The following is a 127,500-nucleotide window of genomic DNA, read 5'->3' as shown; positions in this document are numbered from 1 at the left end:
ATCGCAGTCACGGCCGTTTGGACGCTTTCGGGATTATCTGAGACAGCCACGGATACATCCTGCCTTCTCGCGCTGCAGGAATCCCCCCAAAATTTCCCTCGCACGTCCCTCGTGGTCCTTCTCGCGCGGAGGGACCCTCCAGCCCTCGGCAACGGTCCCATTGTCCTTGCGAGGCCGTCGAGGTGGGGGTGGAGGGGGGAGGGGGTTGCTGCGTTAAAGAGAGGTTTCGAGGGTCCAACCGTCCGGCTCGGGGTCGTCTGCCGAGATAACCTGGGTCTTATCGTTTATTCATTTATTATTATATGTTAATTATTATTTATTTATTTATTATTTATAATTTCTTACCAATTATTGCTATTTTTTCTGTTTGTTTATTACTTATCATAATCTGTCGTTTATTTAATTTATTTACTTCTCCCCCCACCATGCTCTTCCTTTATTTTGAAAGGTGTCGGGCACCGGGTGTCCCAATAACTAGAGACGTCTGGCGATAGTTAGCAAAAGTAAACAAACAAAATGAATTTATAGAATATCCGTCTTACTGATACAGCTTCAACCATGTCCCTCGGGACGAAGCCGCGACGGGACAGTCCAGTAGAAGCACTGTCTCTTCCCGTCCCGTCCCTTCCCGTCCCGTCCCGTCCTCTCGACCTGCTGAAGATGAAATGGTCTGCTATTCGTTCTTTCCGGTGAACTAAGGATATTTGTGTCGTATAATTCAGAGTACCATAAAACTATGCTGAAAATAATGTTATAAATACAGTTCTTTTATTTTTAAAATTTGAGTATGGAGTAAACAAGTAATGGAATATAGCAATATTGACAGTAAAAGAATAAGACCCGTACATTTTCCTTATATGAGTGTTGAATCAATTAAACAGATTTTGACATTTATGTTTAATATCCCTATTGCAGAAAGGATAAGGGGAAGTATTTTATATTTTGTTTATTCTAACGCAAAATTCGTTGATTACGGTACAATATTCAGATCTATTTTGACTTTTTTATCGTCATTATTTTGTCAGTCTACACATTTCAAGTTTTTTTTTTTATGATCACGCCTGCATATATCTCAAATCTGCATTAACGAAACAACACTCCACATCCCGTGTAAACCCCCTCTGGCAACTCCAGATATGCAAATGATGAACTAATTTCTTTTATTGTTTAGTATTTTCAGGCTTCATTATATAAATATAATATTTTAGAATATTATACAATAATTAAATATGCTATACAATTTGTAAAAAGGAGAAAATATTAAATTAAACAATTATAGAAATGTCAAGAATAAAAATCTAACGCAGGATATCTTGTAAAAAAAAAATCAGTTCATGCTTATGACGAATGCTCTTTCTTTAGTTTGTTTAGCAGTGCTGTATGATTTATGAAAATAAATGTGTCTTGGATTGTGTGGATGATAAACCCCGACGTCTGCTTTTTCTCCAGTACGCTCACACCAAAGATACATAACATGAATCCACATTTGAAGTGCAATATTAGAACGGCAAAACAAAAAATCCTATACTAATTGACTTGATCGATTTGTTCTTGAAGCTGTAGTAGTATTTGGTTCGGAACAACGGCCGGACAAATGAAAAACAAAATATCTAATCTCTTTCTTTTGGTAATTAGCCACAAGGTGCGACTCTAGAAGGGTCACATGAGAAATGTAGATGAAGCTCGGACTAAGGCCACAGCTTAGCGGAGCTTATGGTTGTAGCTGGACGTGGAGCCTAACGTCAGCGAGGCGGTAGCAGATGATGACGGCGAGGCTCGACGGGACGGCTAGATGATTGGACGAGGAGATGTTGAGTGCGCTGGTCGGTACTGTTCTGGAATTCTGGAATTCAAGAAAAGACCACCTCGCTTGCGCGGGATCGGGTTTTGTGGGAGGGGAAGAACGTCTGTTAGAAAATGAAAAGATAGTAGTGTATAAAAGAGGGCTATTGCCACCGGGCGAATCGCGAGCAATTAGGGGCTAGATTGTTGTCATGGCATAGGAGGCTGGCGGGAACGTGAGGAGCTTTCCAAGTTCCTGATTGGCTGACCGCTGGCTGGTCGGGACGTCCTTGCGAACTACGCACTACGGGAACTTGGAAAGGCTAGCTCCGAAGATTTCTTTGTTCAGTGTGTGACGGGTCGTAGGGTGCGTCACGTCACTACACAGCAATCTTTTCGTTGGCATTTCTAGATAAAACCATCCTTCGATCTGCAATAGTTTGTCCAGTTCATCCAGGTAGCGCAACTATCACACTTCGCTCTTTAAATTCTTCTTCTGTTGCATCCATTTTATAATTTTAGAGGAATCATCACTCAAAAGCTCGAGAACTACGTGTTGAAAAGGATTGCGTGCTATGGTTGAATAAGAATTATTCTTGGTTATCAACTTTTATAACCGAAGAATCGTAGACCCAGGATGACCCACATGCAGAATTGTCACCCTAGGATAGCCCACACGAAGAATTGTCACCCTGTCGAAGTCTGGATTGACTATTATTCATGTGATCCTTATCTTCAGTTTAACTGATACCTTATTGATGTATTTATTTCTTAATATGAATATTTTATGTATAGAACATTATGTGAGTAATCTATCAATTTCTGTCCATTTGGAAGTGGGTAAAAACAACTTCGCCAACCCTGTAGTAAATGAATGGTTTAATAGATAAAAATAATGAATAAAACAGTGCAATGTAGTACAGTTCGAAGTTTTAAGATCCATTTAGATAAACGTCTAAGCAAAATGCTGTAATGCCTGTTATTTATTGATTTATTCTATATATCTATAATTAGCTATTGTTGTTTATCTATCTATTATTATTGTTGTTTATCTGATTATTTTATTATCTATTTATTAATTCAATTATCTATTATGAATTTTTATTATTTATCCGTTTGTTGATTATTATTTAATATTTAGGTTTGTTTATTATTTATCATTAATTTTTTTCAGCATCCGACCTAGTTATGGACCAAAAGATCTGTCGGCATGCTCTTCCTTTGTAAATTTATCGTACATTTTACTTTTTGCAATACTTTGTAAAGTTTGTTAGTCGCTAAATATCAGTAGTTATTTTGTAATCTTTTGACACATGATTTGAAATAAATATAAGATATTGGATAAATACATTGATCGCATTAAGGTGTTCAACTGCTCCTATGTAATTTCCGTTGTCAGCGACAGCTTATAAAACGGTAAAATAACAAAAAAAAATGTTGTTTTCAACATATCGTCTGATATTAGCGACATCTATGAAGCAGACATCTGAGTTGTGTTTGCGTACACGCCGCAACACGCCACAAGGGAGGTTTCCTGTCTCGAGATCGTTATTGTGGATATGTGACGTCATTTGTTCTTAGGCAATCGCGGCAGTCCTGTTGGCCGCGGACGGAAAACAGCTGACAAAGAATAGGGAACCTATTGTACCGGGGAAAACTAGTGGCTACGTCGACAAATAGCACTGTGACATTCCCATTGGATGATACTTTGAAAGATAGAAAAGGTAAGGTCTTGGAGTGGAACAGATGTGAACTTATGTCATATGAAATTCATATTATTATAAATAGAGTAAAAATCAACAAAAACACAACCGAGGGAATATATTATATGAACATATGCTTTTACTGTGACGTAGTGGAATCACTGCCAAAGTATATAAGTATTTTTTTGGCAAAGAATCAATATACATGAAGTGTAGATAATGACAAGAACACATAGTTCGAAATAACAATTACAATTGCCGAGGATAACACAAAAAAGCAGTTTCAAGCAGAATTATGAATATTAGATTTTTTAGACTGTCAATCTGCCACGGATCCCAGTAACTTCATCACATAACCAATCCACCTCTAGAACCCAGGCAGAGCCTGTACCCCCAAAAATCAAACGTCTTCACCCCCCAACCTATTCGGCCTCTCACGATAGTGTTTTTTGTTGCTGGCTTGGACTTGGTTGATTACTTGACCTTGTAAAAGAAATCTGTAAAATTCCAGAGTCCCACAAGCACAAAAATTCAACATACATTTGCACATACATACATATATCAAAGGTTTTTCCCCCCATGCAAGGGAGATAGCTAAAAAACAAAGGCATAAAAACCACTCCCACCCATTCCATCCCTAATACACTCCACCCCCATCCAAGGAATTGGTCATGTTAGTTTCATTGTTCAGAGAATAGAAAAATAACGGCAATTGTAATTGTGTGGCAGTTCTATCCTGTTGGACACCATGTCATATCCCAGTTGTGACAACAGCTTTTACTTATTTTTAAATGGTTAGAGGTATGGCAGCTGTACTCCGAATTTTCATGGCTAGGAGTACTGCACACTTCTGTGCATGATTGAACTGAGTTCCACTTCCACAGCTTCACCCACCTTAAATTAGAAATTTAAAGTGGCTGAAGCTGATGAGCTGCTCCAGGTGAAAATTGAAGTTAATTCCAAATGTATTAATGTTTGAAGAGTTCCAGAATGCAGCTCAAACTTATGAGCTGTATGGTAGGTTAGGTTAAGTTAATAAGTAAGTCAGGTTTGCTTAGGTGAGGTTAATGACTGATAATAATAGCGGACACAGCACAATTGATACAATGCTGTGTTCACTAATACGACCGGCAATGACATAAGTGGTGACGTTGCATTTGCTGCATTGGGTTTGACCCAGGGCAGTTGATGGATGTAGGGATGACCCATCCTCTATGAGGAGCTGAGGTGGGAGGGCTGGAAAGGGTGGTGGAGGGGAGTGAAATGGGTGGGAATAGGTATGTACCTCTGACTTAGCTACTTCCCTTATAAGGGGGGAGGGGAACTCTGGGACTCTTGGTATATAAGTAGATAAGAATACAGAAATATGAGAAAATATATATCCAAACCAAAAGGGGTAGGAGCTCAAGCACCCCAAACCATCCTCTCATGTGAAACAGCATGTAGAGATATTGGTATATATATATTTTAATGTAATATACTTAATTTAAGTTCTCTGAAACTATCAGTTGTTAGAGAAGGTTAGATAATTTTATGGAAGGGGATGATGGTAATGGACATGGAAATGGCCTTATGGTCTCTTGCAGTCTCCTTCATTCTCATGTTCTTATGTATATTCTTATGTTTTTTGACAGACTAGGCCATGGAACTTGTATGTGCAGTACAGCAATATGCTTGGGGTGTGCATGGCATGGCAAGCAGTGTAGCACAGTTAGCCAAGGGGGGTCAGCCAACTCTATCTGTTGCAGATGATAAACCATATGCAGAACTATGGATGGGCACTCACCCTAGTGGTCCATCCTTTATCAAAGGTAAAGAGATATTTTTTAAGCTTGAAACATATATGTTCATAATTTATGCAGTTTCTCTCTCTCTCTCTCTCTCTCTTTCTTTCTCTCTCTCTCTCACTCTATCTTCGCTCTCTCTCTCTCCTCTCTCTCTCTCCTCTCTCTCTCTCCTCTCTCTCTACTCTCTCTCTCTCTCTCCTCTCTCTCTCTCTCTCTCTCTCTCTCTCTCTCTCTCTCTCTCTCTATATATATATATCTCTATATATATATATATATATATATATATATATAAATATATACACACATATACCAAGGGATTTATCCCTCTTACAAGGGAGGTAGCCAAAGTCAAAAGGCATAATTCCACTCCCACCCATTTCATCCCTACCAATTCCACTCCCATGCACCACCCCTCCCTCCCTCTTATCTTGCTTCCTCCTGGATGATGGGTCATCCCAGCATGTTGCTCATTGACTGAGTCAGAAACAACACAGCAAGGCCACTTTATTTAATTGTCAGCCTTCCCTCTCCATTCCCTTGTGCAGAAAAAGAGAAGACGAGGAGAAATCTCTTTGGGCTGCGTCAAAACATCTTTCATACATTTTTTAATTTAACTTCAAGGAAATTATGTCTGAAGTAGATTAAGGTTACTGTATTTACCCAATGGTTGTGTATGGATAATATTTTGATACAGCCCCAAAGGATTTCTCCCTGTCTTCTTTTTTCCACATGAGAGTATAAAGAGAGGGTCACCGTGTAAATGATGTGGCCCAACTGTGGATGTGCTATGTCTTGCTGCATTGCCTCTGACCCAGGCAGTGGGCAGGATGCAGGGATGACCCTTCATCCATGAGGAGCTGAGATGAAAGGGAGATGATAGATGGTGGATGGGAGTGGAATGGGTGGGAGTGGGTGTGTGCCTTGGTTGGCTTACCTTGTAAGGGGGAAGAGGCCCATGATCTATTGATACGTAAATAGGTAATTACTCAAGCAGAGACTTCACTACAGTGAAACACTTTTATTGATGGACTGGCACAATGGGATACTGGGAAATTTCCTGGTGTGCCCCAAAGTGATGGGCCATCTCTTGAAAAATAACTAAAACTATATATATATATATATATATATATATATATATATACAGGGTGCATACTATAATTGTTTCATTTTTAGGGTCACACAAAAAGTCAATTTAGGTGAAAATGCATTTATTGCAAAAAAGAAAACTCTTTGTATCAGGAAGCTTTTGGTGCGCGTCCCATACAAAATAGTCCATAGGGTTGAGGTCAGGTGAGTTAGGGGTAACGAAGTCAAAGAAATCGTCGAAGAGCCATTTCTGAGATTTTCTAGAAGTGTGACATGGTGTAGAGTCCTGTTGCCACATGTAGGGTCTACCAGCAGCTTCTTCCTCAATCCATGGCTTCACATGGGTCTGTAGGACATCGATGTACACTTTGGTGCTCACCCTGAGCCCCTGGGGAAAGAAGAACAGGGGCATGACTTGGCCCAAACACCATGACAGTTGCAGGGAACTTGGTTTTCATAACTCTTGGCACATCCTTGGGACAGAATGCCAACCACTTGTTGTTCTGAGAGTTGTGGGTCTGGTCCTGGCAGAAGTTCTTTTCATCTGAAAAGAACCAGAGCTTGTTGTTCTCCAGAGGGTGCTTCAGTTTGTTGAGCATCTTCTTGCTCTTCTTAAAGCAGTTCTCCTGCATCTTTACAGAGAAGAGTTGACCTTTATGCATCTTGTATGCCTTGTATCTGATGTCTTCATGCAAACACTTCCTTACAGTGTTCTCAGGCACTTGCAGCTCTCTGGCAATGAACCTCGTGGACCAGCTGGGGTCTTCATTAACCATGGCTAGAAATTGTGACAAATTTGGCATCCCAGATGGTGTCCAATCGTTGAGTATTGTTTCTTCTTGGCAACAGCTTCATAATCATAGTCAGAAGAAATTAGCTCCCTCCTGACAGTCCTTATGAACTGTTCAGTCACTTTTAGCAGTTCTGAGATCTGCTTCTGCTGTGTCCGGCAGAGATTAACATAAGTACCGCATGCCTTTTCCATAGATGAGGAAATGTAAAGCTCTCTAGGGACACAAGGTGTTGCTGGGATAAAGTCTTGATATACGTATACTTATTGGTTGCTTTTGTTTTGAGTGGTGTGGATACCTGCGTCTTTCCACACTGTGTTCCTGAAACAACAAAACGATTACCGTACACACCCTGTATATATATTGCGTAGATTCTGAGAAGATTTAAATGAGGCTTCTTTGATGCCATAATTTCTTCAGTAGATGATAGATATCCTCAATTCCTTGTTTAATGAAACAAATTTTATATATTTTAAGGATATTTTTAAAGGCTTTGTTATGGTTTATGAGATACTAAGCACATTATAGGAAATGTTCCTTTAGTGAGTTGGACAAATTTCGGCTATCGTAATCATAGGCTGATTTGGGGGCAGGCCATTGGGGCAACCCCCCCACCCCCAATAGGTTTATTGGTGCCCCCTTAGTTTTTTCATTTGTTTTTGCAGCCCTGATTCCCTTCAGTTGCAAATGCTGAGGTGCCAAGATAAGAGGGAGGGTAGAGGCTGGAGGGGAGTGGAGTGTATTTAGGGATGGAATGGGTGGGAAATGGATTTTTATGCCTTTTTTTTTTGGCTACCTCCCTTGTAAGGGGGAAAAAGCCTTTGGTATATGTATGTTGAGAGTGTTCAGTACCAGACCAGAATTACATTAACCCATAATACATATTCTTTTACAGCCCAGTCGTATAAGTTAAGAAACATTTCCTGTTTCTTGTTTCTCATTTGTTCATGAATTCCTTCCAATGTGCTTGAGAAGGTTTCCTCGTTTTTTCCCAAAAATTGTATCTAGCTTGTGTGCATGATTCATTTCTTAGCTCTGTATTTTCACTTGCCAACTGAAATTTGAATACATACTACATGCATATACTGATGGCTTTTCCCCCCTTACAAGGGAGGTAGCCAAAAGTAAAGGCATGATACAAAGGTGAATACATTATACTTGTGTCAAATTCCAATTTTTTGGACAATTTTGAAAGTCAAAATTTTGGGATCAGCTAGTACATGAATTCTAGTTTTGAGAGCCTGAAATTTAAGCCACATAGAATTCATAGTACCATATTGGTAGGAGAAGACCAACTGATCTTAGTGAATAAAGATAAAAACACCATGAATTGCAATAATATCACCAACTGTGTACATCAAAATACACATACATATACCAAAGGCTTCTTCACCCTTACACGGGAGGTAGCCAAAAAGAAAAAGGCATATAAACCACTCCCATCCATTCCATCCCCTACATACTCCACTCCCCTCCATCCTCCTCCCTCCCTCACATCTTGGTACCTCCTGGATAACGGGTCATCCCTACATCCTGTCCTCTGCCCTGGGTCAGAAGCAGTGTCACAAGACACAGCACATCCACAGCAAGGCTGCTTCATTAATTTGGGGACCCCCCCCTCTCCGTCCTCTCATGCAGAAAAGGAGAAGACGGGGAGAAATCCCTTCGGGCTGCGTCAATTTATTTCTCATACATACTCCCTCACCCCTCATCCCCCACCCCTTCATGCATCACAGCATCATACATACACAACCCTTTTCCACCCCTATCTTCTGTCCTCTCCCGTCCTTCCTTAACAGACATTTCCCTCTTTCGTAATACCCCTTTTACCCTATCCATCCATCTCATCCTAGGACACCCCCTCATATTCACTACTTCCACCTCTGCTTTCCACACTTCTTTTACTAATTTTTCTTCACTCATTCTTTCCATGTGTCCAAACCATCCTAATGCTCTTTCATCAACCCAGTCTCCCAACTCCCTTTCCACCCGTTCCCCTCCTCACCTCCTCATTTCTCACTCTATCTAGCCTAGTAACCCCTATCATACTTCTCAGACATTTCATCTCGAACCTATATAAACTCTTCATCTCTTCCTCTCTTATGTTCCATGTTTCTGCCCCATACAGTGCTGTTGGCACAGTCAGTCCTTCATACAATCTCCTCTTAGCATCCATTCCCAAATGTCTATTTCTCATTATATTTTCAATCCCCCAAGGCATTTACTTGCTTTTCTCAATCTACATTCTACCTCACACACCTTCCCAAATTCTGTCACTAATTTCCTTAATCCCTCCTCTGATCCTGCTAAAAGAGGGTTTTTTTTTTCTTTCTTTCTTTGGCTACTTCCCTTTTAAGGGTGAAAAAGCCCTTGGTATATGTATGTATATTTTATTCCTTTTCTTGTGGAAAAATTGACAATGTTTTCTAGATTGCATGCTGTCTAGGTGCTTTGTAAATTACTGAATTTTGACTGAGGCAGTGATATGTGCACACATTAAAAAATGCACATGTACCAGTCTTAATTATACTTTGTAAATTATTTGGGAATGGATGCGAAGAGGAGACTGTATGAAGGAGTGATTGTGCCAACAGCATTGTATGGGGCAGAAACGTGGAACATAAGAGAAGAAGAGAGAAGGAGTTTGAATGTGTTTGAGATGAGGTGTCTGAGAAGTATGGTGGGGGTTACTAGGCTAGATAGAGTGAGAAATGAGGAGGTGAGGAGGAGAACAGGGGTGAAAAAGGATTTGGGAGATAGGGTTGATGAAAGAATATTAGGATGGTTTGGACACATGGAAAGAATGAGTGAAGAAAGACTAGTAAAAGAGGTATGGAAGGCGGATGTGGAGGGAGTGAACATGAGGGGACGTCCTAGGATGAGGTGGATGGATGGGGTGAAGGGGGCTTTGGGGAAGAGGGGAATGTCTGTTGAGGAAGGAAGGGAGAGGACGGAAGACAGAGGTGAGTGGAGAATGGTTGTATATGGATGATGTTGTGACTGCATGAGGAGGAATGGGCGGGGGGGGGGGGGTGGGGTAGTATGTGTGAGTAAATTTTGACGCAGCCCGAAGGGATTTCTCCCCGTCCTCTCCTTATATGCAAAGGGGGACGGAGAGGGGGGGTCGCCGATTAAATGAAGCGGCCTTGCTGTGGATGTACTGTGTCTTGCGACACTGCTTTGTAAATTACTCTGATTGGTTTTCCTATGGGCTTTTATATTTTATTACAAGGTTGCAGAGATTTTCTAGTATTTGTATTATGCAAGCATTAACATGCTTGCATAATACATTTTAGTTACGTTCTGAACGGCCGAACGTAAGTTGAAAATGAACGAAAGTTGTTACTGTACTATACATCCATAAATTTTACTACCGTATCTTATAAAACACCCCTAAATCATTAATTATACACATAACATTGTAAAATTATAACATTAATTTCAAATAAATTAAATTCAAGCAACATAAATTGAGATGGTGGAGGAGGAGGCAAGGCACGTTCAGTCTGTCGTTTGTGCCATGTAAACAATGGATGCAGCGTCATGCGTAAGTATCGTTTGAACTACGGAGAGTGCGCTACACTAAAGAATTCACTCAATTTTTTTTTTTTTTTTTTTTTACAATTATTTTTTTACAGTCTGTTCAAACGTAAAATCGAAAAAACGAATAAACGTAAGTAGAGGAGCATCTGTACAACAATATTGAGTAGATGTAAAATTTTATTTGCCTAAAACCTTTACTTTTATTTGATTCCTTTCACCACATTTTAGGATTACGTGGGCCCTTTTGATTGGGCCTTTTTACAAGTTTACCAGGTAGAGATCTTAGACTTAGTACGTCACTGCACACTTATTAGACGTTATGGCTATTGCCTGGTTATTTTATTCAACTGATGGGAGGACCTTGGTTTTAGGAAGTTAGGCTATCACTTGGTATGATGGCGCACTTCTGGCTTTGCTCTGGCTACCACCATATGGTTCACTTCTGACTCGGGCATCATTGTTGTTGTTGTAGAAGAGCTTGGATTGCAATTGTACTAAAGTATTCTTATGCCAAAGGAATACGTATTAGGGTTGTGGATATATCTTGGAATTTTGCAGGAACCAAGGAAACGCTGGCAGATTTCATCAAGGGTCATCCAGAAGTTCTTGGCAGTACAATCACAAAACAATTTGACCAGCAGCTGCCTTTCCTCTTCAAAGTCTTAAGTGTCAACCAGGCTTTGTCCATTCAAGCTCATCCCAATAAGGTAGGCCCATAAATTGGTTATTATAGTGTGAATTTCTAGAGTTGCCTCATACTATGTGTATAATCTATCCTGTCGTGTTTGTATATATATATATTGGAACCCATCCATCTTTAAGATTCCAACACCCTTATCTCCATCTTAACCCCTTCCATACGGTGCCGCACACGTAGGCGTCATGGGGAGCGAGTGTATTCGCGAGGCTGCCATATCGGCGTCTTGATTATATTTATTGTAGTCGCCCCTCCATAATGACATTCTTTCTAATTCTTTTGTAATCGCATTTTCTATGGTTATCAAAATTCACGGGTGAAGAGAGAACGATCGATATAAGCGGTGACTATATTTTATGATGCGAGTATTATTACGACACGTCGTACGGCTGGCACCGAGATCTAAGTCCATGACGCCTACGTGTGCGGCACCGTATGGAAGGGGTTAAGGTGTAGTCCTGAGGGATTAGCAACTTGTCTGTAAACCAAACTCAAGATTTCTATTATCTGTGAATATTTTTCCTTCACTTTTTCATTCAAGAACTAATGGGCAGTAAGTGCTTCCCTCCTCTTCCTCCTCCTGCTCCATTGCCTCCTTCCCCTCCCTCCCCCAGTGATCATTCATCCTTGAGATACATAGATGTTAGGGGAGGTTGTCTGAATTATATCTGCATATGATGTGGGTGTGTGCTTTGATTAAGCTACTCACCTGATAAGGGGGGGAAAGGGCCTTTGGTATATATATATAATATCACAGTTGATTATCTTTCTAGAGTCATGCAGAAGAGCTTCACCATGAAAGACCTGATGTGTACAAGGACCCAAACCACAAACCAGAGATGACCATTGCACTCACTCCCTTCCAAGCCCTATGTGGGTTCCGGCCCGCAGAAGAAATTATAAAGTTCCTTGGAGGTTTGAGGCTGTTGGCAATGCATTGGTAATAGGTTGGTGGTGATGATGAGTGTTAATTGAAGAAAATAAAGGAGTCAAAATACTTAAGAAACTAATCTCAATAACACAACTTTTCTTTCTTCAGAAGTACCTGAATTGAGAAGAGTGGTTGGAGAAGAGAATGCAACCAATTTTTGCAATAAAAGCTGTGAGCAGTCCTTAAGAGCTTGTTTTGCTTCCATGATGAGAGCAAGCAAAGAAACTATTTCAGCAGCTCTTGTAGATGCTGTGACAAGATTTACTCAAATGGGTGGGTGTATATGTATGTGTGTGTATATATATATATTATTATTATTATTATTATTATTATTATTATTATTATTATTAAAGAGGTGGACGTAGTGAATTTGCAGGGAAGACAGAATGGAATGGATGGGTGAAAGGGGCCTTGGGTTCAAGGTGCATCTCTGTTGAGCAAGAAAGAGAAAGAGATAATTGTGAATGGTTGGGAATGGATGATAAATTGGTGCAGCCAAAAGAGATTTCTTCTTGTCTTTGTACATTCATGAGTGGATGAGGATGAAGGGTTGTCATGTAATGAAGTGGTAGGGACAAACCACCTTTGGCTGTTAGGTTCTGCAATGGAGGTGTTGTGTCTTGCTGCATTGTTTCTGACCTTGTATAAGGAGGAAAGTACATTTTTATATGTGTATGTATTAGAAAGGATACATGCTAGATACAAACATGGCAATGGTTAAGATAACTCGGGGTAATGACATATTGTTTCTATTTGCAGGGCAAAGTCGTCAAGAACTATTTGATCTTTTCCTGACACTGCACTCCAAATACCCTGGAGATGTTGGATGTTTTTCCATCTTTCTGCTCAACTATATTGTTCTACAGCCAGGGGAATCTATGTTCTTGGGGCCAAATATCATCCATGCATACTTATTGGGAGGTAAGATTGAATATTGATTTTAAAATTTCAGTGAGCATGTGAACCCTTTCTTAAAAGTATATCAAGTACAGCTTGATCTGGCTAATACCAATTTTATTCAATTTAATGGTCTAGACTTTGAAAAATAAAAAATGTATTATTTTCAGACTGTATTGAGTGCATGGCTTGCTCAGACAATGTGGTTCGGGCAGGTTTGACCCCAAAATACCAAGATGTGGACACCTTAGTGTCAATGTTGCAATATGATATGGCCCCTGCTGAATCGAGAAAGTTCAAGGGTTCATCCAAGGATGCTTGTACAACACTGTATAACCCACCAGTGCCAGATTTTGCAGTGGAGATGATTGAGGTGAGGGTAATTATTTATTTATTTATTTATTTTTTTATTATTATTTTTTTTTTCTAACTCTCTCTTTCTTTCTTTCTTTCTTTTTCCTCGAGTGACTTGTGGGCCAAATCCAGTTATCTTGGAGCCATGGGTCTCCTGCAAGAGAACTAGGGAAACATTTGGATTGATTGATCGTATTTTCAATATGTGTTTGGATGGGGCGAGATGGAAGGTAAATACAATCATCCCTGGGTACCTATTTCTTGTTTACCTCCAACCCCCATGTGTATAGGCTAAATTTTTTTTAAAAATCTGCTCTTCTCCCATAAGGTGAAAGTTCATGATTTGAAATGGAAACCTGAACAAGAAGAGCTACCAGCTTGGCTCAGAAAGCAGTTATCGTGTCTTTCAGGATATATCTCGTCCATTCTAGTTTAAGCATTAGTTATTTATGATGTGTATCAAAGGCTTTTTCTAGATCTAGATACAAGCAAACTACCCAGCCTTCTCTTGTAGGACATTGACCACCCATGAGTAAAACTTAAGATTTAATAAACTTCCATTTCTGAAAATTAATTGGTTATCCACCAAGATGGCCATCTTCTCTAGATATTTAGCTCATATGTCTTTCACAATTTAACTCATGCTGTTCTTGGACACTGGTATGTAATTCAGAGATTTCTCCCTCCTCCTCTATGAATTGGCCTCTGCCAGTCCTGGGGCAGTATCCCTTCTACACAAGAGAATAGAAAACAAGACCCCACATGAATAGCTTCTTTCTAGTGTATTACACCTAGGTAACTATAAACTATACACTTTGGCTAGGTATGCTAATGCTTGAATATTAAAAGAGATTCCCGTGGCAATCTAGTTTCTTAAAGATTATGGTGATAATGATAATTGTTACCTCAGGTAACCTGGCAGTAGTCCTTGGGGCCTCCTACAGATCTCTTAAGAAACTTTGGATTGTTTTCAATCTTGTATTAGTGTGGGACTGTTTTTTGTCAACAGCTGAAAGTGTTAGGGGAAGGGGAGCAGGCACCACTTGTCAGTTTCCCTTGTGTGAAAAGTGTAAGAAATACAGTTCAAGCTGAGAGAAAGAAAAATCATGGGCCCAGTCCAAGAACTGAATACCAGTCCATTAGTGCTGTGCTTCTTTTTGTACATATTTATACCAAAGGCTTTTTCCCCCTTACAAAGGAGGTAGACAAAAAACAGACATAAAAACCACTTTTCTTCTTCTTTTCTTCTCTTCTTCTTCCTCTTCTTCTTCTTCCTCTTCTTCTTCCTCTTCTTCTTCCTCTTCTTCTTCTTCTTCTTCTTCTTCCTCTTCTTCTTCTTCTTCTAATTAAGGGAATTTGCAAGTTTTGTCTTTTGGCTACCTCCCTTGTAAGGGGGAAAAAGCCTTTTTGTATATGTATGTATGCAAGTTTTGAAAATGGACAGCTCCACTGGTATATGTATTTATGTACTTTCATTGGTCCCTTCCTGAAGATTGGTTGTGTGAATCCAGTTTACATGTAAACCAACTTCGACCCAAATAACTTTCCCTGATTTGAGGCGTGGCTATGTTAGTTTTTGGTGGTGTAGAATTTTAGTTAATGGTATTGATTTATAAAACTTGAGTATGAATTACTAAAAAAAAAATGTAATTTTCTTTCCAACAGGTTCCAGAAAGTAAAAATGAATACCAAATAGATGCTGTTGATTCTGCAAGTATTTTGTTAGTAGTCCAAGGTACTGCTGAAGGAGTTGGAGCTCCAAAATCAAGTGGAAGTAGTGATAGTCTTGCACTCCAAAGAGGAACTGTGGTTTTTATCCCTGCAGGACAGTCTCTCAAATTAACAAAGGCAGGTGATGCACTTCTAGCCTTTCGTGCATTATGTATCAACTAAAATTAGTGCGACTAGGTACATCAGGAAGTTACTCATTGTGGTAGTAAATATATTTATGTAGATGCTTGAGTAAACCTTTGGATGCCTTATACAGGATTTGTTCTGACTAATGCTGTTTTAGCTTGTATGGAGCAGGGGATAGTATTCCTATCTCCTATACAGGAGGCCCAGGTTTGATCCTCGTGAAATGTTAGTTCACTTTCATGGCTTCCCAACCCCTCTCTGCAATGGCAGGAATTAGAGGTGCTGTAGGCTAGTGTCTGATTTCAATGCTAACACGTAGTCAGTATAGTTTAGATGATGATACTGGTTTCATACTACACCCACAGCCATTCCAACATTCCCAAAACTGTACATGCACTTCTCAATGTACATATGCATTACAGCCTCTCAAGCCAAAGCCATTGTGGTGAGATGCAAAGAATGTATTATCTCCAGAGGATAGGCCAGTCATGCAACAAACCATTAAGGTTGAACTCGTTTGGTGCTGTTTTGTTGAACTGAGGAACAGACTTACAAAATGGGTTTTTTATCCATCGAGATCCTATTTTGTCTTGAGTCTGTCCCTTATGTGGATAAAAGTGACAATAGACAGAAGAAAATCTCAAAATTATGGTATTGTATTGAAGGCTTGTATCCACATAGTGAACGAATGTAACAGTAAATTGATCAATTTATTTGGTTTAACATCACAAACTCCTCTCTATCAGGAGGCTACGATGGTGCCCCTTACGGAGGACTTTGTAGTGTGGAATTTAATGAACCATGCCTGTAGTTCAACTTGCCCTGAGCAGGGCTTGAATTGTCATCACCATCTTCTCCACAAGTAATGATACCATAACTTGCACAGAGCATAAAGGATTACAGTGTGTTTAGTTTCAGTATGATGCAGACATGACAGAATCTAGACACTGCAGCTATGAGATTTACATAGTATGACAGAAGGGTGCACTGGTGGTGCACTTAGAAATGCGCAGGTTCATATTTTCCTAGTCGTTGGTTTGAGTTCTGCACTTCTCTGTGATTCCCAGCAGTGACCATTACCTGCCCCAACAGTCCAAGCATATAAGGAAACAGTGACAGCTCAAGCTATGTCTACATGTTGCCTGGCATAGGGTCCTTACCACCTACTGGAATGAGTCATGCAGAAATCTCTGATAGGGCCATGCCCTAGATACGGTTCAGGGCACACTTTTGTGTTAACTATTATGGATCATTATGGAAACACTTTTTATTCCTCTAATGAAGGGCAATTTTTTGTGTGGATTAAGCCAGGTAAACTTGTTTAACTATAGTACCCCCCTGTGAAAGAGTTAAACAGCACTGCCATGCAACAAGAAAAAAGTTGAAAAAGTTGTTAAATCTTGCATGAATGACTTGGTAGTTTTTGTATATATTGGAAGGGTATTCCTTATCATAAAAAAGGCACATTGATAATCAATTTGTCAAGAAATGCCAAAGATAAATTAATTAAAAGTATTAAGATTCAATCAGTATTGTGGCCCATGTGGGCAGAACATATGCTTTTTTATTTATATAAAATTTTATATTTTGAAGTCAAAGTCCTTTTAACTTTGGCTACCTCCCTTGTAAGGGGGAAAAAGCACTTGGTATATGTATGTATATTTTGAAGGACACTTTAGTACACATTAAGTCTGACAATATAAGTATTGTGGAAACCTGGTCTTGATTTAGGCATAATTTCCTAGTAGGAAAAAAAAAAATAAAAAGATTCAAGTATTCAATGGTGGTGGAATGGGTGGGGGTGGATGCATGCCTTGGTTGGCTACCTCCCTTTTAAGGGGGAAGAAGCCTATTTGTATGTAGACAGAAAAGAATTAATTCTAGATTGCAAGTAGAGCATTGTGAGATGTTTGTCATTTAGTTTTTTGTTAATGTAATATGGCTTGTAATAAAGGTTGTTTTTTATCAAATGCATTTTATTCTCTATTTTCCACATGATGGGATAAGGAGTGAGGGTCACGGTTAAGTGAAGCTGCCTTGCTGTGGATATACTGTGTCTTGCTTCATTACTTCTGTCCTGGCCACTGAGCAAGAGACAAGGATGATCTTTCATTCACAAGGAGCTAAGATGAGAGGGAAACAATGGGAGGGAGGGAGTATGTGCCTTGACTGGCTACCTCCCTTATAATGGGGATAATTATGACAGTCCCTAAGCTGCCTGGCCGAGCAACACAACATACACTCTATAAAGGATTTGTGGGAAAACCCAGTTTCAGCTGTGGCCTTCCTTGGGGAGACGGGACTGCTCGGACAGACAGTCTAGGGAACGACAACAACAACAACCTGAGGAACACCATGTCTGGAACAGGGTTTTTATCATAAACCCTGTGAGAGTATATGTTGTGTTGTTTATGTGCATAATTTTGTACAGTGCAGTCCTCCATCATGTGTTGAATAGTATGGAGGTGAAGTGTTACATCCCGGACAGATATCCATGTTGCATTCATTCATCCGCTGGATAGTGGTGGCACTGTAGCTTGGCCAGGTGGACTCTGTCCTATTGAGGGACAGAGGATGTAGATGTCTGGGGATCTGGCATGCAGTAAGGGGAAAGAAGCCCTTGGTATATAGATACAGTACTACCTCTCATTAACGGACTAGAAGGGGGTTAACGGTGTCCGTTGATGTGAATAATCCGTTGATTTGGAGTGGTTTTTGGGTGGCATAGTGATTGCACAGCACCAAAAACACTGCAAACACCGCTAATTAACGTCTGTTAATGAGAGGTAGTACTGTATACATGTTTTATTCATTATATTGAGTGAACTTCAAATGTTGACAGAGAATGGGGGTGAATGGGCCCATGGGCACAACTAAGAAACACAAACCTCCCAGTAATACAAGTGACCCAATCTCTGGGCCCAAATCTTGACAGTACTCACTGCAACTCCCCACCTTAAACATTACATAAACGGGATCAGACAGACAATGACTGTAAAACCTAAACTAGGCCTTCATACAGAGTAACCATGACTATAGATGTCAGGCTTTCTCTTCTGCTACACACACTGCTCTTCCAGAACCAACATAATCCTTTTGGCCTTTTGGAGCACTTCACAAAAAAGTGTGTGCAAAAAGTGGATCCCCCAGCAACATCCACCTTACCCTGACATTGCATATACATCAGGTCTACAGCATGTTTGCCATATACATAAATGATATGGATGAGGGAGTGAATTGTTACATGAACTTTTTTGCTGACGATGCCAAATTACTTGAGAGAGTAAGGACAGAAGAAGATTGCAGATCGCTGCGAGATGACCTGGACAAAATATGGGAATGGAGTCGGAGATATGAGATGAACTTCAACACTAAAAATGTAGTATAATGGAATTTGGAAAAAGTAGAGTTTCGGGACAATATAAAATTGGAAACAAAGAAGTAAAAAAAGTCTACTTAGAAAGGGACCTAGGAGTAATAATCTCAAGTGACTTGACACCTGATAAACATGTAAATAAATTATTTGGAGACTTATAACTTAAAATCAATGAAAATGGCCTACATAGATGAGGAGATGGTTAAAAAAATTGTTGTTCCACTGATAAGACTGAAACTAGAATACGATGTAACAATGTGGGCACTTAGTACAAAGAAGTACATAAGAAAATTAGAAAGAATCCAAAGATCAGGGACAAAAATGGCACCTACACTGCCAAATTTGACATATGAACAGATTGGAGAAATTACATTTGTCAACACTAGAACAAAGAAGGGAAAGAAGTGATTTGCTGACCATTTTCAGAATTATGAAAGTGATGGAAATTCTCTATAGAGACTACTCATTAAACTGGGACAGAAGAGAAACAAGAGGACACGAAAAGAAACTAAAGAAAGACAGTTACAGAAGAGACCTGAAAAAAAAAAAAAAAAATAGCTTCCCACATAGTGATCGATGTCTGGAACAAACTGAACAGAGAAACAGTGAATACCAGAACTTTACACGATTTTAAGAATAAACTGGATGTAGAGAGATACGAAAAAGGGGCACTTCGAGCATAGCTCTCATCCCGTAAAATACAACTAGGTAAATAAATACTAGTATCCCAACTGAAAAGCGCACACACCCCAGCTTGCTGGTGCAGTGGTACTGTGCTTGACTGCTAACTTGGTAGTCTGGATTCAAATCCTTACCCAGGGCTGAAAAGCATCACAATACTTTAAGCTGGCACTCCAGCTCTAGTGAGCAAGATGTGTGTGTGTGTGATTCACCACCATGGTCTTGGATCATATGTTGGACATGTGATCAGCAGCTATTATCCTCCCAGATGAGAGCTCAGAGCTCGTGTATGCTGGATCTATGGGTAATGCTGTGACCTAACACACACACCAACTCCCCGCCTAAGATAGTTGGAGTACCGGCTCACATTGATGCTGCATTTCAGCCCTGGATGGGAATTTAACTCTGACCACTGGAGTAGTGGTTGTGAATGCTACCACTGCACTTTTGAACCATGTGTGTATTTACTTAATTGTAGTATACTGGAAAGGAGCAATGCTTGTTGAGTCCTGTCTCCTATTGTCAAATTTTCTAACATGCCTAGACTCAAATTCGTTTACAGTTCTAACTTGATCTATATCCTTGATTTCCAATTATCATATTTAGATTTGAATTTGTGTATTGTTTGAGCTTAGGCTATATCATTTCCTAAGCTATTCCAGGTATTTATGCATCTATATGGAAAACTGTATTTCTTCACATCCTTTAGACATGGGGTCTTAATTTGCTCCCATGACTACTTAACCACTTCCATACGGTGACGCCTACGTAGGCGTCATGAGGAGCAAGTGGGTACGTGATGATGCCGATGTCGGCATCTTGATTATATTTATTGTAGTTATACCTACGTAACCTCCATTCTCTCTAAACTGGCTTCATCATATTTTCTATGGTTATCAAACTTCACAGGTGAAAGAGAACGAACGATTGAGCACTGACTTTATTTTTTATAATGCGATTATTATGACGCAACATCGCACGTCAGGCAGCCAGATGTGCGATGTGCCCCGGAGTGAAGAGGTTAAAGTCCTCTCATCTTTTAATCAGAAGATTTCTTGTCAATGCAATCTGTCCCCTTTAGTGACCTAAACACTGTAATCATGCCACCTATTTCTCTTCGATCTTTCAAAGTTGGCCACCCAGTACTTTTAACCTTTCCTTGTATGGTTTATCTGCCAGGCTAGGAACTAGACTGGTTGCTACCCTTTTGTATTTTCTCAATCTTGCTTATATCCTTTGCTCTGTGTGGGAACCATATTACTGATGCATGTTCCAGTCTTGGACAGATCAGGGTTGTGATGAGTTTTCTCATATCTTCATCCGTATTGTAAAATACCACTCTAATCTTCTGCAGTAGTCCATATGTCTCTCCCACAATCCTGCTGATATGTCTGTCAGGTGACAGGTTGTCTTTTATCAAGACTCCCAATTCCTTCTCCCCCTTTGCTTTTGTAATGGGTTCACCTCCAAAGGAGTAGTTTAAGGATTGCCTTTTGCCACTACTGTCCATTTCCAGTACTTTGCATATTTTGGTATTGAAATTTATTTCCCATTCTTGCCTCCGTGCAAAAAGTGTCTAGATCTTTTTGCAGTAGGCTACCATCCCCCTCTGTGTGTGTGTGTATTTACTTAATTATTATAGACAGGAAAAGAGCAACTCTTGTTGAGTCCTGTTACCTATTGTCTAATTTTCTAACATACCTAAGCACAAATTCATATACGGTTCCAACTTAATCTATATCTTTGGTTTCCAATTATCATATTCAGATTTGAACTCTTGTATTGTTTGAGCTTGGGTTATATCACCTTCTAAGCTATTCCACACATTTATACCTCTATATGGAAATCTATATTTCTTCACATCCTTTCAACTTGTGGTCTTTCTTAATTTACTTCCTCGTTATACGGTACATATGCGTTCCTGAAAACCTTAACGCAAATTGAAATTACCATATACCGAACCCATTATAACATGTAATAATAGGATATAGCAGACGTACCTTCTCCCTGCTCTTTCCTCTTCAAAATATCTAGTGTATACTGTATCTGTGAATTTTTCTTACCGGGAATAGAATCGAGGGTAGTAATTACCAAATACTGTAACTGTGAATTTACCGGATAAAGAATTACTGTATAAGGAGGACTCACTGTATAGTCATTCCTAGCTTGTTTGTAAGCTTCTTTTGTTTTATTGCTTCTTTTCTTTCTCCATATTCCCTAACCTACATCCCGTGGCCTTTTTTCGCAATCTTGCTTTGTTAAACCAATCCTATTTTTGCTTTTTCCCTTGTCTAGTCTGTGGCACGTGTTTGTTCATTCATAGGTTGTAAATGTCAAGAAAGATTTCCAATTTCCTCCTTATTTTTCTGTGGTATTCATGAATTCCTCCCAGTTTGTTTCTTCAAAGAATTTTCTCAACCTTAAGTAATCTGCTTTCCCAAAATTGAGTCTCCCATGCCTGTGTGATTCATTCCTTGGCTCTATTTTCTCTTCCTCCAGCTGAAGTTCAGTTGTAACATAGTCACTTTTACCTATTGGGCAAAGGAGCTGATGATGTCTGGCTGTTTTGTTAGTAACAGAGCTAGTCTTGTGGGAGTGTCATTTCTTACCCGGGTCATGTCTTTTACCCACTGGGTCATTGTGTTCTCCATTGCTATACTCAATAGTGTATTTCTCCAAGAATCTGCTTTGTGTGTATGTGTGTGAACTGAGCCATACATGAGCTCCAATCTCTCATACTGGAGAGTAGTTGTCGTCAATCATGAGTCCCACATGCAATCCAAGACTGCAGTAAATAACACATGCTCACCCATACATGAATAATTTATGCTGAAGATTTTACAGGCACTATTTTGAAATAGGCAGATAGGGCTGATGAAAGATTATTTGGATGGTATGGGCACACCAAAAGAATGAATGAAGAAAAATTAACAAAAGAGGTGTAGGGAAGAAGCCCTTGGTAAATAGATAAATTCTGAAGTATTCTGAGTTAGGTTCATGTATTTGCAATGGTACTTTTATTCATATCACAAAATTTGCTGTTTTTTCACATACCAATGAAATATAACAGGAATTCTTACATATACAGGTAGTCGTCGACTTACGACCGAGTTCGGTTCCGACAGACAGGTCGTAAGTCGATCTGGACGCAAGTCGGTCTATAAATATATATATACAGTATATATTACCCTTTATATAATGTATATATATATATATATATATATATATATATTGTATATTTAGCATACTGAAATAATCTTAGCATCTTTGAACTATGTTGTATAGTATTTTTAACCTTTTTATAATTTCATCTGATTTTCTTTGGGAAACGTAGCCTAGGCCTAAGCATATTGAATAAAATCCTATCATCTTTGACCTATGATATTTAATACTGTATTTGTTAACCTTTGTATTATTTTACCATTAGACTTTCTTTAGGAAACCTATGCATACTGAATAAAATCTTATTATCTTTGAGCTACGTTGTTTAGTATTCATTAACTTTTTATCATTTTCGTTAGGAAACGTATCCTAGGCCTACGCATACTGAATAAAGTCCTGTCATCTTTGACCTACAAATCCTTTTTTGTTGGTTACATTAAAATCATTGTAAAGCAAAATTAGAAAAAAAAAAAAATTTCGAAACACATTCTTTTCGTACTGTACCGAAAATATTGTTATCGACAACAGACTAGGCATAAACAAAGTTTACTGTTACATTTTATTAATCGCAAAACATAAACACACAAAATGCTGTACCGAACATTTTGTCATCGACAACAGACTAGGCATAAAAATATACTGTTACATTTTATTAATTGCAAAACATAAAAATACAAAATGTAAGGCAAAATTAGGATTTTTTTTATTTCAACAAAACACATTCTTTTCGTTTAAGTACTGTACCGAACATATTGTAATCGACAACAAACTAGCGTAGGCATAAAAAGTTTGTTATATTTTATTAATTGCAAAACATACAAAAATACAAAATGCAATGCAAAATTAGGAAACATTTTACTTCAAACAAACAAAATGAAAGAATATTTAGTTGGCTGGGATGCTGACGCTGCCGGCAGCCTGCCAAAACTATCGTACTCGCGTCTCGCAGCGTGTGGAGTAATGTACTGCACTGCCAGGCATAACATTGCAATTCTATTACTCTATTAAATGTTAGATATTATTGCACTATCTCGTGGTCGTAAAGTCGATCAGTCGTAAGTCGCATAGGTCGTAAGTCGACGACTACCTGTATATATATATATATATATATATATATATATGTTGGTGTAGCCAGGTAGTATATTCTCTTGTAAACATACGGGGTTGAAGGCTAAAGAGGATTCACTGTTGATTATTTTATTGCGTGTAGCTTCAATACAACGCACAATCTTTTTATCTTCAAATTTGACGTATCTTAGTAGTTGTCCTATTGTGGCCGACGTTTCGGAACTTCCTGGTTCCATCTTCTGGGCGATCTGATGTGCAGTGTCTGTGGATGTCGTATTTATTCATGGAGTTGGGATCATAAGGCTTCTTGCAGGAAGAGGTCTCCTCTGATTGGTTGCCTAGGACCAATAGGGGATCCGGGTTACTGGAGGTCTGGGAGACCTTTCCCAGTGCGTGTAGTGATTCTGTCTGTGTTCAGTCTCTTCATGGATGGTAAGACGCGCAGGTCTTCGGTCTGGATGTTGATGTTAGGATGGTTATCTTGTATGTATATGGCTTCCAGGAACAGTAGCCGTCGGGGATCCGATTCCCTGTCTATGATTGTCGTGTTATTGTCTAGGATTTTTCTTGTTAGTGCTTTGTTGTGGGAAGAGGTATAGTGTGACTTGATTGATCCGTTGGACAGGTGGCATGTTAGGCATCGTGTTAATTGTGTTGTTGTCATACCAATGTAAGTGTGAGATCCACACGCCTCACTATTGCATTTATATTGGTATACAACGTGGTCTTGCTGTAGTGTTGTTTTTGTGGTGGTGGGTTGGTTACGGATAATCAATTGGGCTGTTTTCTTAGTATTGTAATAGATGATGAGTTGGATTTGTTTTTCGGGTCTGTCTGTATGTTCTTGTTTATTTTAAAAGAAATCATTTTCTTAGCATTTCCCACTGCAGCTATCTTTCCCTCCCTATCCTCCTTCACATTTAGCAACTCCCTAAAATATTCTGCCCATCTTCCCCTTACTGCCTTCTCTTCCATTATCATCTCTCCATCTGCACCTCTTACCTTTTCTTGTCTACTTGATTCGCCTCCTCTTCCTCTCTTAATTTCTTTCCAAAACATCTTTTTATTACTTTCAAAATTTTCTGTCATACTCTTACTCCATTTCACATCTGCTCTCCTCTTTGCCTCCTTTACCTTTTTCTTTACTTCTCTTTTCTTTTCTTTGTACCTCTCATATGACTCCCTCGTCCTATTTTGTAACCAATCTGTGAAAGCTCGCTTCTTCTCTTCTACAATTTTCTTTGTTTCCTCATCCCACCATTCACTACCTTTCCTTCTATTTCCTCCTGTCCTTCTTGTTCCACACTCCTTCTCCTTTTCATTTAAAGAGTTCACTCTAAGCACCTCCCTACCTTTTGTCCCTTTCCTCTTCATCTATCCTCCACTCTCAACTTTCCTTCCACAAAAAATGACCTGATATTCCCCCACCCTCTCCCCTTAGCACATGTACATCCTTAACTCTTCCTATCATAATCCTATTTACCACTACATGGTCCATTAACGCTCTATCTACTACCCTCTCCCATGTGTACTTATGCTTGACTTTCTTCCAAAACACTGTATTTGCTATCAACAACTCTCTAGACACATTTCCACCATCAGCTCTCCACTACGATTCTTTCCTTGAACTCCACATTTCCCAACCACTCCATCAATTGGATCATTTCCTACCCTAGCATTAAGGTCTCCCAGTACTATTACATTGATATTTCTCCCTAAATCCTCTATGCACTCATTTAAATCTATCCAAAAAGCCTCCCTTTCTTCTACGCTCTTCTCACTGCCAGGCCCATATGCACTTACAAAAACCCTCATCTCCTTTCCCAGTTTCACCTTCATCCACATTATCCTTGAGGAAACCTCCTTCCACTCCACTACACGTTTACCTATCTCTTCACTTACTAGAATAGCCACCCCTTCCCTCCCTCGCCCTCTCTTCACTCCTGATAACCTCCCACTTACACTCGCCCTTCCCTTTCAGCTTAGTTTCACTCAAAGCCAACACATCCATCTTTCTTCTCACAAACATACTACCTATCTCTTCCCTTCTACTCTCATCTGTACCACATCCACGCAAATTAAAAGACCCAAACCTTAGGGTGCTGGTCAGAAAACTCCCAGACCCTCTTATGCCTTTCCTTTTTCTTTTAGGAATGTCCCCTGTGGGGCTACAAGGAGAAGGATGCCTAGTCCCAATCCCCATCCCTTTCTTCTCACCACTTACGATCCAAGTGGAATTACTTGGTGGCAGTATTCTTTTCCCCCACCATAGTTTTTATATATACAAGCAACAGAACACAGTAAAAATTATTCATATTGATCGTATGACGACTTGGAGTTGACAATGGAGGATGCAGGTATCCTTTCATCCTTAACTAAATGACCATAGGTGAGGTTGACACAATAGGGGGTCCCATGGGAGTTTCTGAAGATGTGCCCTGATGTGCTATCGCTAAATTGTTTGGATGTGCACGCTGGACATTAAGGGATTGAATATTTCATTCAATCATCTTGCAACATATATAGTCTATTAAAGCCTGATCTACCACCCTCTTTCATGCATACTTATGCTTGACTTTCTTCCCAAACAGTGTTAGCTACCAACTCCCCACTACAATTTTTTCCTGGCACTCCACACTTTCCAACCTCCCTTTCAACTTATGTTCACTCATTGACAACATATCCATCATCTTGTAAACATACTGCCTATCTCTTCCTTTTACTCTCATCTGTACCACACCCACATTAAAAGACCTTCTTATGCCGCGTCCACACGGTCGAGCTGTGCCTGGCAGACTTTGCCCTTACCGGACAAAGTCCGCAGACTCTGCCCGCGAAGTGTCCACATGGCTGACGATGGTGGTTGGAGGTTAGTTGGCCGCAAGCAGAGGTTGGGAGGGAGTGATTCAGTGCGGTACGATATCCATGGTTCCCGCCATACTTGGAAAGAAGGTTGCACTTTACAGCATTAGAATTGTTGCCTGCATTAAAAAGAAAAACAAGAAATCCCGGAGACATGTCTGGTGCCGGGAGTGGTTACAAAGAGGTGATTTAATGGGAAACTCAGTGACAATCCTATGTGAATTGTAGGATGAAAATGAACATTTGTTTTGCAATTACATGAGAATAAACATAAGCAGCTTTTCTGTTCGCCTTTCGAAAGTGGAGCCATATATACAAAGGCAAGAGACAAATATAAGGAAAAGCATAGCACGTCTTGTCGAGACCAGTACACACTATAATAGTACTAGGTGCGGACATGTTGGTAAGGTAACTTCGGTCTGTACTGAGCGGGTTTGCTAACTTTGCTCGCACCTCACCTCGTGCGTTTGGCAGTGACGTCCGGCCTCCATTCACTGCCCGCAAATGGCGCCGAGAACGGACAGTTTGCCCGCTGTCGAGCAAAGCCCTCGTGCCCGGCGGACGGTGCTCGACCGTGTGGACGTGGCATTACAACCCCCCCCCCCCCATTTTTTTTAAAAGTAATATCCCCTTTGTGGTTTCAGAGAGCAGGATGCCTAGTCCTATCCCCATCCCAATTTTGTTGCCTTTTACAACTCAAGTGGGGACACTAAATGGAAATATTCTTTCTCGTGTACCACAGGAATTCTTAATGTTGGTAAAGACAAAGAAAACTACTATATTAACACATTAAAGCTTTTTATTAGATACAGAATACTGTTACAGAACAATCTGGATACTTCAACTCTGGTACAGTTCCAGATGTTCTCCAGTAACAAAGAAGAGACCTGTCAAGGTCACGTGACCACAAGAGTAGAGGGAAGGATTAGTCCTGTGTACAGGCTTATGAAGACCAGCACTTCTAGGAAACCTGGATTTCCTTTATTACTCCACCTCCTTCAAACAGAGAGCCTTTAACTGAAAAACTGATTATAATCCAGATACATATCATGATTACATTTCAAGAACTACTGTTCAGATTTAGCTGACAGTATTAAAACTAGAAGAACTTGGGAAAAAATATACACGCATGTCGGACAGACCACATGGCTGTGCTCAACAAAATCTTCACAGAAACAATTAACAACAGACACCAAGAAAATTATTTCTACAGCAGAGGGAGAGGGATATGGGAGTGCAAATTACTTATTTAGCTTTGAAAAAATTGGTCTATGTAAGTATGCTGAACCAACTTGTGTATTTGGTCATGTGCATATCCCCGTCTTCCCCCACAATTTCCTCCTAAATTAATTGCCTGGCCTGTTGCATCCTTCACATATATTTTAGCCAACTCCAAAATATGAAGTAAAAAAAATAAATGAATATAAAAAAGTAAATAAAATAAAACAACATTCTCTTCAGAGGCAGTCAGCACTTGTGCTTCTCCATAACATTTCATTCATCATCCCAATCTACCTGGACAGAGTGAGGGGAAGGGATTAATAGCTTAGCATGTATTTTTTTTTCCATTCTTTTTTTCTTTTTTTTCTTTTTTTGCACTCTTGCACTTTCATGTATAGTACAGGAATAACTGGTAATCCACTAGGATGGCTGTCAGATTTGGCCTTTCAGACCAAAGACAGAACTCCTTAATCTTCCTTCTTGGAGTCCCCTGCTCCCAAAGCCTGTTTGAGTTCTTCCTGAATCTTACTATGTTCTTCCATGAGGCGATCATATTCCCTGCTCACTGCCTCTCCTTGCTTAATAGCTGCATCTCTCTCAGCCTCCAGACGCTGCTTCACTGCAAGAGTATATGAAAAAAAAAATGTATGAAGAGTAGGAAGGGTGATTTGGTATTTAGGTGTGGTGGGTAGGAAGGCAGGAGTAGTGAGGGAAGGAAGTGATGACAAGTGTGTGGTGAAATGGGCAGAAGTCATTGAGGCTGTTGGCAAGGGTGAAATTGGGATGAGAAATATGGGCTTTTGTTAGTCCATATGGCTCAACAGACATTCCCCTTTCCCAATGCCCTTTTCACCCCATCCATCCACCTCATCCTTGGTTGCCCCCTCATGTTGACTCCCTCCACCTCTGCCTTCCACACCTTTTACTAATCTTTCTTCACTCATTCTTACCACGTGTCCAAAGCATCCCAATACTCTCTCATCAACCCTATCTCCCAACTCCCTTTTCACCCCTGCTCTCCTCCTCACCACCTCGTTTCTCATTCTATCCAGTCTAGTAACCCCTACAATACTTCTCAGGCATTTCATCTCAAACACATTTAAAGTCTTCCTCTCTTATATTCCATGTTTCTGCCCCATACTGTACTGTTGGCACAATCACCCTGTCATACAATCTCCTCTTAACATTCATTCCCAAATGTATTTCTCATGACACTTTTTAATCCACCAAGGCATTTACTTAATTCTCTCAATTTACATTCTACCTACACCTCCACTCTTCCCTTTCCTGCCACATTCAAACCCAAGTATCTAAAGCTATCCACTTCCTCCAGTAGTTTGTACATACATATACCAAGGGCTCTTTCACCCTTACCAGGAAGGTAGCCAAAGTCAAAAGGCATAATTCCACTCCCACCAATTTCATCCCCACCCATTCCACTCCCATCCACCACCCTTCCCTCCATCTCATCTTGGCTCCTTGTGGGGGTCATCCCTGCATCTAGCCCATTGCCCTGAGTCAGAAGCAATGCAGCATGACACAGCACATTCACAGCAAGGCTGCTTCATTGAAGAGGCAGCACTGCTCTGTCCCCTCATACAGAAACATTGAAGGTGGAGAGAAATCTCTTCTGGCTGCATCAAAACATCATTCACACTTAACCACCTAACCCCCCATCCACTCCATTCTCAGTATCATCCATATACAGCCATTCTACACTTATCCCTATCTTCTGCCTTCTCCCTTCCTTCCTCAACAGACACTCTTGCTCAATGCCCCTTTCATCCCATCCATCTCATCCTTGGTCACCCCTTAATCCACTTCTGTCTTCCACACCTCTTTTACTATTCTTTCTCTACTCATTCTTTCCATGTGTCCAAATCATCCCAATACTCTTTCATCAATCCCATCTCCTATTTCCTTTTCCACCCCTGCTCTCCTCCTCACCTTGTAGCCCCTACATACTTCTCAGACATTTCATTTCAAAGACACTTAAACTCTTCCTCTCTTATACTCCATGTTTCTGCCCCATACAGTGCTGTTGATACAATCACCCCTTCATACAATCTCCTCTTAGCATCCATTCCCAAATGTCTTTCTTATTACACTTTTCAAACCCCCAAGGCACTTACTTGCTTCTCTCAATCTACAATCTACCTCCACTCCTCCCTTTCCTGCCACATGTGACCCCAAGTACCTAAAGCTACCCACTTCCAGCCTCTCTCCTTTAAGACTCACTTTCAAATTGCTTTCATCCTCTCCCCTTGTACATCTAATCACCTTACTTTTACCCACATTTACCTTCAACTTTCACCTCTCGCATACCTTCCCAAACTCCCTTAATCTCCCCTCTGATCCTGCCACAAGTGCAGTGTTGACAGCAAACAAAATCTGGCTTACCTCCCAGTTTTCTCCATTTTCTTTAACCATCTCCAATCCCCTGCACATTACCCTCGCATTTACCTCCCACACCACACCATCTATGTACATATTAAATTAAACAACTATGGCAACATGACACATCCCTGGCAGTCCCACCTTAACCTCAACCCACTTGCTCTCTCCATTTCTAACAAAGGTGCTACTACTCTTGTAAAACTCTTGAATGCCCTTAAAAGCTTTCCTCTGATCCCATATATCTGCAAAACCTCCCACAGTGCCATATCTACATACATACATACATATACCAAGGCTTTTTCCCCCTTCCAAGGGAGGTAGCCAAAAAGGGAAAGGCATAAAAACACTCCCACCCATTTCATCCCTAAATACACTCCACACCCCTCCCACCCTCCCTCTCATCTGAGCACCTCCTGGATGACGGGTCATCCCTGCACCCTGCCCACCGCCCTGGGTCAGAAGCAGTGTCGCAAGACACAGTACATCCACAGCAAGGCCGCTTCATTTAATCGGCGACCCCCCCTCTCCCTCCCCCCATCATAAGCCTTTTCCAAATCCATAAGGGGCCTACATACATACACAAAAGTTTTTTCCCCCTTATAAGGGAGGTAGCCAAAAAACAAAAGGCATAAAAACCACTCCCACCCATTCCATCCCTAACGCACTCCACTCCCCTCCACTATCTTATCTTGACACCTCCTGGATGACGAGTCATCCCTGCATCTTGCCCACTGCCCTGGGTCAGAAGCGGTGTCCTTACCCTTTGCTAAATCTTTCTCACATACCTCTCTTACCACAAAAATCTGGTCCATGCAACCCATTCCTTTCCTAAACCCACAATGTTTCTCACCAATTACTACCTCTGCTCCTCTTCTAATCCTTTCAATCAAAACCCTCCCATAGGCCTTCCCTAGTACACTCAATAAACTGATCCCTCTGAAACTACAACACTCACATTTGTTCCCTTTCCCCTTATAAAGCAGAACTATACATGTGTTTCTCCAGTCCTCCAGCACTTTACCCTCCCTAAGACACACATTAAACAACCTCACCAGGCAGTCCTCCGTCACTGCACCTCCCTTCTCATCATTTTAATAACTACTTGCACCTCATCTTTTCTTATTTCTTCTCCATTTTCCTCATCCATCACTGTCATTTTCTTAATACATCCCACTGCAACCATCGTTCTCTCCCTATCCTCCTCCACTTTAAGCTACTCCCAAAAATACTCTGCCCATCTTCTACTTACAGCAAAGGTACAAAGAAAAAAGAAGAGAAGCAAAACATAAGATAGAGGAGGCAAATGTAAAATGGGAATAGTATGACAGAAAATTTTTGAAAGTAATAAAGATTATTTTGGAAGGAAATTAAGATAGGAAGGGGATACATGTCAAACAGAGAAGAAAAGGTAAATGGTGCAGATGAAAAGATGATAACAGAAGAAACAAAAACATACCTTCTTTGAGCTCTTTGATTTCATTGGAGGCATTGGCTTGCTTCTGCTGGTCCTCATCCTGCTTGTCCTCCTTCTTTTGCTTATCTTGATCGAGAATCTGAGAGGCTGCTGCTGAGGCTGACTGAGCCTGCCTCATTGCTGCTTCACCTTCAGCAAGAGCCACAGCCAGGCGAGAAATCAAGGTGCTCAATCGCCGCAGCACCCTATAGCACAAAAGCACTCGATAACTAAAAGTAGCTTTAAAACAAAGAGTACCAGCTTAACTTTTCTTCCTTAACTACAATTTCACCTATGTAGTGGCATAACATGATTCATGAGAGAAGAGAAGGAATAGGAGAGAGAAGAAAAAACAAATATATACCAAGGCTTTTTCCCCCTTTCAAGGGAGGTAGCCAAAAAGAAAAAGGCATAAAATCATTCCCACCCATTCCGTCCCTAAATACACTACACCCCCACCCTCCCTCTTATCTTAGCACCTCCTGGATGACAGGTCATCCCTGCACCTTGTCCACTGCCCTGGGTCAGAGGCAGTGTCACAAGTCACAGCAAGGCCACTTCATTAAATCGGTGACCCCCCCTCTCCGTCCCCCCCATGCATAAAAGGAGAAGACGGAGAGAAATCCCTTCAGGCTGCATCAAATTTTGCTCACATACTACCTCACCCCCATCCCCCCACCCATTCCACCTCATGCATCACAACATCATCCATATACAACCATTCTCCATTCACCCGTCTTCTGTCCTTCCTTAACAGATATTCCCCTCTCCCCCAAAGCCCCCTTCACCCCATCCATCAATCTCATCCTAGGACGTCCCCTCATGTTCACTCCCTCCACATCTGCCTTCCATACCTCTTTTACTAGTCTTTCTTCACTCATTCTTTCCATGTGTCCAAACCACCCGAATACTCTTTCATCAACCCTATCTCCCAACTCCCTTACCACCACTGTTCTCCTCCTCACCTCCTCATTTCTCACTCTATCTAGCCTAGTAACCCCCATCATACTTCTCAGACACCTCATCTCAAACACATTCAAACTCCTTCTCTCTTCCTCTTTTATGTTCCATGTTTCTGCCCCATACAGTGCTGTTGGGACAATCACTCCTCTTAGCATCCATTCCCAAATGTCTATTCCTCATTACACTTTTTAATCCACCAAGGCATTTACTCACTTCTCTCAATCTACATTCTACCTTCACCTCCACTCCACCTTTTCCTGCTATATTTGCACCCAAGTATCTAAAACTATCCACTTCCTCCAGTCACTCTCCCTTAATGCTCACTTCCAGCCTGCTGCCACTTTCATCCCTTGTACATATCATCACCTTACTTTTACCCAAATTTATCTTCAGCTTTCTTCTTTCACACACTCTCCCAAACTCTGTCACCAACTTCCTCAATCCCTCCTCTGATCCTGCCACAAGCGCAGTGTCGTCCGCAAACAACAGCTGGCTCACTTCCTGCTTTTCTCCATTTTCTTAAACTATTTCCAATCTCTGACCCACCACCCTTACATTTACCTCTCGCACCACCCCATCCATATACAAGTTGCAGCTAGGGCGACATAACACATACCTGACAAAGTCCCACCTTTACCTCAAACCACTCACTCTCTCCATTTCTAATCCTGACACATGCTCTACTACTCTCATAAAAACTTTTGACAGCTCCTAGAAGCTTTCCTCCTATCCTGTATATCCGCAAAACCTCCCAAAGTGCCTTCCTGTCTACCCTGTCATAAGCCTTTTCCAGATCCATAAAAGCCCAAAAAACATCCTTCCCCTTTCCCATAGCTTTCTCACATATCTGACCTTACCACAAAAATCTGATCTGCACAACATCTACCCGTCCTAAATCCACACTGTTCCTCACAAATTACTCCCTCTGTTCCTTTCCTAATCCTCTCAATCAAGATCCTCCCATAAGCCTTCCCAACTACACTTAACATGCTAATCCCTCTGAAACTACTACACTCACACTTGTCCCCTTTTCCTTTGTAAAGTGGAACTATACAGGCACTACTCCAGTCCTCTGGCACTCTACCCTCTCTCCAGCAAACATTAAATAACCTCACCAGCCAGTCCACCATCACTGTACCTCCTTTTTTTTTTACATTCTGCATGGCATCCATCCAGACCAGGTGCCTTACCTGCTTTCATCATCTTAACAACTGCCTTCACTTCATCCTTCCTTATTTCTTCTCCATTTTCCTCACTCATCACAGTCATTTTCTTAGCATTTTCCATTGCAACTATCTTTCCCTCCCTATCCTCCTTCACATTTAGCAACTCCCTAAAAGATTCTGCCCATCTTCCCCTTACTGCCTTCTCTTTCATCATCATCTCTCCATCTGCACCTTTTACCTTTTCTTCTCTACTTGATTCACCTCCTCTTCCTCTCTAATTTCTTTCCAAAACATCTTTTTATTACTTTCAAAATTTTCTGTCATACTCTTACCCCATTTCACATCTGCTCTCCTCTTTGCCTCCTTTACTTCTCTTTTCTTTTCTTTGTACCTCTCATACGACTCCCTCATCCTATTTTGTAACCAATCTATGAAAGCTTGCTTCTTCTCTTCAACCTACTATGTTTCCTCACCCCACCATTCACTACCTTTCCTTCTATTTCCTCCTGTCCTTCTTCTTCCACACACTATCTTTGCACACTTTGTGGCTCCCTCCTTGAACCCTCCCCATTCCTCCTCCACTCCTAGCTCTACTCGATCCTTCACTCCCTCCCACTCCTCTCTCAGCTTCTTCTTGTACTCTTTCTCCTTTTCATTTAAAGAGTTCACTCTAAGCACCTCCCTACCTTTTGTCCTTTTCCTTTTTCTCCATCTATCCTCCACTCTCAACTTACCTTCCACCAAAAAATGATCTGATATTCCCCCACCCTCTCCCCTTAGCACATGTACATCCTTAACTCTTCCTATTATACTCCTAGCTACCACTACATAGTCCATTAATCCTCTATCTACCACCCTTCCATCCACCACCCTCTCCCATGTGTACTTCTGCTAGACTTTCTTCCAAAACACTGTATTTGCTATCATCAACTCTCTAGACACATCTCCACCATCAACTCTCCACATATCCCAACCACTCTGTCAATTGGTTCATTTCCTACCCTAGCATTAAGGTCTCCCAGTACTATTACATTGACATTTCTCCCTAATCCCTCTATGCACTCATTTAAATCTATCCAAAAAGCCTCCCTTTCTTCTACACTCTTCTCACTACCTGGCCCATATGCTCTTACAAAAACCTTCATCTCCTTTCCCAGTTTCACCTTCATCCACATTATCCTTGAGGAAACCTCCTTCCACTCCACTACACATTTATCTATCTCTTCACTTACTAGAATAGCCACCCCTTCCCTCCCTCGCCCTCTCTTCACTCCTGATAACCTCCCACTTACACTCGCCCTTCCCTTTCAGCTTAGTTTCACTCAAAGCCAACACATCCATCTTTCTTCTCACAAACATACTACCTATCTCTTCCCTTTTACTGTACCACATCCACGCAAATTAAAAGACCCAAACTTTAGGGTGCTGGTTGGAAAACTCCTAGACCCTCTTATTCCTTTACTTTTTTTAGGAATGTCCCCTGTGGGGCTACAGGGAGAAGGATACCTGGTACCAATCCCCATCCCTTTTTTCTTGCCTTTTACGATCCAAGTGGAAATACTTGGTGGCAGTATTCTTTTGCCCCCACCACAGGTTAGGTAAACAAAAAAGGAAATGAGTATTCAGATAATTTGTACAGGACAGTAACAAGGGGTTGGGGGACAGCATAACGGGGGCAGTCGTAGTATAAAAGTGTCATCATTTCTCTATGAACAGAGTTTTCCTCTATCACAGACAAAATGATGTGTGTCTCTGGTCCATAGGGGCACCCCATATAGACCCTAAAGTATCAACTGCATGCTACTTTGCCACAATAACATGCAGCCAATACCCCAAAAAATGAGAGAGAGAGAGAAAGGGGGAGGAATGAAGAAAGAGAGAGAAGAAAAAGTACGAGGCCAATTAATTATGCACAAAACAATATTGAAACACTTACATCCAGAGAAAAAGGGAGAATCCAGAGATGTAAAAGTTCCTCTGGGCTCTAAAAAGCCGCATGTGTGCTTGCATCTCTGCATCAAGGTGGTAGCCATGATCAGTCTTCTGCTGATCAGACAACTCGTAGCTATATTTACGCATTTCACGGATGGCATCTGCATAAAAATGTGTTTTTTTTTTTTTAGTTTTTAACATAACGAGTTGTGCTTCATAAAAAAAAAAAAATAAATAAAATAAAAAAAAACATGGAAATTACTCCTTTTCCGGGATGGGAAACAATTAGGCAAGTATTTGAAAAGAACATGGGCAACTTACAAACTTGGCAAGCAAGAATTAAATTTGGTGGGAGCAAGACATCTATCGGTAATCAACAAAAAATAAAGTCTAAACACCACAAACACAAAACAAGTGGCAGAGCATATTACTTGTGGGGAAATATCCAAGTGGCTTTCTACAATTCAAAGTACAAGACAACATACATATACCAAAGGCTTTTTTCCCCCTTATAAGGGAGGTAGCCTAAAAACAAAGGCATAAAAACCACTCCCACCCATTCCATCCCCATCACATTCCATTCCTCTCCACCCTCTTCCCTCCCTCTTATCTTGGCATCTCCTGGATGATGGGTCATCCAGGAGAACAAAATTTATATAAATTACAATTCTAATAGACTGGTTAAATTTCTGCAGACAACTGGGAGTGGAGTAAGTGGGGATGAAATGGGTGGAAGTGGATTTATGCCTTTGACTTTGGCTATCCCTTATACATATACCAATGGCTTTTTCCCCCTTACAAGGGAGGTAGCCAAAAAATCCCACCCATTCCATCCCCATACTCCACTACCATTTACCCTCCCTCTTGGCTCCTGGATGACAGGTCATCCCTGCATCTTGCCCACAGCCCTGGGTCAGAAGCAATGTAGCAAGACACAGCACATCCACAGCAAGGCTATTTTATTTAGTTGGTGATCCCATCTCTGTCCCCTCATGCAGAAAAAGAGAAGACTGAGAAATCCCTTCGGACTATGTCAAAATAACATTCACACATACTCCCTCACCCACCCATCCCCCACCCACTCCCATGCATCACAGCATCATCCATACACAACCATTCTCCACTCACCCCTATCTTCTGCCTTCTCCCTTCCTTCCTCAACAGACATTCCCCTCATTCCCAATGCCCCTTTTACCCAATGCATCTCATCCTTGGTCACCCCCTCATGTTCACTCCTTCCACCTCTGCCCTCCACTCCTCTTTTACTAATCTTTCTTCACTCATCCTTTCCATGTGTCCAAACCATCCCAATACTCTTTCATCAACCCTATCTCCCAACTCCCTTTTCACCAACCCGCTCTCCTCCTCACCTTGTTTCTCACTCTATCCAACCTACTAACCCCTACACTACTTCTCAAGCATTTCATTTCACACTTAAACAATTCCTCTCTCCCTTGTAAGGGAGAAAAAGCCCTTGGTATATGTACGTGTTTTTGGTGCATCCTATTATTAACATTTTGTTTTGTGCAGTTTGTAGGGTGGATATTTTTTCTCAATTGCTGGGAACCATGCTATAGAGGCACAGTCATGTGTGATACTTACGAACTATTTGTAAATTATGCCTTCGAAATTCCACCCTCCAGTGGTGGCTTTCAGCTGGTTCTTACCAGTTTACATGAACCTGTTCTTGGAATTTCATAACATCCATCAACCAATTATTAAAAATTGGCTTATACAGGCTATAATATAGCCTATATTGGGCCAACCTGGCATGCTATTAGTGAGACAACCTGTTGTTAAAAAATTTCAATCCCACCCTCCTTCTGTCTCCAAGATAGCTTGTGACAGTACCTTACAATATTGAAAAACAGAAAACTTTACAGCAGAAAGCCAATGTAAATAAAGATTACTTACCAATGAAGAAGAGTAATAAAACTGCTAGGAATACTTTGAAGTAAACATGAGACATGTTGCCAATGCTCCTCAGGAAACGTGACTTGAAGATAGAGTGCCATCTGAAATACAAGAGTTTTAAATGAAACTAAAGTGCAAACTTGTATGAAAATAACAACATAAGTGCAAACTTCTATGAAAATAACAAACAAGCCCCTGAATAGCTTATCAATACTTGCATCAAATTTGCTTGTCACGTACCATTAGATGTAACAGGAGAAAGAAAAAATGGAGAGGAAAAGTGAGTTGAAAGTAAGAATTCAATGAGAATGGGGAAGAAAATACCACACAAAGCTACAGAATGTAATGAAAAGAAAAAAAAAAAAAGTATATATATATATATATACAGTAAAAGCCCTCGTATCCGGCCTTCTTGTATCCGGCACTTCAAATAACTGGCATATTTTTCACGAAAATCGAAAATTGTGATAAAGATAGACGTATACAAAAATTAAATAAACTTTAATTTCCCGCGTGTGTTTAAAATCCCTGGCATGGTTGTAGTTGTTCTCGCCGCCACCAGGGCTTCTCAGTCCCATTCACTTCTCCCGCCACGTGTTAGCCACCTCCGTGCATATGTTAGCCAACTCTATTTTATCATGCCCAAAGTTGAGAAGAGGAAAGTGTGGTGCTTTCTCTTAAGCAGAAGGTGGATATATGCAGAAGATTGAAGAAAGGCGAAAATAGAAAAATACTGAAGGAAGAGTATGGCATTGGGTCGTCTACCATTTACGATATCAAGGCCCAATCCAAAAAGCTAAGAGAGTTTGCGAAGTTGAGTTGTGTGTCGTTGGAAAATACCGGAAGCCACGTTATTTTAAAAATCTAATATACTTGCCAGTGGATTATCGCCCACAAAATAACCCATGGATGGACTCAGAAACATTCATGAACTGGCTCAAGCATGTGTTTGTCCCATCAGTGAAAGAAAATGAAAAAACGAAAAGACTTCTAGAGGACAGCAAATTTATTCTCCTACTCGACAACAGTAAAGCTGAGGAACTGAGCAATGGAAACATTTCTATTGTGTATTTACCGCCGAACGTAACAAGTGTGATCCAGCCCATGGATCAAGGAGTGATTCAAAACTTAAAAAAAAATTATCGGAAAAGTTCTATGCGCAAACTAGTTTATTTTGAGGACGGTAGCATTTCCGAATTCCAACGTGGGCTTAATGTTAAAGATGCTAATTTTTATGGAATCGCTAGCTTGGGAGGATGAAAAACAACAAACTCTAATGCGATGTTAGAGAAAATCATATCCGCAAATAATGTTTGAAGATCAGGAAGGGAATAAAAAATTTGAGGGTTTTCCATCAGCAAGAAAGAATCGGTGGTGAAAGAATTGAAAGATGGGTTATCGCGCTAAACTTTGCATTAGTGACGAAGCGATACAAGTGTGTGTAGATATGGACAGTGACCGAGCAGCAACATTCTCACTTAGTGATGATGAAATTTTACAATCACTTCCCGATGAACACGCGAAAACGACAGAGGCAGATAGTGAAGAAGACGACCCTGAGATGAAAGTGTCGTGGAAGGATGCAGCGAAGGGTCTAGCAGTGTTTGTGAAATTTGCAGAACAGTGCACAAACAAAGAGGAAAAAATTCTAAGCAGAGACATCATATATTTTATGAAAGTTGGTACAAAAAGTTTAGTGAAAGAAAACTAGAGTGTAGAGGCGAATGCACCCTCTCAGACACCAACACTGAACGCGGCCATTCACAACTCCGTCGTAAAATTATCAGATGATGAATTAGATAGCTGGTAATGCTGTGATGATTATAACTGATGTATATTGATTGGATATTACTCTATACTGATAGAATTTACAATATATAGATATGTGGATGTGTTTATTATTAAAGCGAATTAATATCTATTAATAAGTAAAAGAACAATGTAAATAAATGTATTTTTTTAAATATCCCTTCCCGTATCCAGCATTTTCTCGTATCCGGTACGTCTTCGGCCCCATTGGTGCCGGATACAAGGGCTTTTACTGTATATATATAATGGGTTAGATATATGGAACAAGTGAAGAAAGTCTGGCAAAAATTGTGTGGAAGACAGGTGGATGGAGTGATCTTGAGGGGAAAATTTAATTAAAAATTAAATAGAAAGATGGGGCGAAGAAAGTTTTGGGTAAAAGTGGAATGTCTGTCGAGCAGGAAAGGGGAGGGCAAGAGATAGGTGTGAATGGTTGTAAATGGACAATAAAGGCTGTATAGACCCTGCTGTGAAGTGTGGTCTTATTGTACTGCTTTTGACATGAGTGGTGAGCAGAGGCTCATGATGGAGGGAAAGACGTATGGGTTTTGGATGGGTGAAGGGTGGGTGCAAACCTTGCTGGTTACTTCTATATTAGGGGGAAGAAGACTTTTTTATGTTTATAGACAAATTCACAAAGAGAGGTCACTATAATTTCAATTCTTTACGTACCTTTGTGGTGAAATGATAGGGATCAGCAGAACAATAGTGACTGCCAATTCCGTATACATCACCCCAGCGATTAAAGTCCATTGTATACTCATTTTGAAACTGTTTTTGTTCACCTACCCTGCAAAACAACAAAATATTAAACTACATGCCACTTATGTCTTATGATCAATCATTGTCAATGCCAAAGATATGCCAGGGTGCATCAGTTTACTCTCATGCCAACACAATTCCCCAAAGTTTCTTTGAGCAAGCCACTCCAATGCAGCTATATCCTCCTTTGTATTCCAAACAGCTTTCAACATGATCACATGACTTGCTCCAGCCATTAGTTCTCTGGGTGCTCCCATCTCATCTGCAAATTGTCTCATGAAAATAAACCCATGTGTATTCATATAGCCAATGTTGACTTTCATGAATTAAAATGGTTATAGGCCTTGAGCAAGTCTCATGGAGTAATCACTGGTTTGATACAGTCATACTTGCAATAACCAAAATTGACTGGGAAGCTATCAGTTTGTGATAAGAGTGACAGGTCCAGGAAAATACTGAAAAAAATAAAGTCATTTGAAGGATAAGAAATGTAACTTTCCATATAGATGCATCATCTGTTCGAGAAACTTGAAGAGGAAATAGGTGGACGAGGGAAGAAGAGGAAGAAGACAAAGAAAGAAAAGAAGAAGGTAGGAGGACATGGAGAGAGATATGGAACCCCATAAGAATAGACCTTTCCCTGTAAGTTACAATTATGTAAATATACATTTTCCCTTCACAACCATTTCAAAGATATAAATGCTGCACCCACTGATATTGAACACCTTTGCTGTCACACAGGAGTGTGTACACTGGTTACTTTAAACTTCCCTATCTCCTACATTCCTATCTCACTCCACTAAAGATAACAGTTGATAGAGGAAGGTTGGTCAATGTCTTACACTACAGTTAGCTAACTTACTCTCAAGTGGATTGGGTAATACCAGAAGATATTACCTGTGGAGGAGGAAGAAACAGGGGATATGGAGCATGTGAAAGAATGAAAGGAAGAAATAGGTGAGAGGGTGAGAAAAAAATAAAATGTATGTGAGAGAGAGAGGGAGGAGGGGGGAATAAAGAGGGGGTGGGGAGAGAGAGAGGTGGGTGGGAAGAGAGAGAGTGAGTGAGGTGGGTGGGTGGAAAGAGAGAGTGAGGAGGTGGGTGGGAAGAGAGAGTGAGTGAGGTGGGTGGGTGGAAAGAGAGAGTGAGGGGGTGGGTGGGAAGAGAGAGAGGGGTGGGTGGGAAGAGAGATAATGAGGGGGTGGGTGGGAAGAGAGAGAGAGGGGGGGGGAAGAAAGGGTGGTGAGGTGGGTGGGTGGAAAGAGAGTGAGTGGGGGTGGGTGGGTGGGAAGAGAGTGAGTGGGGGTGGGTGGGTGGGAAGAGAGTGAGTGGGGGTGGGTGGGTGGGAAGAGAGAGAGAGGGGGTGGGTGGGTGGGAAGAGAGAGAGGGGTGGGGTGGGAAGAGAGAGAGGTGGAAGACAGAAGGTAGAGGGGAGACAGATGAGAGAAGGAGTGGGAGAGATGAGGGGTAGGAAGAGATGAGGGGAGGGAAGAGAGAGAGAGGGAGGGGGAGAGAGAGCAGTTGTTGGCTGTTAGCTATAATGTGAAAATGGGGAAGAATACTTGACAGACCCATTCCAGATGGAGTGTTGCTTTTAAGGACTCCACCTCCTCATGAAGATGAAGGGATTCGTGGGTTATGAAAATGCCTCTCTTGCAAGACAATTACTGGCAGGTACCCATCATGGGTCCTTTCTATACATGTATTAAGTTTCATATCCATTTAAAAACAGTGGCTGTTAATATTCCATAAATGAAATTCATCATACTAGGGTGTGTCCAGGGCCCTTGACTAGGTTATAAATAAGCACCCTACTCGGGTCCAGGAAGGCAAAGCACCCGTGATTGGGTAACATGCCCCCCAAAGATGGCTCCCCCTCCCCCCCTTTTTTTGGGGGGGAGGGGGGGGAAGGACCAGGATGGCATGATTTGTAGGCACAGAATGGGGGAATTAAGGGTTGGGGACAGATCTGAAGCCAAACTGTCAGAATGTTCATCTTTTCAAGATATTTGTTCCATTGATCTTTCACATAATTTCACTATTGTACGGGTTAGTACTGGCCTATAATTTAGCGGTGTTAACTTGTTTCCACCTTTGTGGATTAGCACCATGTTTCCCTTTTCCAATCAAGTGGCACAATGCTTTCTTTCAATGAACATGTAATAAGACTGGATCTTGTCTGCTAGTTGTTCCCTACATTTTTTAAGTATCCAGTTTGAGATCCCACGTGTGTGTGTGTGTGTGTGTAAGAGGCTCACAGATAAAGGAAGAAAGAGGGGGTAGTTGGTGAAGATTTCATTTTTATTGGATTGACTTATGTAAACAACAGTTCACTCTTAGCATTATGTTTTTAAACAGGGGCTTGGGTACTATTTTATTATATTGGCATTTTTTGAGTCCTTTGGTATTTTACCTTCCTTGTGTAAGCAACTTTATATTATATATTTTGTCCATTAGTTCTTTATATTCTTTTAGTATCCAATTTGCAATTCCATCTGGGCCATGTGATTTCCTGACATCAAGGACTCATTATTTCTTTTTGTGTTATTATTATTTCCCCTCATGGGGGTGAGGTGGATCCTACTTCATGCCTTTCATTCCATTTTCTCTAGTGAAAACCGAAGTGATTGTTCACAACTTCAGCCATTTCTAAATCTTCTGTGTATTCTATATTTCCATGGCATAGTTCCACAATTTCCTGTTTGTTTTTGAGTTTATCATTCACATATCCATAGAATAGCTTAGATTGGTCCACATTTTTCTATTATGTATTTTTCATAGTGTGTGTGTGTGTGTATTTACCTAGTTGTATCTTATAGGAAGGGGAGCTACACTCATGGTGTCCCCGTCTCTGTATCTCGCCATATCAAATTTGCTCTTAAATTCTTGCACACACTATTGTTTTGTCTAGTATGTTCCACACATCACCACTCTGTGGGGAAAGCTGTTTTTCAGGTCTCTTCTGTAACTGTCCTTTTTGAGTTTCTATGTTCTCTTGTGTTTATCTTATCCCAATTTAGTAATTCATCTCTATCAAGGACTTCCCCTTTCAAAATTCTGTAGATGGTCAACAAGTCACCTCTTTCTCTTCTTTGTTCTAGAGTCAGTAGTTCAAGTTTTGACAATCTTTCTTCATATGACATTTCCTTATATTGTTGGGGCCATCTTCGTAGTTGCTCTCTGGATTCTCTATTTTCCTTATATTCATTTTAATACTGGGTGGCCATAGTGTCACTGCATACTCCAATTTAGGCCTTGTGACTAGTACTTTCTTTACCATTTCTTTATCCAAGTAAGTAAAAGCCACTTTTATTGGTCTTAGCAAGTTATAGGTTTCACTGACAACTTTGTTTATATGTTTGTTAGGGGAGATGTCTTTTGTGATGATCACCCCCAGTCTTTTTTCAGATCCCACTTTTGTTACTTCCTTTTCATGTGTGAGTGTAGGAGTAAATAGAAAACAAGATTTCTGACAGCAGCCAATGTCAAATTAATTTGATTTGTAAAAAAAACAAACAGGAAAGTACATTTTTAAAGACAAAATCACACATGACACTTTCAGAATTTCACCAACAAAAGCAGGTATTTGTTCAGTTGTGTACATGGACACGATATAGCATTTGAAAATTAAATATTAATTTTGTAAATTATAATACGGTACTGTACATGAATGTAATATGCAATTTTCTTGGCTGAAAAAAAAAGACCTTGCTACAAGCAAATATACTAATGAACAAAGTCGCTAGCATAGGGTCTGGACACCATCTTGTTGTTTGTCAAGTGTTGTCTGGCCAGTCCAGATGAGGCCTGATGCTGTAACCATACCATGCACGTGATCCACACGCTCCCAACATGGCACTACCTCCCCCTCCTGCAGACCTTGCTTTCCCAGAACAACCACCTTACCACAGAAAACCTAATGCAGCAGATTTCAAGACAAACAAGATATAGATGCCCAATGTCACTAGAGAAACTCATTAAACCCCCTTTATTATACCTATCCCTATTATACTACCCATGAGCTAATATATATTTATAACATATCTAACCATACCCATCAACCATACGACTAACCCCCATAAGTAGAACTGACCCCAATGCATAGAATAACCAGACTAACACCTTTACTTACGACAACCCAACCCCCTATATTAACCTCTTCAGTACGGGGCCAAAATCTCGCGGGCAGCATTAGCTGCCAGACGTACGATGTGTTGTAATAATACTCGCATCATAAAATATAGTCACCGCTTATATCGATCGTTCTCTCTTTCACCCGTGAATTTTGATAACCATAGAAAATGTGATGAAGACAGTTTAGAGAGTATGTCATTACGCAGGGGCAACTACAATAAATATAATCAAGACGCCGATATGGCAGCCACGCGTATCCACTTGTTCCTCATGCCGCCTACATATGTGGCACCGTATGGAAGGGGTTAACCTCTTCACTCCGGGCCAAAATGTCATGGGCAGCATTAGCTGCCAGATGTGCGATGTTGCATCATAATACTCGCATTATAAAAAATAAAGTAACCCCTGTAATGCTCGTTCTCTTTCACCCGTGAATTTTGATAACCATAGAAAATATGATGAAGCCAGTTTACAGAGTATGGGGGTCACGCAGGTACAACTACAATAAATATAATCAAGACGCCGATATGGCAGCCTCGCGTACCCACTTGCTCCTCATGACGCCTACGTAGGCGTCACCGTATGGAAGGAGTTAACCGACAATAATGTAACCAACAAGGAGAGCTGGGCAGGTCAAGAGCCTGCCAGCCAGAACCTGGTTAGGTCAAGCGCCTGCCAGACACAGGTGTGCCCGAGGTCAAGGCCCAGCACTTTACTGTATTTTACCCACAGGGCCCATATATAGTTAATATCAAACCAGATCACTTTGTAATAAAATAGAAGAAACTCCAGTTTTGGAGTTTATCTTGCCCGCATTAAGTCCACCCTAGGTAACCACAACCATCACCAACTGGGGTTACAATGCCCTCGGTATTTCCGCCAGTACCTCGCGAGGTATATATTCTTGAAGGAATGCTATGGAGCTGAAATCCATGCATTCCTTCAAGCTACGAAAAACCTATATACCCCGCAATCAGAGCGATTGAACAGGCTGCCAACATCCATGATGATGACGACCCTGATAACCTTAAATTACAGGTACAGTTTTACTAAATACGTGTTAGGTTAGGTTAGATAAATTTATCCTTTCATTTCTTCAACGTTGGCATCTATCATAACAATCATGGCTTACCATTCATCCAGCACGACTTCGTTACTTACGAAATCCGTTTTGGCAACTTTTTTTTTTTTTTGCCAAGAAAATTGTATATTACATTGATACATTATAATTTACAAAATTAATCTTTAATTTTCTAATGCTATATCACGTCCACGTACACAACTAAACGTTTACCCAAAATCAGTATTTATGTATAGCATCCCTAAACAAAGTTTCACCAAATAGTAGGTTTGCAGTACCCATAATCTTAATGATCTATGGTTACTACAAGTCTTGCATTTGGCTATGAAAAAATTCAACAAAATATTTTGAAAACAAACAAGACAAAAATTGTATGGGCATCAGCCATCATCCAATGGCATTTCATTCTATTTGTCCCTGGACAATACAATACTAGTGTGTCTTGAAGCACTAGTTCAAATACACTATGTTAGTTCTATGCTGGGGAATAAAAGTTATAAATAGTACTTTGCAATGTTCTGCTCCAATTACTTACTGATGCTATATGGAACAACCCTATATGTGCCCTTCAGTGTCATTGGACTGGTACAGATTTGGCAGCTTTAAACTTACATAATGCTACTTTGTATCAATTTCACTTTGAAACACCCATAATTCGATAGTCCCGGGGATCCCATTAGCTAACAAATTCTATTTAGTCACGATAGGAACAAATAAACATTAAGGATAAAGGAATTTCAAAACACTTAGTACTTACGGTATCATTACTGTGCGTTTTCTCACCACATGCAAGTTTTCCTTACAGACTCAGATTCATTCGATACTATCATACCTTGCCAATTAAAATCAATCTCCTACCATTACATACAATTTAGTTACATACCTTCAAATATGTGATTTGTTCGAACTTGCTAGAAGTGATATTCCCCACTGTTGCTAAGTCGAAAAATAGAAACGTCAAATTGTAGTTGGCAATCTGCCGACTTAATAATATAAACAATCAGATTAATCTTGCCTCTACGGTGGATGCACTATGACAGAACTATGTTCTCATGCTAACATTGTTCACTTACCTTCAATTGCCAGTGCTATATTCGCTATCAGTTTCACCATTGAAGTTACGGTCAAAGACAGCCTTAGATAGCCCGTGTGACAAACAATACATAATAATTAGTAGTCGTAAACTTTGTGTAAACTGTTGTTCTTTATCGTATACAAAGAAGACAGGAAACAGACGAAGTAGCTAGAACACATACGCCTTTTGCCGAGTACGATCAACAGATGGCAATAATATCAACAGCTAAAATTATGCCAATTTGGGATTTAAATAAATCTAAGACATCAAATTTAATTCCAGAAAACTATACTGTAATTTATACCGATGAGAAAAATATCACTTAGAAGCTTTAAAAAAAGTGAAAACGTATTAGAATTGGTCCTGCGAACAATTGATAACAGATGGCGTTGCATCACAAACTGAATTGATACTCTTCAAAAGCCGTACTCTCCTATCTTTTGCGCGTGGTCTTCAATGGGGAATATTGTATGTATACAACAGTTATCGTTACATCTTCCTCCTTTAAGTGGTTTGATCATCTTTTATTGACAAGAGTGAGTTTCAAATTACAAGTGATGTAGTCTAGTAGGATTTGGCACGTCCGATCAAGTAAATAAAGACCTTTCCAAGTTAAATACATACATGAGTGGAAGGTAATAAAAAAGTTACACGTGACCATTGCACATGCAAATGTGCAAACACAACTTCACTACCTACAAACTGTAGTTTGGTGCCAATGGATCCGAAAGGTGCACGAAAGTCAAACTGGGTAACTCCATCGTTTGATGATTTTGACATGTCACCCAAACCTCTGTTTGAGAAGAAGAGTGTGAAAAGACCACGGAGCAGCAGTATTTTTGATAATAAAATTCCCAGAAAACGAGAGGCTGGTAAACTATGGGTCGACAATAGCAGCCCCAGAACGAGAGATGACTTGTGTGTACACAAAAAGAAAGTTCAGGAAGTGGAATCATGGTTGGTGGAGAGTATGGCAGGAATGAAGGGTCGACGATTTCTTCTGCTGACAGGACCACCAGGATGCGGAAAGACAGCAACAATAAAGCTATTAGCCAAGGAAGCACGTTTAGATGTGCGGGAATGGATAAATCCTGTAATAGGCCATTATGACAAGACGTATGAAGAAGAAGGTCGCCCCTTTATCAAGGGAGATTATGTACCAGAATCTAATCAAGTAACTCAGTTTACTGATTTCCTTCTGAGAGCAAACAAGTATACTGATATTTGCAGTGTTGCCAAAACTTCACAGAATCTAATATTAATGGAAGAGTTTCCCAACACTTTCCTTAGAGATCCAAAACCATTTCATAATATATTGCATCGATACCAGCATGTTGGGAAAAGTCCCATTGTATTCATAATGACTGACAACACCCAGCAGGAGTGCAGTGTTAGACGTATGTTCCCAGCAGAACTACAGCAAGAGCTTTCTTTCTGCAACATTTCATTTAATCCAATAGCTACAGGTCTGTTAGTGAAGGCCTTAACACGAGCAGTAAATCTAGAGGGCATTCCAGTGCCAAAGAAAGAGGCTCTTGAGGCTCTTGCAGAAGCTTCAGGAGGAGATGTCAGGGGAGCAATTAATGCACTACAGTTTGGAGCCCAAAAAGATGTGTCCAACCTCCAGGATCTCTTCACTGGTTCTCACACCTTAGCACGAACAACGTCACGATCTAAAAATCGTATTAAACCAAATCATGGGAAAAAATTGAAAACGGAAAGTCAAGATCATGAAGATAAAATGGCAGCTATCGGTGGGAAGGATTCAACACTCATTCTTTATAGGGCTTTGGGAAAAATTTTATATTGTAAAAGAGAAAAGGTTGATGGCATTGTTAGCTCGCTGCCAGGACACCTACAAAATCATGAAAGGCCTCCTCTTCAGGAGCAGGATGTAGAATCAATCTTTGACAAGGCAGCTCTAGGGGCTTCAACATTTACTCTTTTCCTCCACCAGAACTTTTTACCTTTTTATGATGATATCAGGGCAGTGGGAAGAGCTTTAGATTACCTGACGGACTCAGATGTTATTAGTTCTGATTGGTTGGGGCGGGAAGTGTTAGGTGATTATGGAGGTTCAATCACTGTTCGAGGTTTGATGCATAGTAATTTCTCTACAAGACCAAAATCTGCAACCCATAGTTGGCAACCCTTGTACAAACCGCATTGGTTCTCAGTGTATAAAGAGGGTAATAAGAGACAGTATGCACTGAAACATCATCACCGATACAAGCACTTGTCATATGTCACCAGTGAAGAGTTAGCAACAGTAGAAGCTCCTTATTGTGTGAGAATTTCCCAATTAAGGAAACATTTTGAGGCTAGTATTATGAAAGAAGTTAGTAACTTTAACTTCAGGACAAATCAGTCATATTCTGTTGAACGTCTTGATGAAAAAGAGAATGAGGATATTGAAGGGAATGAATCCTTGAACATAAGTGCAGCTGACCTATATGCTCCTGAGAATTCCCAGAACACCAGTTGTAGTCAAGAGAAACAAGAGGATCCAGATGAAGAGTTTATCATAGAAGAGTTTGATGAATAACTAGCAAACTAGAAGTGGTAATCATCAAGTGAGAAGACAGGCACTGGTGTTTGTACCAAGTAAGTTTTAGATATTACATGACCAAAGGCCATAGCTCAAGTGGTAACTTCAGGGTGTTATGTTTAACCCTTAGCTAGTAGTGATCATTTTTAGATTTTTTCCCCCAAGTCTTACCAGAGAATTTTACTTGGTTGAGGGAAACCCTCATTCTGGAACCAGTGTAGCCTTGCTAAGTAGATTTTGGGTGATCAGATCACATCAACACCCATATCTCTATCTGGAAATACAGCCTTAAGCTAAACAGGGTCAGCCGATTTCTTGGTTGCTATTTTTGCTTCTCGGTCAGTCATTAGATAATGTTTCATTTACCTTTTCTTGGCTCCATTCCTCCATTCCCCACTCCATTTTGATTATTTCCCCATTTCAGGTTTCTTTATGTTTTTTCATCTTGTACATGGACTTTGTACATCGAACAAGATTTATTAGATTCATGGATCATATCCCTTTTGTTTGATATATAAGTGATTTGTTTATTTTTTTATCACATTGTATAGAGCTTACAACATGAGCATGATGACAAAAACTTTTAGGCCATAATGTAGTTTGAGAAGACATATAAGCAATATTGTATTGATTCTCTAGTTATTCATTTTCTATTTCAGGAGCTGGATGTACCGGTATTTATGCTTGACTTTGTTGAGTGGAATGTTAAAAAAATGAACCCCATACAGCAGATAACTTAAAAGGGAATGAGGAGTTGTACCATGTATGGATGCCACTTGGAATGGTAAGACACGTATAAATAAATTAATGAGCCATTTATATGATCACAAGTAACATACTGGTTTTCTGTACCCACATATATTTACTGAGTTATAATGCCACTTAAGTCTTGCAGAAAGATGATATGATAATTTCTAACCAGGAATTGCAAGCATTATAGATGATGTAAAACTGACAAGGATGATAGAGCTGTTATGGAATGTGATGAAGATATATGAGATTAGGGAAATCTGTTAAAGATGAGCCAATTATTGGTATGGTAGGTAAACATGAGGATGATGGGCATGGGTTTGGAGCTGGTATGCAAGAGTGAAACTAGGTAGATAAGTTATAATTCTTTTAGTAATTAGTCTTTCCATCAGCATTGATATGGTTGATAGTAGAGAAGTTGGTCCATAGGATGCTTTTGGTTTGTATGATTTTAATACAAGTATTTTGTGGGCTTATTTCCTGTCTATGTACTAACGGCCTCTCTCTCCCTTATAAGGGAGGTAGCAAGCCAAGGAATGCACTCACTCCCATCCACCACCCATTGTTTCTGTCTCGTCTTAGTTCGTTTCCAGATTGTTGAAATTTTGCTGTACAACCAGGAGTGGTTGAAAGTATCATTCAATGCCTTTATTCCATTTGACCCATAGTGTTTGAGATGGATGTTTGTTTCCAGATTTTTGGAATTTTGCTGTACAACCAGGAGTGGTTGAAAGTATCAGTTAAAGCCTTTATTCCATTTGACCCTTGGTGTTTGAGATGGATGTTTGTTTCCAGATTGTAAGAATTTTGTTGTACAACCATGAGTGGTTGAAAGTATCAGTTAAAGCCCTCCCACCGGTAAAGTTGAACCAAAAACGTGGTTCATTAAATTCCACGTTACAAAGTCCTCTTTAAGGGGCACCATCCTAGCTTCCCGATAATGGGGAGTTTGTGATGTTAAACCATAAAATAGATAAAAATGGAAGACTGGAGGAATAGTGTCTGTAGAATGAAGGAGAAGATAGGTGCCCGAGAGCATTATGAATGACTGGAAGCAGTGAAAAGAATGTATGAAGTAATATTTTTACCAACTGTTATGAATGATTGTAGGAAGGGGTGATTGTGCCAATGGCATTGTATGGGGCAAAGACTTGGAATTTAAAAGAGGCACAGAGGAAAAGTTTGAATGTGTTTGAGATTAAATATCTGAGAGGTATGGTAGGGGTTATTAGGCTGGATAGAGTGAAAAACAAGGAGGTGAGGAGGAAAGTGATAGTGGAAAAGGAGATGGCAGATAGGGCTGCTGAAAGATTATTGGGATGGTTTGGACACATGGAAAGAATGAGTGATGAAAGATTACTAAGAGGTGTGGAATGCAGAGGTGAGGGGAGTAAACTTGAGGAGATGACTGAAGATGGATGGGGTGAAGGGGGTGTTGAGCAAGAGGTGAATGTCTGTTGAACAAGGAAGGGAGAATGCAGAAGATAGGGATGAATGGAGAGTGACTATGTTTAGATGATATTGCTATGCAAGGAAGGGAGGGGTGGGGGATGGGGGGTAGGAGGTGCTTATGCGTGAATAATATTTTGACATAGCCCAAAGGGATTTCCCCCAGTATTCTCTATTTCTGCATGAAGAGATGGAGAGGGAGGGGCCACCAATTAATTGAAACAGCCTTGCTGTGGATGTACTGCATCTTGCTACATTGCTTCTGATCCAGGGCAGTGGGTAGGAAACAGATGACCCATCTATGAGGAGCTAAGATGAGAGGGGTGAAAGGGTGGTGGATAGGAGTAGAATGGGTGTGGGTGTGTACATGCCTTTGACTTGGCTACCTCCCTTATAAGGGGGAAAAAGCTCTTGGTATATAGATAGAGAAATATGAATAGGAATGAGGCCTAGATGATGGATACTCAAGCAGTGTTGTCCAAAGACAGTTGCAGTGATATACTTGAGGACTGAATAGAGTTATGAAATATGACAGAGTAAAGAATGATAGATACAGGATTTTTTAATGGACTGGGTACTGATGACATTTCTGTCATCCACGAGGAGGTAAAATGAGAGGGAAACAGTGAGTGGTGGAATGGGTTCAAGTGGGTATATTTGCTGTGGCTGGCTACCTCTCTTAAAAGGGGGAAGAGTCCATTGGTATACAGATAGACTGGTGACATTGGGAGAAAAGGTAGAACAGACCAGTCTCAAGTGGTTGATCACATGAAAATGAATGAAAGTAGATATTCTATTCATCAGTCAGTGTTATTGGGGTTGAGAGCAGGGGTAAACCAACAAAAAGGTGGATGGACAGAGTAAATGAAGCCATAGAACAAGCAGAAATGTGCATGGATCACAGTGAGTTGGAGAAGAATACATAGACTAAGGCAGCAACCCATTCTATTAAAGGGTTGCCTGGGGATGAATTTATAATATCGCTGGGGGGATATATGAGATGGAATTTTTCATGTTATATAAGGGGAAAGGAATGAAAGGGGGTGTCATGGGAATAAAAGAATGAAGGATGTTCCTCTTCCATGTGGTGGCACTCAGCTTTTGTGAGTAACAGCGTCAAAATTAAAGATATGTACTTTTTTCCAGGTACTGGTTCGTTCCTGTAGACTTGAATTTTGTACTCTTCATGATGATGTGGTTATCATGTCTTTCATACATTTTTATACATTTTTGCAGTGAAACTCCACATGGAGGGAAGAAAGAGATGCATTTGTTCAGCAAGTTGAGGCAGTGAGTCTGGATTATGATCACCTCTTGAAGCAGCATGGCAAGACCTAAGAGGAGCTGAAGGCTTTGAGAGTTGAAGATTCCAAGAAGGAGTATGAAGAGTTTAATCAAGGTGATTCTGTTTGAAGGACTAGATATAGAGTCCTCCTTGTTGGCCAGTGATTATATGTATATATGTACATATTTGTATTGATTCAGTTTAATGTCATGAATTCCCTCTATCAAAGAGGGTTAAAATGGTGCTTCCTTATGAAGGACTTTTTGAGGCAGGGAATTTCCTATAGAAAACCCTTAGCACAAACTCAGCATTAGGCAGCCTCAAACCATTTCCACTCCTGACCTCTTACCCTAAGTGGTGATGGTCTCAAATTCTAAGATTGGAGGTTTTTGGACAGGTGTATGATTTGACTTGTCCATCCCTCCTTATGAGAAGAAAAAATACTGGTGTGTGTGTGTGTCATTTGTGCATGGATGTGTGTTTAAGTTTAAGAGTCTGCATTTCTGTGTGCATGGGTACACATCACATATGAATGTGCAAGTATAATGGGAAAACTGTCAAACTGGAAGAAGGCATATATTGAATGGAGCCCCCTACTTTTTGCAAGATGGGAATGTCTGTTGTGCAAGGAAAGGAGGAGGCAGGAGATAGGGATGAGTGGAGAATGTGTATGGATGATACTGTTATGCAAGGAAGGGAGGGATCGGGGGTTACGAGGTGCTTATGTGGAAATGAGAGGGGGAGTTGCTGCATTGCATTAGACCCAGAGCAGTTGGTGGATGCAAGGATGACCATCATCCATGAGGAACTGAGATGGGAGGGGTGGATGTAGTGAAATGGATGGGAATAAGTGTGTGCCTCTGACTTTGCTACCTCCCTTATAAAGGGGAGAAAGCTCTGGGTGTATATATATATATACATTATGTAAAAATACACAGGGAAGAAAAAACAAAATGTAAATTAAAAAATAAACAGGAAATAGTGAAACTGCATCAAGTGAATAGGAATATATAGAAGATGTAGAAATGGCTGAAATCATGAACAAACATTTTAAATCTGTATTCATAAATGAAAATACACATATTTGGGATGAAGGAAAGGGAGAAAGATCCCCCCCTCATGAAAAAATAATTGTGACACAGAAAGAAATAAAGGACCAAATGATAAACCTTAATAATTGTGACACAGAAATAAATAAAGGACCAAATGATAAACCTTAATGTCAGAAAATCACACAGACCAGACAGAATTGCAAATTGGTTACTAAAAGAATCTATAAATGAACTAACAGACAAAATATACAAGATAATAGGTTGCTCACTCAAAGAAGGAAAGATACCACAAGATTGAAAAAATGCAAATATTGTACCAGTATATAAAGGGGGAGCTAAGGAAGACCCAACAAACTATAGACAGGGCTCCCTTACGAACACAATAGCTAAAATATGTGAAAAAGTTATCAAAAGTAGATGGACTAAACATCTGGAAGAAAACAATATACTGAATCCAAAACAATTTGGCTTTAGACAAGGAAGATCATGTGCCACAAACTTGATTTGTTTTTATTCAAGATTAATAGATATAATGCAAGAAAGGAATGGATGGGCAGATTGTGCTTTCCTGGATTTACCAAAGGCATTTGATTACCACACAAAAAGCTATTAAGAAAACTCAAAACAACAGGTGCACAAGGAAAGTTATTGAAATGGAAGATTTCTTGCAAGAGAGAAAAATGAGGGTGGTAATTATAGACAAAAATTCAGCCTGGGAAGAAATGATAAGTGGAGTCCCACAAGGTTCAGTATTAGCTCTGATAATGTTTGCTATATATATATATATATATATATATAGATTATATGGATGAAGGTGTAGAATGTTATATGAGCTTCTTTACAGACGACTCAAAAATACTAAAGAAAGTACAGAAAAAGACTGACTATGAATCACTATAAAGAGACCTGGACAAAGTCTGGGCATAAAGCCAAAAGTGGGAAATGAACTTCAACATCAAGAAATGTAGTATAATGGAGTTTGGAAAAAACAAAAAAGAATATCAGGACAATATAAAATTGGTACAAAGGAAGTAAAAAGAGTTGGTTCTGAAAAGGACCTAGGAGTAATTATTAACAAAGACATGCCACTAGAGAAGCATATCAACAAAATAGTCAGAGAAACCTACAATTTACTAAGATCAATAAAAGTGGCTTTTAATTACTTGGATGAAGTAATGGTAAAGAAAATATTAGTCACACTGATAAGACCAAGATTGGAGTACGCTGTGACACTATGGACACCCAGCACAAAAAAGAATATAAAGAAATTTGAAAGAATCCAAAGAGCAACAACAAAGATGGCACCAGCACTTTCAAAATTACTTACGAACAAAGATTGTCCAAACTGGAACTACCAACTGCGGAACAAAGAATAGAAAGAGGAGATCTACTGGCCATTTACAGTATTATAAAAGGCATGGAAGTCCTTGAGAGAGAAGATTTATTAGAGTGGAATAAAAAAAAAACAAGAGGACATGAAAAGAAACTTAAAAAGGATAGTTACAGAAGAGATCTGAAAAAAAAAGTTTTCCACACAGAGTAGTGGATATCTGGAACAAATTAGACAAAACAATAGTGTGTGCAAAAACCATACAAGAATTAAAGAACAAACTAGATCCTGAAAGATACAAAGATGGGTCACTACAAACATAGCTCCCCTTCCTGTATAATACAACTAGGTAAATACACACAAAATGTACATACCAAAAGGCCCTTACTACCCATATAAATGGGGTGGCCAGCTAGGGTACGCATCCACCCTTCATCCATCCCACTCCAATCCGACACACATTTGTCCTTTTCATTTTAGCTCATTGTTGATGAAGGGCCATTCTTGTCTCCTGCAGACTGCTCAGGTCAGAAGGAATACAGCTGTACACAAAATACATGCATTGCTGCATGATTTTATGTATCTTTAATAAATGGTGCTGGTGTTTTTCAATACATTTATTATTTTCTGGAGCAAAATGTTAATATCTGTAATATCAATGGCACTTGTGCTGCATGTGCCAGAAAGAGAAAGGGATTAAAGGAGAGTGAGAGAGAGTGCACTTGTACCTCACCTTCTTTATTGATAGGGAAGCAAATTATGTTATGATGAGGTCACAAACAATAGGTGACTCCCTGACTACCTCATCCTTGGTAATAGTGTGAAGTCTTGTGTATGATCATGTGTGAAGTCTTGTGTATGATCATGCATCCAAATTGAGGAAGAAAAAGCCAAGACATTTGTCTTACCTTTGTTTACTGGAAATTGATTTGTATTAAAAAAGTTAAATCACGGGTCCAGTGGTGGGATTGAATGTATGAAGTTGCCAGTGTACCTCTTGGTTGCAGCAGTTATCTCCTATTATATACCATTCAATTCAAATTATAGTTTTATTGTAACCCTTCTTGGCTATATCTCATTACAACTTGGCACAAATCACTGTCATCCTCTCCTTTCCTTCCAGTAATCTCCCTATTACCTGACTATATCAGTAACATACATACACATACCAAAGGCTCTTTCACCCTTGCAAGGGAGGTAGCCAAAAAACAAAGGCATAAAATCCGCTCCCACCCATTCCATCCCCACATACTCCACTCCCATCCACCCCCCTCCCTCCCTCTTATCTTGGCTCCTCCTGGATGACAGGTCATCCCTGCATCTCACCCACTGACCTGGGCCAGAAGCAGTGTCACAAAATACAGCAAACACACAGCAAAGCTACTTCATTAAATGGGTACCCCCCTCTCCCCTGTAGCAAAAATGGAGAAGATAGGGAGAAATCCCTTTGGGCTGCATCAATTTATTTTTCCAATAACCACTTTCATTATTTCCTTTATAATTGGATCAGATGGACTACTGTTTCAGATGTTTGGCAGCAACTCAAAAGTCATTATGCTATTCTTTTATTTCCCTTCAAGAATCTTCTCATACTGTTACATCAATATCCATTTGAGTGAAACATCCAAGGCTTTAGCTAAACTACAATCTGGGTGGATTATCACTTGGATGTCTGGCTGAAGTTCATTTGCTACTATTGACCATGTAATGGCTTCTGCCTCCCACTACATTCATTTGAGCAATATATAAGTTTTCAACACACTGGTCTTGTACTATGATATCAGGTATATCACTTATATCCTCCATTTTCTCTCCAATCATTCCATGAACACACAAGTTGTCATCTCCAGTATATGCTGAGCACCTCACATTGCCAGACATTAAATAAAAATATTGCTAAGCTGTTGGACATTGCACTAAAGCATCAGAATCCATACTCATTGACAGCCCATGTATCTACACCATTGCACAACTTACTCCCAAAACATGCCATCAAAAAGAGTCGCTCTTTGTCTACTTAAATACCTTAAGAATTGTATGTGTGCTACACATATAGGCAGGAGAGGTTAGTTGAGAAGTTAAGAAAATCTAGAATCATATAAGAATTTTAATTGTCTTGTTTCACATACCAAACACAAAAGATGCCAACAACTCTTCTAAAGAAGGACCACACATCTAATGCTGCGTCCACACGGTCGAGCTGTGCCTGGCAGACTTTGCCCTTACCGGGCAAAGTCCGCAGACTCTGCCCGTTAAGTTCCCACATGGCTGACGATGGTGGTTGGAGGTTAGTTGGCCGCAAGCAGAGGTTGGGAGGGAGTGGTTCAGTGCGGTACGATAACCATGGTTCCCGCCATACTTGGAAAGAAGGTAGCACTTTACAGCATTATAATTGCTGTCTGCATTAAAAAGAAACAAGAAATCACGGAGACATGTCTGGTGCCGGGAGTGGTTACAAAGACGTGATTTAATGGGAAGTTCAGTGACAATCCTATGTGAATTGCAGGATGAAAATGAACAATTGTTTTGCAATTACATGAGAATGAACATAAGCAGCTTTTCTGTTCTCCTTTCGAAAGTGGGGCCATATATACAAAGGCAAGAGACAAATATGAGAAAAAGCATAGCACTAATAGCACGCCTTGTCGAGACCAGTACACACTAGTACTAGGTGCGGACATGGTAGTAAGGTAAGTTGGGTCTGTACTGAGCGGGTTTGCTAACTTTGCTCACACCTCACCTCGTGCGTTTGGCAATGATGTCAGCCCTCCATCCACTGCCCGCAAGTGGCGCCGGGAACGGACAGTTTGATGGTTTGCCCGCTGAAATTACCTGTTGTCAAGCAAAGCCCTCGTGCCCGGCGGACAGTGCTCGACCGTGTGGACGTGGCATAAGGCTGTGACAAGTATAGAGGAACATGGCAAATGCCAAAGAGAAGAGGATGGACCTAAAGAAGCTACTTTTATGATTCATGACATTGACATTGATAGCCAATGTGTAAAGATAACCTTCCTTCTTACACCAACAAATCATTACTAGCTGGAGAATCTGAACCCCACCAGGACTTTACCCTATGGAGTTGTAAGACTACTCTTACAACTATTGTAATAAACTTCATATCCAAGGTGCAGAAGATGCCTCTGGTACAATTTTCCAGTACAGGTTCTGTCGTAGACACAGTCCTTACCTCAGCCTCATGTCTTGTCAAAGTCATAATTTGTTCACCTAGTACATATTAATGTCTCAAGGAGTGCATAAGACATACCCATCCAACAACAGACCTTGGCACCATTTGTATGCACAAAGATACTCCCATTCTTCAACAAATTGATAAATTCTGGGCCTCTCATGTTCAAGGCACGCCAGCTGCTTGAAGCAGCCAATGAACATGGTGATATGGTGAAATCAAAAGGAAATGGATGGGAAAAATATTTTGATATTCTATCACCTAAATGCCTGAAGCATGTGACAGAATCTGCTCACAATAGATGCAAAATAGTACAGGATACAGATGTGCTACCTGACTGGCTGTTCAGGTGAAATTCAGTGTGCAGTTTTATGCCATGGAAAGAAGGATAGCTTGTCAGGTAAAAACCTTGACTGAATTAATCAATTTTGGACACTTGCATGGTACTGCTTCAGTTAAATTCCTAAGTGAATTTACTCTCGGTGTTTATTTGTTTGCTCAAAACGTAAACAATTTAAGTGAGAAGCTGAGAGAAGTGTGTGAGGTGGTGGAGGACAGAGGTGGAAAAGAAAGAGGAATGAATTTCCTTCAAGGAGGAAGCAACAAGGTGTGTAAAAATGGTATGTGGATTGAGGAGGGAACAAAAAGGAAGGGTAGCAAGTGGTGGGATGATGAAGTGAAGATGGTCGTAGAACAGAAGAACCAAGTATTTAGGGATTATCTGCAAAGTAGGATTTGGGAAGCATATGAGAGGTACAATGAAAATAAAAAGTATATGTAAGATATAGGAGGCAAATAGAGGAGCAGATGCAAAATGGGTTAGGAGTATGACAGAAAATTTTGTAAAGGATAAAAAAATATTTTGGAAGTAAATTAAGAGAGTCCTAATGTTAATGGAAGTGAAGGCAGGAAGGGGAAGGTAGGCAGAGTATTTGAGAGCTGTTAGATGTAGAGGAGGGTAGGGATTGATTAATTGGAAGCCTTTTGTTTAACCTCCCTTTAAGTTATAGACACTCCATTAGGAAAACAGAAAATCACTGAAGAAATCATTGCATTCATGAGACTGGAAACAACTTTATAAATACCACACACACACACGTCGGATTGACAGCGAAGATTGGATCTCTGGAAAAAATGCAATTTTTGTGGATTTCAACAATGAGGGAGTACCTCTGTTGTATTAGTAGGGAAGGGGAAAGCTCATGGTGTAATGGGCAAGTGAAGAAAAAAGAGAAGGGGAGACATTATTGAGGACAATGGAAGAAAATGAGGAAGGGGACGAACAGGCCCTGGATGTCAGAAAAGGTGTCAACAAAAGGTGTACAGATGACACAGACAAGGTCAAACAGGTGAGCAGAGGTATTAAGAGTAGAAATATAGGTAATAGCAGTTCAATGGAAAGAGGAGATAATTACTTCTATGGAGGAGATGACAATCTCCCCTGACTAGTAGGTCTAGAGGAGAAACTAAAAAAAAATGAATGAAGCATGGAAGGTTAGGTTTAGCCAACTAACACTAGTTACACAAAGAGTTGATAAACTGGAAGAACTAAAGAAGGAGAATCAAAACCCAACTATAGAAATAGAAGAATTAAAAAGGCAGTTAAGAGAAGTAAAGGATGAGAATGAAGAATTAAAGAAGAATAAAGAGTCCATGGCAAAAGAGGTAATTGGTTTGGAAAAAAATCCAAGTGAATAAAATTGAATTTAGAGATATAGTGAAACAGCACATGAAAGAACAAACTAAGGACACAGTTATTAAAAAGATGAGAGACAAGGAAAATATAGTAAGAGACTTAGCAGATAAATGTATAATTATGTTAGGAATGGAAAAAAAAAAACATAATCCAAATACAACTACAAGAGTAAAGGAGGAGGAAGAAAAAGTAAACAAGGTATTAAATAGTTTAAGAAGATAAACAAGAAATAGGAAAAATTCGAGAAATATATAGATTGGGAAAATATAATATATACAAGACCAGGCCAATTAAGGTTAAAGCCAGGTCACAAACGACAGCAGAGAATGTCTTATCAAAAACAGGGAAACTAGCAAAAGATGATCAGTATAAACAGGTATGGATAAAAAGAGAGATGAGTAAAGAGGAAGAGAAAACAAAAAGAATAGAAGCTAAGGAAAAAAACGGGAACAGAACAGAATCAGGCAAAGAGAAGTTCTATTGGAGAGTAGTGGATATCAAAGTGAGGAAATGGTTCATAGGAGAGAAAAAAGAAAGGAAACAGAAAACAGGATGGAGGTAACAGAAAATTAAAAGTGTCTTTCATGAATATAGGTGGCTTAATAACAGAGTTGAATGAACTGAATGATTACCTGACATAATGGGAATTGTAGAAACAAAATTGAAAGGTCCATTACCACCCAACAGTGTAGGACATGGCGCATATAATTATTGGATTAGAAACAGAGAAGTAAAACAAGGGGGTGGAGTTATGTTCCTGACTAAGAAGTATATAAATGTAAGGAATGTTACATATGGAAAGAATAGAGTGGAAATGGTCATGATGGAAATAGAGGACAGAGACAGGAAGAGTAAATTATGTGCCTCCTGAAACGGCTTTGTGAAAGAGAGAACACAAGAATATGTTAGAAGACACAAGGATAACACTCAATGAAAAAGTGGATGATGGAAGAAGAATAGTTATAATGGGTGACTTTAATTGTTTAAAGAAATCTGCTGGAAAGAAATGACAGTGAAGGGTGGAGACAAACTATGGGGAAATGTACTACTTGGTATGATTATAGAACATACAATGACACAATGGATACAAGAGAATACTAAGTATAGAAATAAGGAAGAACCATCGAGACTAGACCTAATAATCAAATCAGAACCTGAAATAGCAGACCAAATTGAATATAAGACACTACTAAGTAAAAGTGACCACACATTAGTAGAACTGTAACTAAATGAAGAAAAATACACGAGAAAAAACGAACAATATAGAAAGGGAATAATGGTGTATGGAAAAGTATGCTCCAAGACAAAAACAAGAAAAAGGATATGTAAAATGTTGGTACAACAAAAGATGTAGCGAGTTAAAAGATAAAAGGGAGAAAGCTTGGATAAAATGGAGGAAAGAAAAAAAAAACGAAAAATGGAAAATATAGAAATAGAAGTAACAAAGAATAAAATAATGGATGAATTGAGTAATCTCGATGTCAGAAAATCGCATGGTCCAGATGAAATGGCAAACTGGATTTTGAGAGAATGCAGGGACAAACTAACAGACAAAATACATAGTCTAATAAGCAGTTCATTGAAGGAAGGAAAAGTTCCAGAAGATTGGAAAAGAGCAAATATAATACCAAGATATAAGGGGGAAACAAAAAAGACCCTACAAACTATAGACCGGTCTCCTTTACAAGTATGGTAGCAAAAATTTGTGAAAGAATTATCAAAATTAGATGGGTAAAGCATTTGAACAAAAAATATACTAAACTCGAGGCAGTTTGGATTTAGGCAAGGAAGATCATGTATTTACCTAGTTGTAATATACGGGAGGGGAGCTATGCTCGTGGTGACCTGTCTTTGTATCTCTCCGCATCAAGTTTTATCTTAAAATCTTGTATAGTGTTAGCACATACTGTTTTGTTGTCTAATTTGTTCCATGTATTTATCGCTCTGTGTGGGAAACTGTTCCTTTTCAAGTTTTTTCTATAACTATCCTTTTTCAATTTTTTTCCGTGTCTTGTTTTACCGTTGTCCCACATTAATAGGTTGTTCCTGTCTAAAACTTCCATTCCTTTCATTATTCTGTAGATAGTTAGCAAATCTCCTCTTTCTCTTCTTTGTTCCAGAGTTGGTAGGTTCAATTTGGATAGTCTTTGCTCATATGTTAGTTCGGCGAGTGTCGGTGCTAGTTTTGTTGTCGCTCTTTGTAATCTTTCTAGTTTCTTGATATTCTTTTTGGTACTGGGTGTCCAAAGTGATGCTGCGTACTCGAGTTTTGGTCTTATTAGTGTAGTAAGTATTTTCCTTATCATTTCTTCGTCCATATAGGTAAATGCCACTTTGATTGCTCTCAATAAGTTGTAGGTTTCTCCGAACATCTTGTTTATATGCTTATCTGGTTTCATGTCCTTTCCAATCATCACTCCAAGATCTTTTTCATAGTTTGTTTTATTTATTTTTTCTTCCCCAATTCTGTAATCTTTTGATATTCTATTTTTACTCTTTCCAAATTCCATTATGCTGCATTTCTTAATATTGAATTTTACTTCCCATTTTTGAGTCCAATTCCATATTGTGTCCAGATCTTGTTGCAATGAGTTGCAGTCCTCTTCCGTTTTTACCTTCTTAAGTAATTTTGCTTCATCTGCAAAAAAATTTATATAGCACTCCACGCCTTCATTCATGTCATTAACGTATACAGCGAACATGATCGGTGCCAGTACTGATCCTTGCGGGACCCCGCTTTTTACTTCTTCCCAGTTGGAGAATTTTTCTCTAATTACAACTCTCATTTTCCTCCCAATCAGAAAGTCTTTCATCCATTCCAATAATTTTCCTCTGATGCCACCTTTTGACTCTATCTTATTTATTAGTTTCCTATGAGGTACCTTATCGAATGCCTTTTGCAGGTCCAGAAAAGCACAGTCTGCCCATCCATCTCTTTCTTCTATTATGTCTACTAATCTTGAGTAAAAGCAAATCAGATTTGTTGTACAGGATCTCCCTTGTCTAAATCCAAATTGATTTGGGTTCAGTATAGATTTTTCTTCCAGGTACTTAACCCATCTGTTTTTGATCACTCTTTCACAAATTTTTGCTATTGTGCTTGTTAGTGAGACCGGTCTGTAGTTAGATGGATCTTCCTTATCACCTCCCTTATAAATTGGTACAATGTTTGCTTTTTTCCAGTCCAATGGTACTTTTCCTTCTTTAATTGATGATTTAATTATATCATATATTTTGTCAGTTAATTCTTCCATGCATTCTTTCAGTATCCAGTTTGCTATTCCGTCTGGGCCATGTGATTTTCTGACATCCAGGGTTTTAATTTGATCACTGATTTCTTTTTGTGTTACGTTTATTTCTTTCATTGTGTTTCTATTCAAGACTAATAGATATAATACAGGAAAGAGGTGGATGGGCTGATTGTGCCTTTCTAGACCTGAAAAAAGCTTTTGATAAGATGCCACATAAGAAATTGCTAAAGAAATTAGAAACTGTAGGAGGAATACAGGGCAAACTACTTAAGTGGATGGAAGACTTCTTGCATGAAAGAAAAATGAGTGGTGATAAGAGACAAACATTCCAATTGGGATGAGGTGATTAGTGGAGTTCCACAAGGAACAGTACTGGCCCCAACAATGTTTGCTATATATACATGTGTATATATATATATATATATATATATATATTTATATTAATGATGTGGATGAATTGAAAGTTATATGAGCTTCGCAGACGATGCAAAAATGTTGAAAAAAGTGAACACTGAAGAAGATTGTGAATCACTGCAAAGCGATCTCAATAAAGTATGGGAATGGAGAAGGAAGTAGATGGAATTCAACATTAAGAAGTGTAGTATAATTGAATTTGGAAGAAGCTAAAAAAAGATAGTGGGATCATAGCATTGGGAGAGGAAGAAATAAAAAAAAAAAGTTGAAAAAGAGAAGGACCTAGGAGTCATTATTATGAATAATATGCCCCCTGAAAAACATATACACAACAATTTTGGAGAAACTTATAACTTAAATAAGATCAATCAAAGTAGCATTTACATACCTGGACGAAGAAATTATAAGACCAAAATTGGTGTATGCAGCGACGACGCTGTCACTAAATACAAAAAAAAAATGTATAACAGAACATGAGAGAACACAAAGAGCAATTACGAAATTGGCACCAACGCTCTCAGAACTATCATATGAGGAGAGGCTGGCAAAACTTGATACACACACATTGGAGCAAAGAAGAGAGAGAGGAGACGATAATTATTTATAGAATCATGAAAGGCATGAAAATTACTGACAGAGAACTAATGAAATAGGATAGTAGAGATACAAGAGGACATGGAAAGAAAATCAAGAAAGACAATTATAAAAGAGACCTGAAAAAGAATAGCTTTCCCCGTAACAGGTTAGATGAGTATGTGGTGTGTGCAAAAACGATACACGAATTTAAATACAGTCTAAATAAAACGAAATATGGGGACGGGACACCACGAGCATAGCTCCCCTTCCTGTAAAATACAACTAGATAAATACAACTAGGTAAGTACACACACACACGATCGTCGAGGTGACGGCGAAGATTGGAACTCCGAAAAAACCGGAAACTTCGTGGATCTCAACGACGAGGGAGTACCTGTGTTGCATTAGTAGGGAAGGAGAAAGCTCGTGGTGCAGTGGGAAGGTGAAGAAAAAGGAGAAGGAAAATGGAAGAAAATAAGGAAGGGGAAGAACGGGCCCCGGACATCAGAAGGAATGTCAACAAGAGATGCGCAGGCAATAGAGGTGAAGTCGAAGAAATTAGTAAAGGCGTAAAGATTGGAAATATAGATAAGAGCAGCGCAATAGAAAGTGGAGATAATTATTTCTATGGATTTAATGAGGGAGGAGATGACAACCTCCCCCGACTAGCAAGTCTAGAGGAAAAACTAAGAAAAAAAAATGAACGAAACATGGGAGGTTAGGTTCAGTCAACTTGCACTGATTACACAAAGAGTTGATAAACTGGAAGAACTAAAGACGGAGAACCAAAACCTAAATAAAGAAACAGAAGAATTAAAAAGGCAGTTAAAAGAAGTAAAGGATGGGAATGAGGAATTAAAGAGTCCATAGTTAAAGAGGTAAGTGGTTGGAAAAGGGTTCAGGAAAATAGCAAAATTGAATTTAGAGATATAGTGAAACAACATATGAAGGAACACACTAAGGACACAGTCATTAAAGTGAGATGAGAGAGAAGGAGAATATAGTAAGAGACTTAGCAGATAAAAAGAAATGTATAATTATGTTAGGACTGGAAAATAAACATAATCCAAATAGGACTACAAGCGTAGAGTAGGAGAAAGAAAGAGTGAACAGGTGGAAGACTGCTCTTGCAAACTGGCCTTTGAGAAATCTGTTGAAGAATGGGCAGCTTCCTACGTTCCACCACATGACGTGGAAACGTTAGAAGCTGACTTTTCTGTAGCCCTTCAAGTGGTTGCCAGCAGAGCCATCCCAAAGACTTGCCAGCCCCCCAGGGAACATAACAACAGTTGGTACTATACCCCCGAGGTGAGAGAGGCCAACCATCGGGTCAACATGCTTAGGCGTGTTTTCCGACGGCGCCGAACTCAGACCAATTTGGCCAACTTGCGCGCTGCAGTTCGTGACGCACATGTCACAGCTGCAGATGCCAGAAGAGCAAAGTTTCTCGAATGGTGTGAGGCCTTTAACACTCATACCTCCCTAGCAGAGTTGTGGTCCTAGCTCCGTAGAGCAACTGGCAGGACGCACTCATCATGCCCCTGATGCTGAGGCGCAGCGGCCGGTGCAAGAGTTTGCCTCTCGCTTCAGCAGCACCTCACTCCCGCAGTGTGTTCAAGACACACTGCAGGACCTACAAGGAGTGAGGCGCCTTGGTGTTGAGGACATGATGAGTCGGTCGGATGATACTGACAGTAGCTTTACGCTTCAGGAGCTACGGGCCACACATAGGACCAGCTCAGACACGGCACCTGGAGAGGACCTCGTCACCTATTCCATGCTGACCCACCTTGGGCCAGTAGGTGATGAGGCACTTCTAAGGGCGATAAACGCGTCTTGGAGGACTGGCGCGCTACCAACAGCCTGGAAGACGGTAATCATAACGCCGATTCCAAAGCCAAAAGAACCTGGTGCCTATCGCCCCATCAGCCTGACAAGTTACATGGGGAAGACAGCGGAGAGGATGGTGCTAAGCAGGCAGCTGTGGAAACTGGGCCCAATGCATGAGCATATACATCCTTACTGCAAGGGCACTGGCACAGCAAACGGTATAGCAACACTCCTCAATGCCGTCAGTGGCACACCGTCCATCATGGTCTTTTTGGACTTGGAAAAGGCGTTTGAGCTGGCCAGTCCACTGGTGATATTAGACACCTCACCATCCAGGGCCTTAGGCTGAACTGGGTCTACCAGTTTCAGTACCTGGGGGTCTGGATTGATGAGAGGCTTACCTTTAAGAAGGAACTAACCTATCTCAAGGAGAGGCTGAAGGCAAGAACCACAGTCATGAGAGCAATGACGGGAAAGGCACTTGGTGCCACGCACCAGGTCCTTCGCACATTCTATGTGCAAGCAGTCCGCAGTTTGGTGGACTACGCTGCTCCAGCTCTCATAACTGTGGCGACTGCCACGCTTGAAGACCTGGACCCTTGCTAAAATGCCGCAGCAAGGATTATCTTGGGAGCTCAACCTTGGACCAAGACTGTTAACCTCCAGATGGAAGCTTCATTGCCTTCATTAACGTCACGGGTCAGAAGGCTGGAGGTTGACTTTCTTGCCAAGATAGTCCAGAGCCCCAGGATAACTGAGCTGAGTCAGAGCCTTATGATAGCTCTAGGACGGGTGGATAATCTTATCCATTGCGGTACCTGACTATCTCAAGCGGCTAGACTCCTGGACTCCTCCAAGCCCACCAGTGCTCTCCTTGAAAAGGGTAGGGACTCTCCTCACCCAGAGTTCAAGTCCCCACCTCCATGGCTGTCGATACCTGCAACCTTCGTTGTCACAAAGCTTCCCAGTAAGAAGTTATGTGACCTGGAACGAGTACGAGCGCAGGCCCTACAAGGCATCCGCGCACTGTCGAAACCTGGAATGGCGGTCTATTATACGAATGGCTCCGTGGACCCCAACAGGCCTTATAGTGCGGGGGCTGCCTTCGTGACAGATGGTCTGACCTTTGGCAGGAGAGTATCTGATCATACGTCCACTCTCCAAGCTGAGGCCATAGCAGTCCAAGGGGAGTTAGAGCATGCTCTAATATCTCGAACTGGTCCTGTGGTGGTCCACGCGGACTCACAGTCTGCTAGGAGGCTTAGAAACAACACATCCCAGCGACAATGTACGCCTACTGACCTACATCCTAGCACTCCTGCTGAAGCTACACTAGCAAGGCAGGAGTGTTACGCTCAACTGGGTGCCAAGCCATATAGGCGTCCCAGGCAACGAGCTAGCCGATGCGGCAGCAGAAGCGACGCGCCAAAGACCCGAAGTCGATGTTGTCGTCCCTCTTAGCAGGGCTTTTAACCAGGTACAGCGGTTCCTTCAGCACAGACTGGAGGCAGAGGTATCAGAAAGGGTGAGGTGGTACAGGGCAGTCACCGATTTCGAGCCCCTTGTACTTCCTCGCTCCACACCTAGAAAAGTGGAAACTCTGCTCTTCCGTCTGCGGCTGGAGGACCGTTGTTTCTGGCAAATAAAAAGAAATGCAACACAAGAAGAAAGAAGATGTCATCACTGCAGCCACACAGAAGCCACCCTAGAGCACTATCTCCAGCATTGCCCCGCAACTGCTTTTCTGAGGAGAGGGCCCCCCGACAACATCTGAGGGTCTTGTGCGCCGCCTATGCAGCCACCTCAGCCAATGCGAATTGCGTCGGCTGGTGGAGTGTCAGCCCCCTCTTTAAAATCTTTCTCATGTCACTATTACAATGAATCATGCACTGTCAATGTTAGAAAGGGTGCATTCACCGGGATGTGCATACATATATCACATATATATGCTCATCTAGTGGTATGAGTGGGCGTGGCCGAAGCCACACACTCTCATACATTGAATCACCCTCCAAACGGGCTCGCCACAAAAGCCCGTGGGAATCCTATTCCCAAATTTTATAGAATAGAAATAGAAATGTGTGGCGGCCAGTCTGGTTTTGACCAGCGGCGCGTCACCACACGGGCTCCAGAACTGTGAACAGTAGTCCAGTTTTGGTAACACAAGTGACCTCCACAGAGTTAACATTAAGAGGTTATTTCGAGTTTTGAATGTTCTAAGTATCCAGCCAGAGAGCTGGTAACATTTTTTCACTAGATTTGTGATATGCTCATTGAAATCACAACTGGCTGACAGAGTTATACCTAGATCTTGCACATGTTCAACAACTTTGATGGTTGTTTGGTCCGGATCAAGATGATTTCTTAGGCTGGGCTCCTTAGTACAGTTAAAGTTTATATATTGGAATTTGTTACTGTTGAACTGCATATTATTGACAGTAGCCCAACTATATATCTTATTCAGGTCATCTTGCAAAACCAGTTCATCGTCTTGTGATTTTATGGCTCTCAGTAGCCTGGTGTGATCAGCAAAACTGAGGATGAAACTTTTAATTTCACAGCTTATGTCCAGCATGAGGTTTAAAAACAAGACTGGGACCATTACTGTTCCTTGCGGGACAGAGCTTATTATATCACGTGTTGTACTCTCGTGTCCTTATACTCTCACCAGTTGCTTTCTACCAGTCAAGAATTCAGCTATCCATGCACCAATTTCTCCTTATATATTTAGTTCCCGGAGTTTATGCAGCAGTACTCCATGGTCCACTTTGTCAAATGCCTTGCTGAAGGCAAGGTAAATGGCATCATTTCCAGCTTCAGGGCATGAAATATTACCACACAGAATTATGCCATAACTATCCTGAAGTGCAGATAGGTATGATCGACCTTTTCGGAAACCATGTTGGTCTTCATTCATTAAATTCTGATCTTCCAGAAATTTCACAGTAGCAGCCTTTATAACTAGCTCAAATAGTTTTCCCAAGTGTGATGTTAATGAAACAAGGCCATAATTTGAAGGTATTTTTCTAAAAAAGTGAAGGTAGTTACCTTCGCTTTTTTAGTAATCACCCTGACAATGTAAAGAAAAATGTTGCCTCTGGCCTTTTCTTGAGGGTTTTCATGATCTGCAGTCCTCAATTTCTGGACCATGAAATCGAGGTGATCAAATGTCAACTTAAGAAGTTGGCATATCCAATTTGGTTTCTGGACCAAGCCCCCAGTAAGGCTCGGGCCAACCATTTTAAAACTTCCGTCCCCTCTAGTTATCACCGCTCCTTTAAGGATATCCTAAAAATTACATACAGTAGAACCATCAGTTCTTCTACCAATTTATTTCCTCATGAGCGTCTCACTATTTCCTATCAATATCCTAACACCGTGCGTAAGCAAATTGTGAATGTTCAACAAAAACCGAAGGAAGTACAGTCACCTGGTGTTTATTGTTTGCCCTGCCAAGATTGTAATTTGGTTTACTTGGGTCAAACCGGGAGAGACTTGAACACTAGATTGGCAGAACATAAAAGGTCAATTAGGTATGGGCAAAAAAATTCGGCTGTATTTCTTCATGTCAAAAATAAGAATCATTCTTTCGACTGGGGTAAGGCCAGATTAGTGTTCAAGTCCCACTGCGGTTTCAGGAGAAAAATAGTAGAATCAGCATTAATTGAGGAATGCCCCAACATTAATATATCTAAAGGGCAGTGGACTCCTGACATTATTTCACGCGCGGCAATTAGTAGGCTGGTACGGAGCTTACAACCCTCACCCTCACCCTCCTCCGCCACCCCATTTTATCCCGTGCCTGAGTAATGCCATCTGTCCACATTTCCTCTCTTTTCTGTAGCCTTTAAGTCCCCTTTGTCCTCTGTCTTATGTACTTTCCCGAAGAGGGCTACAGTTGATAGCCGATATATAGGAATCTTCTTTATTCGAAGTTTATTTTCTCCGACTGTGGGTTTCCTGTGTGTCATATATATATATATATTATATATATATATATACACAATCTCCATGACGGTCGCGCACGTTGACGAGAAGCGTGAGGGGGATTCGTTCTAGTCCTTACCATTCCCACTGGTGCGATTAGGTGTATGGTAAAAAGGGGTTTATATGGGTGGGAGTTAGCAACCTCCCCAATCTCGGTAATCAGATAGATTACGAGTTCGTACACTTTTAGATCGTCTGTGGTCGAGTGGTCAAAGGCGGGTGCTGTGGACTCTCTTGGGTCTATTGGCAGTGGTTCGAATCCTCTGCGCGACGGTCATGGAGATTGTATGATTGATGTCGCTGTCCACTAGCGAATTATTCACACACACACACACACACACACACACACACACACACACACACACACACACACACACACACACACACACACACACACACACACATATATATATATATATATATATATATATATATATATATATATATATACACTGAGTTAAACACGACAGCATTTTGGCACTGATTAATCTTCTTACTGAGATTTTAAATTTTTCTTACAGTAGGTCTCATTTTAGGAGGGTGGGCAATTACAAGCCTTCCATAGTCTTTCGTATTTGATTTGACGTTTCGACTTCAGGGAGTCATCTTCAGAATAGTTACAAGAAATAAGTCACAGTTTTCAAAGCTACATGATTCACAATTGACAATAATGTACAGACAACAATTGTCAATTGTGAATCATGTAGCTTTGAAAATTGTGACTTATTTCTTGTAACTATTCTGAAGATGACTCCCTGAAGTCGAAACGTCAAATCAAATATGGAAGACTATGGAAGGCTTGTATTTGCCCACCCTCCTGAAATGAGACCTACTGTGAGAAAAAATTGAAAAAAATTAAAATCTCAATAAGAAGATTAATCAGTGCCAAAATGCTGTCGTGTTTAACTCAGTGTGTATTAGTGAAAATCTGCGCCTTAAATATACAATATATATATATATATAATATATATATGTGTGTGTGTGTGTGTGTGTGTGTGTGTGTGTATGAATATATGTATATATGTATATGAATATATATATTATATATGTATATATATATATATTTTGATTAAAATCAACTGCGCTAATAGATTTAACTATTTTCAGTTGTATCTTCTTAAGTTTAAGGAAGGACTTCCTATCAACTTCATTCAGCTTATGAACGAAATCATCCATGGTGAATGTGAAAAGAAAGGCGCTGGTGAATGCCGATGGTTTCTATTGGATGTGTAACAGCATGTAAAAAACTGTTGACAACGACACCTAAAACTTCGGAGTTTTTTCACCTCGATAAGAGGCTTCCTCAGGGTGAGAAGGACTTCATTGGTGTAGAGGCGATGTTCTAGTCTTGAAGGTCTAGAGGCAAGTTAAGAAGGTGGCTAAGCGGGAGGCTTTTTATACTCGGTCGAACGGTTCAGTCGACTCAGAGCGGGTGGAATGCTGGGCTCTGATTGGCTCATGGGACATTTCGCCTGATCTCGGGCGGCGGGAATGACCTCTGTCTGCTACGCAGCTCAAGCGGCTAGGCCCGGGCAGAATGCTAGCTTGCGATTGACTGCGGGGGTTCTCCCGTGATCTTGTGCTTACCCCGGGCAGAATGCTGGCTTCCGATTGGCTGCGGGGATTCTCTCGTGATCTGGAGGAGGCTCTGGTTTTTGGCTGGAGATCTTGGCGGCTTGATGGAAGGTCTTGTGTAGGTTGAAGAGGGAGCGGTTTCAGAGGGCGAGCTGAAGGGAGAATAAAATCAGAAGCAAGTTGTACATTAATGGTAGGGTGACGGGAAGTGATGGCTACGGCTTCTGCAATTTGCATACGCCTGTGGTTGGACTCTCTGTGAAGAATAGTCGTAGATTCAATTAGTTTCTGAAGTGGTAGTTTTTTGTCGTGATGATCAATGTAATGCTGAAAGATGGAACCTTGGTTACGGTGGTATTGGAGGCGTCTTCTTAAGATAGTGGAGGTTCTACCAATGTAGGTGTTGGTATTGGACGCCTCCAATACCACCGTAACCAAGGTTCCATCTTTCAGCATGACATTGATCATCACGACAAAAAACCACCACTTCAGAAACTAATTGAATCTACGACTATTCTTTACAGAGAGTCCAACCACAGGCGTATGCAAATTGCAGAAGCCGTAGCCATCACTTCCCGTCACCCTACCATTAATGTACAACTTGCTTCTGACGGGAAGTGATGGCTACGGCTTCTGCAATTTGCATACGCCTGTGGTTGGACTCTCTGTAAAGAATAGTCGTAGATTCAATTAGTTTCTGAAGTGGTGGTTTTTTGTCGTGATGATCAATGTCATGCTGAAAGATGGAACCTTGGTTACGGTGGTATTGGAGGCGTCTTCTTAAGATAGTGGAGGTTCTACCAATGTAGGTGTTGGTATTGGACGCCTCCAATACCACCGTAACCAAGGTTACATCTTTGAGCATGACATTGATCATCACGACAAAAAACCACCACTTCAGAAACTAATTGAATCTACGACTATTCTTCACAGAGAGTCCAACCACAGGCGTATGCAAATTGCAGAAGCCGTAGCCATCACTTCCCGTCACCCTACCATTAATGTACAACTTGCTTCTGATTTTATTCTCCCTTCAGCTCGCCCTCTGAAACCGCTCCCTCTTCAACCTACACAAGACCTTCCATCAAGCCGCCAAGATCTCCAGCCAAAAACCAGAGCCTCCTCCAGATCACGAGAGAATCCCCGCAGCCAATCGGAAGCCAGCATTCTGCCCGGGGTAAGCACAAGATCACGGGAGAACCCCCGCAGTCAATCGCAAGCTAGCATTCTGCCCGGGCCTAGCCGCTTGAGCTGCGTAGCAGACAGAGGTCATTCCCGCCGCCCGAGATCAGGCGAAATGTCCCATGAGCCAATCAGAGCCCAGCATTCCACCCGCTCTGAGTCGACTGAACCGTTCGACCGAGTATAAAAAGCCTCCCGCTTAGCCACCTTCTTAACTTGCCTCTAGACCTTCAAGACTAGAACATCGCCTCTACACCAATGAAGTCCTTCTCACCCTGAGGAAGCCTCTTATCGAGGTGAAAAAACTCCGAAGTTTTAGGTGTCGTTGTCAACAGTTTTTTTACATGCTGTTACACATCCAATAGAAACCATCGGCATTCACCAGCGCCTTTCTTTTCATATTCACCATGGATGATTTCGTTCATAAGCTGAATGAAGTTGATAGGAAGTCCTTCCTTAAACTTAAGAAGATACAACTGAAAATAGTTAAATCTATTAGCGCAGTTGATTTTAATCAAAATTGTCTCCGTGAGAACCTGTGCCCTAGAAATATATATATATATATATATATATATATATATATATATAAATATATATATATATATATATATATACATATATATAAATATATATATATATGCGTAAGTAACCACTAGGAAAAGTAAACTAACGAAGCAGAGCGCTTTCGCATAATTACATCATTAGTGCAGATACAAAGCGGGAATTATAAAATGAAGAATCAAGGTACAGAATATATGACAGAGTGAGACATGGTGAAGAGGGCATTCGGAGAGGTAGTGGAAGAAATACACGTGACGTTAGATACCGCCCAGGTAACCAACAAGTAATATATATATGTATATAAATAAATATATATATATATATATATATATATATATATATATATGTATATATGTATATATATATAAAAATATATTATTATATATATATATTTATATATATATATATATATATGTATATAAATAAATATATATATAATCATATATATATATATATATATTATATATATATATATATATATATATATATGTATGCTAATAAGAATACGGGTACGTGTGTTCACATATGCAAAGTAGACCACTTGGAAAAAGGAAACCAACGAAGCAGAGCGCTTTCGTATATTACATCTTCAGGTTGCACTGAAGATGTAATATACGAAAGCGCTCTGCTTCGTTAGTTTCCTTTTTCCAAGTGGTCTACTTTGCATATATATATATATATATATATATATATATATATATATGTATATATATATATATATATGGTGCAGAAACATGGAACATAAGAGAGGAAGAGAGAAGGAGTTTGAATGTGTTTGAGATGAGGTGTCTGAGAAGTATGATAGGGGTTACTAGGCTAGATAGAGTGAGAAATGAGGAGGTGAGGAGGAGAACAGGAGTGGAAAGGGAGTTGGGAGATAGGGTTGATGAAAGAGTATTAGGATGGTTTGGACACATGGAAAGAATGAGTGAAGAAAGACTAGTAAAAGAGGTATGGAAGGCAGATGTGGGGGGAGTGAACATGAAGGGACGTCCTAGGATGAGGTGGATGGATGGAGTGAAGGGGGCTTTGGGGAAGAGGGGAATGTCTGTTGAGGAAGGACGGGAGAGGACAGAAGACAGGGGTGAATGGAGAATGGTTGTATATGGATGATGTTGTGATGCATGAGGTGGAATGGATGGGGGGTGAGGTAGTATGTGTGAGCAAAATTTGACGATGCATGAGGTGGAATGGATGGGGGGTGAGGTAGTATGTGTGAGCAAAATTTGACGCAGCCCAAAGGGATTTCTCCCCGTCTTCTCCTTTTATGCATGAGGGGACGGAGAGGGGGTGTCACCGATTTAATGAAGCGGTCTTGCTGTGGATGTGCTGTGTCTTGCGACACTGCTTCTGACCCAGGGCAGTGGACAAGGTGCAGGGATGACCCGTCATCCAGGAGGTGCTAAGATAAGAGGGAGGGTGGAGGTGTGTGGAGTGCATTCAGGGATGGAATGGGTGGGAATGATTTTATGCCTCTTCCTTTTTGGCTGCCTCCCTTGTAAAGGGGGAGAAGCCTTAGTATATGTGTGTGTATAAATATATATATGTATATATTTATATATATATATATATATATATATATATATATATATATATGATATGTGTGTGTGTGTGTGTGTGTGTGTGTGTGTGTGTGTGTGTGTGTGTGTGTGTTTGTGTGTGTGTGTATGTATGTATGTATGTTCGTATGTATGTATATTTTAATTCTCGTTGAAAAATTTCAATTGGAGTTTTATCAGTCGGGATTTATTTTCACGTGGTGTTTTGCCCCTTTGCAGTATTGTACGTATACTAGCATCAACACTAAAAACATGCGACTTGAACCAAAAACTATCGTATTTCCTCGTGCAAAGAGGTGTAAGTTACTCAAACATCCCGAATTTAAGAATGAATTCAGCAAGTCACAATATAAGTGACTCATCAGATGATGAAACTGACATAGGAGAATCTAGAATGCAGAAAGTTCGTGAAAATAAAAGTTTAATTGCTGCGAATTCAACCGACAAAGAAGGAAAGGTAGGTGTCAATTTCAGCATAGAGTTATAATAATATAATGTTGACCAAGTTTAACAGCGGTTACCAAGCTATATTTCTCTGGCGCTGTTTTAGTATCAGATGAAGCTGTAGTGTATATATGTGAATGTTACGCACACAATTATACATCAATAGTTACAGTTGTAGAACTCAGATATATTATAATATTTAATCTTGTACGGAAAAGCGTGGAAGCCCTTGTTTAATTAATTGAGTAATTTTAGGTTTAAAGCAGTAAAAGTCAGCATGGTGTCAGTTAAGAAAAAGTTGTCCGTCAAACAACATTAAATGAATAAATGAAGGATATAACGGACTGCGCTTAACATTAATAGAACATTTGGTATTCTTTTAGTTGTGCACATCAATGCAATATTGCGTTGGAAAAATAGTAATTTTGTACATTTTAATACATGCACATAATATGTTATTTTCTTGGTGGAAATAAACAACAAAAAACATTGCTACAAGCAAATCTACCAATGAACAAAAACGCTATTATACAGTCTAGACACCATGTCATCTGTTCAGGCCAGTCACTGTGACTATCAGGTGATAGCTTTCACATTGTGGACTGGGTTTTCTCCAACTCCAGGTGACATCAATAAGCACCGTTACAAAGACACTAAGGTTTCCTTTGACTTTTTGAGAGAACAAGGGGTTCTGCCATTGTCTGTTAACCCCTTCGATTTGATGACGCCTACGTAGGCGTCATGAGGAGCAAGTGGGTACGCGAGGATGCCGATGTTGGCGTCTTGATTATATTTATTGTAGTTGTACCTGCGTGACCCCCATACTCTGTAAACTGGCTTCATCATATTTTCTATGGTTATCAAAATTCATGGGTGAAAGAGAACAAGCAATACAGCGGTGACTTTATTTTTTATAATGCGAGTATTATGACGCAACATCGTATGCCTGGCATTATTATGACGCAACATCGTATGCCTGGCAGCTAATGCTGCCTGTTACAATGACCCAGATGATCTTTAGAGTTCAAGGTTCCAGATTACTAAATATAGGTTAGGTTACATAGGTTGGTTAGGTTAGAATAGATAAATTTATCATCCTTTAATTTCTTTGACCTTGGCATCTATCAAAACAAACATAGTGTATCATTCAACTGCCTTGACTTCATTCGTAAATAAATTAGTTTTAGCAACTTTTTTTGTTATTGTTTTTTGCCATCCATTCCCAAATATCTATTATTTCATTTTTTAATCCCCCAAGGCATTTACTTGCTTCTCTCAGTCTACATTTAGCCTCCACCAATCAGTCTCCCTTAATACTAATTTCCAATTTGCTACCATCCTCTCTCCTTGTACAGCTACACAGAAAACTATCGTTAGTAGGGGTGTCGAAACATTCGCTAATGAACATAACCTTATGATACCGAAGGGTTGGTATTTCTGGGGTTCGAATTGTTCGAATTCCTTCTGAATGAATATGAATCGAATAATAGTTCCAGAGTTCATATGGATTCACTATGACATGATAACCTTATTTCCGATGGAGACTTCAAAGGGAACACGAGGTAGCATAGTATCCATACCAGCCGAGTTGTTCAGGATTGGTTTCGCAGACACCCCGACATAACACTGTTGCCACATCCACCCAGATCTCCGGACCTCAACCCAATTGAGAACCTATGGGCGGCCATGACGAAATACATGCGGCAAGACCACACTCGCAACTGCATCGCAGTTGTCGACAATGCCTTGCAAGCATGGGAACACCTGCGAAGTGAGGAAGGCCGTGTCTTAACTTGCGAATTAGTGGCGTCGATGCCTCGACGCTTGAACAGTGTTTTGGCAGCGGGTGGTGGGAATACAAAATATTAATCCTTAATATATTACCAATATTTTATTTACCTTATTTTGATCTTAGTGAGATATGCTATTAACCTTTATGTAATATGATATCAATGCGTGTGAATAGCACCTGTCATATCAATCGTCTGGCAATGCCTAATGCGGGGTTCTCACTATTGGCCAAACATCAAAAATATGTAAAAGAAAGGCAATTAATCAATGACAAAGTGTTTTATTATATTACATAATACTTGCGAATTAAAAGCCTCTTAATTTATGATTTGCCTAACATAGCCAAAATATTGTTGGAACATCACGGGTACCAACAGTTTCCCAGCGTGAACAACTTGTCTCAAATAGTTTCGTTGTTTTGTGTCAAAATGATTAGCGTGATTTACTAACGATAGTTTTCTGTGCAGCTGTACATCTCATCACCTTACTTTTACCCTCATGTATCTTCAATTTCCTTCTTTTGCACACCTTCCCAAACTCCATCACTAACTTTTTTATTCCTCCTATGATCATGCCACAAGTGCAGTGTCGTCAGCAAACAATAACTGGCTTATCTTCTGTGTTTCTCCATTTTCTTTTACCGTCTCCAATCCTCAGCCCATTACCCTTGCATTTACCTGTTGCACCATCCCATCCATGCATAGATTGATCCCATCCATATATAAACTGAACAGTCAAGGTGACATAACACATCCCTGGCAAAGTCCCACCTTTACCTCAAACCACTCACTCTCTTCATTTTTAATTCTAACACAAGCTCTACTACTCTCGTAAAAACTTGAATGCTCTTAACATTTCTCCTATCCCATACATCTGCAATACCCCCCACAGTGCCCTCCTGTCTACCCTTTCATAAACCTTTTCCAAATTCATAAAGGCCCCCCAAAAAAAAAACATCCTTACCTTTTCCTAAAGCTTTCTCACATAAATTCAATCTACACAACTCCAACCTACCCTAAACCCACACTGTTCCTCACCAGTTACTCCCTCTATTCCTCTCCTAATCCTCTCAATCAAGACTCTCCCATAAGCCTTCCCAATTACACTCAACAAGCTGATCCCTTTGAAACTTCAACACTCACACTTGTCCCCTTTTCCCTTGTAAAGTGAAACTATACAGGCACTCCTCCAGTCCTCTGGCACTCTACCCTCTTTTAGACAAACATTAAACAACCTCACCAGCCAGTTCCACCATCAATGTACATCCCATTTTTTAGACTCTCCACATAACGCCCATCAAACCCATTCTAGCACAAGCTCTACTATTGTAAAAACTTTTGATTGCTCTTAACATCTTTCCTCCTGTCCCATACATATACAATACCTCCCACAGTGCCTTCCTGTCTACCATGTCATAAGCATTTTCCATATTCCTAAAGGCCCCCCCAAAAATACAGCCTTACCTTTTCCCAAAGCTTTCTCATAAATCTGATCTACACAAACCCAACCTGTCCTAAACCCACACTGTTCCTCACCAATTACTCCCTCTATTCCTCTCCTAATCCTCAGTTAAAACGCTTCCATTAGTCTTCCCAACTACACTCAACAAACTGATTCCTCTGAAACTACAACACACACTAGTCCCCTTTTCCCTTGTAAAGCAAAACTATACAGGCACTCCTCCAGTCCTCTGGCACTCTACCCTCTTTTAGACAAACATTAAACAACCTCACCAGCCAGTCCACCATCACTGTAGATCCCTTTTTTAGACACTCCGCATAATGCCCATCTAATCCAGGTGCCTTACCTGCTCTCATCGTTTTGATAACAGCTTTCACCTCATCTTTTCATGTTTCTCCTCCACATTCTTCATTCATCACTGTCGTTTTCATAGCACTTCCCACTGCAACTACCTTTGCCTCCCTATCCTCTTTAACAGCAACTCCCTAAAATACTCTGCCCATCTTCCTCTTACTGCCATCTCTTTCATTATCATCTCTCCATCTGCACCTCATACCTTTTCTTCTCTATTTGATTCACCTCCTCTTCCTCTCTTAATTTCTTTCCAAAACATCTTTTTATTACCTTCAAAATTTTCTGTCTTACTTTTACCCCATTTCACATCTGCTCTCCTCTTTGCCTTCATTATCTTATGCTTTAGTTCTCTTTTCTTTTCTTTGTACCTCTCGTATGATTCATCCTATTTTATAACCAATCTGTGAATGCTCGTTTCTCCTCTTCTACAACCTTCTTTGCTTCATTATCCCACCACTCACTACACATCCTTCTATTTCCTCCCATCCTCCTTGTTTCACTCACCATCTTTGCACACCTTGTGACTCCCTTGAAACATCCCCACTCCTCCATTCCCATTCTACTCTATCCTTCACTCCTTCCCACTCTTTTCTCAGCTTCTTGTACTCCTCTTTTCTCTCTCTCTCTCTATATATATCCTTTCATTTAACTTCTTCAACACAAGTCAAATTCTCACGGGCAGCATCAGCTGCCTTATGTATGGTGATTCAATGATTCATCACAGTACTTGCATTATAAAATATAAAGTTACAACTGAATATTAGTAACAACAGAAAATATAATCACAAAATATGTGGGTCACTCACCTACAACTACGAAACATATAATCAAGACGCCAACACAGGCATCCTCATATACCCACTTGAGCCTCATGGCATCTACATATGCATCATTGTATGGAAGGGGTTAAACAGTTTACTTTAAGCACCTCCCTACCTTCTGTCCTTTTCCTCTTTCTCTGCCTATCCTCCACTCTCAGCTTATCTTCCACCAAAAAATGATCTGATATTACCCCATTCACTCCCCTTTGAACATGTACATCCAAAACTTTTTGTACTCTCCTGGTTACCACTATATAGTCCATTAAAGCCCCATCCACCACCCTCTCCCATGTGTACTTATGCTTGACTTTCTTCCTAAACACTGTATTTGCTATCATCAACTCTCTAGACACATCACCATCCTCTCCAGGATGATTTCTTCTTGGAACTCCACACATCTCAACCACTTTGTCTATTGGTTCATCTCCTACCCAAGCATTGAGATCTCCCAATACCACTGCATTGACATTTCTCCCTAAACCCTCTATGCACTCATTTAAATCTATCCAAACAACCTTCCTTTCCTCTACACCAGGGGTGGGGAACCTTATTGTGCATAAAGGCCACCTTACAATTCATTGTCCCACATAGAGGCCGCACTGAACAAATTATTATTATTATTATTATTATTATTATATTATTATTATTTTTTTTTTCCAATTATTTGATCCCTTTTTAGGGGACAGTAAGTTTTCCACCCCTTCCCTAAAAATTCAGTTTAATTTTTATTTTTTTTATCTTAAAAATATACATATGTATAAAATTTTATAATAATTTTTTACCCATTTTTTAAAATTTCGAAGTGGGTGCAGAAGTTACACTTGACTTTTTTTTTTATACCCTTTTTATGAATTTAAATTCAAAGCAATTTAGAATGCAAAAACTGCTTATAGATATTTAATGAGACAAAAATACTAAGCAAAAAAAATTGCATAAAATGTAATTATGAAATGAAGATTCAAAATCTTAAAAAAACAAAAGCTGGTCATGTTTTAAGATGCAGAAATAAAAATTGCAAAAATTATTTAACATCCCCATTTTACACTTTATTAAAGTGTTTTAAAATTCTAATTAATATTCAATTAAGATTAATTTATTGCTTTATTTTAAACGACACGGTGGAAAGAACGGAAAGGGAAACAATGCTTTCAAAGAAAACAATTATTATGTATAATAAAAAGTTGAGAGAAAAAAATTGTAATTTTAATGTACAAGATAATGAAAAACTTGGAAGCGAAAATTCCAAAGTTCAAGTTGACGAAACATGTTTTATGGAATCAGAATTAATTATTTATCCTTCGGCGCACAATGATACATACATACATATACCAAGGGATTTTTCCCCCTCACACGGGGGTTAGCCAAAAAGAAAAAGGCATAGAAATCCCTCCCACCCATTTCATTTCCCATATACTCCACTCCCCTCCACCCTCCTCCCTCCCTCCTATCTTGGCACCTCCTGCATCCTGTCCACTGCCCTGGGTCAGAAGCAGTGTCGCAAGACACAGCACATCCACAGCAAGGCCGCTTCATAAATTCGGCAATCCCCCCTCTCGCACAATGATAAATCTAAAAAAAAAACTTGTTTGGCTTATTGGAGCATATGATGAACGCACAAGAAACGTAAAAATTAAAATTTTAGAAAATAGGAAAGCATCTACATTTATGCATTTTTTAAAAAGAAATATACACAGTAAATCTATAATTGTTAAGACGCACATCCTTTATATTCATGTGCAATTTCAAAATTAGATAATATTCATAGTATCGTTAATCACTCAAATGAATATAAAAAGATAAAAGTGGATACGTAGGTCCTTTTTATACAAATTAATGACTTCTTTGAGTTTGCTTCTTTCGAGAAAGCATTTTGATATCAGGCTCTAACATAGTTGTTCTTAGTTTTAATTGGACCTCCAAATGCTCATCTGTCAACTGTGTTCTCAGCGAATTCTTGATTTGCGTCAAGTACGAGAATGTGGATTCACAACAGAATGTTGTAGAAAAGCAGGAAATCAGTCAGCGTGCATGTTCACAAAGACGAGGATATTCTACCGCCTTTTTCCAAATTTCAATAGAATCTTCCCTGTTGTCAAACAGAGATTTCAAGATATTATCTTTAGACATTTCAATAAGCTCCATCTGTAACTCTTTGGGAGCCTCAAATACATCAACTAAGTAAGGCTGAAAAGCAAGTTTCAGAGTGATGTTATGCTTCTCAAAATCGTTGAATCTTCTATTGTATTCTTCGATTAATGAGTCTAAAACTGACTCGTACTCTTTATAAGATTCATATATATCTTCATTTTCACTCATTACCTTCGTAAACTGGGGAAAGTGCTCTTCTGAAAGTTTTGATTTGGCCAAAAGAGACTTGAAAAACAACAGCTTTTTTCTATATGCCAGAATTTTTTGCCATATATCAAAAATAGATTTATTTCTGCCTTGCAACGAAATGTTGAACTTATTTTGTTTCGACATCACATCACATAAAAAAGCAACATCTCTGTAAAAAATTTGATCTGGTAATTCACAATGTTTGTCATTTCCTTCGAAAAAGTCAATTATTGCCTTCGTAAAGACAAAATTTTGACCAATACTTTCCTTTGTGACAACCAGCGTACTTTTGAGTGATAAAGCAAATCTACACTAATTACTTCGTCATCCATCATTAGCATGTTTAGAAATTGACGATGCTTCGTGGCATTTGCTCAAATATAGTTTACAATACTTGTGACTTTTTGCAAAGTGTCATTTAAAATGACAGATTTTGCACAGGAATTTTGTTGGTGTAAAATACAATGAAAAGAAATCAGCACATTTAAACCTTTGCTTTCTCTTTTAAGATGCGCAATAAACCCTTCATTCTTAGCTTACCAAATTAGTAAATTTTAGTCCCACTTTTTGACACTGCTCTTTGAAGTTGTTAAAAATATCTATGCCCCGCGTCCTTCCTTTAAGGGTGCCTAAAGCAAGTAATTCTTCAAATATTTGAAAATTATCAGTAATAGCACGAATAAAATACAATACTTGTGCTGAATCTGTGGAATCTGTCGATTCATCCAAAGCTACTGAGTAATATACATTTTTTTATTACATTTTTGAGTTGCTCTGATACATTACAGGCCAATTCATGCTGTCGATCTGTATTAGTCCTTCTTGAAAGAGGCACCTCTTTATATTTGTTAACTTTATATCTGGATCTATACATCTTACTACTTCTAAAATACATTCCTTTATGAGTTCTGCATCGGTAAATGGTTTACCCTTTTTTCCAAGCATATATGCAACTTTATAGCTGGCTTCTGTCGTAGCATTCCCTTGATGTAACACAGAATGGAACAATTGTCTTTGCTTTTCCTTTCCATCTTTCAGTTTCTGCAGTGCTATCTTTCGAGACTCACCCTCTAATTTGGCATATTTATTGTCTTTATGAAGAGCATAATGTTGCTGTGCATTGAATTTCTTAACCGTTACAATTGTGGTATCACACAGCAAGCAAGACATTTTGCTGCCACAATTCACTAAAAAATATTGCAGTTCCCATTCTTCATTAAAGATCCTATTTTCTTCTTTCAAAGTTCGTTTGAAGGTTTTTGACATAATTCTGGGTTAAAAAAGAATTGTATTTATTCTGAAATACCGATAAGAAATAAAAGGATAATAAAGGCCGGCCGCACACTGACCCAGACAAAACGGTCTTAGACAAGACACGATAAAACTGCAACCAAAACCATGTTCTTGGTCTTGACTTCGGCAATTGTCACTCCGATCTGAGACTGAATAACAATAACATCTAGATTCGTTATGATTTTTTTCTGTAATTAGTACTATTATTTAACATTACCTAATGCTCCAAATTAGTGCAGAAATAGTCAAATATCGACGGTTTTCACTTTCGCAAAACAATGACGATTGCTGAAGTCATGACCAAGATTCCAAGAACATGGTTTCGGATGCCGATTTATCTTTTCTTGTCTAAGGAGTTTTAAAAAAATAATATGTATATCAAAGGCCGCAGAAGGCCGCACTTGATGGCTCGGAAGGCCGCAGGTTCCCCACCTTTGCTCTACACTCTTCTCACTACCAGGCCAATATGCACTTACAAAAATCCACATCTCCCTTCACAGTTCCACCTTCATCCACATTAACCTTGAAGAAACCTCCTTCCACTCCACCACATGCTTAGCTACAGTCAGTGCGGATTGTATTGCATACTCAGGAAATATACATAATAAATTTTGATATAATTATTTTAAAAATTACAAAAAATAATTAAACATGCCATCAATGCTACTCACCAATGGGGAAGCCCTTGGCCTGGATGACCTGCTGGAGTCTCTTGGGGACAGAATCAGCCAAGTCCTGACAGTGGGAATCAGGAATATCCTCCCACATCTTCTGGATGGTTATCTCAAGCTTAGGAATTGTAGTCGTGTCCTCTGGATGAAGGTGTGCCTGGGTGATGTCCCAAAAGTTTTCTATGGGGGAAATATTGGATGACTGACCAGATCAATCCTCTATGTAGTTGACTTCACTATCACTGATCCACCTTCTGGCCGCCCTTGAGTTATTGCAAGGGGTGCTGTCCTGCTGAAGGGTCTCGCACCCAGTTTTCATGAAACATTCACCAAATTTTTTCTGCAGAAGGTTAATATAGTGCTCATAGTTGACAGCCTGGCCCTTGGGGAGTATTACAAGGTTTCCCAAACCACTATAGCCAAGGACGCCCCATACCATAAGATAGGGTGGATGCTTAAACCTCGTCACCGTCAAGCGTGGAAAGAGAGTTCCACACCTTTGTTCCCTTGCTCTCACTTATACAAAAGATCGCTTCATTAGTCCAAAGAACCTTTTGCCACTGAACAAGGTCCCAGTCTTTATGATCCTTGGCAAATTGGGCACAGCAGTGCTTTTGTTTTGCAGTGATGAGGGGCTTCACATGTGCTTTCACATTTGGGTAATTTAACCGCTTTTGAATATTTTCCTGAATTGCCCTGAAGGAGACGTCACTGAATTGAAGGTTATTTTCCTTCAATTCCTTTGCAGTCATAGAAGGGTTAAGGTTCAACTGATGTTTTACAAGCCTTAACGCCTTTGGGGAAATCTTCAGGGCCTTGCATGATTGTGGATGGGCAAGGTATTAACCCCTCCACCCACATGCCATTTTGTTAGGAGTTGGGACACAGTACACTCAGTCACGTCTGTTGCCTTGGCTATTTCTCGATTATTCTTCCCCACTTTGTGTAGTTCAATCTCTTTCACAATGTTTTCATGCACTGTGCGATTTCCAGGCATCATGCAAAGGACACGGCACACCCCAAATTCAGTGAACACTATGAGGAAAAACAAAGAAACTCGGTGACGTGAAAAAAGAAAAACACTTCCACTGAAGGACAGTCACACACTGACTGGCTTTGTCTCCTTTGGCTATTGCATGGGTGGATAGCTGAAGGTTACCAATTAGTCACTTTCTCCCATATGGTTGTTGTGAATGAGATATCACATGGGTCCCAAAAATGTGGACCGTTATACATACTCAATAGGTTTGCACAAAGGTCTGCACTAACTGTATCTCTTCACTTACTAGTATAGCCACTCCTCTCCCTTGTCCTCTTTTCACTCCTGGCACACTCCCAAACTCAAACTCGCCCCGCCCTTTCAACTTAGTTTCACACAGTGCAAATACATCCATCACAGAAACATACTGCCAATCCCTTCCCTTTTACTCTCATCTGTACCACATCCACCCACATTAAAAGACTCAAACCTTAGGATTGTGGTTGAAAAATTCATCCCAGACTTTTTTTCTTTCTTTTCTTTTCTTTTCTTCTTTCTTTCTTTTCTTTTTTTCTTTAAATAGGAATGTCCCCTTTGGGCTACAGAGAGTAGCATGCCTAGTCCTATCCCCGTCCCATTATTATCATTATTTAATTATTTATTTATTGTCACCTTTTATGACGCAAGTGGGAACACTCATTGGCAGTATTCTTTCTCCCCTACCACAGGGTTTGGCGAAAAAGGAAATGAATATTCAGTTTTAAGAATGGGGGGACAGTATAATAGAAGGACAATTGCAGTATAATAAAGTAGCATAATTTTTCATGAAATGGAAGAGGTTAAATCTGAATTTGTCAAATTTAAATCCATTACTGTGAGTCCTATCCTATTCTCTTTATATGATTACCTTGTCAGCATCACCCTTGTTGAAGCCCTTGATCCATTTAACACCTCTATTAGATCACCTTGCACTCTATGTCTTTCCAGAGAGTGTAAAATAAGGTGCGTAATCCTGTACTCCTGAGCCCTTGTATCATTTTGATCATTCTCCTCTGCACTGATTATAGTGAATTGATGTCCATTCAAAAGGACGGAGACCAAAACTGCACAACATAGTCAAGGATGAGTCTAACACTAAATAAAGTTTGCTAACTACCTCTGCACTTTTATTTGTAACTGCTGTAGCAATAAAACCTAATGCTCTGTTAGCTCTATTCCAGGCACAAATGCACTATTTTCTGATTTGAGGTCAGAACTCGCTACCACTCCCAAGTCTCTCTCACATTCAAGTTTTCTATAAAAAGGTGTTTTCTAAGTTATATCTACTTTCTGGGTTGTGTAAATTTATGTTTAACACACTCCATTTTGAAATATTTAAGTTCATTTGTCATTTCACTGACCATGCAAACAATTTGTTTAGATCTTCCAGCAGTATCTTGGTGTCCTGACCTAATTTGATGCCCTATTTAAATGTTTGTCTGCAGACTTTCAAGCATCACTAATAATCCCATTTCCCAGGACATTTATATACAAAATTAACAGTGGAGGACCCAAAACCAGGCTCTGGGAATATCCATTAGTAACACTCCCCCATTTGGATTTTACACTGTTAATCCCTTCCATATGATGACTCCTATGTAGGCGTCATGATGCTCGAATGGATATATGAGGATGCCGGCATTGGTGTCTTGATTATATTTATGTTGTAGTTGTAGTGGAGGGACCCCCTATTCTGTGAACTGATTTGATAATTTTTTCTGTGGTTATTAATATTCAGAGTGAAAGAGAACAAGTAATACAGCTGTAACTATATAATGTGAGTACTGTGGTGCAAAATTGAATTATCATACATCAGGCAGCTGATGCTGCCCACAAGAGTTTGACTTGCATTGAAAAGGTTAATGGTGAACTACAGTTTTCTGTCACAGGTCCATGTTCTAATCCACTCAAACACTTCTTTGTATGCCATGGACTTGGACTTTACTTAGTAGTCTCTGGTGGGGCACCTTGTTGAATGCTTTACTGAAGTCAAGGTTAACATCGTAATTATCATTGTTATCCGATGCCTGGTAAACATTTGTGTAAAAGGATAGAAGATTAGTTACAAATGCCCTACCCTTTGTGAACCCATTCTCTGAGTCATGAATCAAATTATGTCTCTTGATGTTATCTCAGATTCTATTAGCTATGATTAATAATAATACCATATTTACCAGTAACCAACGTCAAACTGATTGGCCTGTAGTTGTGCATAGACGATTTATTATCCTATAAAAAAACAGGAACAACATTTACCTACCCCTAAGAAATAGGTACGAATCTCATGTCTATCAACTTACTAAATACTTCTATTATCTGGTTGCAGATTTCGAATTACACTCTAAGCACTCTTGTAAAAATTTTGTCTGGACCCAGGGATTTTGTAGCTTTCACTTTGGTACAATGATGCCTACACAGGTGTCATGAGGCATGAGTGGGTACACGAGGATGTCATCGTCGGCATCATGATTAATATATATATTTTTTGTAGCTGTACATGAGTTACTACCAGATTCTGTGAACTGGATTGATCATATTTTCTGTGTTTATTATTACTCAGGAAGCTCGCTGGCTGAGCAGGTTAGGGCGTCGTTACTTGCGTCGAAGGTCAAGGGGATGGCAGTTCAAATCCTGCCACCAGCAAAGTTAAACCAAGGGCATGGCTCATTAAATTCCACGCTACAAAGTCCTCTGTAAGAGGCACCATCCTAACATTCTGATAGGGGGAAGTTATTGACGTTAAGCCATATCATCATCATCATTATTACTCAGAGTAAGAGAGAAAGAGTAATACACCAGTGACTTTATAGTTTATAATGCGAGTAATGTGATGAATCATACATATGGCAGCCGATGCTGTGTGCAAGAATTTGACTTGTACCGAAGTTGTTAAGTCTATCAGTCCATTTTACTACTGTTTCCTTGTTAATGTGTTAGTTGGTCTACTTCCCTCATCCTCACTGAAGATGGGGTCACAGTCAGGTACTATATACCTCTCCTTTGTAAATATTGTAAGTAAATATTTATTGATCACCTTTCTCATTTTTTCCTCTGAATCTATCAAGACATCTTCGTCAGTTTAAATTGGGCTTATCCTTTTATTTTTTGTTCTGTAGAAATGAAAGAAGCCTCTTGGGTTGGATTTTGTTTGTCTGGCAATCTTAATTTCATAGTTAACTATTGCTGTGCAATTTTTTTTTTTTTTCTCCAGTATATCCTTTTTGTTATACTTAGATCTAGGTTGTTTCCTCATTTTTTATTATGATGCAAAGCCCTTTTTTTTCTGATCTCATTTTTCAACATATCCATCATTCATTTAGGAGTAGTGGGTCAGGGGTTAAAGAAAATGGAGAAAAGTGGGAAATAAGGCAGTTGTTTGCTGACGACACTGCGCTTGTAGCAGGATCAGAGGAGGGATTGAGGAAGTTAGTGACAGAGTTTGAGAAGGTGTGTGAAAGAAGGAAGCTGAAGATACATGTGGGCAAAAATAAGGTGATGAGTTGTACAAGGGGAGAGAGTGACAGAAGGTTGGAAGTGAGCATTAAGGGAGACTGGAGGAAGTGGATAGTTTTAGATACTTGGGTGTGAATGTGGCAGGAAAGGGAGGAGTAGTGGTAGAATTTAGGTTGAGAGAAGAGAGTAAATGCCTTGGTGGATTAAAAAGTGTAATGAGAAATAGAAATCTGGGGATGGATGCTAAGAGGAGGTTATATGAAGGAGTGAGTGTGCCGACAGCACTGTACGGGGCAGAAACATGGAACATAAGAGAGGAGTTTGAATGTGTTTGAGATGAAATGTCTGAGAAGTATGATAGGGGTTACTAGGGTAGATAGAGTGAGAAATGAGGAGGTGAGAAGGAGAACAGGGGAGGAAAGGGAGTTGGGAGATAGGGTTGATGAAAGTGTATTAGAATGGTTTGGACACATAGAAAAAATGAGTGAAGAAAGATTAGTAAAAGAGGTGGAAGGCAGAGGTAGAAGGAGTGAATATGAGGAGGCATCCTAGGATGAGATGGATGGATGGGGTAAAAGGGGCATTATGAAAGAGAGGAATGTCTGTTGAGGAAGGATGGGAGAGGACAGAAGACAGGAGTGAATGGAGAATGGTTGTGTATAGACGATGCTGTGATGCATGAGGGGGAGTGGGTGGGGGATGGGGGGGTGAGGAAGTATATATATGAAATAATTTGACACAGCCCGAAGGGATTTCTTCCCGTCTTCTCCTTTTCTTCATGAGGGGACAGAGGGTTGGGGTTGCTGAATTAATGAAGCAGCCTTGCTGTGGATGTGCTGTGTCTTGTGACACTGCTTCTGACCCAGGGCAGTGGACAGGATGCAGGGATGACCTGTCATCCAGGAGGTGCCAAGATGAGAGGAAGGGAGGAGTGTGGAGTATGTAGGGAATGGAATGGGTGGGAGTGGTTTCTATGCCTTTTTCTTTTTGGCTACCCCCTGTGGGGAAAAGCCTTGGTATATGTATGTAGTATTCTCCCTTATCACTTATAAGTAAATAAACTTACACTGGTTAGGTTACTGTACATTTCATGTGGACTGCCAACCTTGCTTTTAACCTCAGGGCCTTGCTTGCTTGTATATGACCTCATCTGGAAATCTCATACCTCCCTCTTTGATCTGACCTTGGTCTAGACCCCTGACTATGCTAATGACCTCCAGGTTGATTGCGTACTAGACCTTGCTATGCTTTTCATCTGGATAGGTTAGGGTAGGTTTGACTCAGAAATTACACCTTGACTGTTGTGGGGAGAGAGGTGATACAAAATAAACGATTATTGGAATGAGTCTTGTATCACCCCGAAGATCATCAAGAATGACTCCATCATACCTGCTTCCAAATCATCTCCAAGTATTATAGCAATACCAGATCAGATTTGACCTGGCAACAGACATCAAGGATGCAGTCACCAGAGCATGTTTTACACTGTCCTGCATTTATTCCAGAAAACTACAGATTATTTTCATTGTGTGACCTATGACCAAATTTAGTGGCCATGGCTGACTTTCTTTGTGGTTCTTCTGCATGAGGGAACCAGCACAATGATTGATTGTGATCAGTTGTAGTACATTTGATATATGATATAATTTAGTTTCTTAGAAATGTACATGCATACATATATCAAGGTTTTTTTTTTTTTTCCTTACAAGGGACATAGCCAAAGTCAAAGGCATAAATCCATTCCCACCCATTTCATCACCACATACTCCACTCCCATGCACCACCTCTCCCTCCCTCTTTTCTTGGCTCCTCCTGGATGATGGGTTATTAGAAATGTAGTGGTTACAGAATATTATTTCTTTTGTCTTATTTATTTTGTGTTTCAGGTGTTAGAGGGATTGGTAGACAATCCTGATGAATGGGATATTGTTAAAGAAAATGGACCCCTTACAACAGAAGACTTGACAGGGAACAAGGAGCTGTACCTTATACGGATGCCACTTGGAATGGTAAGACCTAAAGAATTGAATTGAAGAACCATTTAACAAGATGTATTAGAAGGAAGTGAAAAGAATGAGGGTGGGAGTGAGTCAGGAGAAGGTAAATGGTGCAGACAAATGTTAATGGAAAGGTAGGCTGTAAGAGAAAAGTGGGTAGAGTATTTCAGGGATGTGTTGAATATAGGAGAGGTAAGGGAGGGTTTCATTGTGGCAGTGGGAAATGGCAAGAAAATGAAAGTGATAGGAGTGGAGAATGGTAGAGCATACTTCCTTCCCTTAAGCACACATGAAACAATCTCACAAGCGAATCCACTATAACTGCTCCTCCCTTTGTCAGGGACTTCACATGACACACATCTAATCCAGGAACTTTACCAGCTTTCATTGCTTTCAGTGGTATTTGTATTTTCAGTTTTCCTATAGCCTACCATTCCCCTCTCCTGTCACATTCATTTTCCTAGTATCTCCCACTGTTTACTATCACCATTTCCCTTCCAGTACACATATATTTAACATCTTTCCACTCAGGCTTCTTTCTACCACCACATATCTCCATAGCACTTTCTATAAAATTTCTATGTTAAACACCCACCCTACCACAATCTGTTAGCCTCTTGGCCTCTTTCACTTTACATTTTGTTTTCACCATTATTCTGTACCTATCATATACTTCCCCATTTCTTCATTGCAACTAATTTTCATTCAAGTTATTTTCCTGTTTTCTGGTGCATAGGTTTGAAGCTTAATATGGAGAATTGCTTTTTCACATAGGATTAGTAAGCTAAAACTGTTGTAGGATACTTGCTGGCCAAGTGGGTTGGAGCATCTTGCTGGCCAAGTGTGTTAAAGCATCGCTACCTGTGGCGGAGATCAAGGTGATGGCAGTTTGAACCCTGCCACCAGAGAGTTGGGCCAAGGATTCATGAAATTCCATGCTACACAGTGCTTTGTAAGGGGTACCATCCTAGCCTCCTGATAGGGGGGAGTTTATGACAAAATCAAATCAGGTTCGAAGATCATTTGGAGAATTGTTTTTCTCATGAAATTATAAATATAAACTAAAATAGTTTTAACACCACAGGTTGACCCCATGCATTTGATTGATGTGGATATTAAGGATGAAGAAGAGAGTCAAATAAAAAAAATTGAAGTAAATTCTGAAATGTATGAAGCAGTCTTTTACAACTGTGGAAAGTTCCAGCCATCTTTATTTTTACCAAAAGATAACGGCACACTTCACCACAGTAAGTGAGAGTAATCATTATTGTAAGAGTATGCATGTGTAGGGTTGCCAGTTCAGACAATCACTTTCAGAGATGTGTAGTTCTAATGTATACGTAGACACTCATTGTGTATTTATCTGACTTGTTTACATTTACTTTCAACTTCCTCCTCACATATCCTCCCAAAGTCTACCTCTTAACTGCTGGAGTACCTCCTCCAACTCTACTACTAGCACAGTGTCATCTGCAAACTATACTTAGTTCATTACCAGGACCGGATTTTCTAATACCATGTCCACATGGGTGAGCTGTGCCCAGCAGGCTGTGCCCTAACCAGGCAAAATCTCCAGACTGCCTGCGATGGTGTCCACACAGCTGACTATGGTGGTTAGTTAGCCATAAGCAGGGGTTGTGAGCGAGTGTCTAGTACAGTGCAATCACCTGGTATCACAACTTACATTCCATGAACATTCGTGTGGTCTGTACAGGTCAATTAATGTTACTGAGTCTTGTCAAGACCCGTATGCACTTGGTGTGGACATCATGTCCTACGAACTCAGTACTGAGTGGGCCTGCCTGTACCTCACCTTGTATGTTTGGCTGTGACATCAAATTCCTCCCACTACCTTCAAATAGCACTGGGAATGGGCAGTTTGATGGTTTGCCCACTAAAGGTGCCCATAGACAGGCAAACTCATTGTGCCCAATGGACAGTGCTCGACTGTGTGGACATGGCGTAATAGGCATAGTAGGCCTTAGGGTCCATGGATAACTGGGGGTCCACAGAAACTAATTTGTCAAGCAAGAATGATAAAGAGGACACTCACCAAAAATGAGTGAAATTAGGGAGACATTGTATTAAAGTGCAATAAGCATCTTTTCAGTGAATGTATATAATGGATACTGAAACATGGCATATTTTTATATATTTGGGAATCCACTGATGAGTTTGGCCTAGGACCCACAAGTAGGTAAATTTGGCGTTGTTCACTTACTCCCACTTTCACTCACTCTAAACTCCTGCCCATCACCCATATGTTTACCACTTATACCACTCAATTCAGGAGGAGCCAAGATAAGAAGGAGGAACGGGATGAATGGGAGTGGAGTATGTGGGGATGGAATGGATGGGAATGGATTTTATGCCTTTGTTTTTTGGCTACCTCCCTTGTAATGGAGAAAAAGCCTTTGATATATGTATGTATGTATAATTATCACCTTGCCTGTTCAATTTGTACATGGAGGGGATAGTGTGAGAGGTGAACACAGGGGTAAAGGATCAGGGATTGGAGATGGTTAAGGGAACTGGAGAAAAGTGGGAGGTAAGCCAGTTATTGTTTGCTGACGACACTGCATTTGTGGCAGGATCAGAGGACAGATTGAGGAAGTTAGTGACAAAGTTTGGGAAGGTGTGCTAAAGAAGGAAGCTGAAGATAAACATGGATAAAAGTAAGGTGATGAGATGTACAAGGGGAGAAAGTGGCAGCAGACTGGAAGTGAGTATAAAGAGAGAGAGACTGGAGGAAGTGGATAGTTTTAGATATTTGGGTGCGAATGTGACAGGAAATGGAGTGGAGGTGGAGGTTGATTGTATATTGAAAGAAGCAAGTAAATGCTTTGCGGGATTAAAAAGTGCAACGAAAAATAGACATTTCGGGATGGATGCTAAGAGGAGATTGTATGAAGGAGTGATTGTGATGACAGCACTGTATGGGACAGAAACATGGAACATAAGAGAGGAAGAGTGGAGGAGTTTTAATGTATTTGAGATGAAGTGACTGAGAAGTATGATAGGGGTTACTAGGCTGGATAGAATGAAAAACGATGAGGTGAGGAGTAAAATGGGGATGGTAAGGGAGTTGTTGTTGTTGTTGTTGTTGTTGTTGTCGTTCCCTAGACTGTCTGTCCGAGCAGTCCCGTCTCCCCAAGGAATGCCATAGCCGAAACTGGGTTTTCCCACAAATCCTTTATAGAGCGTATGTTGTGTTGTTTGCGTGCATGATTGTGTATAATGCAGTCTTCCATTATGTGTTGTATGGTATGGGGTGAAGTGTTACATCCTGGGCAGCTGTTCACAATGCGGTCATCCAGCCTCTTCTGGTAGCTTAGAAGTGCTGGGTGGTGACCGCACCGCAGTCTGGCCAAGTGGACTCTGTCCTTTCGTGGGAGAGAGGATTCAGAAGGGTGGATATCAGGGGGTCTGGTATGCAGCAGTGTGTTGTCTTTCAGTGTGTTAATGGAGCGGTGAGTGATATGATTATGAATATGTTTCCGGAGGCTGGTATTTGGTGGTTGTGGAGGAAGAGAAGAGAGTATCTGTGCGTGATAAAGGTCTTTGGGTGTTGTTTTAATGTTTCTTGGTGTGTGTGGGTGTTCTGCTATGTAGTGTAGCGGGTGTAATGTGTTTGTGGTGGCTGCGGCAAGTGTTTGTGTGCCTCTCATGTCGAGGTGGTCCTTGACTTTGAGGACTTATGTTTCATGGTGTAAATGGTCTGTAGGTGTTGTATTTGTGCAGCCTGTAATTGTTTTTAGGGCTTTGTTTTGTATGATTTGAAGGGTGTTGTGGTGTGTCTCACTGAGATTAGGAGCCCATGCAGGACTCTCATAATTCAACACTGAGCGTATGCATTGTTTGTATATTGTTATATTAGTTTCTTTGTTTTGTCCAAATGTTGTTCCAGTGATTGAATTAAGTGCGTTAAGTCTGGGTGTACATTTGTTTTTTATGTTTGTGATGTGTTGTTTGAAAGACATGGATGTATCGTATGTTACACCAAGAATTTTCGGTGTGTTTGTGTGTGGTATTAGAGTGTTGTTGATGTAGAGATGAGGTATGTATTTGTGTTCTTTTGTCCAGTTGGTGAGAAGTGTTGCTGTAGATTTGGTTGGAGCTATTTTGAGTCTGTTTGTGATGAACCATGTGTTGAGTGTGTCAAGGTATGGCTGGATTATTTCTGCAGCTTTGTCTGTGTTACGATGTGTGCATGTGATTGTTATGTCATCTGCGTAGGAAGAGATTTGTATTTCTGAGGTGTCTGGCGTGGGTAAGTCATGCATGTATAGATTAAATAGTGTGGGGGATAGAACCGAGCCCTGTGGTACTTTGTTCTTAATGTTTCTGATGTGCGATGATTGGCCATTATATGACACGTAAGCATTCCTACCTGCCAGATAATTGGCCAGCCATCTTTTGGTGTTATTGTGCATGTCTGTGTTATATATTTTATTTGTTAGGTTGTGGCGGGGGATAGCATCAAAAGCTTTACTAATGTCTAATGTTATAAGAAGTGTTCTTTGGTGGGGCCTATCTGAATTGATGCCATCTAAAATTCTTTGTGTGAGGTTTGTCAGAAGAGTGTTTGTGGAGTGTAGTGGCCTAAAACCGTGTTGTGAGTCAGCAAGGGGAATATGTGGTGTGACAAGTTTAAGTATTAGGCGTTCAATGACTTTAGAGGGGGTGCAGAGAAGTGTGATTGGACGGTGCGATGTTGGGATTGTTGGGTCTTTGTTCGGTTTTGGAATGGTGATTATTTTACCATGCTTCCAGATGTCAGGTATAGTGTTGTGTGAATAGCTGTAGTTTGCAATGTTTGTGAGTGCATGTATACCTTGTGGTCCAATGTGTTTTAGGTGGATGTTGCTTATGTTATCAGGGCCACAGGCAGATGAGTGCTTGAGACTATGTATTATGAGTTTTGTCTGACTGTCTATGAAGGGTATATAGTCTGAGTCTGTGGGAAAGTCTTTCTTACGTCGAATGGTGCGTCGGTCGTCAGGGTGAGAAGTGAGATGGCTTTTCTGTGCAAAATGACGTATGAGTGCGTTTGCTTGTTGTCTGTTTGAGGGTAGATTATCTGTTGTTGTGATTATTGCTGCGTGAGAGCGTGTAGTGTTACTGTTGGAAAGTGTAATGCTGTTGAGTGTTTTGTACAATTTGCTGGTGTTTGTTTTGAGATCAAGTGTATTGATAAAGTTTTGCCAATTTTGTGTTTTTTGTTCATGTATTTTATTGGCAATCACAGTGTTTAGTGTTTGTATTTGGTCTGCTATGTTTTGAGGGATAGGTGTGGGGGTACCGTGTTTAAGTGTGTCACGTTGTCTGATGAGGCTTTGGATTTCTGGTGTGAAGTTGGGGTTGTGTGATTTTCTGTTGCCTCTAGGGATGTATCTCTTGTCTGCATTTTGTATGATTGTATTAAAAGTGTGCACAGCATTGTTTATGTTTGTGATTGGTGTACTGTTAAGTGTTTCAAAATGTTGTTCTGTCTCTTCAATAAAAGCTTCCCAGTTAGCTCTCTTGTAATTGGTGTAAGTGTGTCTGTGGCCAATTGGGGTGCATCTTGTTTTGGTGATGATGATTGGAAGGTGGTCAGAGCCAAGGGTTCCGACCACTCTCCATGATGTTGTTGGGGTTAGGCAGGGGGAGCAAAAGGTGATATCAGGAGAGGAGGGAGTGTAGAGGGCTTGGTGTGGGATATGTGTATGATTATGTGTGTTGTTCATGATAGTCAATGAGTCAAACTGAGTCTGTATATCAAGCCCTCTGTCTGTGTCAGGGTTGTCGACATACCAGGCAGACGACTTGGCGTTGAAGTCTCCACCCATGATCAGGTTGGGGATTGAGGCTAGTTGGCTAAAATGAGGCCTGAAGGTGTCTGGAACTGTGGGGGATGATTGGGGGGGAATGTACATGTTAACTATTGTCAGTGTTGATTTGTTGCCTGTGCGGATTCGAATGGATTGGATTTCTGTTGTGTTATCTGTGGTAGGGAGGAGAATTTTGGTTGTGGCACTTGTGTCCACAAAACAGATGGAGTGGTGGATCAGGGTGATGAGTCCACCGCCATAGCCGTCAGTCCGGTCTTGTCTGATGGTGGTGTAATTATGAAATGATGGTGTTTTGTGTGAGTGTCTTAGTTTTGTTTCTTGTAAAATCGCAATGTGTATGTTGTGTTGTTTAAGAAAGTGTTCAAGTTCATGTTTTTCGTGTTAATACTGTCAATGTTGTGTTGTAATATGTTGATGTCGTGTGTTTTGTATGTGTTGTATGTTGCCGTTTGGGGTTGAGGTTGGGGTGGTAGTGGGGAAGGTGTAGGATCTGGGTCAGAGGTGGGGAAAGGAGAGATCGGGGACAAAGGAAGGGGAGTACTGATCAGGGGTAAGGGCAAAGGGAAATTGGGAGTGGGTAAGGGTGCTGGGTGTGGTTGGGGAGGTGGGAGTGGGGTTACTGGAGGGCAGGTAGAACATGTCCAAGTGTTTGTGTATTGGTTTGTGTCAGCAAGTGTTGTACAAGTGAGGTGGGCCCAGTTTTTGCACATATTGCACTGAACTGAGCCCTTTGTCTGTCTGCTCGAAGTAATGGGTTTAGAGCATGTTGGGCATGTGTATTTTGTGGTGGGCCCAGGATTGCTCTCTACATCTCCAGCTAAAAGTAGAAGAAGAGGGGTGATCGCCGGAAAATCACCCCTCGGTGCAGAAAAAACGTAATATTGCATGTTGGGAAAAAGGATTGTGGTACTCCCCAAGGTAGACGTAGCTCCTCTTGGGGATTGGTGCCACCTGCGTAGAGCCGGTGGCCAGGGGTGGTTGCTGCCGTTTGGCCCCCAACTCTTGGGGTTGGGGGGTGGTCCCATGACGTAGACGCTGCAGCTCCAGGACCTGGAAAAGGAGTTGGGAGATAGGGTTGATGAAAGAGTATTGGGATGGTTTGGATACATCGAAAGAATAAGTGAAGAAAGATTAGTACAAGAGGTGTGGAAGGCAGAGGTGGAAGAAGTGAATATGAGGGGGTGACCAAAGATGAGATGACTGGATAGGGTAAGGGGGCCATTGGGAAGTAGGGGAGTGTCTGTTGAGGAAGGACAAGAAAGGATGGAAGATGGGGGTGAGTGGTTGTGTGTGAATGATGCTGTAATGCATGAAAGGGAGTGGGTGGGGGATGGGGGATGAGGGAGTATGTTTGAAAAATAATTTGACACAGCCAGAAGGGATTTCTCCCCACCTCTTTTTCTGTGAGAGGGGGGGTCACTGATTTAATGGAGTGGCCTTGCTGTGGATGTGCTGTGTCTTGTGACACTGCTTCTAACCCAGGGCAGGGCGAGATGTAGGGATAACCCATCATCCAGGAGCCAAGATAAGAGGGAAGGAGTGGGGTGAATGTGAGTGGAGTATGTAGGGGATGGAATGGATGGGAGTGGATTTTATGCCTTCTTTTTTTTTTTTTTTTTTTTTGGGGGGGGGGGGGCATTTGGTATATGTATGTACCACTCAATACATGTACATGTTGAACAACCATGGTGATATTGCACATCCCAGTTGCAGCCCAACCTTCATCTCAAACCACTCTCATTCTCTACCCTGAAATGTTTGTTAACCATGTCTTGTCATTGTTGTAGATGTCTGTCTTTATGATTTTTTGATAGTGTATGTCTAGAAACTTTATCTTATGACTTGTTTATGTCTAGTTACCAAGCCATTTCTTTTTGTTGATGCTTTATTAAATCCTTACATCATTCAATAGTGTGATATTTGTAAGAAGTATGCTGGTGGAGTGGCCCTCCTTAAATCCATGTTAGGTTGGTTATCTTTCTGCTGTTAGTGTTTCTATCAAATTAAATGTATGTATGTATGCTTTTTCATTGTCTTGCAACATTGTTTCTGACCCAAAGCAGTGAGCAGGATACAGGGATGACCCATCATCCATGAGGAGCTAAGATGAGAGGGAGGAAAGGGTGGTGGATGGGAGTGGATGAATGCCTTTGACTTGGCTACCTCCCTTTTAAGGGGGAAAACCCCTCAGTATGTAGATAGATAGCTTGTTCATGATATTACATTTCTGTTCTGGTGATGATATTTTTCCTTGGGTTGCACCAACTGCATCATGAGTGTAAGTGATAACTTTAAAAACTCTAAGGTAGTGGAACCCATTTATACTCAGAAAACGGATCATTTCATTAACTGTGAAGGTACCTTAAATAGATTCCATCATGAGATATATGTGTTGAAAAATTACCACCCTCTCTTACCACAGCCCAACCTACTATAGCCATACCTGCTCTAGTACCTTCTTTCTTCCCTCTCATTCCCTCCCCAGTCTGTATGAAAATGCAGACAAGGCAGTTATGGCATGCAGGCACATCATGACAACCTGACTTGTGCAATGGGGGTTAGTAGTCATGACCCTGTAAAGAGGTGGAGGTAGACAAGCTCAGGCTGTTGGGCCCTGTTGTAGAAGTGCTGCATCTTGCTGCATTGCCTCTTACCTGAGTAATGTGATTGGGGACAAGGATGGCCCTTCATCCAGTAGGTACTAAAATGGGAGACAATGGCTGTTTTTTTTGGGTAGTTGTGGGATGACTGTAGAGTGGGTGTATGGTTTGTTTTGGCCAACCCCACGAAGAGGGAAAAGGTCTTTTGGTGGGCAGTATATATGTACAGTATAGTCTTTTATTGGCGTATATTGATTTTAATTGAAGTGGATTTAGAAATATCTTTGTACTTTTATCTAAAACAATGTATTTTTTTTTTACTGTAGTTAATGGTATATGAATATAGTACATACACATAGCAAAGGCTTTTTCCCCCTTACAAGGGAGGTAGCCAGTGAATTTAGCGATAAAAGATATTACATTTTTGGCATAATTCACTCATTCTTCAGTACTGTTGAAGCTGTCTTGAATGTTCCACATTTTCATTCTATGTTAGTTTTTTTTATATATATATCAATACACTATTTATTTAATTTAGGGATTGCATTATTAATGTAAGTATATATTATGTTGCACTACTCATCAGAGGGCATCTTTGAAGTCACATTTACCATGTAGAGGAGGTAATGGCTGATAAATGTATATGTATATCTTTTCATTTCAGTCCAAGAGAAGCTGAAGGGTCAGATTTTATTGCAAAAGGGCTTGAATACCTCATCAAGAGTTCCTGTAATTGATATTGAGGCCTTAAAAAGTGTCATTCATTCTCCACCCTCTGACCTGAAAACCAGACCATTTCTCCAGTATGAAGGTTTGTTTTGAAGTCTAAAGACTTCTATTTTTTACATACTTTATTTACTTATACACTTTAGGTATAAGTTCACCCAACCTTCTATGAATCCCATATCAAGATCTTGCAGCCCTCTTTGTCTTAACATCTGTCTAAGAAGAGGGAGGTAAGGTCTTAAGGTAGTATTTGAAACCATCTAGTGATCTATCTATATACATACCTATACCAAAGGCTTTTTCCCCCTTACAAGGGAGGTAGCCAAAATGAAAAAGGCATAAAAACCATTACCACCTATTCCATCCTTAATACACTCCACTCCCCTCCACCCTCTACCCTCTTATCTTGGCACCTCTTGGATGACAGGTCATCCCTGCATCTTGTCCTCTGCCCTGGGTCAGAAGCAGTGACTCAAAACACAGCACATCCACAGCAAGGCTGTTTCATTAAATCGGCGACCCCCCTCTCTGTCCCCTCATGCATAAAAGGAGAAGACAGGAAGAAATCCCTTCGGGCTGCATCAAATTTTTCTCATACATACTACCTCACCCTCATACTACCTCATATGGGCCTGGCAGTGAGAAGAGTGTAGAAGAAATGGAGGCCTTTCGGATAGATTTAAATGAGTGCATAGAGGATTTAGGGAGAAATGTCAATGTAATAGTACTGGGAGACCTTAATGCTAGGGTAGGAAATGGTCCAATTGATGGAGTGGTTGGGAAATGTGGAGTTCCAGGAAAGAATCGTAGTGGAGAGTTGATGGTGGAAATGTGTCTTGAAAGAGAGTTGATGATAGCAAATACAGTGTTTCGGAAGAAAGTCAAGCATAAGTACACATGGGAGAGGGTGGTGGAGGGAAGGGTGGTAGATAGAGCGTTAATGGATTATGTAGTGGTAAATAGGACTATGATAGGAAGAGTTAAGAATGTACATGTGCTTAGGGGAGAGGGTGGGGGAATATCAGATCATTTTTTGGTGGAAGTTAAGTTGAGAGTGGAGGATAAATGGAGAAAGAGGAAAGGGACAAAAGGTAGGGAGGTTCTTAGAGTGAACTCTTTGAATGAAAAGAAAAAGGAGAAGGAGTACGAAAAGAAGCTGAAGGAGGAGTGGGTGGGAGTGAAGGATAGAGTAGAGCTAGGTGTGGAGGAGGAATGGGGATGGTTCAAGGAGGGAGTCATAAAGTGTGCAAGGATGGTGTGTGGAACAAGAAGGACAGGAGGAAATAGAAGGAAGGGTAGTGAATGGTGGGATGAGGAAACAAAGAAGGTTGTAGAAGAGAAGAAGCGAGCTTTCACAGATTGGTTACAAAATAGGACAAGGGAGTCATATGAGAGGTACAAAGAAAAGAAAAGAGAAGTAAAGCAAAAGGTAAAGGAGGCAAAGAGGAGAGCAGATGTGAAATGGGGTAAGAGTAAGACAGAAAATTTTGAAAGTAATAAAAAGATGTTTTGGAAAGAAATTAAGAGAGGAAGAGGAGGCGAATCAAGTAGAGAAGAAAAGGTAAAAGGTGCAGATGGAGAGATGATAATGGAAGAGAAGGCAGTAAGGGGAAGATGGGCAGAATATTTTAGGGAGTTGCTAAATGTGAAGGAGAATAGGGAGGGAAAGATAGCTGCAGTGGGAAATGCTAAGAAAATGAGAGTGATGAATGAGGAAAATGGAGGAGAAATAAGGAAGGATGAAGTGAAGGCAGTTGTTAAGATGATGAAAGCAGGTAAGGCACCTGGTCTGGATGGATGCCATGCAGAATGTCTGAAAAAGGGAGGTACAGTGATGGTGGACTGGTTGGTGAGGTTATTTAATGTTTGCTGGAGAGAGGGTAGAGTGCCGGAGGACTGGAGGAGTGCCTGTATAGTTCCACTTTACAAGGGAAAAGGGGACAAGTGTGAATGTAGTAGTTTCAGAGGGATTAGCTTGTTAAGTGTAATTGGGAAGGCTTATGGGAGGATCTTGATTGAGAGGATTGGGAGAGGAACAGAGGGAGTAATTGGTGAGGAACAGTGTGGATTTAGGACAGGTAGAGGTTGTGTAGATCAGATCTTTGTGGTAAGACAGATATGTGAGAAAGCTATAGGAAAGGGGAAGGATGTTTTTTGGGCTTTTATGGATCTGGAAAAGCCTTATGATAGGGTAGACAGAAAAGCACTGTGGGAGGTTATGCAGATATACAGGAGAGGAGGAAAGCTTCTGGGAGCTGTTAAGAGTTTTTACGAGAGTAGTAGAGCTTGTGTCAGGATTAGAAATGGAGAGAGTGAGTGGTTTGAGGTAAAGGTGGGACTTCGTCAAGGATGCGTTATGTCGCCCTGGCTGTTCAACTTATACATGGATGGGGTAGTGCAAGAGGTAAATGCAAGGGTAGTGGGTCAGGGATTGGAGATGGTTAAAGAAAATGGAGAAAAGTGGGAGGTGAGCCAGCTGTTGTTTGCAGACAACACTGCGCTTGTGGCAGGATCGGAGGAGGGATTGAGGAAGTTGGTGGCAGAGTTTGGGAGAGTATGTGATAGAAGAAAACTAAAGATAAATGTGGGCAAATGTAAGGTGATGAGATGTACAAGTGGTGAAAGTGGCAGTAGTCTGGAAGTGAGCATTAAGGGAGAGTGACTGGAGGAAGTGGATAGTTTTAGATACTTGGGTGCAGATGTGGCAGGAAAAGATGGAGTGAAGGTGGAGGTAGAATGTAGATTGAGAGAAGTGAGTAAATGCCTTGGTGGATTAAAGAGTGTAATGAGGAATAGACATTTGGGAATGGATGCTAAGAGGAGACTGTATGAAGGAGTGATTGTGCCAACAGCACTGTATGGGGCAGAAACATGGAACATAAGAGAGGAAGAGAGAAGGAGTTTGAATGTGTTTGAGATAAGGTGTCTGAGAAGTATGATGGGATTGGGGTTACTAAGCTAGATAGAGTGAGAAATGAGGAGGTGAGGAGGAGAACAGGAGTGGAAAGGGAGTTGGGAGATAGGGTTGATGTAAGAGTATTAGGATAGTTTGGACACATGGAAAGAATGAGTGAAGAAAGACTAGTAAAAGAGGTATGGAAGGCAGATGTGGAGGGAGTGAACATGAGGGGACGTCCTAGGATGAGGTGGATGGATGGGATGAAGGGGACTTTGGGGAAGAGGGGAATGTCTGTTGAGGAAGGACGGGAGAGGACAGAAGATGGGTGAATGGAGAATGGTTGTATATGGATGATGTTGTGATGCATAAAGTGGAATGGGCGGGGGGATGGGGGGTGAGGTAGTGTGTGTGAGCAAAATTTGATGCAGCCCAAAGGGATTTCTCCCCGTCTTCTCCTTTTATGCAATGGGGGGACGGAGAGGGGGGGTCGCCGATTTAATGAAGCGGCCTTGCTGTGTCTTGCGACACTGCTTCTGACCCAGGAGGTGCTAAGATAAGAGGGAGGGTGGAGGTGTGTGGAGTGTATTCAGGGATGGAATGGGTGGGAATGATTTTATGCCTTTTCCTTTTTGGCTACCTCCCTTGTAAGGGGGAAAATGCCTTGGTATATGTATGTATGTACTACCTCACACCCATCCCCCCATCCATTCCACCTCATGCATCACAACATCATCCATATACAACCGTTTTCCATTCACCCCTGCCTTTGTCCTCTCCCATCCTTCCTCAACAGACATTCTCCTCTTCCCCAATGCCCCTTTCACCCCATCCATCCATCTCATTCTAGGTCACCCCCTCATGATCACTCCCTCCACATCTACCAAAAGGATTCTTTCTCTTTATAAGGTGGGTGGTATTCAAAAGCAGGCTGAAATAAAACCAACTGGTTCCTCACTACCTCCTTATGAAGCCTTTGGGTTGACTTATATCTGGGAGGAGTTGATGCCAAGAGTAAGGCAGCAACTGATAATTTGTTTAATATCGCTTGTGTCTTGCAAAGTGGTAGCAATTAACAGTTAATGTAAAGATGTGATTGAAATATATAAAAAAGTTATTATATCTACCAATAGGCTTCTTCTCCTTATAAGGGAAGTAGCCAGTCAAGTCAAGAATTAGTCTTTATTAATGATTTATGTGAAAATGGCGAAGAAGTTGGGTAATGTATTTTAAACTGTGATATATTGAGCTTATAAAAAAGAGCTGCAGTGCACCAGTTCTCTCACTGCAATTAACTGATGATAGTATTTGTTATTAAACATAAGCACACGAGAGGCATTTATGATACATTAAATTAACTAGTTATCTTTTTCAGCTGATACTACAAAGAGGTTAGGAGGAGCAGTGAAAATAGAACAGACTAATGAATCCCAGTCTTCAGAGGTTAAAAAGAAAAAGAAGAAAGCAAAAGAAAAGATAAAATTAAATGGGAATGCAGGCAGCAATGAGTCTACTTTTCAAAATGAGAAGAAAGATGAAGAATTAAGGGTTGAGAGTGTCAGCAAGGAGAAATCTCCCAAAAAGAAAAAGAAGCGTAAAGAGATGGAAGCAACCATAAGTACAAACAGTGCATCAGAGTCACCAGTCAGGAAAGAAAGGGAAGAAAGCTGTGTGGATGGTGTTGGTATGTTCGAAGGGGATTTACCCAAAAAGAAGAAAAAGAAAAAAAAGACAGACAGTCTCAACAGCACAGAAGAGACACCAGTCATTTCCGGGATCAAAGAACAGAATTTGGACGTAGACTCGATGGAAATAAAATCATCCAAAAAGAAGAAAAAAGAAAATATGCAAAGTGATATGAAAAGGGATTCACATCAAATGGAGTCTCCCAAAAAGAAAGACAAGCAGAAGCAAAGTGACACAAGCATAGTTTTGGAGTCACAGGAATTGCCAAATGGGAAAAAGAAAAAGAAAAAGAAAAGACAACAGGAGGACTGTGCATCTGATGTTGATTTATTTCCTGACGATAAACCTCCTAAAAAGAAGAAAAAGAAGGAGAATGTGGACAAATTCCAAGCAGAATCCCTGAATGTAACTGTAGAGTTAGGGTCCATGTTGTTACCAAAGAAAGTAAAGACAAAGAAAAAAGAAAAGAGAGCAAAAGAGTATCATTGATGAATATTTCACTCTATTTTGACAATTGCTGGAAAACATTTATTAGCTAACAAAATCATAAGATTGTTGATTGAGAACTTTAGGTTGGAAATTTATACAATTTGTAAGCACATTAAATTAATAGCTCACAGAGTTTTATTTAATCGTTGTGTGAATAGTCCTTTACTTTTAAATTGACACACCCCGGAGAGATTTCTCCGTCTTCTCCATTTCTGCATGAGGAGGTGGAGGGGTGGGGGGGGTGATAACTGATTTAATGAAGTGGCCTTGCTGTGGATGTGCTGTGTCTTGCAACACTACTTCTGATCCAGGGCAGTGGGTGAGATGCATATGCAGGGATGACCTGTCATCCAGTAGGAACCAAGATAAGAGGGAAGGAGGGGAGTGGTGTATGTGGGGATGGAATAAATGGGAGTGGATTTTATGCCTTATTTTTTGGCTATCTCCATTGTAAGGGGGGAAAGGCCTTTGGTATGTGTATGCATGAATAGTCCTACCATGGCTGGGGTCAATTATGAGTTGAATTTAAAGAAAATAATTTGAAATCGTAAAATTATTCAAATTTATTTGATTTAATATATATCACTGAATTGATAAAATTATTCTGTGCTTGTGGCAAAATCAGAGGAAGGTATAGGGAGTTTGTGACAGTTTGGGAAGGTGTGTAATAGGAGAAAGTTGAAGGTAAATGTGGGTAAAAATAAGGGGATGAGATGTACAAAGGTAGAAGATGGCAGTGCGTTGGAAGTATTTACCTAGTTGTAATATATGGGATGGGAGCTATGCTCGTGGTGATCCGTCTTTGTATCTCTGCATCAAGTTTTATCTTAAAGTCTTGCATAGTGTTAGCACATACTGTTTTGTTGTCTAATTTGTTCCGTGTATTTATCGCTCTGTGTGGGAAACTGTTCCTTTTTAAGTTTTTTCTATAACTATCCTTTTTCAATTTTTTTCCGTGTCCTCTTGTTTGACCATTTTCCCACACTAATAGGTCGTTCCTGTCTAAAACTTCCATTCCTTTCATTATTCTGTAGATAGCAAATCTCCTCTTTCTCTTCTTTGTTCCAGAGTTGGTAGGTTCAATTTGGATAGTCTTTGCTCATATGTTAGTTCAGCGAGTGTTGGTGCTAGTTTGGTTGTCGCTCTTTGTAATCTTTCTAGTTTCTTAATATTCTTTTTGAAACTGGGCATCCAAAGTGATGCTGCGTATTCAAGTTTTGGTCTTATTAGTGTAGTTAGTATTTTCCTTATCATTTCTTCGTCCATATAAGTAAATGCCACTTTGATTGCTCACAATAAGTTATAGGTTTCTCCGAACATCTTATTTATATGCTTATCTGGTTTCATGTCTTTTCAAATCATCACTCCAAGATCTTTTTCATAGTTTGTTTTTTTATTTTTTCTTCCCCAATTCTGTAATCTTTTGATATTCTATTTCTACTCTTTCCAAATTCCATTATACTGCATTTCTTAATATTGAATTTTACTTCCCACTTTTGAGTCCAATTCCATATTGTGTCCAGATCTTGTTGCAATGAGTTGCAGTCCTCTTCCGTTTTTACCTTCTTAAGTAATTTTGCATCACATGGCAGGAAAGGGAGGAGTGGAGGTAAATTGCAGATTGGGAGAAGCAAGGAAATGCCTTGGGGTGGGGGGATTAAATTGTTATGAGAAATGGGCAACTGGGAATGGATGAAAAGAGTAAATTATATTAAGGGGTGATTGTACTGACAGTCTTGTATGGAGCAAAGACTTGGAATTAGAGAGAGGAAGAGTTTGAATGTGTTTGAGATGAAATATGCAAGAAATGTGGAGAAGAGCGGAAATGGAAAAGAAAATGGCAGATATGGCTGATGAAAGATTATTGGGATGCTTTGGACATGTGGAAAGAATAAAGATAAGTAAAAGATGTGGAAAACAGAGGTGGAGGGAGTGAACATATGGGGAGTAGGTATGTGCCTTTGACTTTGGCTAACTCCCATATAAGGGGGAAAAAGCTCTTGGTATACATATTTTATGTATGTGTACATATTACATGGATCAAAATTTTGTGGTAATTCAGATATGTGAGAAAATTTTAGGAAAAAGTAAAGATGTTTTGTGGGCTTTATGGATTTGAAAAAGATTATGATGTGGTAGAAAGGCGCTGTGGGAGGTTTTGCAGATATATGGAGGGAAAGCTGTTTGGGGCAGTCAAAGATTTTTTTGCAAGAGCAGTAGACCCTGTCTTAGAATTGGAAATGGAAAGAGTGAGTGGTTTGAGGTAAAGGTGGGACTGATAGATATCATGTCACCATGGCTGTTTAATGTGTACATGGGTGGGGTGGTGCAAGTGTATTGGATAGGACTGGAGGTGGAGAAAAGTGGGAGGTGAGCCATTTGTTTGCTGACAACACTGCTTGTGGCATTAAGGAAGTTAGTGGTGGAATTTAGGAAGGTATGTGATAGAAGAAAGTTGAAGGTAAATGTGGGTAAAGGTAAGGTGATGAGATATATAAGGAGAGAGGATGACAGTGAGTTAGAAGTAAGTCTTAGAGGAGAGAGGCTGTTGAAAGTGGATAGCTTTAGGTGTTTGGGGTTACATGTGGCAGGAAAGGGAGGAATGGAGGTGGAAGTAAATTGTTGACTGAAAAGCAAGTAAATGCCTTAGGGGGATTAAGAAGTGTTATGAGAAATAGATATTTAGGAATGGATGTAAAGAGGAAACTATATTAAGGGGTGTTTTTGCCAACTGCACTGAATGGAGCAGAAATAGAATTTAAGAGAGGAAAAGTTTAAATGTGACAAGTATGGTAGGGGTCACAAGGTTGGATAGAGAAATAAGGAGAGCTTGGCTCGAAAAGATGTCAGATAGGGATGATGAAAGAATATTGATGGTTTGACACATGGAACAAATGAATAAAAAAGGTTTGGAGGAAGTGAACTTGAGGGGATGACCAAGAATGAGAAGGATGGATGGAGAATGGCTGTATATAGATGATACTATGATGAAAGGATGGAGAATGGCTGTATATAGATGATACTATGATGAAAGGATGGAGAATGGCTGTATATAGATGATACTATGATGAAAGGATGGAGAATGGCTGTATATAGATGATACTATGATGAAAGGATGGAGAATGGCTGTATATAGATGATACTATGATGAAAGGATGGAGAATGGCTGTATATAGATGATACTATGATGAAAGGATGGAGAATGGCTGTATATAGATGATACTATGATGAAAGGATGGAGAATGGCTGTATATAGATGATACTATGATGAAAGGATGGAGAATGGCTGTATATAGATGATACTATGATGAAAGGATGGAGAATGGCTGTATATAGATGATACTATGATGAAAGGATGGAGAATGGCTGTATATAGATGATACTATGATGAAAGGATGGAGAATGGCTGTATATAGATGATACTATGATGAAAGGTAAAAGGTACAGAGGGAGAGTTGATAATGGAAGAGAAGGCAGTAAGGGGAAGATGGTGCAGAATATTTTGGGGAGTTGCTTAATGTGAAGGAGGATGGGGAGGGAAAGATAATTGCAGTGGGAAATGTAAAGAAAATGACTGATGAGTGAGGAAAATGGAGGAGAAATAAGGAAGGATGAAATGAAGGCAGTTGTTAAGATGATGAAAGCAGGTAAGGCACCTGGTCTGGATGGATGCCATGAAGAATGTAAAAAAAAAAGGAGGTACAGTGATGGTGGACTGGTTGGTGAGGTTATTTAATGTTTGCTGGAGAGAGGGTAGAGTGCCGGAGGACTGGAGGAGTGCCTGTATAGTTCCACTTTACAAGGGAAAAGGGGACAAGTGTGAGTGTAATAGTTTCAGAGGGATTAGCTTGTTAAGTGTAGTTGGGAAGGCTTATGGGAGGATCTTGATTGAGAGGATTAGGAGAGGGAGTAATTGGTGAGGAACAGTGTGGATTTAGGACGGGTAGAGGTTGTGTAGATCAGATTTTTGTGGTAAGACAGATATGTGAGAAAGCTATAGGAAAGGGGAAGGATGTTTTTTGGGCTTTTATGGATCTGGAAAAGGCTTACGACAGGGTAGACAGGAAGGCATTATCGGAGGTTTTGCAGATATATGGGATAGGAGGAAAGCTTCTAGGAGCTGTTAAGAGTTTTTACGTGAGTAGTAGAGCATGTGTCAGGATTAGCAATGGAGAGAGTGAGTGGTTCGAGGTAAAGGTGGGACTTTGTCAGGGATGTGATATGTCGCCCTGGCTGTTCAACTTATACATGGATGGGGTGGTGTGAGAGGTAAATGCAAGGGTGGTGGGTCAAGGATTGGAGATGGTTAAATAAAATGGAGAAAAGTGGGTGAGCCAACTGTTGTTTGTGGACGACACTGTGCTTGTGGCAGGATCGGAGGAGGGATTGAGGAAGTTGGTGACAGAGTTTGGGAGAGTGTGTGATAGAAGAAAGCTGAAGATGAATGTGGGTAAAAGTAAGGTGATGAGATGTACAAGGGGTGAAAGTGGCAGCAGACTGGAAGTGAGCATTAAGGGAGAGTGACTGGAGGAAGTGGATAGTTTTAGATACTTGGGTGCAAATGTGGCAGGAAAAGGTGGAGGTAGAATGTAGATTGAGAGAAGTGAGTAAATGCCTAGGTGGATTAAAAAGTGTAATGAGGAATAGACATTTGGGAATGGATGCTAAGAGGAGACTGTATGAAGGAGTGATTGTGCCAACAGCACTGTATGGGGCCGAAACATGGAACATAGAGAGGAAGAGAGGAGTTTGAATGTGTTTGAGAAGAGAAGTATGATGGGGGTTACTAGGCTAGATAGAGTGAGAAATGAGGAGGTGAGGAGAACAGGGGTGGAAAGGGAGTTGGGAGATAGGGTTGATGAAAGAGTATTAGGATGGTTTGGACACATGGAAAGAATGAGTGAAGAATAGTAAAAGAGGTATGGAAGGCAGATGTGGAGGGAGTGAACATGACGGGACATCCTAGGACGAAATGGATGGATGGGGTGAAGGGGGCTTTGGGGAAGAGGGGAATGTCTGTTGAGGAAGGACAGAAGATAGGGGTGAATGGAGAATGGTTGTATATGGATGATGTTGTGATGCATGAGGTGGAATGGGCAGGGGGATGGGGGGTGAGGTAGTATGTGTGAGCAAAATTTGACACAGCCCAAAGGGATTTCTCCCCCATCTCCTTTTATGCATGAGGGGACGGAGAGGGGGGGGGTTGCCAATTTAATGAAGTGGCCTTGCTGTGGATGTACTGTGACTTGCGACACTACCTCTGACCCAGGGCAGTGGACAAAGTGCAGGGATGACCTGTCATCCAGGAGGTGCTAAGATGGGAGGGAGGGTGGAGGAGAGTGGAGTGTATTTAGGGATGGAATGGGTGGGAATGATTTTATGCCTTTTTCTTTTTGGCTACCTCCCTTGTAAGGGGGAAAAAGCCTTGGTATATGTATGTATGATGAAAGGAAGGGAGGGGATGGGGGATAGGGAATGGTTATGTATAAGTGATATTTTAATGCAGCCCAAAGGGCCCTAGTACATATATATATATATATATGTCTCCCAGTCTTCTCTTTTTCTGCATGAAGTGGGGGTTCACTAATTAAGTGAAGTAGCCTTGCTGTCAATGTACTGTGTCTTGCTGCATTCCTTTCAATCCAGGGCAGTGGGTGGGATGCAGGTATGACCTGTCATCCATGAGAGAGAAGAAAATGTGGAAGGGAGTGAAATGGGTGGGAGTGGATGCTTGCCTTTAGACTTGGCTACCTTCTTTATAAGGGTGAAAAAGCCCTCAGCATGTAGAGATTGAGAGAAGCATGTAAATGTCTTGGGGATTGTAAAGTGTCATGAGAATTAGGCTTCTGGAAGTGGATGAAATAGAAAATTATATATAAAGGGTTGATTGTGCCTGCAACACTGCATGGGGTGGAGACTTTAATTTAGGAGAGGCAGAAAGGAAAAAAAATTGAATAGGTTTGAGAACTATGGTAGAGGTAGGACAGAACGAGTAATGAGGAGAGGTGATGGACAAGGAGTTGGCAGGTAGGAATCATGAAAGCTGGTTAGGATTGTTTAGACTTAGGGAAAGAATGAAGAAAGTGTGGTGTTGAAGGTTATCATTATGAGAGGTTGAGAAAATCAGATTGATGATCTTTTCCTTGTTTACATAAATTCGGAGGATATCTATATGCATTGTTGTAATGACTCACAGGTTACATGATTAAAGCAAGAAGGATGAGGTAGCAACTAATTAATATCACCACTACATATAAACTAGATATAGAAAGTGGTGTAGAGATTGATAGTTACAGAATTTATGTACTATATAGTAGTTACTATAAAAAAATAATGTTTAGAAGAGAATTAGTACACAGTATGTGTAATTTTGTCATGCACACAAGAAAACATGACTTCAATGGAACAAAGAAAACTTATATAGAAAAGGGGTGATTAATGGCTACAAAAGCAGAAGTGGATGGAAATAACTTGAGACGACCGAGGCTGAGATGGATGGATGAGTTGAAAAGGGCTTTGAGCTAAAGGGAATGTCTGTTGAACAGGGATCGGAGAAGGCAGGGGATAGGAATGAGTGGAGAGTGGTTGTATATGGATATTTTGATGCAACCCTAAAGGATTTCTCCCTGTCTTATTTTCCGCATGAGGGGACAGAGAGGGAGGGTCACTGTGCTGCATTGCTTCTGACCCAGACAGTGGGCAGGAGACAGGAATGACCCTTCAGCCATGAGGAGCTAAGATAGAGGGAAACAACAGTGGTGGATGGGAGTGGGTGTATGCCTTGACTGGCTACCTCCATTATAAGAATGAAGAGGCCCTAGTACATATGTATATATATATATGTATATGTATGTATATATATTTATATATATATATATATATACATATATATATATATATATATATATTTATATATATAAATAAATAAATATATGTATATATATGTGTATATATATATGTGTATATATTTATATGTATATATATATGTATATGTATGTATATATATTTATATATATATATATATATACACACACACTTGCCCCTCCATTTACTGGACAAATTCATTCAAGGACCGGTCCGTACATACCAAATGTAAACAGAACGGACTGGATTGGTAAATAACGGACAAATGACCGTTGTTAGCAATATGGTATGGTATTCATTTATTGGTTTCTCTTACTGTGCCTGAAAATAATATGGTAATATTGTATTATTGATTAGTTTTAATACACGTAATAGGTAAATATGAAATAGAATTAACAGAAAAATCTTCAACGGCATGGTGCAGGTTCGGGTTGATGTATCACTGTAAAGTATCTTGCAACAACAGATAAATGATTTGGATCGGACAACTTTATGCAGGAACAGACGATTAGGCCATCGTTTGGCTCCATAACCGACGGAATTTTTTTTTATCAATAAATCGAATGTGTGTATTTACCTAGTTGTATTTTACGGGAAGGGGAGCTATGCTCGTGGTGTCCCGTCTTCATATCTCATTTTATCTAAACAATTTTTAAATTCATGTATTGTTTTTGCACACACCACTTTCTCATCTAACTTGTTCCAACTGTCTATTACTCTGTGAGGAAAGCTGTTCTTTTTCAGATCTCTTCTATAGCTGTCTTTCTTGATTTTCTTTCCGTGTCCTCTTGTATTCCTATCATCCCATTTTATTAGATTCTCTCTATCAATAATTTCTATGCCATTCATGATTCTATAAATAGCTATCAAATCTCCTCTCTCTCTTCTTTGCTCTAGTGTCTGTAGCTCAAGTTTTGCTAGTCTCTCTTCATATGATAGTTTTGAGAGTGTTGGTGCCAATTTTGTAATTGCTCTTTGTATTCTTTCAATTTTTTTTATACATTTTTTTGTACTTGGTGACCACATCGTTGCTGCATATTCCAACCTTGGTCTTATCAGAGTGATTAGAATTTTCCTCACCATTTCTTCATCCAGGTATGTAAATGCCACTTTGATTGTTCTTATTAAATTATGGGTTTCTCCAAAAATCTTATTTATATGTTTCTCAGGTGACATATTATTCATAACAATGACTCCCAGGTCCTTCTCATTTTCTACTTTTTTTATTCCTTCTCCCAATTTATATGATCCTGTTATTCTGTTTTGCTTTTTCCAAATTCCATTATACTACACTTTTTAGTGTTGAACTCCATCTCCCATTTCCTACTCCATTCCCATACTTTATTTAGATCACTCTGTAGTGACTCACAATCTTCTTCCGTGTTCACTTTTTTCAATAGTTTTGCATCATCTGCAAAGAAGCTCATATAACTTTCAATTTCTTCATCCATATCATTAATATATATAGCAAACATTATTGGGGCCAGAACTGTTCTTTGTGGAACACCACTTATTACTTCATCCCATCTTGAGTGTTTGTCTCTTATCACTACTCTCATTTTTCTTTCTTGCAAAAAGTCTTCCATCCATTTAAGCAGTTTGCCCTGTATTCCTCCTTCAGTTTCTAATTTCTTAAGCAACTTCTTATGTGGTACTTTGTCAAAAGCTTTTTTTAGGTCTAGAAATGCACAATCAGCCCATCCATCTCTTTCTTGTATTATATCTATTAGCCTTGAATAGAAACATATTAAATTGGTGATGCATGATCGTCCTTGTCTGAATCCAAATTGCCTTGGATTTAGCACATTGTTTTTTTTTCTAAATATTTTACCCATCTACTTTTGACAATTCTTTCACAAATTTTTGCTATTGTACTTGTTAGAGAGACTGGTCTATAGTTGGTAGGGTCTTCTTTATTTCCCCCTTTATATATAGGTACTATATTTGCTTTTTTCCAATCTTCTGGAACTTTTTCTTCTTTCAAGGAACTATTTATTATGCTATGTATTTTGTCTGCCAGTTCATTCCTGCATTCTTTCAAAATCCAGTTTGCTATTTCATCTGGTCCATGCGATTTTCTAACATCAAGATTACTCAAGTGTTTAATTATTTCATTCTTTGTTACTTCTATTTCTTTCATAGGGAGGACTTTCTCTTTCCATTCGATCTCTTCAGGTTGTATGTTCTCCCTTGTAAACATCGATTTAAAATGCTTGTTCATAATTTCCGTCATTTCTATTTCCTCAGTGTATTCAACTCCTTGTCTTAATTTCTCCAAATCTTGTTTGTTTTTCAGTTTGTTGTTTACAAATCTGTAAAATAGTTTTGGTTGATCTTTATATTTTTCTATGACATCTTTTTCATATTTTCTCTTTTCCTCTCTGCACGCTTGTACATATTCATTTCTATAACCAGTATATATTTTCCATTTTTCAGGTCTTTTGTCTTCCATTTGGTTCAAGCTTTATCTCTTTTGTCTTTTAACTCCCTACAACTTTTGTTGTACTAGCACTTTACGAATTCTTTTTCTTGTTTTTGTCTTGGGACATTTCCACTTTTTTTTTTTTTTTCAAAATATTCCATTTCCCTTCCACTATTGTTTCTTCTTTGTATATTCCTTCCCCGTTTTCTTTTTGAAAGAATTCTCTTATTTATCAAAGTTTATTTTTTCATACATCATTCCTCCTTTTCTATATTGTTCATTTCTTTTCATGTATTTTTCCTCAATTAGTTCCACTTCAATCAATATGTGGTCACTTTTACTTATTGGTGTTTTATATTCAATATTTTCCACTATTCTAGGTTCAGATGTGATTATTAGGTCTAGTCTCGATGGTTCTTCACTTCTATACCTAGTGTTCTCCTATATCCACTGTGTCATTGTATGGTCAATAATCATCTCAAATAGAACATTTCCCCATGAGCCGTCTCCACCCTTTACAGTCATCTCTTCCCAGCAGACTTCTTTGCAATTAAAGTCGCCCATCATAACTGTTCTTCCTCCATCTTCCATTATCTTTTTTAATGTTATCCTTGTGTCTTCTAACATACTTTTATGTTCACTCTCTTCCCACGAGGCTGTTTTCGGAGGCACATAATTTATCCCAAACTTTCTGCTCTTCTTATCTCTGTCTTCCACTTCTATCATAATCAAGAACATAACCCCACCCCCTTGTTTTGTCTCTCTGTTTCTAATCCAATAATTATATACATCATGTCCTACACTGTTGGGTGGTAGTGGACCTTTCAATTTCGTTTCTACAATTCCTATTATGTCCGGTACTTTTTCCTTCAGATAATCATTCAGCTCATTCAATCCTGTTATTAATCCATCTATATTTGTGTAAGACACTCTTAGTTTTCTGCCACTTCCACTGTATTCTCTGTTTCCCTTTTGTTTTTCTCTAGTATGTCGTATTTCCCTACTTTCATATTCACTACTCTCCAATAGAATTTCTATTTTTCTGACTCTGTTCTGTTCTCGTTTTTTCCCTTAGCGTCATGTCTTTTAATTTTTTCCTCCTCTCTCTCCTCTTTATTAATTTCTCTTTTTATCCATACCTTTTTATATTGTTCACTTGCTGCTAGTTTCCCTGTTTCTTGCGAAGATATTCTCTGCCGTCGTTTGTGACCTGAATTTAATCTTAATTGGTCTGGTCTTAATTGTACTATACTTTCCGAGTCTGAACATCTCTTCAATTTGTTTCATGATTTCAGGTTCATCTTCCTGAACTAATTCTAGTAAATTGTTTACTTTTTCTTTTTCCTCATTGATTCTTGTGGTTCTATTTAGGTTATGTTTCTTTTCCATTCCTAATATAATTATACATTTCTTTTTATCTGCTAAGTCTCTTACTATATTCTCCTTCTGTCTCATCACTTTAATAACTGAGTCTTCAGTTTGTTCTTTCATTTGCTGTTTAATTATGTCAGTAAATGCAACTTTACTGTTTTCTTGGATTTTTTTCCAACCCTGTGCTTCTTTTGCTATGGCCTCTTTGTTGTCTTTATTATTCCTCTTTAATTCTTCATTCTCCTCTTTTACTTCTTTTAACTGTCTTTTTAATTCTATTTCATTAGTTAAGTTTTTATTCACCTCTAGTTCTTCAAATTTTTCAACTCTCTGTGCAATCTTTGCTATGTTACCGAACCTAATCTCCCAATGTTCGGTCATTCGTTCAAGTTTTTCCTCTAGTCTTGCTAATCGAGGGAGGTTGGCATCCGCCCCCCCCCCCTCATTAAATCCCTGGAAATTATTATCCTCGCCTTCCATTGTGCTGCTCTTATCTATATTTCTAATCTTTACATTTTCGTTAATCCCTTCACCAAAATCATTGGCCCTTCTCTTGTTTACAAGACGCCTGGCCTCCTGGACCAAGTCCTCCCCTTCCACATTTCCTTTCATTTCTTCAAGTAATCCCTCCCCTTCTCCTTTTTCCTCACTTTCCCACTACACCACGAGCTATCCCCTTCCCTGTAAATACAATAAGGTACTTTTGCGTTGAGATCCACGAAAATTTCACTTTTTCTTCAGAACTCCAATCTTCGCCGTCCATCCAACGAAAGTGTGTATTTACCTAGTTTGATTTACCTAGTTGTATTTTACGGGAAGGGGAGCTATGCTCGTGGTATCCCGTCTTTATATCTCATTTTATCTTAGTTTTTAAATTCATGTATTGTTTATGCACACACCACTTTCTCATCTAACTTGTTCCAACTGTCTATTACTCTGTGAGGAAAGCTGTTCTTTTTCAGATCTCTTCTATAGCTGTCTTTCTTGATTTTCTTTCCGTGCCCTCTTGTATTTCTATCATCCCATTTTATCAGATTCTCTCTATCAATCATTTCTATACCTTTCATGATTCTGTAAATAGCTATCAAATCTCCTCTCTCTCTTCTTTGCTCTAGTGTCTGTAGTTCAAGTTTTGCTAGTCTCTCTTCATATGATAGTTTTGAGAGTGTTGGTGCCAATTTTGTAATTGCTCTTTGTATTCTTTCAAGTTTTTTTATACATTTTTTTGTACTTGGTGACCACATCGTTGCTGCATATTCCAATCTTGGTCTTATCAGAGTGGTTAGAATTTTCTTCACCATTTCTTCATCCAGGTATGTAAATGCCACTTTGATTGTTCTTATTAAATTATAAGTTTCTCCAAAAATCTTATATGTTTCTCAGGTGACATATTCATAACAATGACTCCCAGGTCCTTCTCATTTTCTACTTTTTTATTCCTTCTTCTCCCAATTTATATGATCCTGTTATTCTGTTTTTGCTTTTTCCAAATTCCATTATACTACACTTTTTAGTGTTGAACTCCATCTCCCACTTCCTACTCCATTCCCATACTTTATTTAGATCACTCCGTAGTGACCCACAATCTTCTTCCGTGTTCACTTTTTTTTTAATATTTTTGCATCATCTGCAAAGAAGCTCATATAACTTTCAATTTCTTCATCCATATCATTAATATATATAGCAAACATTATTGGGGCCAGAACTGTTCCTTGTGGAACACCACTTATTACTTCATCCCATCTTGAGTGTTTGTCTCTTATCACTACTCTCATTTTTCTTTCTTGCAAGAAGTCTTCTATCCATTTAAGCAGTTTGCTCTATATCCCTCCTTCAGTTTCTAATTTCTTAAGCAACTTCTTATGTGGTACTTTGTCAAAAGCTTTTTTTAGGTCTAGAAATCCACAATCAGCCCATCCATCTCTTTCTTGTATTATATCTATTAGTCTTGAATAGAAACATATTAAATTAGTGACGCATGATCGTCCTTGTCTGAATCCAAATTGCCTTGGATTTAGCACGCTGTTTTTGTTTTTGTTTTTGTTTTTTACCCATTTACTTTTGACAATTCTTTCACAAATTTTTGCTATTGTACTTGTTAGAGAGACTGGTCTATAGTTGGTAGGGTCTTCTTTATTTCCCCCTTTATATATAGGTACTATATTTGCTTTTTTCCAATCCTCTGGAACTTTTCCTTCTTTCAAGGAACTGTTTATTATGCTATGTATTTTGTCTGCCAGTTCATTCCTGCATTCTTTCAAAATCCAGTTTGCTATTTCATCTGGTCCATGCGATTTTCTAACATCAAGATTACTCAAGTGTTTCATTATTTCATTCTTTGTTACTTCTATTTCTTTCATAGGGGGGACTTTCTCTTTCCATTCAATCTCTTCAGGTTGTATATTCTCCCTTGTAAACACTGATTTAAAATGCTTGTTCATAATTTCCGCCATTTCTATTTCCTCTGTGTATTCATCTCCTCCTTGTCTTAACTTCTCCAAGTCTTGTTTGTTTTTCAGTTTGTAGTTTACAAATCTGTAAAATAGTTTTGGTTGATCTTTATATTTTTCTATGACATCTTTTTCATATTTTCTCTTTTCCTCTCTGCACGCTTGTACATATTCATTTCTATAACAAGTATATATTTTCCATTTTTCAGGTCTTTTGTCTTTCTTCGATTTGGTCCAACCTTTGTCTCTTATATCTTTTAACTCCCTACAATTTTTATTGTACCAGCACTTTACATATTCTTTTTCTTGTTTTTGTCTTGGGACATACTTTTCACTTTTTTTTTTATATAAATTTTTGTCAAAATATTCCATTTCTCTTCTACTGTTGTATCTTCTTTGTGTATTATTTCCCAGTTTTCATCAATCTTCCTTTTCTATATTGTTCATATCTTTTCATGTATTTTTTCTCATTTAGTTCTAGTTCTATCAATATGTGGTCTCTTTTACTTATTGGTGCCTGGTATTCTATCTTTTCCACTATTTCAGGTTCAGATGTGAATATTAGGTCTAGTCTCGATGGTTCTACTTCATTTCTATACCTAGTGTTCTCCTGAATCCATTGTGTCATTGTGTGGTCAATAATCATCTCAAGTAGAACATTTCCCCATGAGTCTTCTCCACCCTTTACGGTCATCTCTTCCCAGCAGATTTCTTTGCAATTAAAGTCGCCCATCATAACTATTCTTCCTCCATCTTCCATTATCTTGTTTAATGTTATCCTTGTGTCTTCTAACATACTTTTATGTTCACTCTCTTCCCACGAGGCTTTTTTTTGGGGGGCACGTAGTTTATCCCAAACTTTCTGCTCTTCTTATCTCTGTCTTCTACTTCTATCATAATCATCTCTACTGTATTCTTTCCATATGTGACACACTTCACGTTTATATCCTTCTTAGTCAGGAACATAACTTCACCCCCTTGTTTTATCTATCTGTTTCTAATCCAATAATTATCTGCATTGTGTCCTATGCTGTTGGGTGGTAGTGGACCTTTTAATTTTGTCTCTACAATTCCCATTATATCCTTTTTTTTTTTTCTCCAGATACTCGTTCAGTTCATTCAGTCCTGTTATTAATCCATCTATATTTGTGTAGGACACTCTTAACTTTCTGATATTTCCATTGTATTTTCTGTTTGTTTTTTTCCCCTCTCTGTTATGGTCTATTTCCTCAATTTCATATTCACTACTCTCCAGTAGAATTCTTGTTTTTCTGACTCCATTCTGTTCTCATTTTTTTTTCTTTAGCTTCTTGCCTTTTCATTTTTTCTTCCTCTCTTTCGTCTTTATTCATTTCTTTTTTTATCCATACCTTTTTATATTGTTCACTTGCTGCTAGTTACCCTGTTTTTGCTAAGATATTCTCTGCTGTTGTTTGTGACCTGAATTTAATCTTAATTGGTCTGGTCTTATCTGTACTATATTATCCGAGTCTAAACATCTCTTCAATTTGTTTCATGATTTCGGGTTCATCTTCCTGAAGTAATTCTAGTAAATTGTTTACTTTTTCTTTTTCCTCTTTAATTCTTGTGGTTCTATTCATGTTAAATTTCTCTTCCATTCCTAATATAATTATACATTTCTTTTTGTCTGCTAAGTCTCTTACTATATTCTTCTGTCTCATCACTTTAATAACCGAGTCTTCAGTTTGTTCTTTCATTTTTGCTTAATTATGTCAGTAAATGCAACTTTACTGTTTTCTTTGATTTTTTCCAGTCCTGTGCTTCTTTTGCTATGACTTTTTTATTGTCTTTATTATTCCTCTTTAATTCCTCATTCTCATCTTTAACTTCTTTTAACTGTCTTTTTAATTTTTCTATTTTTAAAGTTAAGTTTTTGTTCGCCTTCTCTAGTTCTTCCAATCTTTCAACTATCTGCGCAATCTTGGCTACGTTACCGAACCTATTTTCCCAATGCTCAGTTATTTTTTCAAGTTTTTCCTCTAGTCTTGCTAATCGGGGGAGGTTGGTATCCCTCCCACCCTCCTTAGATCCTTGGAAATTGTTATCATCATCTTCCACTGTACTGCTCTTATCTATATTTCTAATCTTTACATTTTTGTTGATCCCGTCATCATCGAAATCATCGTCATCATCGGTCCGTCTTTTGTTTACAAGACGCCTGGCCTCCTGGACCAAGTCCCCCTCTTCCTCATTTCCTTCCATTTCCCTCAATAATCCCTCCCCTTCTCCTTTTTTTATCACCTTCCCACTACACCACGATCTTTCCCCTTCCCTATAAATACAATAAGGTACTTCCTGGACGTTGAGATCCACGTAGATTTTCCTTTTTCTTCGGAACTCCAATTCTCGCCGTCCATTCGACGAAAGGGTGTGTGTGTGTGTATGTATGTATGTATGTATGTATGTATATATATATATATATATATATATATATATATATATATATATGTATATGTATATATTATACGTACACCCTCTTGTAAATAAGAAAAGGGCATTTTTATAAATGCATGTACACATACATATATCAAAAAGGACTTTTCTTCTTTAAAAGAGAGTTGGCCAAAATAAGACAGACACATTCATCCTCCCGAATCCAACACCCATTTTCACCCCATATATCTTAACTCCTTGTGGATGATGGACCATCCCTGCATCCTTGCCCCCCACCCACCGTCTGGGTCAGAAGCAATGCACATCAGGACCCGTAGCCAAAGATGGTTTACCCCCACCGCTTCATTGCATGACAGCAACAACCACCCTTTTCATCCACTCAAGAAATTACAGAGTAGGAAGGAATAAATCCCTCTAGGCCACTTCAATTTATCATCTATCCACAACCACTCTCCACTCACAAAGGATTACATAGGGGGAACATGCCGACAGGAGACCTTTTGGTCCATAACTAGGTGGGATGCGAAAAAATATAATGATGAATAAAGAAATAAACAAAAATCATAATAATATAAATAATAGATAAAATGCTTAGGTATAGTTAAATGATAAACAAACAGGTAAATAGTAAATTGACAGATAAATAATAATAAATGAAAATCAAGCAAATAATAAACAGACAATAACAAACAAATAAACAAATATGTATCTCTTGTCCTCCCTTCTCTACTTGATACATTCCCCTTATACCCAAGGCTCCATTTCACCTCATCCATCCACCCTATTTTTGATCGCCCCTTTAAGTTCACTCCATCCACCTATGTCTCCCATTTTTTCCTCTCTTTCCATGTGCCCTAACCATTTCCTAGCATTCATTGATCAGCCTTATCTCCAAGTTTTCTACTCATCCCTGCGCCCTCTGCTTTACCTGTTCGTTTCTCACTTATACTCATGACCCCTCGCCTTACTACTGAAAAACTCAAATACATCCAAAATCTTCTTTTCTGCCTCACGTGAATTCAAAGTCTCTGCCCCATACTAGTGCCATGGGGCCCAATTACCTGTCCATACAGTTTGCTCTTTGTGCTCATCCCCAAATATGTTTATCTCATGACACTTTTCTTCCCCGAAGACATTTACTTAACTTCTCTCCAATAATTCACTTCCAACGCAACTCCTCCAATCCCTGTTTTACATACACAAACTTGCGCACACTCGTGGCGCAGTGGTAGAGTTCTCGGCTGCCACTACGGCGGTCCGGGTTCGAATCCCGCCCAGGGCTGAAATAACTTCAGTATCGCTGTGCTGCGGGTTGTTACTCCAACTCTCGTGGGAAGGGAGTTGGGTGTGTGTGTGTGCGTGTAAGGTCACAGTATTACCCATAGATCGGTCATACGAGCTCTGAGATCTTATTCGGGAGGTTAACTGTCCATCAAGAGTCCAGCACGTGATCCAAGACCATGGTGGTGAATACACTTGTATTTAATTGAATTAGGAACATGGACGTGTTGCTTCACTAATTTCATCAAGCAGCCCCGTCATACAGGCACCCATCCCATCCCATGAAATCTGTCGGCAATGAGCCCCTAAAAAAAAACAAGAAAAACAAGAAAATATTAACGTTACAATGGTGATGATGATGATGCCTAGAGGAACAATAAAACGTGCAAATCAATATATTTCATATAATATTTTTTATAATGAATTTTAATGCATTACATGTTTGTGCAAGATGTTCTAGAAGAAATTTACGTAGATAGAAAAATATAGAAGAGTGCCCTGCACCCACGCTCGCGCGCGCGCCGACCTGCCCGGGCAGACCTGTCGGCGAGTCTGGCGTGGCTGAAGTGAGCCGAGGGTGGGAGAGCGCCCGGAGCGCGACGACCTTGGATCACGCGGTTGCCTCGTGATACCGCGGCGGCGACGGCCCCGAGGACCACATACGCACTACGACCTACTGCAGCACATGTTGCTCAAGAAACATCGCATACGCTACATCAATACGGTGGCATACATGTAGGGCAGAGTGTCCCAAACTTTTCCAGTACGTGAGCCCTTTCAGTAGTACCAAACCTACCATGACCCCACACCTTTATAAGCTTTCTGAAAGCGTACTAATTTTTATATCGCTGATACATCATCGTAAAGTTTAGAAGATAAATCACAGCAGAGAGAATAATAAGAAAGTTTATTATTGTTTATTAATGTTTACTAAAAATATTTAATCATGTATTTTAACGAGAAGGATGTGTTTACTTTTTCTATACAAGCAAATCAATACGCGGGTCTGTGTGGCTGAATGTACGAGTACATACAATTGGACCCTCCATGACCCCCAGAAAAAGGCTCATGACGGTTTTGGGGATCATGACCCGCAGTGAACCCCTGATGTAGGGGGTGTCGGTCTGGCCTAAGGCAGGCACTGAGGATGTGGCCTTCTGTGATCCCCCACCCCCGACCTCCCTCGAGTGTTCTGCTTCCATCGAGGACCCCGTTCCACGGCAGCAATGTCGAATCGGTCTCTGTAGAGAAGGGAGGAAATCCTCGTGGTGGCTGACCGTATTCACTCCCTACTCGAGGGGTTCGCTTCGGCTGAATAAAATTGCCTGGGGACAGATTAGATATGTGCCCAAGGAGCATAACATCCCGTGAAAAAGGTGTTAGGGTGATAAAGTCAATGATGCAGCGGGGTTCCTGTCCACTAGGTGATTATGTAACCAGATGCGTGTAACGACGAAGGTCGCCTAAACACGAGATTTCATCCTGCCCTTTATTAATAGTATTTATGAGTTATTTTCTATTGATCTGTTAATTTTATTTACTTGCTTATTTTATTTATTTCTATTTATTTGTTTTTCTACTTATCTGTTAATTTTATTTACTTGTTTATTTTGGTTATTATTTTTTATTTATTTATTTATTTTTCTATTATCATTTATTTGTTTATTTATTATTATTATTATTATTATTGTTATTATCATTATTATTATTTTATTTATTTATTTTATTTATTTATTCTTTTTTTTTATCTTATTATTTATTTATTTATTTGTTTATTTTTTTTTTTTTGTGCTCGGCACTGGTGAAGAATACCTGGAGGCGTGGGCCCCGCAAGACGGACATCGGAGGGACTCGTCTCCCTATGTCCGTATTCATAAACCCTTCGCCATTCTCGCCTCCATATCTCCTGGTGTCCATCTCCAAGGAGCTGGCACTCGATCCCCGGGTTGGGTCCAAGATCTTTCAGTTTACTTTTAGGCACGAACTGGCGAAGCCCTATAACAGGAGTGGGCAACCTTTGGCACGCGTGCAAGCCCTGACACACTAACGACTTTCCCGATACGCGAAACCCAGCGCTCATCTTAAAACCAGCAGCTCATTTATCTCTAACTTCTTTTTGTATGACTATTGGTCGCCGCGTGCTGCGTTGAATGGCGGATTTGGGGCCTATACTCGGATGTAGGCTCTATAGTTTTACCCAGTTGGCACGCGAGAAAATGTCGTATCAAAGATTTGGCTGACTTTGCACCTATGTTTAACAAGGTTGTCCACCTCTGCCGTGCACCAAAACTGGTGACATTAAAACAGTCCCACACTTGATGGGAGAGACAAAGGACCGTTGCCAGGCACCGTTGGGCTCCGGGTTCCCAGTCAGTGATGCTTCAGTTAATATTGTTCTGGCCAGCAGGGTGCGGCGTTGCTTGGAAATGAAAGGGATATGAAGCAGAAAGAAATGGGTTTCGTAGGAAATGGAATATGTTGTGGCATGGGATAGATGTAAGGATTCTTAGAATGTAATAGTGCATACACACTCACGCATATATATATATATATATATATATATATATATATATATATATATATATACATACATATATATATATATATATATATATATATATATATATATATATATATATATATATATATATATATACCACACACACATAAGTGGTAAGTACGTGACTAGGGGAGATACTTTATTTCCTGAATAGCTTCTTATTATGGAGCCTCTGAGGAAACCTTATAAGGCGAAACTGGCCAGGAAATTAAGTCTGTTCCCCACTAGTGTGCTTTCCATGCTTACAACTTAATGTCACGATGTGTGTGTGCGTGTGTGTGTGTATTGATAAGTATTTTAGTGTTTATGTTCTCCATCATCCAAATATATATATATATATATATATATATATATATATATATATATCTATATATATATATATATATAGAAATATATGTATATATATATATATATATACACAAGCAGTGGCGGACCCAGGATCAAAATTTGGGGACGGGGGCTAACCCAAGTTTTGTAAATATTGATGACGGTTTTGAGGGGATTACCTGAATTTTGTATATAGAGATGACTCATTTAAAGAGATGTACTCTGTAGTACGAATACGATGATTCTGAATATATACTGAAGTATATGTTCTCACTTTATTTTTTTTTTCAGAATATTGAGCAAAAGTAATACTTAGTCTTACATTTTAAAGTTTCTCCTTCAATGACGTGTTGAATATAGTTCTGCCGCTGTAATACTGTTTTCTGCCACGTACCGGTGTAGACGTGGCAGGTCTCTCGATCTCTACAATGAAGTAATTAAAGAAAAAAAATTGGGGAGGGAAGGTTTTACGCCACCCCTGGATCTGCCATTGTATACAATTCTTCCATTACTTTCATCCACTCTAAATTATACGTTTAGAAGTAGCGTGCGTGGCTGTTTTTCCAGTAACTACACTACGCACGTTGCTATGAGCGAGATAAGGAAAGCCTTCCGTGAAATCTAGAGCCATCACACCAAGGTCTAAATATACAGGTCAGACCGTTTGAATTATTGTGCGCAGCTTCTGACGTCATTAGGCTGGGTCCGTTTTCTCTTTGTGAAACACTGAAGAAAACTGTGAAACGCCAAGGAAGACAGGAACTATAATATTTTATATATTCATATATATAGACAGGAACTATAATATTTTATATATATTTATATATATTTTTTATATAATATTTGTCAGAATATAACTAATTGCGTGGAGCGGTGCGAGCGAAGGCAACAACGTTCCCTAACGACGAACCAGCTTCAACTGACAGCTATAGGACCCGAGAACCCCACTTTGAACAGCCAGGTGACGTTCACGGGCCCGCTGCGCCAACTCCCTCGAAATTCGGTCGGAAGTGGTTAGACCTTATATCCTTAGATCTTGCACCACACTAGATATGATCATGCGGCAGCGAACATTTATCTTTTTGAATGTTTTATGTTTCGTGTTGTGTTGTTCAGTCGTTCGCCTTTGTTCGTATTGAGCCGATTCACATCGATTTTTTTGTTCAGTAAGAGGAGACGACTTTCTCTTGCCCTACACGAATCGTGCAATTATTCTTAATTTGCAAAGGAGAAAACTGAATGGAACGGAAGTTACTACGACTTAAATAAAGGAGAGGAACAGAAGATTTTCGAGACGGATAATGAAAGTGGAACATTACTTGTCCTTCTCTGTCCCGTGAAGTGCTGGCTGGTCGAGCTGAAACCTGAGAAGTGCGTCACTGATTTGGAGGGATTCAGGTATTGATCGAGTCCCAGTGCATTCCTGAGCTCACACATCACGTTTATTATTCATTTTTATTCTTCCGGATTAACACAAAATATCCATTTCATTTTTATTTATTTTTACTCCTCCGGATTTACACAAAATATCCAGTTTATTTTTATTTGTTTTCATTCTTCCGGATCAACAAAAAATTTCCAGTCCATTATTTATTTTTATTCTGATCCGCATTATCACAAAATATCCAGTACATTCTTTATTTATTTATTGCTTCCAAATTAATAGTTTTTCCAGTCCATTCTTTATTTATTCATTTCTTCCAAATTAACACAAAATATCCAGTCCATTCTTTATTTATTTCTTCCAAATTAACACAGTTTTTCCAGTCCATTGTTTATTTATTTATTTCTTCCAAATTAACATATTTTTCTCAGTCCATTATTTATTTATTTATTTCTTCAGTGTTAATAAACAAAATCTTAATTACTGGCAGACTACAGTTAGGCGCCAGTCAGACTAGAAGGAAAATTTCGCCCAAAACGGAAAGAATTGATATGATAACCTCGTTTCATTTGAATGAAGGATAATAGAAAAGGCGAAAGAATAACTTGTGTCTTGTTTATACACAAATGAGGCACATTGGTGGTATACATCACATGAAAGACGTACTGTGAAAGTCATGAAAGTCACGTACTGTGTTTTAAGTGTTAATATATCCCGTTCACACGACCTCCCTCAACCAACTTTCTCTATCTCAACCCACCCCTACACACACTAATTTTACTAAAACACATTTTAGGAGATTAATCACCAATACCTCCATCCACACATTCCTGAAAATAAAATAAAATTTGTATATTGACTCCAACCACTTCTCTTAATCCCTCATAACCTTTGACATCGGCGTGATTTGACCTCAATGGGATAGAAGCTCTAGTGAATTAACAGGGACGAAATCAATGTATTTTAGTAGTAGTAGTATTTTCGCCACATTCGAGGCAAATGGAAATATCACATGGAGACCTACCACTGTTATTACTGCAACAGAACGTAATAATAGGATAGCGTGACTGAAACCGATTATGCCCAAGCTGATCCCTCTTGGTATGCTGCCAAGCACCTGGAAGCAGAGTTGTTTCGTGTATTTTTCGTCCACTGAGACGGCACACTAGGCTAGCATTCTACTTGCTTTTGCTTCTTCGTCTGAGTAGAAACGACTTCGGTTACAATATTCAAGACTTCCGTAAGAATATCTCAATAATGTGTCTAACATTCGTATTTCAGGTTTAACTTCTCTTTGTACGTCATTCATCTTCTTACCATATAACGCGAGAGTAATTTGACATTTGGAAATTTGAAAAACCAAAGATCGCTACCGAAGTCGTTCCTACTTCGACGAAGTAGCAAAAGCAAGTAGCATGCTAACGAGAAGTTGGGAGTTCTCCCACGACCGAATAAAATCGCATGGCAGCATCTAAAAAGGTTATTGCCTATTAAAGCACTGAGATAAAAGTTTAACGTATCATTTTGCTAGAGGTAACTCACAGCCACCCGAAATCATCGTTCGATAGCTGAAAATAATCCAGATGCTAAAAGATTCTGAAGTTATTGTCATTATTACGATGAGGATATGCTCAAAGCAGTTTTCCATCGGGGGAGTCTTTGCTCTCTTGAGACTCATACTGAGGAATGCTCGTCTTGTTTTTCCTGACGACACCAAACAACTTTATTCAGCTTCGGAAGGTGGTGTATGATCGATCCCTTGCGCCCTACTCTGTCCTCAGGCTGCCAAAGCCGACTGGGTTCTCGCTTCCTGGAAGTGCGCGTACTAACAGACCGTCA

At 39.9% G+C, this 127,500-nt stretch overlaps 4 protein-coding genes across 7 annotated transcripts; 3 read left to right on the top strand and 1 right to left on the bottom strand.

Moving 5' to 3' along the window:
• The first annotated feature begins 3,347 nt into the window (after nucleotides 1-3,347).
• On the top strand, nucleotides 3,348-17,398 carry Mpi (mannose phosphate isomerase). The gene is made up of 8 exons (XM_076208070.1): nucleotides 3,348-3,506; nucleotides 5,120-5,296; nucleotides 11,251-11,399; nucleotides 12,163-12,304; nucleotides 12,429-12,593; nucleotides 13,080-13,241; nucleotides 13,388-13,590; nucleotides 15,237-17,398. The coding sequence occupies exons 2-8, from the start codon at nucleotides 5,128-5,130 to the stop codon at nucleotides 15,462-15,464; spliced, it is 1,218 nt and encodes a 405-aa protein (XP_076064185.1). The 5' UTR covers nucleotides 3,348-3,506; nucleotides 5,120-5,127; the 3' UTR covers nucleotides 15,465-17,398.
• Nucleotides 17,399-28,145: 10,747 nt separating this feature from the next.
• On the bottom strand, nucleotides 28,146-46,631 carry LOC143038615 (B-cell receptor-associated protein 31). Of its 3 annotated transcripts, XM_076208067.1 has the most exons (7): nucleotides 46,483-46,586; nucleotides 46,293-46,345; nucleotides 40,105-40,222; nucleotides 37,624-37,724; nucleotides 35,714-35,870; nucleotides 31,652-31,854; nucleotides 28,146-28,417 (listed from the first exon to the last, which is right to left on the bottom strand). In XM_076208067.1, the coding sequence occupies exons 3-7, from the start codon at nucleotides 40,194-40,196 to the stop codon at nucleotides 28,266-28,268; spliced, it is 705 nt and encodes a 234-aa protein (XP_076064182.1). In that variant the 5' UTR covers nucleotides 40,197-40,222; nucleotides 46,293-46,345; nucleotides 46,483-46,586; the 3' UTR covers nucleotides 28,146-28,265. The 3 variants fall into 3 exon arrangements, with proteins under 3 accessions (XP_076064182.1, XP_076064184.1, XP_076064183.1); XM_076208069.1 differs by lacking the exon at nucleotides 46,293-46,345 and having other exon boundaries at nucleotides 46,483-46,631; XM_076208068.1 differs by lacking the exons at nucleotides 46,293-46,345; nucleotides 46,483-46,586 and adding an exon at nucleotides 40,907-41,014.
• A 395-nt stretch (nucleotides 46,632-47,026) lies between these two features.
• Nucleotides 47,027-52,613, top strand: Rad17 (Rad17 checkpoint clamp loader component). Of its 2 annotated transcripts, none has more exons than XM_076208065.1 (3): nucleotides 47,027-49,088; nucleotides 49,692-49,706; nucleotides 52,468-52,613. In XM_076208065.1, the coding sequence occupies exon 1, from the start codon at nucleotides 47,203-47,205 to the stop codon at nucleotides 49,027-49,029; it is 1,827 nt and encodes a 608-aa protein (XP_076064180.1). In that variant the 5' UTR covers nucleotides 47,027-47,202; the 3' UTR covers nucleotides 49,030-49,088; nucleotides 49,692-49,706; nucleotides 52,468-52,613. The 2 variants fall into 2 exon arrangements, with proteins under 2 accessions (XP_076064180.1, XP_076064178.1); XM_076208063.1 differs by having other exon boundaries at nucleotides 49,692-49,816.
• A 22,310-nt stretch (nucleotides 52,614-74,923) lies between these two features.
• On the top strand, nucleotides 74,924-104,730 carry LOC143038614 (uncharacterized). The gene is made up of 5 exons (XM_076208066.1): nucleotides 74,924-75,173; nucleotides 90,246-90,368; nucleotides 91,441-91,603; nucleotides 99,455-99,601; nucleotides 103,788-104,730. The coding sequence occupies exons 1-5, from the start codon at nucleotides 75,045-75,047 to the stop codon at nucleotides 104,585-104,587; spliced, it is 1,362 nt and encodes a 453-aa protein (XP_076064181.1). The 5' UTR covers nucleotides 74,924-75,044; the 3' UTR covers nucleotides 104,588-104,730.
• Nucleotides 104,731-127,500: the final 22,770 nt, after the last annotated feature.

The sequence above is a fragment of the Oratosquilla oratoria genome, chromosome 24 (genome assembly GCF_046742065.1).
Source record: "Oratosquilla oratoria isolate Oo_2021 chromosome 24, ASM4674206v1, whole genome shotgun sequence".
NCBI classification, from domain to species: Eukaryota; Metazoa; Arthropoda; class Malacostraca; order Stomatopoda; family Squillidae; genus Oratosquilla; species Oratosquilla oratoria.
Note: the sequence above shows the minus strand (reverse complement) of the source record. Positions and strands in the feature narration are given on the sequence as shown.

Bases quoted from the DNA above. Each gene is read 5' to 3' on its own strand.
- Mpi (XM_076208070.1), top strand. From the start codon at position 5,128: ATGGAACTTGTATGTGCAGTACAGCAATATGCTTGGGGTGTGCATGGC. The intron at 11,400-12,162 runs GTAGGCCCATAA...TTATCTTTCTAG, and splicing joins TTCAAGCTCATCCCAATAAG to AGTCATGCAGAAGAGCTTCA. The intron at 12,305-12,428 runs GTTTGAGGCTGT...TTCTTTCTTCAG, and splicing joins AATTATAAAGTTCCTTGGAG to AAGTACCTGAATTGAGAAGA.
- LOC143038614 (XM_076208066.1), top strand. From the start codon at position 75,045: ATGAATTCAGCAAGTCACAATATAAGTGACTCATCAGATGATGAAACT. The intron at 91,604-99,454 runs GTAAGTGAGAGT...TTTTCATTTCAG, and splicing joins TAACGGCACACTTCACCACA to TCCAAGAGAAGCTGAAGGGT. The intron at 99,602-103,787 runs GTTTGTTTTGAA...TATCTTTTTCAG, and splicing joins ACCATTTCTCCAGTATGAAG to CTGATACTACAAAGAGGTTA.
- LOC143038615 (XM_076208069.1), bottom strand. From the start codon at position 40,196: ATGAGTATACAATGGACTTTAATCGCTGGGGTGATGTATACGGAATTG. The intron at 37,725-40,104 runs GTACGTAAAGAA...CTTGTATTTCAG, and splicing joins CCTATCATTTCACCACAAAG to ATGGCACTCTATCTTCAAGT. The intron at 28,418-31,651 runs GTATGTTTTTGT...ATACTCTTGCAG, and splicing joins AATCAAAGAGCTCAAAGAAG to TGAAGCAGCGTCTGGAGGCT.
- Rad17 (XM_076208065.1), top strand. From the start codon at position 47,203: ATGGATCCGAAAGGTGCACGAAAGTCAAACTGGGTAACTCCATCGTTT.